Source organism: Chlamydotis macqueenii, chromosome 18 (assembly GCF_036417535.1).
Source record: "Chlamydotis macqueenii isolate bChlMac1 chromosome 18, bChlMac1.mat, whole genome shotgun sequence".
Lineage (NCBI taxonomy): Eukaryota > Metazoa > Chordata > Aves > Otidiformes > Otididae > Chlamydotis > Chlamydotis macqueenii.
The window spans coordinates 7,499,149-7,612,776 of record NC_141573.1 but is presented as its reverse complement, the minus strand read 5'-3'; the positions used below and the strand labels follow the sequence as shown (position 1 = coordinate 7,612,776).

General features: G+C 46.5%; 1 protein-coding gene across 5 annotated transcripts; it reads left to right on the top strand.

Moving 5' to 3' along the window:
* Positions 1-10,371: 10,371 nt before the first annotated feature.
* GAS7 (growth arrest specific 7) lies at positions 10,372-101,976 on the top strand. Of its 5 annotated transcripts, none has more exons than XM_086762135.1 (14): positions 10,372-10,577; positions 46,650-46,770; positions 65,936-66,007; positions 67,277-67,362; positions 70,121-70,174; positions 78,786-78,875; positions 81,051-81,166; positions 86,105-86,179; positions 89,373-89,451; positions 91,517-91,645; positions 93,633-93,756; positions 95,548-95,627; positions 96,771-96,869; positions 97,599-101,976. In XM_086762135.1, the coding sequence occupies exons 1-14, from the start codon at positions 10,395-10,397 to the stop codon at positions 97,710-97,712; spliced, it is 1,422 nt and encodes a 473-aa protein (XP_086618261.1). In that variant the 5' UTR covers positions 10,372-10,394; the 3' UTR covers positions 97,713-101,976. The 5 variants fall into 5 exon arrangements, with proteins under 5 accessions (XP_086618261.1, XP_086618260.1, XP_086618262.1 ...); XM_086762134.1 differs by having other exon boundaries at positions 46,647-46,770; XM_086762137.1 differs by lacking the exon at positions 10,372-10,577 and adding an exon at positions 41,651-41,743 and having other exon boundaries at positions 46,647-46,770.
* The last annotated feature ends 11,652 nt before the right edge of the window (positions 101,977-113,628 follow it).

Below are 113,628 nucleotides of genomic sequence, written 5' to 3'. Positions count from 1 at the left end.
CTGTATCTCTCTGCTTCGTTCTTGCCACTAAACTTGTAGGATGTGCAGGTGCGTATCTGAAGAGAAGCAGATGATTTCTGGAAAACAGGAGAGGGACTGAGGGGACAAAGAAATATCATCCCCCCAGAAAGCCCGGAAAGCTGGAAGGAAATTGAAATGGGATAACTGCTAGGTTTACAAAATAAAGTTTATTTCTTTAAGAACAAGAAAGGTACTATTTTTCATTTAGTTGAGCCAGAGGTAGCGTGAGATATACTTAGGAAATAAAAAAGGACAGGCTCTTTATTTTGGAACAGTAACAAATAAGCTTTTTAAGAGAGCTGGAGCTGTGTCATACCCCAATGTATACTAAGAGTAGCTCTTGCTAGTTTGCCTATCTGTGAAGTCAGGAGGAGGATTAAAACGCTGATTTAAAAACATACCATGCACACACAAAGCTCATCCCTTCTAGGCATGGTGCCTGCTCCTCCTTTGAGGTCCTGGGGGAATGGATGGAAGTGGGATTCATTCCAGTGGCCTACAAGATCCTCTTTCAAGCCTCAGGGCCTTTTGCTAGGAAAAGGGTAAATTGTGTTGAGAGTTACAGCCCCTTCGCTTATTTCTCTGACTGCCATCAGACCTCGTACAGCTCTAAAAACTTTTTGCAGAAAACCAAGATTTCTCAGGTATGAAACTGAGCTCCCATGTGCAACCATTGCTCCTTCCTTGTATTAGAAGACAGACTCAGCCCAGGAGGACTCAGGGTTTGGTCCTTTTTAATCGCATGATGAATTTGGTCTAATTCACCCCATACATTTTTAATAATTCTATGAAATAATAAATCCTCTTAACATTTTCAACCTGGGACAAACCAACTCCATGGATCAGTGCAGACTGGGGACTGATGGCTAGGGTGCAGTCCTGCGGAAAGGCCGTGGGATTTTGGTGGAAAACAACCTGGACCTGTGTCAGCAGCGCTCTCCTGCAGTAACAGCGCTAACTGACCGTGGGATTGCATTAGTAAATAGCCAGAAAGTAGCCAGCAAGTGGAGGGATGTGGCTATTCCCACTGAACTGTGTTCGGTTTTAAGACACCACCCCCTTTTTTGTGGGAGATGTTGACATACTGGCGAGGATCCAACAGAAGCCCCTGGTATCAGTCAGCCAGAGCATGTGCTGTATGAGGAGATGCGAAGGGAATTAGGTTTGTTTGGCCTGGAGAAGAGAAGGCTTTAATTTAAAAAAAGGATCTAATTGAAGGCGAACACTGCTGAAAAGGGGGTTGGGAATTAAGATGCATCCAAGGTTTTCCTGCGAGTGCACAGTGAAAGGACAAGAGGTAATGGCTTCATTTTGCAAACCAGGGAAATTCTTTTTCAACAAAAGGAACACATTATTTACCATAAGAGTGGTGCAGCCCTGGGACAGGCTGCCTAGAGAGGCTGTGGAATCTCCATCCTCAGGGATGCCAAGTGAGCCATCACATCACCCCCTTCAGCCTGTGAGACCTCAGAGTGATGATTCTAGGGATAAAGTGCCAACTTCTTTTTTTTCCCCCATGATATTTTTACAGCACAGATTTGTAATTCCTGTCCTTGGAGATATTCAAAAGCTGTCTGGACATGGTCCTAGGGAACTTGCTCTAGGTGGCCCTGCTTTTGCAGGGGTTTTGGAGCAGATCACCTCCAGGGTTCCCTTCCAACCTCAGCCACTGCGTGATTCTGTGATTCTGATTTCATCTCTTGATTTTAACATTCTGTCCAGCTCCAGCCACCCAGCTGCACTCACTCACAGGAGCATGTTTCCTTTCATGTATTAGCACCTCAGACCCTTGCTTATCACCTAATATCCTAGAGAAATTTTAAAATCTAAAAATAAAAATTCTAATTAAAATTCTAAACCAATTGAAAAATTGTATTTATTGTGTGCATGTTTTCTGATTATGTGCTATGTACCTGGAGTTGTCTTATGATTACATTATCAGGATATGTCATCATTTGTTTTAAACTTTCTTGATCATCTTAATCTGCATCCCCAGAGACTGTTACTTCTGGGGCAGTGGAGAACATGAGAACCCTGTAACCTTTTCTCTCCACAGTTCTGGACAAGGTGCCACAAAGCAGAACTTTCCCCACTAGCCAGAGAAGCTCACTTCATTTTCAGAAACTCTTCTTTATGCACTCATCAGGAGACTTTCTGATAAAATATTCTGGATATTTCCATTCTTTCAGTTATTTCCTAAGAAGTACCCAAACCTCGCTAGATACATGAAGTGAAGATCATCATGATTTTTTGTTACCAATGCGGATCACTGCCCCAGTGATCCCTACAGCCAACTTCACAGTCTTTTGGGAAGCTCCAGGTCTGGGTGTAGCTTTCAGGGTGCCGAGAACAGTGACCTTGCTTTTCCCACTCACCCACTGCAGTTGGCAGAGATGCAGAGTAGCCTGGAAATAGAAGGGAAAGGGCTGGAGAGAGTCATCTGTGGGAGCTGAGAACGTGGGAGGTGGAGGAGTCACTAGGTGGATCCTCACTGGAAAATGGAGTGAGGAAAAGATTGGCCACAGTGAGCAGCGCTGCACTGGGTCTTTGTCAGGAGCAAGCGATGGACTTGCAGCACCCGTTTGCAGAGGCAGTTTACTGCCAACCTGTTGTTTGTAAATGTGTGTCAGCAACAGCAGATTTTAAAGATTAAAGCTGTCAAGGGAGAACTAATGTTGAGTTTCCAAGAGTTTATGGGACTGAATCCTCATCTTCGGTACTACTCAGGATGAACATAGTTCTTGCCTAATTCTTAGAGACTTTCCTGTATGAGTCATTGTTCACAAGAGAATAGCAGCTTTATACACAGATGGTTGCAGAACAGAGACACCATTGAGAGGAAAACACTGAGACATCTATGTCCTGCAGATACAGGCACACACATATACACAGATCAACAACGTTGTCCACAGAAAGCAGTCAGTCCTGCTCAGTGTGTTCAGGCAGAATCTCTGCTCTTTCATGACATAAGAAATCCCTGATGGAATTCAAGTAATGAGCAATTCATGCTGAAGAGGCAAGTTTAGTGTCAGTGAAATATCAATGTCCAAACTAGCACGCCCAGGGGAGTGTGGCTGGAGGAGTGCCTGGCTGGACTGCTCTCCTTAGCTGGGAAGAAGCCCAGTTCTCCGTGGGATCAAAAGAAAAGATCAGATGCTCTGGGACCCAGCAAGCTGTTTAGATGATCTGGCAAGTCCAGATCACACCACTAAGAGTGATTAAAGCCAGAGAGAAGGAGGTTTGAAGGAAGGTTTAGGTGCTTTCATCAGAGTCCTCTTGGGATGTTTCCAGTGCCTCTCCATGTGATCTTGGACAAGTCCCTTAAGACCCTTAAAGCAGGTGATTCATGTAGGTCCATGCCCAGATCTCCACATGCAGGTAATTTCGGTTCAGGTTTGGACATCAGTGCAGCCATAACAGTATAAAAGTCACTGTGGGTGGGTTGTGTCTATGATCGTGGGCCAGCACTGTCTCAGATGAAACAGGCAAAGGACAGGTTCCAAAATACAGTGCCTGCACTGGAAAACCTTGCTACAGAATTGTATGGATGCCAAAAGTTTGCATAGTCTCAAAAATTAACTGCTTTAAATAATGGAAACAAGCTACTAAATACAAGATACCCCCTCTAACTGGGGCAGACCTGAGCGATCATTTGCTGGAAATCAGGAGGATGTTCTGCAGAAATATATCTCTGCACTTGTCCTTTTCCCTAGACTTCCGCTATTAGATATTGCTGAAAACAGAATAATAAACCAGACAGACCTATGGTCTGGTCCAGAACTATTTGTCTTATGTTGTTTTGTAACACTTAGAAGCTGAGACCCAAATGGCCACAGCTTGCTTGTTACTGATACTGAAACTATATGATTTATAGATAATGCCTTTCTTCCTTTTAATGGCTTTTCCATTTAGCGTGAAATAGTTAAGCATTCAATAAATAAAATTGTGTGATCTAGTGTTTATAGAGCTGGAAGAAGAGAGGAGGAAGATGCAGTATCTGCTCTAATGAATATAAATGCTTGAGAATCTTTCAGGTGATCTAGAGTCAGGCATGTCCTCTTCTTTGTGAGCATCCTGACCAACACAAAATGCTTTGGATGTGCCCTGCGTATTTCGTTTGCACCAAGAGGAATAGCAGCCAGATGGACTGAGGGAAGCTCTCTCCTGAAGTTCTGTAGCCAGCTTTTTGGAGCACATTGTTGTCACTCAGGCTTTCCAGAGCCGCAGGAAGAGAGAGATGAACACTGAACGGCTGGAGAGAAGGCATGGCATCACCATTTCAAACAGGGGATTTGTGACAACCGGCTGCTGTTGACACCTAACTCCAAGGCGAAGAGTCAGAGTTATGAGTCACATCTGTGTGACCAAATATGTGCCTGTCATGTAACAGGGTGGGACCTGCCCTGCCTCTCCATAGGAAATATGTTGACTGGAAGTAGGCTGATGTTATCGGAACAGTTTGTTATTCTCAGCCTGCTTCCAAGAAAGGAGGTGAATGGAAGCTCTCCAGGTGCATTATCCTGGCAGGCAAATCCAGTTTAGTCTCAGGTGAATCACCGCAAGCTGTCTCTTCATGTAATATCACTGTCCATTTATAGACAGAGACTACATTTGTTTATGTCTGACTCTAAAATAGTAGGTACAGCTCTGGGCACTGTTACGACAAAGATGACTAAACCTGCCCTGGAACATCACTAAGTTTTACAATGGCCACAGCCAGGCAGGGCATGGCCCATCTGATCTTATTTTCAGAATTGACCTTGTACAAAGGGAGTTCCAAAGACAGCAGAGCCACAAGAAACACTACTAAAGGCAGAAATCAAAGGTAAAGCCAATCTGTATTGCTAAGTGCATTTTTTTAATTGTATTTGAATCACATATTTGGTCATACGAACATGACTCATAACTCTGAGTCCTCTCCCTGGAACGTTTCAGGTCCTGGATGCCTAGATTTCCAAGTGTGATACTCAGGAATATCTGCCTTAGGAAAACCCCAAACTGCAGGACGATGGGCGAGTATTCAAGGGAAGCAGTGCTGTGCATTGTCCTGCTCTGTCACTCCACCCTATCATTTTCTTTGAGCTGCTGTCAGAAAGAAGACTGCAGACTAGATGAAATTCTGTTCTGAGCTCCTGTATCTGTTCTTATGTCTTGGCTGTTCAAAGCATTGCGGATCGTCCCTTCCACCAAAAGCTATAGCTTTTAAGCATTTTAACAACTGGAAGTCTCTTTTGTGTGCAGGCTCAGAACATTTCCTCTCCAACAACAGAACTAATTTCTCATTGTCATTTAGACTTCAAAGGTCATGTAAAGATCCAGTGCTATGTGTGGTTTCTTTTTAATCTCTTTGTTTCCTGGTTCTTGGCCTCAGGAGATCTCCTGGTGTTCCTGTGTCTTGCAAACAGGTATGGCCAATCACTTACTCATGTGAATCTCCAGTCCATCGTGACTAAGCAGCTCTCCCATGCACCTATGCCAAGCTTTTCTCATTTTGAGCTCCGCAGGATCTTTTCAACGAAGGCATCAGGAGTGATTTAACTCTTTTCCGTGGGCTGGACAGATTGTCAGATGTTGCTTTAAACAAACAAAACATTGACCATGCTGCTCCTGCAGCTGTCAAATGTTAACTTTCTTCTGTTGCTCCCAAGATGTTCTTAGGTCCCTCTTCAGGGAATCTGCCCATCTGTATAGGGCTTGTTTTAGTGATGTTGTTTTAAGCTGCAGGTACCATCTGTAAAGTCATGGAATAAATTCCCTCTGGCTGGATAATCATAACTGAGGCTCTCTGCAGTGCTGCATGAAGTTGGCTTTCTCATTCACAGATAGCGTTTCAGTGACACTAAGGTTTGTTATAAACTTAGATGTCTAAGACTGAGGTCTTCACCCCAGACTTTTTGAAGCACAGAGAGAGAAAAAGGTCCTTTAGAGGTGAGGTTCGTCTCACCCTAACACAGAATATGTCCATGTGACGCTAATTTTAGAATTAGTTTCTCATTGCTAAGTGGAATACACTCCTAGAACAGATGACGGAGTGAGTATGACAGTTGGGATGGCTCAGGAAATAAATTCAGAGAGATCTTTCAGCCAGAGGGTTTGTTTTGATCATTCACTCAGACCTGCTGAGTACTGCCCAGAGAACACCTGCGTGCAGCCAAGATGCTGTAGCTGAGCTGGAACAGATGATAGGAAAAAAAAAAAAGGCTGAGACTGAAAGCTGACCAATTAATTCCAGTGCCTGGTATCCTTGAAGCTGCAAATCTGCATCTTTCTGGGGTGGCTTCTGTAGCTTCCATCTAGTGACTCTGTCTCTAATATCTTATGCTAGATAAAAACACTTTCTATGCTCTGGAATAATTTTCCTCATAGACAGTAAACATGTCACCCTTTAACATCCTTCACGATAAAGACAAAGCACGATGCAGAAGCAAAGAGAGGTCTAAGCCTTTGGTAAGAGCTGCTCTCTGTGCAAGAAGTAAAGCCATTTTGCAGTTGAGGAGAAGGACCAGACATATCTCAAGGGAAACTAAGCAAGTAATTATCTGCACAGTGAAATGAGAATTATTTATGGGATCTGTTCAAGAGATGTGTACCTCCAGTGACTGAAAGGGATCCTCTGACATGAACTGAGCCCTTCTGTTTACAGACTGGACATTTGACCACAAGCCAAAGCAAAGTTGTAGTAACAGGTTTATAAAGAAAATGCTAAATAAGAATGAAGTTAGTGTTTATATTTGGGCTTGCGTGCTGAAAAGCTGAAGTTTGTAGCTGCTTCAGGAAGAGGACAAGCCTAGGACTAAAGCCCTGCTAGAGGCTTTCTCATCGAGAAAGTTCACCCAAAGAAGGACAGAAGCCTGCACAAGCATCAGAAAGGGAGGTAAAGAGAAAGCAGAACAAGGTGCAAGTATAAAAAAAGCAGAAGAAAAAAAAATCAGAGAATAAACTGGAGAAAAATATTTACATACTCTGGCAACATTAAGCATAAGAAAAGTAAAATTAAGACTAAAATTCATTGTTGTACGTGAAAGCTCTAAACTATTTGGATCTGTGTTCCAGGGTTTGTACATGCTGAAGAAAAATACAGGGTTTTTTGGTTCGATTTCAGTTCTTGCCATCTATAAATGGCATTGTTAGAGAATACTGCTGATAGACGTACCGGGATGTGTGCCATGAGATCAGGTCTGTTGCTTTTTGCCAAACAAGACACAGCTGGTGTGATAATAACGCATAATGGATCATAGTTCAATAGTTATCAGCTTAAATGCTTATCAAAAGGGGATGATTTTAAGCAATTTACCATGAATTCAGAGGATCAAAAATAGAACTGTAGTCCGAAAGTTATGGAAAGAATCCTGAGAAAAAAAAAACCTGAAGAGCTCAGCTCAGATTGGTGCTCAGCCTGTCTAAATGAAAGACAGTGACATTGAAAGTCATCTTCTGAAATGTTCAGCAGAAAGGCTACAGGAAGGCTACCTGATGACTCACTTTAAATAAAAAGATGTTGCAAATTTGTAAAACCCCAGGAAAAGAGATATAGAAAAATACTCTAATAAAATGTCACAGAAATAAAAAGCCTGTGCAGCTCCAGGGCAGGAGACACACACGTGATGGTGCATTATGGGCACAGAAGGTGGTAGTTGTTCTGAGCTTGCTCCTCACTACTGATTGCAAAGCACAAACAAATCAAAAGGAGAGATGGAAGGCATTTCCTCCATGATAAAAGATGGAAGAGAAAGGAATCCGAGTCTTAGAGACAGGACAGGCCATACAGGAGTTAGTGGCCAGATGGGGTTTGTGAAAAGGACTGAGCCCATAGCAAATTGTGCAAAACTTGGAGCAACTCACAGGAGGACCTGTTCCAACTGGAACAGAAGTTGATGCTGTGCCTTGAAGTGCAGGACCCATACCAGCACCTGCTCCCTGAAATGCATTGCACAAGCACCTGGCTGCACACACACACAGAAAGCCACAGATGGGTGGAATGCCTGACTTGCACGCTCTCTAGTAGGTCACGTACACGTGTAAGTCAAGGGAGTGACAAATGGACAAGGAGCATCACACACAGGCTGCCATCACATGAACCACCTGCACACCCAAATATGCAGCACACATGCAGGCACCCTTGTATCAGAGCGGGACACACAGTCGACTCGTGCGCATAAACTGACTCGTGCAAAAGGAATCATAAGCCCAGCGGAGCCAGCGACAGACAGGAACATGGAGACAGTTTTGTAATGCACATGGGGGAAATCACATGCACTGACACAGATCTTGTGCTCTCCGGAGCAGCACGCATGAATACTTCGTGGTTTATATCGGTGCACACTATGTCTCAAACTTCCCTGAGCGGAGGATCTCACCAAATCGCAGAGAAATGCAGTGAACGCCTACTGCTGTTGAGACATAGGCACACTGGGCTGAGTCCAACCACACATCTCAAGTTTTGTGAGTTGCGCACATCGTGAGTTCTTGCCACATTCACAGTGGATGATGACGCACGCACAATTAAATGAAGGATGGGTGTACACACAGCCAAGTGTGGTCTTACACGTGTGTGTGTGTGTGTGTGTGTATCCTGGGGTCAGTCACGCACCCCTGCACTGCAGCGAGCCCCTCCTGTGGACCAAGGTTCTCAAACACATGCACACTGAGTCCAGTGCTCGCACACCTGAGGGTCTCACACTGGAAGTAGCAATGTGTTTTCCTGCGCACCCACAGACACACAGTGCCTGGGAGGCAACCAACAGGGCGGGCATCAGAGGAGACGCGGACATGTCCGCTGGGCTCGTCTGGCTGCCATCAGTCAGGGCGGAGAAGGACACACTCATCTCACTGATGTCGGAACACAGCAGCAGGTCTGCACCCTTGTTTTCCCTCTGACCACAAAAGGATGCTGGGTGGCAGGCTCGGCCATGGCTGTGGGGCTTATGTCCAGCAGATCCAGCTCCCTTTGCCTCATCCCTTCCACATCCATGCTGGCCTGAATCTTGCACGCACAGCAGCGAGCCTCTCCCTCTCCTCCGCATGCCACACGTGCTACTGATGGGTGCCACACGTGTTGATCGCCATGCAGCAGGTTGCGCCAACACGGATGAGACCCTTGTACGTGCCTTGGGTGCAGCGAGTGACATTCTTACAGGCACTGTGGCGTGAGTCTCTCGTGCGCAGGTGTACACAGGCACACACACGAACACACAGGCACACACACGCAGCTGAGTCTCACACCCATAAACAGCACACAAGATGTTGTTTGAGAGTTTTTCGAGCAGAGCCACTCAGCCATGCGTGCCCTGCCTTGCACTACACCTGTGCACACGTGGAGATCTGCAGCACTACGTGGGTGAGTCCCATACGTGCACATCCTCTCACCCACACACACGCACTGAGTGGGTCAGGCAGCTCACCCCACAGCAAGTTGCACATGCGTGTATGCCCGGGCTTCATACACACACATCCACACCTGTGCTCGTACACGTACAGGCAGGGATATATTCCATATGTGTCAGGTGTGCACACCTGGAGACACACACACACAGGTGCACAGACAGGTGTGTCCTACACACACGCAGGAGTCACGCGTGCGCCGCAGAGTGAGTCAGGCAAGCGCACGCAGAGCAGGTTGTGCACACAGAGTGGGTGTTCACAAACGAAATAACACACACGGCAGTGTCACACACACGTCTACAAGCGTGTCACACAGATGAGGGTGTCATACACACTCGGTGCCTCTCTCGCATACACACGGGTGTCACAGACCAGGGTGTCACATACGCACGGGTGTCTCACACGTGTGCGATTCACGCATGTGCTGCAGTCAGACCCGCGCACGTGGAGCAAGCTGTGCACTCAGCCGAGTGTCGCGGACACACGCGGGTGCGGAGCACGCGGGTGTCACACAGCATCTCTCGGACACACGGCGCCTGTCACCCTTCCCCCCCCCCGCCCCGCGCCACGGCGTTTCTCGTGCGCTCACACACGCACGGCGTCTCCCCCCGCCCCGTCTCTCACGGACACACACGCGATGTCCCTCAGGCTGGCACACGCACACGGTGTCTCTCTCCCGCACACGAGTGTCACACCGGCGGAGCGGGCTGCGCGCCCGGGTGCCGCCTCCTCCTCCCCCTCGCTCCCTCCCCTCTCCCTGTCCCGCCTCTCCCCTCCCCGAGCCCGCGGTGCCCGTGGTCTCCCGGCTCCGGGGCTGCGCCGCTCCCCGCTCTCGCCGCGCGCGCCGCGCCCCCGCAGCGGCGCGGGGCGGGGCGGGGCGGGGCGGGCGAGGGGCGCGGCCAGCGAGGCCCCAACCCCCCCCACACCCCCCGCAGCCCCTGCGCGGCGCGGAGCGGAGCGGCGCGGCGGCCGAGGCGCGGGCGGCTGCGGGGATGTCGGGGTCGCGCTGCCAGACGCTGTACCCCTTCTCCGGGGAGCGGCACCGGCAGGGGCTGCGCTTCGCGGCGGGGGAGCTGATCACGGTGCTGCAGGTGCCGGACGGCGGCTGGTGGGAAGGGCAGAAGGAGGACGGGCTGCGCGGGTGGTTCCCCGCCAGCTACGTGCAGCTGCTGGAGGTAGGAGCGGGGCCGGGGCCGGGGCCGCAAGGAGCCGTCGGCGCTTGGCCGGCCGGGCACGGCGCGGGGCTGTCCCGCGGGACGGGGGTGCCGGCGGTGCGGGGCGGGGCGGAGCTGTGCGGGGCGGTGCGGGGGAGGGGGCACCGTGGGCAGGGCAGGGCTCGAGCCCCGGCCACCCCCGCGCTGGAGGAGCTGGGTGCTGTGGGAGTGCGGGGTTCCGCGGCCTGTGGTACCCGCAGCTCCAGCCGTGGGGTAGCGGAGTGCAGGCTGCACGGCGAGCTGCGAGCCCCTCTGGACACGCGTGTTTGCACAACGGCTACACGGCAGCAGGCACCGCAGCAGGCTGAGGTGACACAGCTCCTGTCAGTCATGTGTGTGGGCCAGATGCTGGGCAAGTTCCTCTCCCCTGCCCTCTCCCTCTCATTTCCTCTCGCTGGACATCTCTTGGCTTTACATCGTGGAAGAGGTAAATCGGCTACGTCCCTTCTGTTGCCACAGTTCCCTGGCTTGCCCCAGAGGGCCCCAGCAGAGCAGGAGGCAGTTGCCCAGACTCAAAGGCCATGGACTTTCCATCGGGATGCTGAGAAGCTCTGTTAGCATCGGTTGTTTTCCCGACAGCTAGGGCAGCAGCTGTATTCCCACCTCAGGACCTCTTGTAGCTGAACTTGTTTATTACTTTCTCTCCTTTGCCACAAGTCACAATGCGAGTGTAAAATCTGTGACCACAATGAGTGCCTTCACAACCTCTGCATTTCTGAAAGTGAAATCTGAAACATCTCGTGCGCAAAAGCAAAAACCTGCCATGAGCCCATCAGTCCTTCCCTTGCTGACTGTGGAACTTAACCTGGGATGTGGGTATGGGAACGGCCTCCTTCCGTAGCATCCCTGCGGTGACTGGGCTGGAGCCATTAGCAGCACGGTGTTTCTCGGGTCAGCCTCTGTTTGTCCTCTGGGTTTCCGAAGGGAATCAGAGAGCCTGCAGTGCTTATGTACAAGGCAGGCACTACGTACCCCAGGTTTTCCACACGCACTCTCAGGGAAATCCAGCGTGGCAGGAAGCACAGCCCTGAGCAGAAGCAGGCCCACCAGATGCAATGTTCTGTGAGCAAAAGGTTCTGTGCAAAATGAATTTAAAAATCTGTGATGTTTCCATTGACTTTCTGTTTCTTGGAAAGACAGGAAAATCCCCCCACTCAGTGCTACAAAAGGAAGGCCAGGGACTTCTCTGTGCCCCTGAAGTACTAGGGATTTTTTTTGTTAGTTTAAGAATGTGGGAGCCCTTTTGTTTGTCAGTTTTGCCACCTACAAGATCATTTACTGAGATATGTGAATGCTTGTGGTTTCACAAATTGCTAAATATTTACACATCTAACCAGGAATTTAGGAATTGTTTAGGGCAAAATGTGTCATGAGATGAGACAAACTCTGCTCAGCAAAGGCAGTGGGAAGTCACTTCTGTGTACACAATAACTTTGCTTTCCTATCATCTCCCTCTTGGAAACACCTCTCTTCCTAGTTAAGTCTGAGCAGGTTGCACTGTGCTCAGATCGGTGCCCGCAGCCCCCAGTGTGCCCTTCCGACCCTTGGCTCATGTACCACTGAAAGTCGTGCTGCAGACCAATTGTCCGCACAGCCCAGCCTCCCTCCTCTTGAGCAAACCTTCAGAAAGAAGGTAAGAAAGACGGCAAGTGCCAAGTGGTGTTCGCTCTGGCGTGTTTTCCTTTTCTCCAGAGGTGATGCCTAATCAGGACTATGTGCCAGAGTTAATAAATATGTCAGGTGAGAGCTCATTAACCAAATTTATGGGATCGCAGGTACTTGGCACACATTACGGTAGAGCAGATGTGTGAGAAGAAGACAGCTCTGTGCGTGTGTCTCTCTCATGGCTCTGTGCAGGTAGCCTTTCCCTGTGTGCAGGTATGCAGCTAGCTTGCCCAGGGACTTGATCTAACTGAAAGACACCAGGACAGAAATACTCTCCTGCTCTGATCCAACCAAATGGACATCAGGGAGATGATGACAATGCATAGCCGGATGGGGCCATGAACACGGGTCTCCTTTCAGTGTCAGCTGGCACTTTTGTTGGTTTTGGGTGGCCCTGCCAGCTTTCAGTAAGGTTCAACGTTATGTTCTGAGCTGAACTTAACCACAGACTGCCGTTGAAAGAGGAAGATGTTATTTATTCCCGCCCTCTGTCCTGCCCTCACTTCCCCATGCCCAGTTCACTCCAGCAGGTACCTGCGCTCCTCTCTCTGGAGCCCTGTAACTCATCGTCCCAAAGGACAGCTTGCCTCATTTTCTGCCACGGCAGTGAAGGAATGTGGCTCGCGGCATTGTCCAAGGCGTGCCAGAGCTGGCAGGGTTTGCCCTGCGCAGCACACACCCTTTCTTCTCACAGCAAAGCCTGTCAGGTGGCTGGATTCTACCAAAAGGAGATGGCCTTCTTCTGAAGCCTTTATAACTTCAAGCCTGCCACTGTGTACAGACAGGCAGGCTGGACATTCTCATTCAGATGACTTCATGTTTACCAACCCTGAAATCTCCTCTGACAGCACTGCTCCGGAGTCTGCACTGAGTTTTGGTCCTGGGCTGAAAGAGGGAAGCGAGAAAGGTGTGAAGGACAGCAGCTGAGAGGGGAGTCTCTTCCACCCTCGAGCCGTTAGTTCAGCAACCAGCCTGCAGCGTGCTGGTTCCTGCTGGACAGAAGAGGAGAAATGGCTGTTCCTGATGCCGTCTCTGACTCGGGAGGAACCGTGCTGCACCAACAGCACCTGCGTCTCTTCACAGGCATCCAGGCTGTGGAGCTGCCAGTGCCCATCATCTGCTTCCTGCCACGGGGCTCCAGTTGGCTTGTCCAGGAGCCACGGACAGGGCAGGCTCTTTCTCCTTGTGCGCACTCACACTGAGTGGTTCCTGGCTCTTGCAAAGAAAAATAGGTATCCATGGCTGGTGGTTAACCAGATTGGTTTTAATGGGAAATGTGGAGTTGGACAGCTCTGAGGAAACCCTGAAGGTGGCTTGTGGGAAACAAACTCCAGTGCTAGAGATGGACATTCGTGAAGGATTGCTGCCTTTGCCTCCCAAGTTCTCTTGCTGGCAAAAATGTGTTTTCAATTCATGCATCACAGAAGACCAAGGAAAGGGCCAAAGCTGTAGTAAATGTGGGGCAAGAGAGATGTGAGGAGGTAAAGAGGTAAAGCTGTTTGGCATGCTTTGGTTCCTGCAAGCCCACAGTGGAGGCTTAGAAGAAAACGATGGTGGCTGGAGGTTCCCGCTCATGGCAGTGATGGAAACGATGAGATCTGGAGGAGTGTGTGGTAGGGATAAGCCAGGAACAAGATGTTTCTGTGAGCTCTGGAGAGGATACAGTTGCCATAGAGCAAAAGGGACAGACAGCACAAACCAAAAGACTAAAAAAGCAGAGAGCAAAATGAGCAAGGGAGGGTATTAGCTCCGTGGTGGGGTTCCAGATGGGTTCCCCGAGGCCCATCTGGTTTCAGCAGTTGGGGAGGCTGCTGCAATCCTGTTCACAGTCACTGAATTGGAGGGGACCTCTGGAGATCAGCTAGTCCAGCTTCCCTGGCCATGTCTGGTCAGGTTTTGAATATGTGCAAGGATGGAGACTCCGCAATCTTTCTGGGCAATCTGTTCCAGTGTCTGACTACCCTCACGGTTTTTTGTTACATTTTGAAAGGGATTTCTGTGTTTGATTTGAGCCCGTTGTGTCTCATCCTTTCACTGGATATCACTGAGAACAGTCTGTCTCTGCTTTTTTTACTGTCTCCTCCATAGGTTTTTATGCAATTGATAACATCCCTCTCGAGCCTTCTTGTCTTGATGCTAAACAGCCCCAGTTCTTTCAGCCTTTCCTTGCACGACAGATGCTCCAGTCCCTTAATCATCATTGTGGCCGATTGCTGGACTCTTTCCAGTATGTCCTTGTCTTCCTTGTGCTGGGAAGCCAAGTACTGTTTCTTATGCTGTTGTGCTCTTGGAGATAGTGGGTTACTGGAGAAACAGCCCCCCACCAACATTTCCTGAACTTAAGAATCCATTGATACTGGAGGAATCCAAAAGAGTCCTGCCAAATTCATACGGTTTTGCTTTGACTGAGCTTGATCTGTGAACAAGAAAAGCTCTTCTGCAAACTCAAGGGCTTGGGGAAGGAGATGCTGTTGCTTGTGAATCATGTCGCATTGAGTAGATACACCATCAGCTTCAACCTTCACCCCTTCTTTGGTGATTTGTGGCTATGTCAGCCATGAGACCTGAAAGTCAGGGACTGGCAGCTGTGTCTTCTGACCATTTCCTCCCTCGTGCGTACTTTTATATTTTTGCTTGGCCTTTTGAGCATTTAGGCAGAGCCGTGCAGAGATCCTCTGTACCGGACTGTTGCAGTCCCAGGTTAAGCAGTTGTCCTTCCCAGCCTGCTGCAAAGAGGAGTCCGTAGATGCAGGTGACGAGCAGTCCTTCAGGCCAGCCCTGCCGCAGTGAACACAGGTACAAAGCAGGTGGAATGTGGTGTGTGATACAGAGAGGGATTTCTGAACAGCTGAAGGTAACAAAATGTTTCCTACCCGGAGGCTGATCGCCTCCTCACCCCGCCTGCGTCAGAGACGGTGGGATGATGATGTGTGTAGAAAGATCTGTACAGCTGAGAGCAACCTAGGACGAGTCTCAGCTGTGTCCCCATTTGTGACAAGCTTTACGACTGCAGGACAGCATAGACGGCAAGAGGGTGAGGTGGTGGTAGACCTTGGAGTGGGTACTCCAGAGGTGCTTTGCACCTGGCCCTCTGGGGAAACTCAGCCTGGTGCGTCTGCCTTGTCTAGAGAAGTGATTTTCAGAGGGGTGGGGAGATGCGTCATTAGTCACATTTGCAAGCGATTTGTTTTAGAATCTATTTTGGGCATTGCTTTTTGTATTTGTGGTTAGCTAGAAATCACTTATATAAGCAGCAGCAGTAGCAACATATGCAAATTTGCTGAAAATTGTCAGCACTTTTTATAGCTTCAGTCATCCCACAGATGTAAGTCTCTGTATGAAGCACAGCGTGTGCTTCCAGCATGGATGGAGGTGGCTCTGGAATCTGACTGAGCGAGCTGGACTGAGTAAGACTGAGAGCTGCCGCTGATCTTGTCTGCACTTTCACAGCTTGATTTACTGGAACCGTGAGGCACTTTGGAAGGAAAAAATCATACGCTTCTCCCTGATGTATGGTGCACGTGCAGGCATCCGACAGTGTTATATGTTACTGTGTAATATTTGGGGAGGGAGCTCGTCTCACCTAACCCAACCTGTGACATCTGCCACATGAACATTGAAATGTGCAAACTGTTGAGCCTGGAGGTTGCGGCACATTCAGCTGCAAGAGGCGTGGCACGGCACAAACTGCTTCATTCTTTGTGCCCAGGGAGTCATAGAGAAAAAGGATGAAAGGAATTCACAGAAATGATAATGCCTCTAATTTATTTTGTAATACCAGAGAATGTGTAGAGGATTTCTGTGCCAAGCTGTACCTTGTCGTAAGCTGGTATAATCCAAGAAGACAGCATGCTTAAGGAGAAACTAGAACCTGCCAGCTGTGTAGCAAGGTGAATTCCATTTCATGACAAAATTCAGCTTCTGAACACTTACATTAAACAATATTGTGACAAAACCCCCATTTTTAGAGAGAAAAAAATTATGGTTTATATTTCTGTCCTGGTTCTGGCTAGGATGGAGTTAATTCTCACCTGAGCTGGGAGAGCTGGAGCTGGTGGCCCCTGTGGCTGGGGACACAGCTGGGACAGGTCACTGATCAGCCACCAGCTGGGATCGTTTACCCAAATTGGCCCAAGGGCCATCCCACCCCATGGGACACCACGCTGAGTGTATAAAGTGGGGATGGGGCTGAGGGGAGGTTGTTGCTGCTGGGGAGGGAGCTGGGCATCAGGATCCTCTGTGAGCTGTGGCGCTGTGAGTTATGGGCTTCAGTGTTTTCTGTTACTGGGTGGGTTGGTTGGTTGGTTGTTTTTCCATCTCTGTTTCTGTTAAGCTTTTTTTTTTTTTTTTAATATATCAACTCACAAGTTTTCCCTTATTTTCTTTACCAATTCTCCTCCCTGTTTGACTGGAGGGTGGGGGGAGTGAGTGAGAGACTGTGTAGCTTGGTCCTGAGCAGGGCTAAACTATGACAATTTCTCTTCCTCATGTTAGTGGTGGACTGTATTTTGACCAAGAAAAACCCCAAAACATTTTGCTGGAAAATATGCAGCCAGTCCTAGAAACGAGCATTACTGTAGCCAGTGCTATGATGTGATGGCTGTGTGTGTGCTCCCACGGCGAGGGCTGGCACCAGCAGCTGCTGGAGGTGCTTTCTGCTGTTGTGGGAGCTGTGTAATGTGTACGATACACTTGGAAGAGAGGAGATGTTGGTACCTATTGCAACAGAGCTTCTTCTGGTGACTGTGCAAAGAAGAATAAGGTTGTGCATGGAAAGTATCTGGCTGGCTGTGAGTTCATGAGATGTGTGCCCTCTCTATGTGTATGAGTACCGCCTGCATGCAGCAATGGTGCTTTGCTTTCTTAGGAGCTTCTTCTGCATCCTTGGAGTTTGTTATCTCATGCTTTCTCATTCCTCCATCTCCCCACTCAAAAATCAGCTCAATATAAAAAGTCACGGAGAGCAACAGGGACTGAGGGTATGTGATGAACTCGGATACAAGTGTGGCTGCTACCACTGCTTTTTTTCTGAGGATTGTGCTCAATATATCAGAGAACTAATGTTCTGTAGAACAAGTAATGCTCCAATACGTAGTCTTGTGTGATGGAGAGGAGTCTAGTCTTTAATCCAGAGTGATAAGTCTGTGGGTGCTGAACGCTTCTGTGGTTTTTAAGCAGCTAGGGAGCAAGCACAGCGTTGTGCTCAGGAGACCTCTATGGTGTTTAGCTTCTCATGCTCCAAGCTTGGCAGTTAAGCTGCTTGGCTGAGCTGGAACTTGTACTCCCATCTCCTGCCAGCCCTGCACAGGGATGGCTGTGGCTCTTCTTGAGCTTTCTGGCTGTTCTGCTGCCCCTGGAGATGGTGCTGGGGAGAAGCAGCAACCCCAGGTGAAGCAGGATGGCATGTCCTCCAGGCATAGAGGGATGATTTTGATTCTCCTGGTGCAGGGATGACTTCCTGTGGGGATGACCAAGGAAGGCAAAGGGGAGATTCGCAAGACTGTAGATGGAGACTGCTGTGGGTGTTGTATCGGGGGGAAGGGCAGTTTTCAAAATTCGGTGCTCACAGCTGTTGAGGCTGGTCTGCTTTGTGGCATTCGACAGCGAACTTTTGTCCAAAGTGGAGCATTTGCGAGGTAGCAGTGACAATGAGAATCATGTGGTATTGCTTTGCGTTTTAGTTTCTAAGTGTCACTTTTATATCTGTGACTTTCTGTAACTCTAACTTTTCAGACTTGAAACTTCTGGTCATCTGACATTTCTGGAAAATGTGAATGAAACAAAATAATCTATTTTCTTGTATTAAAAGGATGAGGAAATTATGCTTTGCTGCCAGAAGATCGCTTTTCAGTCAAGGTTTCTAAGGGATTTTAAAGCCCTGTGAGAACGTGAAGGAGATGTGATACTACAGTTCACAATCCCTTGCTCTTAAGAGTGCTGTTTATTGTGCATCTGGTGATAACTGACTTGGACTGTTGAAGTTATAGATGGAATTTTAAAATGGAACAGTACCATAAATACCCAAAATTTGTGAAAGGAAGGGTCTTACTGATGGGTGTGGCATTTTTTTTTGTGAGCCCTTCTGTGCTCTGCACAAGGTATGGTGTTGCAGAAGCTGGGCTCATGGATGCTGCACCTCTAGCAGGTGAGAACAATCACATCGGTGGCCTTGCAGGAATTGCACAAGGCAGAATTTTAAAAGTTTTTTTTCCTTATCCTCAGCTAAAAAATGAAAACATGTCATGGGAGGCTTAATCTGGAAGGACCTCTCTCTGCTCATGGTTTACAAAGGGAGTCTAAAAACAGTCTCACTGCAATGTGTGCCTTATAGATGTTAATGATTAAATTAGCTTCTGTGCACCTGTATGTTAGGGGTGGATTTACAGTGAAGATCAAAAATGTGGATAATTTAAAGAATCACTTGAAGATTACTTAGTTCTGTAAGAATTCTCTGTTCATTCTGTGCTCTGAATTGGACATGTGTCCTGTAGACAAACACAGGAGTGATTTCTGCAGTGGTAGGCATGGGGTGCTCTAGTCTCGCTTGCCAGCTTGGGTGCACAATGCCCCTTCAGCATCTTGAGCGCTGTGCTGCAAACAACTGAATGTATTATGTGGTACCTTGTGCTGTGGGTAGTTTAAAAGACACAGTAGGAATAATAAAAAGATGTTGGATACTCAGTATCTTCTAAAAATCAGGTCCTTATTTTGTATCCAAAATGGAAAATTTAGCCCAGAAACCAAGACCAAAAGATCTGGTGGGATTTGGTTTTCTCTACTTATTTCACTTTTACCTGTGTGATAATAAATTACCAGGTAATGAACTGGTCATTTAAATAACCAGATTAAACCTTTCTTTTTTCTCTGTGGTTCCTTATCTTCCATGGTTGCTTGTGCCCCACGGGGCACATTATTATCAGTAATGCACCCTGGTTCTGTGTTACCTGAGTCTTAAACATCTGAGTATGTACTTGGGACTGGTTTTCATTATTTCACTGACTACTGACACCAAATGCAGTCCCAAAGATGAGACACTTCTATTCTGGAGAAGTCCCACAATAACAGGAGCAAGTACGTGGCAGCATTGCGGATAATATCTGGGGGATGTTATCTGCATTTGGGACTGTGGCAATTGTTTTTGCTGTGGCCACACTACAACTTAGGGCAGCAAGAGTGACAGTTCTTGTGTTCCATGTGTTCATCCTGTTCGCACCATCGGCAGAGCACGGGCATCCAGCCTGCTGAGCGTGGCAGGCAGGCAGCACTGCTGAGTTCTGTCTTGGAATATTTGACATAAGGCACCGATATTTCTGTCTTTGATTTCTGACAGTTCCAGGGAGCACTTGTTCTGTGCAGCTCTTTCGGAATCCAGTGCTAACAGGATGTGCCTCGCTTGCTGTGCGCACACGGCAGACTTGGTGGAAGCCTCCCAAAAACCTGGGCCGTGTCGCAGTGGCTGCTCCCTGCCCTGCACACTTCCAGTAAGGAACGGCTCCGCGGTTGCAGACAGCGAAGGAGGACCTGGCGAAATCTGAAAGAAGCGTAACGGCCTTGATGGTCCCCACTCCATGCTTGGCATGCCGTCATCATTTTTCATCAATTTAAAGTGCCGTGGGCTGTATTTAATTACATGTCACAGTCCCTTTTATTGGTGTGATCCACTTAGAGTGCAGAACAGTGTAAAATCAAGGCCAACGGTTTGCACAGCCGCTGTTTTTCAAGAACAGGGTGCTTCAACAAGTGTTTGTCTTGAAAAATATAAGTATGCTTCAGTGTATCTGGAATTTTTAAGTCACGCCACTGTGTAAATGATTACCTATTAAGAGGACCTCGTGTAAAGGGTTGGTATGCGGCAGGAAACCTGGGCTATGGGCTCTACAGATTTGCACTGCAGGCAGCCAGGCTGAGCCCGTGTGGTGTGAGGGTTTGGCGTGGGAGGGGGCTGGGCCAGCAGGAGCCCCTCGCATACCTGCCATACCAGCCAAGGTGTGCTTTTGGCTGGTAAAACTGGTTTTGGTTGAGGGGGGGAGCAGGCTGTACTCCGTGGGCTGCAGAGCTGCTGGCAGTACTCTGCCTGCCGTCGTACCGTCTCTGTACATGCTGGTGGCTGTCCTGGGAAGGACTGCTTTTAAAGTGTATGTAAGAACAGTAAAGCTTTTTGTCTGTACTAATAATCCAATTTTCCACCTTATGCTATCAAAATAGCTTTTGTATTAGCCCAGTACGCTTGCGGCTTGCTTTTTTGCTGGCACGTTTCAGGAGGAGGATGCTGTGGGTCACTCAGGAGCTACCACTCTGGATTTTGTAGAACACATCTACCAGTGGAACAGGCCAGTGCCTTTTAGCATACACCTTTTTCATCATTTGTGGGCAGTCCCCCCAGTACTCAGTTGTAGGTATGGGCCACTTTGGAGTGAGTTTAGGCTGACTGACAGGTGACTTTGGTCACTGATCTCTGAACTCCTAGGTGGGTGCAGACCCAGAGGCTGAAAATCTTTCTTTGACATAATTTGAGATCTGTCTGGCACTTTTTCCTTCATTCGTGGTTGGTACGAGCAGACTGTGCAGGCTGTTCTTGAGCCACAGATATTCCCACTGTGATGCTGGCAGCCAAAGCGCTGTGGTCTTCCAGTGCTGGTCTGAGCACCCAGTTTGTTTACTGCACAGGGCTCCCAGGGCTTTCCCAGCTCTGCGGCAGCTCGCGATAGCCCTCGGCACCTCTGCTACTGCAAATATAAAATAACCTCAACATTAACTGTTGTCTGCTATCACTTCACGTGCCCCTAGTGATCAGTTCTTCTGCCCTGTCAGTTGGTTTTCCATGGAGGGGGAAAAAAGCCCAGTAAAAGGTAATGGAAAGTAAAAAGCCTTGTAAAGACCTGGGGTGTTTGGATGACAGGATGTATCAGGCCAAGGTTGGTAAGGAAGGCATGCAAGTTTTCCATGGCTGTCCTAGAGTGCTTTGAAGCAAGGGAAGCACGCAGCTGACGCCAGCAGGTCTGCCCAGCCGTGATGCCTCTTGTCACTGCGACGCCAGTCTGGAGCTGGGCAGCGTTGCTGGTGGAGCGGCCAGAGCATGGGCAACGCTGCAAGGTTTAAATGCCTTGCAGAGAGAGAAAGCAAGAGCTGGCTCTGGGCTGGATACACAGCCTGTAATTGTCAGGTTGTTCCATTAGCACTGAATCTTGGTCTTTGAAATGCCCTCTCACACTCAGCGAGTCCAGGAATTGGTCAAAGTGAGAAAGGTGTGAGTGAGGAGGGAGCAGAGGCACATCACAACATAATTAGAAGTCCCAAGCTGCTCATTTTATCTTCCCATATTTGTCCCCATCTTTTACTTGAAACCCCTGTAAAATCTCCCTTAACTTTCAGAGGCAGATCTGTTAGCTCAGTTAAATCTGATCTCTTGCTGAACAAGCTTCTGTGTGCTTTCTGGCATCTCAGCATTGCTCCTGGCCTCTGTGAGCCTTTGCACATCCGTTCAGTCAGACATGGTCAAGCAGCCCTGAGACTTTTGAGGAAAAATATAGCAGCTGAACGGGGAGCACGGAAGGATTTAAAATTAAGCATCTCAGCTCCCTGGGCTGCCAAAGGACCAGTTTTTGTGGAAGACAGACAAAAGGTGCAGGGATGGACATTGTCTGGGACATGAGATACCTGTAGGATTCCAGGTATTGCCTCTGTATGCAATATTTTGCATTTCTCTCTAGTGTAATTTGTTTGCTGTGATTTTACCTGTTCATTGAAGACTTACTGAAGCTCTCCAGGCTTTTGCCTCGTGTAAAAAATTATGTGTGACTTGCAGATATTTACAACACATTCCTTGCTCTCCTTTTCTTGAATTGCTTAAGGAATGAGCAGCATCACCAGGCCTTTGTGTTTGGCTTTTGATGTGGGGAAGACTAACTCTTCTGGTTTCTGCTCCTTGCTCTCAGGCTCATAATTTTTTTTTTTTTATTTTGCAGAGTAGTTTTCTCACTCCTTGACTGCTGCTTTTCTTAAAGTCTTCACAGAAAGGAGTTTGTTTTCACAAGCATGCTTGTGATGGTTGGTCTAACAGAAGATATCGGCACTCCCAAGAGTACCTGACACACATGCTTGTGCCATCACGGCTATAGCGTTGCTACGGAGTGTATTCTGTCATTCTGCTTTTTTTTTTTTCCCCTCTGGTAATCTACAAGCACTTTCAGAATATTCTTTTAAATTGACTGGCTGGATCTGCTTTGTCTTCCTGGTCCTTTCCAATTCACTTATTTAGCACTTTATTCATATTTCCAAAACAAAACCCTACAATTGCTGTGCCCAGGCACTCCTCCTCAAGCCACGTGCCACAAAGCCAGACGTACAATGATGAGCTGGTGCGTGATGAGCAGATTTGGATGCTGCAGAGGAGAGTTTTGGTCAGAGAAGAGGCAGCATCAAGAGCTAGCAAGCTTTTGGTAGTGAGAGAGAAGGAATAATTAATATGGAGGAGGAAAAATGGGAGACTTGGAGTGGCAGAGAGTGAAGAATTAAGAGTTTGAATTTGGTACTGATGTGGCAAAGTGCCATGGAGAAGTTGCACAGAAGAGGAATTGTATTTCCAAGGGGTGGGCAAATGCCTAACTCAGAAAGGAACAGACAGCAACGGGATTGATGAATGTAGTGTATTTTGCAGTCCTGGAGAAATGTGTGCACTGTCTGCAGGATTCAGTGTAAAAATCCTGCTGAGGGCTGTGTGTGTAGCACATGGCTGAGCAGTTCCAGCCCTGCCCATGTAATGAGCTGCCTGAGCAGCAGATTTGCTTCTCCTGTGCCAGCTGCTGTATAATAGGACTAATTCATTACCCAAGGCCAAGTAATCTCTCTCAATAGCAAGATTTAGAGGAAAGCCTATGACTTGTCTCATTGCGCTGCAAACTGCTGATTATCACAGTGATAACTGGCACCAAATGAAGACTGGAACTGAACCTCAGACTGTGGGATGAAGAATAGAATTTCAGGTATTTCCAAGAAGTTAAATTAACTATGGCTCCCTTCTGGAAAATAATTTTGATGTGAAACTGAGTCGGTGAGCTCCTGTCCCCAGCTCCTATCCCAGTGGCATTGCCCCAGGGTTTGCTGGACTCCCTCGTTCCTGCCCCCTCCTCTGCTCTTGGCCAGCACAATTTACCAAGTCTGAATATGGATCTTTGAGGGACAAAGCTTTCCCTCAGTGCCAGCCAGAGGCGTGATCACAGGCTCTAATGCAGCTCAGACAGGGGCACAGCAGGTTGATGTGCACCTTGCTGGCTGTGCTGGTGGTAACAGATCACCTCGCTGTATCATTTACACGGATGTCGTGTGGGAAGCTGCCCACATCTCGGCATTCCTGGGCTGGTGGGCTGCTGGTTTGCCTGCAGATGGGTTGGATGGAGACCTGGGCTGGTCCTGCCAGCAGCTGGACACTGCTGCAGCCTCAATGAACCAAGCTCTTCCTCTTTGCTACTTTTCTTCTCAGTTGACCTCAGTGGACTTTGCATTAGCCTCAGCATCTCTGCAGCCAGTGGGTCTTATCCCTTCCTCTGAGTTGCCTATCAGTAAGCTTGGTTTTACAGTTTTTCAGTGTTTTGGCAGGATGGGAGGATGGCTGGTGCTGCCGAGCAGGGCTGGTCAGAGGGTCAGGCGAGCGCTGTGCACTGATCTTGTGCAAAGCAAGCACTTGGACCCTGTGCTTACAGTGATTTTTGTAACACAGGGAACGAAGATGGCTGCACTGAATGGAGTGGCTTTTTGCTGGACAGGATGCAGATCTCTGGAAATAGCTCTTTTGTGACTCCCGGATCAGAAGTACACAAGCAGGAATCTGTGTAGTCCCTGTGCTAGCACTGGTCAGTGCTCTGTGTGTGTCCCCGGTGTATGCGATGCTGTTAGAGCGATGTATGCGATGCTGAGCCTCCTCCTCCTCCCTTCCCCCTCCACTGCCCTCTCCTGAGTGCAGAAGCCGGCGCTGGGGTCAGGGTATGTGCCCTGGCAGCCCGTGAAGAGCCGCTCAGGAACTCCAGTCTGTTTCCAGTCCCAGCGCCAGCCCCTGGAGCAAATGAATCTTAGCGTTCATTTCTGTAGTGTGGAATTTGCTTTTTGCTTTCGGTGCTGGAGGATCCAATGTTTGCCTGCAGTTAGAGGGAAGAGAGCTCAAAAGCCTCTTTCTGCCTCCCCATGGGAGGGAAGTGTTTTGGGGCAATTGCTGTGCTCAGGCCTTTCCCTCGCTGTGCTGGGAGGGGATGTTTCCTCCTCACCACCAAGTACGCGCCTCATGCAATCTTCTGCTGGTTTTTTTTTCTCATCTTGGAGGATTCATGCTTTAACTGCTGTGCACCTTCACCCTCTCTGACACACACCACCTGTGGAAGAATCAAAATCAATCCAAGTGATTAGTCCTTTTTTTTGTTTTTTTTGTTTTTTTTTTTTTTGAAACTAGTGATGATGCTGACTAACAACCCTTGCCTCGCTCTGTGATGGAGGCCTTGTGGGTTCTTGCATTGCTTATTCTAACAGTGCAGCTCCCAGCACCTCTCGATGGTGCCTGCACACACCTGTACCCTGTGGGTACAGCAGCGTTGGCATCGTCAGGACTGTTTGGCTTGGGTGCAACAGAAAACTCCCCTGAGAGCTTCTCCTGCTGAGTAGGGCACAGAGCAAATGTTTCTAGGTCATGGTTTGTCGTTGTCTCTTTGTTCAGGTGGCATGCAGCTTGAAGGGCAGACGTCCTCCAGCTTCTTATGCCTTGAAATGCAGTGCAGCAGAAATCCTTAAAAATACTTTTATTTTAACAAATAAGTTTACAACTTGGCCTCTAACAGAGCCTGTACACCTAGGATGTCTTATTCTGCTCTGCAAGGAGCTGGAATTGTCTGTCATGTAATGTGTAACTGCCTCAGTTGCCTTATCAGAGTATTTCCAAGGAGTAGAATTGAATCATTGATAATTATAATGTAGGACACTTTTCTTCTGTTGTAAGCTTTTTCCTTTATTTATGATGTTGCCTTCCTTGACAGTTTCCACATTTTATTCTCAAGGTGAGAACTTTATTTATAAATAAATAATATATACATTTATAACTTCTTCCATGTTGGCTCACTTTCTCCTCTATCTGCTAGGCTTCAGCTCCAGCAGTAGGAAGGCAATTCCTTCAGTTGAAGGAGTTAAATATATCACCCCAGAAAAGAGAGAGCCAGATCTGAAAGCTGTTTCTGTAACACTAATTTTGATCTCAGCCCTGTTTCCTGTCTAAAGACTTTTCTCTTTCAGTGGAGATCATGAAATGTCACACTCATTATTTTTGCTCAGAGCGTGCTGAGAAGACTGCTTTCAGCTCGAGATTCCCTCTCAGGAGCACAGTCTGAGGAACAACAACTACGAGTTACAGCGAAGTTGCAGTTCTCTATATTTTTAAACAATATTATCCCAAAGAACAATAATATTAAGTGTGTTGCCATGGTGTAGTAGCATATGATTAATTAGATAGAGATTAAATATGCTTAAGTGTGCAAGATGACTACTAGAGTCAGGCCAAAACCAGGATAACATCCCAGATTTCCCCCAAATAAAGCAGGTTTTGTTTTTCTTCACATAGTGAGATCCTGCAGCTGTGCAGGATTCACCAGGGAAATTCCTTCTGTAATCAGACCAACTTTTCTCTCTTAATCCAGCCAATTACAGGAACTTGGGATGGATGACACAGGGCTGCTGTGGCTGCTGGCACCTCTGAAGCACCGGCGGAGGTGGGGAGACAGACACTTGTCTGTGGGGTGCGGAGGAAGGTGGCACACGTACATGTGTCACAGGCGTACAGATCTTGCTGATCCCAGGTTGTCTGTAAGCTTTTGCTGTTTCAGTTTGGCAGCGGTCCTGTGATGACCCTGTTGAACCTCCCTCCACAAACTGGTCCAGCTCTAGGCAGCAGGTGACTTGCTGTTTTCCTGGGGTGTCTTCTCTGCTGGGTGAGCTCGCAGGGCCACTGAGCACCAAAGCCTGCTCAAAGTGAGCGTGGAGAGCGGGGACAGGAGCAGGACCCTGCTGTGAGGCAGCTCCATGCCTCCCCCGGTATTTTACCCTGTGGTTGCAGCAGCCGGGTCTCCAGGGATGTTGAACTTGGCTCTGTGGGACTGCGGTGGTGCAGGGTGAAGCAGTTGAGCACACAGATCACCAGGTGTTGCAGATGGCATCAGAGCCAGACCTCCACCTGGTCACTAACACATAGGTGTGCTGCTCGGGCAGGTTCTCTCCTCTGTCTGAAGCAGACATCCAGCCCTTCTGTACAGGTGATGGGAGAGACGCTGGTTTCTCCAAAGGGGACTGAGGGTTGGTTTATGCTTGGCAGGAGCAAAGCTCAGTGGTGGGAGAGGCCAAGTCCTGGGGGTGGTCTGAGCAAGGGCTGCCCTCCTGCCAGCTGCAGTGACTGGTGCGAGACTGTTGGCCTTTGTCCACCGGCTCATTGAAAGCTGTGGGGAGAGGTGGTCGTTAACCACCAGCCTCCTGAGCAGGCGAGCAGCTGGGGTGCAGGAAGTGGGAGATGTGGCTTTGGTTTCCTCTTACTCTGTGGAGTCAAGCACATACTTCTCCATTCCTCAGGGACTGTATTAGCTGCCAGGCTGTGCTGTGAATGTCCTCTGGCCCTGGGGAAGGCTGCCTGTGGGCTGTCAGCGGGCAGGAGAGCAAACATGGGGAGTCCAGGGAATGGCAGGTTTCTCATAAGCTTCAGGGATTGTTTGTGCTGTGATGGTCCAATGTGGACAAGTGAGCAGTCCTCAAGCAGAAACTTCTCAGTTCAACATGGAGACAGTGAAGAACAAGCTCATCTTTACTGTAGAGAGACAAAACAGTCATTTAAGTTCCTTTATAGACAACTGAGAATGAGATACTTCTGAGTTGAAACTCTCCTGGTGCTTTTCTAGATGTTCAGGCTGAAGGAGCTGGGTCCTCTGTTTCTGCTCATTGATCAGCAAGCACCAGCCTGACTGGCTGGGCTGTGGGCACCTGCGTTGGCTCAGGTGAAGTCAGCGGTGCTGCACGGAGGCAGGAGCATTGACCAGCTCTGCACGCTGATGTCCCTGCACTCAAAACAGCTTCAGGAGGAGCGAGGCTGAGATGTAGTCTTGCCAAGCTGTTCTTCCTATTGCAGACTTGGAGAGCAGGAGCCTGGGGGTGGTGTTACCAATCTGTAGTTTGAATTCAGCATCTGTTCTGCGTCGTCCTGCTCCTTTCCTAGGCGTGAGGCCAAGGCTGGTGTTTGGCCCAGGAGGACGTGGGACCTGCCTGCCAGTGTAAGGCTGTGCTAGGGCTCCCGTTTCCTTCCTCCATGAACGGGGCTGTTGCAGCAGAACAGGAAGGTGCAAATATGGTTTTTACAAGCCAGAAAGTGGCTCCTGGGTTTGAATTAAAACAATTTTCCTCGAACCAAAATACTTTCTTTTCCTGCCTGTGTGTCTCTGAGCCACACAAGTATTCAGGCAGCTGGGTGCAGCCCCACAGATGTCACGGAGAGGTTGGCCTGTGGACTTTGTGGGAAGTTTCGGAGGGGAAGAGGTACAGCCAGTGAGGTAGCCCAAGCAGGACAAGCTCCTGACAGAGATTAACGCTCAGGAGCTTGGGTTTTTGGATATTTTCAGGAGACAGTTTCCATGACTCCTGGATTAGCTGTACCAAAAGTTGTCCTGCAATACTCCTTTGTTTTTTTTCTGCTCTCCACAGGCTAGTAGCTTGTTACGAGAAAATTTCTGACCCTTTATTTTTACATCAAGTCTAGATTAGAAATAGAATTCTACCTTTTTCACCAAAACACATTGGATTAAAAAAAATCCCATGGCCTTAAAAATCCCATCGAAAGCAGTTGGATAGCACCGGCAGGCTCATCAGAACTTCCGTGCTTTGCCTAGGTTTGTTTTTTGTTGTGTGGTTTGGGTTTTTTTTGTGTTCCCAGGCTTCAAAATACCTCAAGTGCAAATACTGCTGTGGTTCACATGCAAGAGTTCACAGCGGTTCCTGTGGAGAGGGTTTATAGTCTAGGAATTATTTCTTTGTGTCTCTTGGGGTGATGATGCCCAGGTGATGGGACCAGAGGTTGTGCCATGTGCTGAGGAGCGCGGGGCTGCAGGATGGTGCCTGTGCTGGGGTGCTGGGCTGGAGGGGAACAGGCAGCGCCGCATTTCAGCCTCTTGCAGAAACCCTCAGATGTTGCAAGCATATGTGTGTGCTGCAGTGCCCAAGGGCTTTGGCAGAGACCGCTCTGCCCAATGTACTTTGTACAAATCCAAGGTCACCGATCTCCAGAATCCTTTGAATAGTACAGCACGGGCTTGGATCTGCAGTCACATCAACCTCCATCTGAAGTTTTACCAGGTCTTTTCTGTCATTTGAATGCATTCATTTTTTTTCCTGACATTTTTAACGGCCTGCTGGACCAGTCCAGAATCTTGTCTGGCTTTGTGATTCAGACTGGGTTGAAAGTCTCTTGCATTTGGCTTATGGACGGAGAATTGTCTGAATGCAAGGGGACCATGACTGATCTGAGAAGTGATCGATGAATAAAACTGAATGTAGGCCTTCCACACCCCTTTGAAAATGGCCTGGTTTGGGTGTCTGCAGGGAGATGTTACTGGTTTGGCTGGTGGTAGTTAAATGACTCGTATTTGTTCTTAAATATCAGGATAAAGGAGAGGTAAAACCCATGGCACGGTGGTCTCCAGGGCCTTATTCCCAATTGCTGTCAGTCTAAATTGTTGCTCTTCCAGCTGAGTCCATTATCCTTGTAATAAATTTTCCCCCAGAGGACAGAAATGAGGTGGAGTTAAGCAGTTTCTCAGTAATCACATAACTGAAGCATCCGAGGCCTGTGGAAGACAATTTCTGCTAATGATATTGAAGATTGCATTGTGAATGCTGTCAGAAAGATTACATAGTCCACACCCCATTTCTTCTTAACTTTCAGCTCCAAGTGTTGACTTTTTCTAAGTAGCATTTTTTTATTAGATTTTGTTTTCTTTTTTTAATACATGATGTTGTATTTTAATATTTCCATTTTCATATCAAGTGCATCTGAGCCACCTCAGAGAATGTCAGCATAGTGTGATCTTCAAACACAGCTGCCCAGGGTACCTATGGTATCTCATACTGTAGTCATAGGCTCACTCCTCTGCTCCGTGAGAGACTTGATAATGCCTACATCATTTTTTCTAAACAGTTATCTGGTCTTTTCTTAAGGAAATTCAAGCTATACCATGGCTGCAATATCACCTCCATGCTGAATCTTCCTTCTTGCAATTTAAATCCATTTTTATCTTTTATGGACAGGAAAATTAACCATCCTTTTTTTCTTTTTCAGCAGCTTTGTGACATATCTGAGACATCATCCCCCCACCACTCATTTCTGCTCTGTATTAAGGAATTTTTCTTTCCTTTCAGGTCATTTTTTTTCAGATCTGTCATTTTTATTTTCTTCTGGACTAGCCAGTTTGTTCATATCTTAAAGACTGAAGCTCAAAACTTGACTATTAGCTCCAGTTGAGGTCTTACCAGGTCTGTGTCTCATGGACTGCTCTCTTGTTTTCCTTCCCAGTATGATGCTTATCTCTAGGAGGGGGTACCACTGCTGACACCTCTACAACCGCACTTCCACCCTGGGGCTGGTGTCCAGTCACATGCAGGTGATCAGATCAGTTCAACAGATCTATCCATGACAAAATGGTGTAGGTCTTTGATTATATGCTTGTTGTCTTCTCAGAGTCCTTAAAAATGGTTAAATAATTTATTCAATTATTTTTCTAGGAACTAGAGTTCAACTGGCTGCTCCACAACACTGTCTCCTTCGTTTCCCATTTCTCCAAGCTAAGCACTATATGTTTTGCCAGAACTCTCCCTCCCTGATTTTCCACAAATTATCAGAGATGATAGCAATGGCTCTGAGATTTATGGGCCAGCTCTTTAAAAGTCTTAGGAGGAATTAATCCATCTGTGTTCTCCAACTTATTCCTTCCCTGTTGCAGGCTGAGATCTTAACCCTTTGTTACTAGTATAAACTCTGACAGCCACTTGATCATGGATGACTTTATTAGCAGATGACTTTTTCTTGAACGTGCTGCACGTGGTCATCCATGGGTAGCTCTCCTTTGACGCAGAGCCGTAACTGGTTCCTTTACTTGGTCTTCCTCTTAATACTACTGCATTTATAGAACATTTCCTCTTACTGTTAATGCTTTTCTGCTGATTTTATCTACTTTTGCGCCTACACTTCTGTACTTGTCATGAGAGCAACTGGCAGCTTATTTTTCATTTAAAAGCAATCCAAAAGGTGCCTTTCCTTACGTGCATAGCACCGGGCACAAAGGCTTCCCAGTCCCAATGACTTCTGATGTTTCCATGTTATAATTATTAAAATTCACTGCAGGAGTAAGAGGCAATTATATCCAGTGGACTGAAGAGGAAGATGTAAATAGAAATGCTGAGTTTCATAAACTAGATTAACTTGCTGGATGTAGAACAACCAAGCAGATGGATTTTCTGTATATGCTTTGAGAGACAGTGGCTTGGTGATGAATCTTGAGTATGCAGCAGGTCAGTGTCTGGACCATGTTGGAAATGCATCCTCATTGCAGGATAGTCCCAGGGATTAGGGGGCCAGCCTTCCTCCAGATGTGTACGTTCAGCTCTCAGCTCTGCAATGAGCTTTATCTATACCGGCAATTAAGTTACACAGGCTTGGGTGCCTCTGGCTGCCTTTGTATAGTTGCAGTAACTCAAAGCCAAAATTACATTTAAAGGGTGGTGGTGTGGTAATAGGCAATTTCTGTGCTTGCTCATCTGTAGGTAGCATGCTCAGGCTGAAGCTTATTTCTCTTGGAACAGAAAAAGTTGTGAATTGCACAGAAATAATGATATTTGAGGGTGAGTGCAGTGCTGAATTCTGGACTTGTGTGTCTCATCCCATGTCAAAGGGTGGAATCACATACTTCATCGGTGGTGCATGTCACTGACGAGCAGTTCACCAACAGAATACCCAGGCTTGAGAAAGAAAGGGAACCTCTGGTGATGTGTCAACACTGTAGTTTGTAACCTGGCCTGGAAGTCCTGACAGGAGTAACCACCACCTCCCAGCAAAATTTTAACTTTCCTATGCATATCACCCAGGTACTGGTTGACCATTGGCATAGCTGTGCCTTAACATTGGCCTTTTTTTGAGAACTTCCTGCATCCTTTTTGCTACATAAACAAATCTGATGTGAAGCAAAAATGCATCCTCATAGACATCTGACTAGGGGCTTGAAGTCTGGTAAAGTTCAAAGAGAACAGAGGGTCTGGAAAGGACTTGTGGCATTTTTAAAATGGGCGGTTTATTGATTTCCTCTAAACTGATGTTAGTGGGACAGAGGAGTGACTGGGAGGGGAGGTGACCCAGTGACACTCAGTGTTCTTCTAAGGATGCTCAGTTACTAGATGAGGTGAATTAAAATTCATCAATAACTATTTCCAGGGATTTTCCTCCCACTGCCTGTTTTTTGGGCTGTTTTCTTGTACTTGCATTTTTTCCAAGCTGAATCTTGTCTTCATATTTCCTGTCTGTCTTTCTGCCCACTCCACTTTGCCGCATGCGTTGATCCTGGCTGCAGCCGATCACCTCCGACCGATGAGTCTCCCTGTCCTGGTCCTGCTTGTCTGTGCTGTTTCCTGGCACTTTTCTCGAGGTCTGCCTTTGTCGTCCCTTTCCTCTGCAGTCCTTCCCACCGTCTGCAGTGTGCTGGCTTAAATGTTATTCTTGTATATGGGCCATCCCAGGACTAGATAAATTTCACCGCACAAATGTGGTGACCTGGATATTCTTCTCAGATGAAATGCTTGTACTGTGGAGTTTCAATAAAAGGAGGTAAACTGGGCAAATGAGGTCTGAGCTCCTTTGACGTGCAGAAGGCTGGGAGCAGTAGCTCTGAGGACAAGAAACTGAGGTTTTTCAAATGCTCAAAGGTATGCTGCTAATTAGAAAGTAAACATGAACAGACCCTTTCCTGTCAGCAGTGGTATGTCAGAGGTAAGAGGCATCCACGTGGCCAAGGACTGCCCGCTCTGTTGAAAGATAGGCTGAGAGAGTTGGGGATGTTCTGCCTGGAGAAGAGAAGGTTCCAGGGAGACCTTAGAGTGGCCTTCCAGTGCCTAAAGGGGGCTACAGGAAAGCTGAGGAAAAGCTCTTCAGTAGGGCCTGTTGTGATAGGACAAGGGGTAATGGTTTTAAAATACAGGGAGGGAGATTCAGATTAGATATTAGGAAAAAATGTTTTACAATGAGGGTAGTGGAGCACTGGAACAGGTTGCCCAGAGGTGGTGGATGCCTCATCCCTGGAAACGTTCAAGGCCAGGTTGGCCAGGGCTCTGAGCAACCTGATCTGGTTGGAGATGTCCCTGCTCCTTGCAGGGGGGTTGGACTAGATGACCTTTGAAGGTCCCTTCCAACTCTAACCATTCTATGATTCTATGAGATGCTCTGCTCATCAAGGGTCATCTTCAGAAGCAGCTGATGGTGCTGTGTTACCTGTTTGTCACATCTGCACTCTTCCATTCCTGTAATGGGAAGAAGCTTGTAAATGAATATAAGATAGTGTGGTGCCAGTAAGCAACTCTGCCACGCTTGTCCAGACCTTCCTGTGGGAGGAGGTCAAGGCAACTGGACGGAGATGCTCAGCATGTCCTGCCTGAGCAACCTCCAGTGTTGGTGAGCCTGGAGGAGAAGAGGATTTTAGTGACATCTCGGTCCTCTGTCAGGGTATAAAGGCAGTCCCATACTTCACATTTTTATTGAAGGGACCCCTGGAAAAATGCTGCAAATGCAGCAAGGCTCGTATCAGCGGGGCTCTTGCTGCAGGACGTGTCTGCTGAGCCTGGCAGACCTGTCCCCCAGCTGCAAGCGGGGAGCAAGTATTTTGCACTGCACCATGGAGCCCTAAAGCCCCCAGTCCTCCCCCTGCCACCTTGTCCCCACAGCAGGGATGGGCACACAGCATCCTTCCTGGGTGGCCACCTGGCCAGGGCTGGCCACGGCTCTGTGTGGAGGCCCCAGCAGCCTCGCTCAGCCTTGGCAAGCTGTGGGAATGGCCTCCTTCCCTGTCTTTTTTTTTTTTCTTCATTTGCTCACTTATTAAGAACTGTAGCAGCAGCAAAAAATAAAAACCTAAATATCATGTGTCTGTCTGAGTGCGCTTTGCTGCAGAGTTACAGGCAACAACAGTTACATTCCCCACGCCTGAGAGAGATTACGAGGGAGGGCGCAGGAATGTGCATCTGGCAGCACTTTGTATCTTGGCCATTTCATTGTTTTCCCTGCATCTGAGGTTCCCGAAGTTTGGGTTGTGGAGGGCTGTTTAATCCAGAGAGTATCAGGTCAGGGCTGCATAACATTTTTCTCTGAGGGGAAACACCATTCAAAAAAACCTGAGGATGGTTGTAAATAAAAGGTCCCCCCCATCCAGGCTGCCTGCAGAAGTAGCTGGGAGCTGTATTTGGGGATCCTGACCTACCACAGCAACAGGGGGGAGCAAATTTCAATTTAAAGCCCAGGAAAATGTAGCTGCACTATGCCAAAACCTTAATAGCTTTGCTTAAGGCCTGGGGCCAGGAACAGAATCTGAATTAACTATTCCAATTTTGGTTTAATTGCATAGATTTTTAGATAATATTTATAATAAAAGTATCTTATTAGAAATGCAGATCACTAAGATTAGGTTCTCGGGGACCTAGTCCCAACATTTTTCCTAAAAGAGAGAGGATATTTGAAATCTTAAAGTAATTAAAGATAAATACTGACAATTAACCTGCATTATTATTTGGACAATCTCAGAATATCCTTTAACTTACCTTGAAAAGGAGAGTACACTAGCAATGGAATTCTGACCAGAAATTTTTCTGTGATACTTTTCTTTTACTTGCTTTTCTAACATACAGATATGTTATTCACTTGCTCCAAAATGTTGTAAACAGCTGTTTTTGGCAGATGCCTGCAGCAGAGGTGGATGTTGCTGTGCCTTAGCTTTGCTGTGCGCGCCTGCATGTGCACGTGGGAGAGAGCCTGTATAATTTAAGGGAGAATCCCTTCCTTCCTAAAAGAACAGGCAGTAATTATCAGTTGTTATGAAGTGATTTTTATTGTGTCTGGGAAACTGCAGAACACAGCAGTAGAATTGTGCTTGTTAAAAAATAGTGATGTATGAGAACGAAGCAAGTAAGGCATGCCCTGGCACAGCCCCCTTGTAAGCAGTGGATGTTTGAAGGGACGTTGCGTAGGTACATTGTACCCCTGTGAGAACTTTTTCATAGTGATTTGTATATTTTGCAGTATTTTATTTTTATTTGTAACTTTTTGTGCCTTGTGCATCGCTGGAGTGATAAAATGTACCAGTTCCATGTAAACCATGACAGCAAGTGAGTCTGTTGCTAATGGCTCCTGCAATGGCACCACGTTCGTGTTGTCCTGAAGTGGAACGCTGGACGTCTGCAATCTGACTTGGAGCAGGAGTATTTTGCTGCTGGGGGCAGTTCTTTTATTGCGTTACTGCCGTAAGCTGGGGTTTGTTTACCTGGCTGCTGTGCTCCAGGTCAGGCGACGCTGCTGGAGGAGAGGATGTTTGTCATTCCTGGGAGCTGTGGAGCACACTCGAGGCAGGTGGGCAGCCAGGCTGCCGGGTGCCACGGAGTTGGGAAAGGGGTCAGCACGTGGCCAGGCAGCCCGCGGGAGCCCACGGAGGGATTTTGAGGGACCGGGAGGGTGATGCAAAGTGTGGTGTAACACAAAGTCCGTGCATGAGATCAGGAGTGGACCTGAAAGAGCTGTGCAGTGGGCAAGCCACAGGCTGCTTTGCCATCTCTTATTTCTGCTAGGCTTCTGTTCAAGTTTTTTCCTATTTAAGCCATTACTTCTTCACATTTGTCTTCAGATAAAACCCTGTGGCATTGTTTGGGGATGGTCATAGCAAGAAGGGCTATGGCACATCCCCACAAAGACCAGAGGGGCTTGGGGCTCCCTTCCAGTTCTTTGTGCATGTATTTTGCAGTTCCCTGCAATGTCTTGTGAAATATCCCACCCTGGCACTGCATCTAATCCCATGAAGCCATCAGTGCTTCTCGGCTCTGTCTGGAGAGAGGTGACACGTTCCTGCCGCAGATGAGCGTGGGTAGGTGTGGGGCTTCGTCCCGGGCTGGTAAGAGCGTGTTGTGTCGGCATGCAGAGCAGAGAGCGCTCAGCCAGGCCGAGCTTTCCTGCAGCGTGCGGACTGGAGGCCCCATGTAAAAACACTTGGCGTTATTCCCGGATGTTTGATTTCTCCAAAATCAGCGTTTGCAGGGCCCTAGGAGCTCAGGAGACAGCTGTGTTGCCCAGCTCTCTGCCTGCTGTGGGTGACTTCTCTGCCCCCCTTTTCCATGCAGCAGCTGAAGGAGAGGGGTCTGACTGAGTTTAGGTGGCTGTGGGAAGTTTAACTGCTTCCAGTCCCCTTTCCAGTGCAGAGCACCTGGAGCAAGCAGCCTGCCCCCTGCTCCCTGGCTGCCTCTTGGCCTCTGATCATCTTGCTGGTGTGCCATGCTCTGCAGTCCCTCAGAGAGGGGTCTGTCCCCGCAGCGTGTCACTTCAAACTGGAGACAGGCAGTAATGCTGCAGCTGGCCTGACCTGGCCTTGTGACTCTCTGGGTGTATGGGGGTGACTCCTACAGTACAAGGTTTGCTCAACAAAAACCCTCTTGTCCCCGGCTGCGCAGGACAACAAAGCCCTTCAGAGCGCTTGGCCCTGGTTCTCTGCCCTGTACCAGATGCTGATGTCAGAGACGGAGCAGCACATCCCTCCTGAGCCGGGCGAGGGGCGGAGGGCTCCTGCCTCCTTCAGGCTGCCTTGGCACAGGGCATATCCAGCCTGGAGCTCTGAGTACTGGCACTGCCTCATCCCCAGGCTTTTACCTTCTCCTGCCCCTTCCCACTCTACTGAACTGTGGTGTGATAACTCTTGCCTGGGGAAGTCTTAGGATCCAGAGGAGCCAGCTCATGGCACCCTGTGGCAGAGCTCTGGGTCTCTGTTCCTATTGAGGGGATGGGGCTGTGACTCAAGTAGCTCATGTCAAACTTTGTCATATCCTAGTGAGCCCTGTCTGTGCAGCAGCATGCACAGAAACATGAAACTGTGCTACTGTCATTCTGGATCTCTTGAGAAATCAGCTTTGTCCCAACTGGCCACATCCTGTTATTTTGAGACATCATGGTAGGAGGATACCATGGCTTCATTTCCTAATAACAGGCAGCAGAGCACTCAGTGTGCTGCTCGTTGGTCACCCAAGGTGACAGTATACTCATAGATGAACCATTCCCAGACCTCCACAGCCCCTTATGTGGGGATGGCAAATGTTAACTCTCTGAAGAGCAAGAAACGATGGTGATGGGATGAAAATGAGGAATGGAGGAGTGCTAACTTCTTTTTCTCTTTGTGAAAGAAGAAAACAGACTACAGATATTTTGTAGAACCTCCTTGACTGATACAGGAAAAGAGTGCTGGGAGGAATTGCTCCGTGTTTGAGGGAGGCAGTTGGGTGAGATGTTCCAGTCTGGTCCTTCCTGGCACTCTTGCACTTGCCTTTTAAGTTCTATATGGTACAAATGCTGACTTCCCATGAAGGTCTCCAAGGCAGCATGTTGATGCTGAGATCTGCCTCTTTTCTGTACCCTGTGCCATAGAGTTTATGGAGATATAGTGTGTGAAGGTTTTTTCTAAACTGGTGCCTGCAGAGCTGAGCTTCTGCAGGAAGGCTCAGACACAGAGATGCTGCAATGCTCCCCTGTTCTCACAGGGCTGTAGCAGGGGACAGGTGCATGTGAGGTATCTCTTCAGCATTGTCTAGCTTTGTTTTGAACTGGAATTATTCCACCTCAGCTAATTGTCCTCTACATCAGCACCTAGAAGGATAAATACTAAGGGCTGGGAAGTGCACGAGCAGTGTGTTAAGGGCTGCTGAATCGGGTAGCTCGCTAGAGGTGAGGCTGCCATAGCTTCATCTCCCCACGTCCTGACAGCAGTGAGGCTAAGCATGTGTTCCTGGTAAACAACACACACATATGTATGGTTCTTCTGTACATAGGCACATGGCCAGCTGCACAGATCAACGCAGACAGTAACACTCAGCACACTCACACAGCACCAGCGGACTCAGGGCCTAGACAGACAAATGCGACGACCAGCTGCCCGCTTACATGTGACTGGCTCCTTTCATCCCCTTACCCCTCTGTTTTCCCCACACTGGTTTCCTCCCTTCCCCCACCTTTGTTTATTCCCCTAACCATCCCAAGATGCTCTTTGCCTGCATCCCATAATGAGTCCCATACCCATAGAGGCAGTATCAGTCTGTAAGATGATCTGGAGAGCCTTTCCCTTGACTCACTGTGATGGTTTTCACCCCAGACAATGGGGCTGATGGCTCTCATGCACCGGGGAGGCTTGGGGCAGGGTGCTGTGTTTGTGGGATTAAATTATCTCAGTCCCTTACCCGTCACTGTCCCTCTGCACTGCTGTTAGTGCTCCTCTGTGTGTCATTGTGTGTGGAGCTGAGCCCTTCATCACAGCAGTCTGTCTGGTTGACCCCTCCTTGGCCAAGTGCACCTTTGGCCTCCTCAGGCCATGCTGGAGATGCTCCACCTTAGTTGTGCCAGCTCCTGGCTGCTGCCCGATGTGACTGCCTGTAGCTCCATTCCCATCCAGTCTCTTTGGCCATCACCTTTCCATGTATAGCTCAGCTGGATAACACTAGCTGGGAGGAGCTCTCGAAGGCAGTGGGACAGATCTGTGTATTAGCACAGAGGAAAAACAACCGTGTATTTTCCTAGGGGTGATTTGTGAGCTCCCTGAGGGTATAGGCACGTTTCACTTGCATGTAGCCATGGTCACCATGTTCTAGATAAGCTTTCTTGCCCGTAGCAGACACCGCTGCCATCTGGCTGTTCAGGGTCTTCAGCACCTGCTGTGAGGGTGGTACCTCGCTTCCCCTTTCTTGGTTGCAAATTCAGTGCCAGGGCTCTACACCGTTGTTGGATAGTGCTGAATACTGTCACAAGGCAGCACTTGCACGGCTGTGAGCATGCTGAAAAGGGAGCACAGGAAAGCGGTGAACTCTCTTGGGAGTGTGCCGAGAGCTCAGGCAGAGCGAGAGGCGAGAAAGCCAGCAGCCGGGCTCTCCTCCTCCTCAAACTGCCCTCACCCTCCTGCCACACCTGCTGCTCCCCAAAAGCTGTCACAGGCTTTTTAACTTTTTTTTTTTGTAAACCACCCTCCCCAAATCGGGGCATGCCCACTCCCATGCTCCTTCCCCACATTGAATTCCCACCCCTCCACCCATCTTTCTTGTCCTTCCTACTTCTTACGCCTGCCCAGCTTCCCTCTCCTCAGCCAAAGCAGTCTACAGCCATCGCCAGGAGCCTCCCTGAACTGCTGCTCTGCTGGGCAGCGGGCATCGCGTGTGGCAGGATCTGGGCCAGACCTGGTGCTGGGGTCCCATGAGACCCATCAGAGGAGACAGGCTTCTCCCAGTCTGGCTCTTGACGTGGTTCCTTGACCTGGCTTCATGCAGCAGGCACGTGTTGAGAAGGGAGACGACTGAGCTGCACTGGAGTTACTCGGATTTTTCACCTCTGACTTGATAGCCCCTGTTCTGAAGGGGTCTAGGCGGGATTCACGGATGAGAGCATTTCTCTTCCCACCCATTTTGGTCTCTCACACAGCACTGAGCCAGAAGACATCACCCAGGCTCTCTCCCTGGATCATGTGTCCTTCAGAAGCGGTTTAGATTTCCCCAGTTCAGGATACAGGCGGAGAAAAGTATACCAGTCCCAGGAGGCTAATTCTCTGCAAACACAGTGCTATTCATGGATATTACCTTAAAGCAAAGTCCTGGGCACTTGCCTGCGCTGCAGCCAGGGCCCTGGGTGGGAGCAGAGGGAGGATTTTGGCAGCTGTGGATCTGGCTGGGAGCTCAGCCCCTCAGCGGGGAAGGTAGAACTGGGTGGGAAGCGTGCAGACTGCATTTCCGAGCCAAATGGGGGTGTGGAGCTGCGGGAGACCCGTGCACAAGGGCCACCAGGTCCTCCTGGTCGTGGCTGTGGTGGGCTGGTAGGAAGGTGGCAGAGATGGCATCCAAGAAAACAGCAGCTGCATGGAGATGCTGCTGTTATTTACAAGGAAGAAGGGGTGAAGAAGACTTTGGTGTGGCACAGAAAAGACTTGGTAGGACAAGGAGATTTTTAAGACTGCGAAAAAAGAGAGCTGTCCTGCTAGACTGGCATGTGGGTCCTGTGCTGGGCAGAGCTTAGCCCACAGCTCGGGCCTGGCAGTGCCATTAGCGATCTGTGACGCTGTAGCACTTGACATGGGCCGAGGGACTGTTTCTCTTCGAGGAGGAGGGCTGGTGCTGGAGAAGGTGGCCGGAGAGGAGGCATGGTGCCCAAAGGAGAGGGATGCCGCTGGCAGGGTAGTGCCATTGGCAGTGTCTTGCTGCGTCTCTGCTGCAGAGGCTGTGCCTGCAGGGCCACCCAGGGAGGGCCAGTTGTCCCCAGCAGCCATGTGCCACCAGATTCAGCAGAACGGGAGCTGTGCTGGTTGCCATGACAACCAGGACTGGTCATATGACCCGCTCCACTTTCTAAATATAAATTTGTTTCACACAGTGTATGTGACTCCATGGAAACCAAATGTTAGGCAAGAAAGATTGCATAAAAATGAACAAAACACAGAATGACTCCAAGCGCTAGAGAGACACTGCGGGCAATGCCGGAGGGGCTCAGGGCTGCCCCGGGCATCTGCCTTTGCTGGGGCTCATGGTAGTGCAGGCATGGCCGTGTCCTTTCTGCAAAGCCTGGGGTGGACACGAGTGTTGGTGTAGGCATCTCTGCCACCAAGGGACTTCTGTGGGCTTCTCTCACTGGCAAATCCTGTTTGCAGCATCAGGTGCCGTCAAACACAGACCCGGCTTCCTTGGCTGCACCCTGCAGCCGTTCTTTGTGCTGTTGGATCTCAGCAGAAGCGCGGTGTGACTCTGAGCAAGTGGGAAGAGCAGAATGCAGAACTTTAATTCAAACCTTTCCCACAGCTAGAGGCATCCTCTTCATTTGCTCCAAGGCTTGGTGCTCTTGAAATAAGATCGTAAAATTATAGAAGAATTTAAATGGAAAGGGACTTTTGGAGGTCTCTGGCCCAACTCCCTGTTCAGAGTTAGGTCAGGTTGCTCAGGGCCTGCATTTGTGGTTTTGGGATTGTTTTGTTTTACCTTGGGCTGCGTGTTCAGGAGAGCTAGCACATCTTCAGGGAGCTCAGGCTTTTAAGCGCACAGATGTTTCCTCCCTAGGATCCTTCTTTGAAAGGGAATGGGGATTTCCTGCAGTTTAAAAATGGGAAGTGATTTTCCTCTATTGAGCAAGGCTGAACTTGTCTCAGGGGGTCAGTCAGCATGGGATGGACTGATATGTGTGGGCCCTTTGCTCCCTGTTGCCTCACTTTGCTGCATAAAACTCCTCTTGGCTTTCTTTTTTTCCACCACTGGGAGGGGATCACATTGCCAGGTGGTCTGGAACAGGATGAGTTGGGCTGCTGCTAACTTGATGAGGAAGAGTGGGAAAGAAAAGAAAAACAAAATAGTCAGGAAGTCAGAAGAGGTGGAGTGGGAGAGGCATCCCCACTACCTCCTTGCTGGATGTGCTGCCCTGTTCAGGGCTGGCTCAGCTGGGTGGCAAATGCCAGGGCTTCCATGTGCAGGCTGTAGCTGGTGCTCTTCTTTGTGTGGAGCATCCAGGATGTCCAACCCATTGTCGTTCCCTTCAGACACGCTTATAGACAACTTGTGCTTAGCAACACCCGCACCGGCTGTCCTCCTCTCCCTGACATCCCTAACCCAATGCCAGTGGGTGTGTTTCTGCAGACAGCAAATTAAAAACATCACTTGTTATGGAGAATGAGGCCTGCTGGGCCATGGACTTCTGGTCCTAGGAAATCTAATAGGAGGAAAGTGCTTGCATTCTTGGTTTTGAATGTTTTGAGAGATACTCTGGTCCCTTTTCCAGGCAGCAAATACAGATACAGGAAGATTTCACTGGGGTCATATGTTCTCTGCTCGCATTGTTCAGATTTCCTGTTTCCTCAACGGTGTGTTGCAGGCATCCTTTTCAGGTCCAGATCTGCCTGTCCACCACCGCGCGGCAGCTGGTGACGCTCCCACGAGTGACAGTGGGCGGAGTGGCGTTGAGGGTTTCTCTCAGCTCAAAGGCACTGCAGGAGCTGCAAGATTTGGAAGGCAGAAGGAACTGCTAGCCCATCCAGCCCGAGCTTCTGCACTGCTGGGCCAGGGGCCTCAGGGTCCCATCTTTTTCTCTGATTGGAATAGAGCAGGTCTTCTAGAAGAGGCACTTAATCTTGATGGAGGGACTACAAAAAGTGCACAGCCCCCTGGTAAGCCGTTCCGGTTGATACTTATGGTTGGCAGATTCTTTTCAAACTGAGCCTGGCTAGTTTCAGCTTCCAGTCACTGTCTGCCGTTCTGTTTTTACTGGTTCATAATGCTCTCTGCTGGTATTGGAACCTCCTCTCCGTGTAGACAGTCCTCTGCTGTGAGTTGCTGTTCTCATAAACTCTCCTGGCAATACCTCTCCTAAAAATAGGAACAACCGATCAAAGTGCCAGCAGTCTTGCTGAGCTGTCTAAGGAAGAGGTGTGCAAGCAGAAGTGCCTCACTTTTCCTGTGACATGTGGCTGGGCTGAGGGTGTGCCCTGGTAAGAGCTGGGTTTAGGGAGAGGTTTGAAGCCCATCTGGCGGTGCTGTGCCAGCAGTGGTGCTGGGCTCTGGAACACCATCCATCGGCCGCTTCCTATCTCTGTGCTGTCTCCTGGCTCCCCTCTCTGTCTTGTCTCGGCAGCAGGATTACCTATCATTACGTGCCAGGTTACCCCAAACTTTTCTCATATGGGTGTGCACACATGGCTCCAGTTTAACTGTGATGCCAGAAGGGACTGCAGAGGGTCTAGCTCGGACAGAGTTGTGTCTGCTGAGGAAAACAGAGTAAGAAAGTCTCTCCTGTTACTCAGATCTGCTGTTTTGGCAGAGAAGGGACAATGTGTTGCCATCACGGCCCCGCTGGCACTCTCGTTTCTGAAAGGATGCACTGCTGAGTGTGCCAAAACTGAGGTGCTTAATCTGTGAGGTATGATAGAGCCCAACTCCATAGGCTACTGCCCCACACTATCTATTCCAGAGCCTCCTGGTATCTTTGTTTCAATGAGTGTAGGGTGGTGAGGAGTAGAGGATGAAGCCAAGTTTTGTTTCTTCTTTGATTCCTCCCATATGCCTTTTTCAGTTCCTCTTTCCCCTACAGAGTATCAGTTTGGAGCAGAGCTGCTACAGGAATGGCAGTTGAAGTGCGTGTGGGAGGGGATTGCTCCGGGACCAGTTAGGGGCTCTAACACAGAAGTGGTCCCGGCATCCAGAGGATCTTTCTCTGCAGTCCCCATGGGGAGATAAAGTCCAATAGCGAGCTGCTGCTTAGGATCACATTTCTCTCTAAAACAAAAGGAAGAGATCCACGCATCCGTACTCCACACAAATCCGAGCAAACCAATCCCCCATTGTTTACAAGAACTTCTGCATTTGGCAGCGCTGGGGTTTTCCTCATGTTCAGTCCTCTTCACCATCATTCACAGACTGTTGTGCTCACAACACTTCTTTATTGGCAAAATCAGAAACAAAGGTAGAAATATTAGTAACTCAAAAATAGAATTAGTAACTGCAAAACATAATGCTGCTGTGCTTTTTTTGAAGGGATATGCTTTTTGGCAAGGACTATACCTAAAACATTGGCTTAGCTTTGGTCTTTGTACTATTTCCACGTAACTTTTCCTGATGTCCACTTCATACTGTCTACATCCGTCTCTTGGCATAGCCTTTAAGAGTGCAACCGTGGCACCTATTTTAAAAAGACCTCTTCTCCTCCTGCAGTCCATTAGGGAGACCTGAAGCAACACTGAAAATGTGACTCAAAGGATAATGGGGCAATTGCAGAGCTTCCTTTCCGCAAACCAGCCGTATCTGACCCTGCAGGATACTGGTGCTGAGCATGTGAAATGAAGTAAAACCATGGGCCCCTCAAGTGAGCTGGACGTTGTCTTGACCTGCCTGGCACATGGGATGGCTATGGGACTGTATCAAGAAAGAGGGGTAGCAGGAATGGATAGGGCTTCAGTTCCAGAAGGGAAAGAAGGTGTTAAGGACAGGAACTGCAAGTGTGCAGTAAAAATGTGTGAAATTCTCTACCTTCAAGATTCTGGAACAGAACCCAGGGCTGGATTATCCCAAATTCCTCTTTAAGGGTGATCATGCACAGCAGAGGTAGTCTGCTGTAACTTTATCTTCAAGGCCAGAGATCTGTGCAGTGAATCTGAGGGACCCAACCTGCTGCCAAATTCTTCATGAGCTGATATACTCCCACACTGCGGAACTTCTTTTTTTCTTCAGTGTGCTTCTGCAAACAATAATGGGGGGGGGGCATTACCCATGTGATGAAGAGAGTTCAGGAGCTGTCCCAGGAGTTTTCCCAGCACTCTGTGCTATCCCTTGGAATATGCTGGGAGAGAGACTGGTTTTGTGGTTCAAAAAATGGCTTGGGGCTATGATGCTGTCTGTTCTGATCTGCATGTTACTTGATCGTGAACCTCTGAATGCCTTTTTAGCCCTGGCTTTCTCACCAGACCCACCTGTGTATGGGACAAGGTTTGTGTGTGGGTAAGGTGCAAGGAAGCCTGCAGTGAGTTATTTTCAGTCTTGACTGAGGGTAAAACCAAACAAAAGGGTGATGCTGGATATTAGGGCCGTACTGCAGGTGTCAGGGCTGCGTGAGCAAGTTTCTGGTGGTGCCAGTATGCAGCTGTGAAGAACTGGAAATAAGTATGTGGTTGTTGAAGCCATGTTAAAAGTGACATTGCATAGTGAAACCAGGCATTTCTGAAAACACCCATACCATGCTGGAGAAGAACTCAGATAACCCAGAGGTAAAACGGGGATAGCTTAATCTTTCTGTCATATTCATGAGGTTTAATGTTTTCATCAGTAGGATTCAGAGCTTTCACAGAAAGCTATGTGAAAAAGAAGTGTTTCAGTGACACGTATGGAGGGGTCCTGCCCCTGTGATCACAGAACAGGCATGGTTGTGCTAGTTTCACAGAGACAAGAATTTCATTTAGTGCATTTCTAGGCAATAGCATAACATTAACAATAATGAGGACATGTGCCTTTGGGCCAGCTGATGTGTAAGAGAGAGTTTTCACTTGCATCTTAAGCTGAGATCTGTAAAGAATAAAAAAAAAAACCAAATAGTAACATAAACTGTGAAAGCTTCTGCTTTCTCACATGTACAGCAGGGTGAGCGGAACTGTAAATTGATTTGATTAAACCGTAGAGAGCAGAAACACAGGGAATAGGAATAGATGGTGGAGATCCTACCGATTAATTTTGCATACCACCCTGCTAGCCATAGGCATGCAGAGCATGAGATTTGAGTCTTACACCCAGTAGAATCTGTTCGTATCTCCTGACCTAACTTGTTCAATTCATGTTGGGCCAGCTGAGCCTCCCAGGCTATATCTCTGCTCAAGGAGAGGAGCTAAAATCTGAGTCAGCTCCATCTGGGCTGCAGTGGTGAGACAGCATTGATCTCGCACTGGCCCTGGGTCTGTGTGGCTGCCTGGCAGCCTGTCACCTGTCTGTACAAGTACGCTCGATGAGGCACAAACACCAAGTCATTCTCAAGTTCAGTGCCTCTTGAGAGCCCCTGTAATCAGTTTTCTGAAACTGAAAAGAAACATAAAATAGACTTTTGGCTCCAAGATCATTAAACATCCCTTTTATTCTGGGTTGGAACAGAGTTGGAGTTCCACTCAGACTGATGTGTAGGAGAAGGACCCATCACAAGTTTCTTCCTAATGGTACTGTCAGCGTTTGAACATTATATTCAGGCAGATGCTGAAGCTCTGCCTGTTCCCTGGACATGACTGCTTGTGAACTGCATGCAGCCACTTCAGACCTGTACCCCGCTGTGTCGGAAGGCATTTCCTGGGTAGAGATTAGCTCCCATGGTATAAATAATTCAATTTCACACATTTTTCCCTTGTTCTCTTGTATTTCTTCCTTTGAAGGCAATGCAAACAAACAAACAAAAATTAGTATGCTGCATGCCTGGTTTGCCTTAGGGATTGTGGAAAGGCAGAGTGGAGCTCTCTGGATGTGAGCCAGGAGAAGGCTATTGGGTTTGTAGGCGCAGCTCAGTAGGGCTGCAACTGGCAATCTCTGGCTGTGCATCGTCTCTCTCTGCCTTTGCCTTATTCAGTGTTTCTGGTTGAAGGGACCAGATGGGTCCATGCCTCCTTTGATTTGAAGTTCTTTGCCAGTCTCCCATTGAGCAGCTGCTATAAATTCCAAGCCACCAAGGAACCATCAGAGCTACACGGAAGAGGGAAATAGTCCAAGTGATGCAATGTAGTGCAGACAATTACGTGCACTTCAGCTTCACCTCCTTCTGTTCTGTGCACCCTCAACCTGCACGGAGGCTTGCAACAGAGGTGGTGAAGAGATGTGCAGCTGAGGTGGCACTTGAACTCTGATAGCAACTCCATGTATGCCTGGAGAGCAGGTGACAGCATGGTGCTCATCTCTTGCTGTTCCTAGTGATCTGGATCACTCCTGGTAATCTGGATCCTAATGATCCTGTATCTGGATGATACGGATCCAGATTACATCTAGATCAGTAATGTATGCATTGCTAATTGCATGCGTTATTAGTATATAATAGCATACTGATACATTTACTTCAGCACACTACTGCTATAGGCAAAACGGCTCTGCAGTGTTTCTTCTTCAAAACATCTGAAGGTGATGGTGCCCCTGTAAATTAAATTGGGGCGGCACCTCCACGACCAGTGCTTTGACCCACCAGTATATCCATAGGAAAGTAAATGAATGCCAGGTGTATGCCTGCCTTTCTCAGACACTTGATTATTTTACACTTTGTGTTTTACTACTTAATGGAAACAATTATTTTGGACAGGTCCAGGTGCTCATGGGACATCAAATATAGGCGGGTTTCCTTTCTTTCCCAAAGGATGTTCTGTGTACTCAGTGCTCCAAAGGAAGGTTGCTTCATGTTCTGGATGAAGCTAGGACAGATGAGGGGAGAAATGGACTGAAATTCTTTGGGTGTATTGTGACCTCTAGAATTCCAAACCACGTGGTCCCTTTCCGGATGTGAGTCTTTACACTTTACATTATGTAGACATTGACTTAATAGGTTGGGGTTTTTTCTCTTCTCAGCAGAAACCCAGAAAGGCAACTCCTCAGACAGGAGAAGATACCTTGAACGGCCATCTTCCCCCCGGCTGGCAGAGCTATATGTCTCCCCAGGGCCGAAGGTACTACGTGAACACCTTCACGAATGGTAAGTCGGAGTGGGGACTCCAGTAAATGTGTCACCCTTGCAGTACAGATCTGTTGCAGGGAACTGTTTCTCAAGTTGGTTTTGATGACAAGGTAGACCCAGAGTTAAAGGAATTAATATGACCCTGCCACCATATGAAAGAAAATAATTATAAGAAGATTTAGTCTTCTGATCCTCTATCATCAAATTCTGACCATTAGAAGACATCTGAAGCTTTTACAAAAGACAGAATGTAAAGTAGAAACACCCCTGCTGTAAATGTTCTGGAATATAGAACGCTGTTAGGGACATAACTTTTACCACATTCCTTATTTCCTTTCCTTTTAGCTAGAGATATGTATGTCTATATATGCACAAATATGTAAAGTAGGTTGATAGAATGCAGAGTATCACAAAAGCACCGTTGGGGAAAACAGAAATAGTTAATGGAAAAGTTGCTCGAGTCAGAGTCAGCTTGCCCATGGAGATGAGGGAAGAAAAACATGTAATGGTACATCAAAGACAGAATTTTCAGTCTGTATTTGTGTGTTTCATTAACTGTCACACTAGAAGAGAAGCAGACTTAACTCACAATCTTATCAGCTCTTCAAGACCTGTCAAACTTGTACCACCTCCAGTTTACCTAAGACTCTTTGTCTACCTGCTTTTCTTGTCATGACCTCACAACAGTGTTGCAAAACACAGGGACCTGTGACCAGCAAAACCAGATTTCTTTAGCAGAAGGAATGACAGAATGACAAGGAAGGAGAGAACAGCAGGAGTTCACCTTGTTCACAACAGAGTCAAAGCCACCAGGAATGACTACTGGCACTCCTGCTTCTGACTCGCCATGTGTGCAAGGAGAGCCATGGGCTGTCACAATGCCCATTCAAGGACTGATGTGTTTTATTTCAGAAGTCTGTGGCCTAGAACTTGGCCAAGGCATTATTTACCTGGGTTTTATGCATGACATCTCATAGGACCCTCCAGAAGGCACATTACCATTAAACCCTGCCTTCGTTTTCAAGCATAGTCTGCTCTGGCTCGTGGGCAGCATGGCTTGCACAGCTGGGAGATCAGTAGGAGTCAGATACCCTGTCCCCACTGCAATTCAGAGGTGGGTGAGGAGGTGATTAAACTGAGTCCTGAGCCATCACGGTGATGGACCCTTTCTCACATGCCCTGGTTTGAGGTCAGATAAAACCAGTGAGACGCAGAGCCTGGTTTTTATGTGGTAAAAGCTCTTGTCACAGGAACCCTACCCCAGGAGGGTAGATGGCCTGGACTCAGTTTCTCCATAATGTCAGGCAGCTTTTTCACTTTCCTCACAAAAGTTAGACAATATAACAAGGGCCAATAGCCATATCTTGCTGGGTAGGTTCAGGTCAGAAATCAGGAAAGTGATTATCTCTAGGAAGGCGGGATAGCCCTGGCACAGGCTGACCAGGGAGGTGGTGGAATCTCCATCCTTGGGAGATCTCAAAACCTGGCTAGACAAAGCTGTGGCTGACTGTTGTTAGCAGTGATCCTGCTCAGAGTGAGTAGCTGGGCTGGAGGCTTCCAGAGGTCACTTCCAACCAGTCCTCCTCAGGAGAATGCCCAAACCACCTCTGTTTGTGCTCTCAGCTACTGCAATTGGATTACTATGCAGCAAAAAATATGGTTCTCAGAACAACAGAGAATAAAAGAGGGTACCAGTGGCATTTCTGTGTTCTGGCCCTTGCTTTAGGGAGCACTTATCAAAGTTCTGTTTAGATGAAAAAGTTCCTCAAGAGGGTAGTCCTAAGCACAACTAGCTTTGAAGTTAGTTGGTCTTGCACTGGACTCAAGAAACATGCATTTTTGAGCCTCCCACACCTTCCATGAGGGCTGTAGCCTTTTGTGAGACAACAGGGTTCTCCTGCAGCATGTACTCCACTCCTCCAGCTTAGCTAGTGTTCCTGGCAAGCTCAGTTTGTCTCAGCTTGCTCACTTAGAATATGCTGCTACCTGAAAGTCTTCTAGGTGTGTAGATACTGCTTTTTGCTAATTTATTGGTTTGATGATACTGCTTGGGAGTATTTTTGCTCCAGTTGAGCTGTACTGCACTATCAGATTCACATTTGAAATGCCTATGCTTCCTCAAAGTGTGGATGATGTGCCAAAGAAATGTCACCTATGTGTGTCACCTAGGCCTCAGGCAAAACAGAAGCTGAATGCAACCTCCAGGCCTTTCTGTTGAAGTGTGTGATGAAGCCTCATCCAGCCCTGGCATGAGCAGCTGTCTGGACGCTGTTTTGATTTAATCTGACTAATTGGCTCTGACCTTTGTCCCTGCAAAACTGGCAGTGCAGGACTATCCATGGGTAGATTGTCCAGTTTCATGTCAGACATGCACTTTCTTCCTTGACTGTGCTGCAAAGCTGGACCTGCTGAGCCATGCAGTCACCATAAAGTCACGTTTGACATGCAAGGCTTGCTGCCCAACAGTGAGATTGCACCTTGACGCTCAGGAAGTATTCTTTGGCTTTGAGCCACAGCGTAAGTCAAAGACAATACACTATAAAACTGCAGTCCCTGTCTTTCCTATGGTAGAGCTGCATTGGCATGGGTAATGTTTATTGCCGGTCTTGTAGACTGGACAACTCACTGACTGCACCTGCTGACTTGTCTTAACTGCTTATTTGTCCTGTCATTGCTGCTGCTGGGAGTATCAAGATAACACTAACAGCATTTGTCATAGGGACACAGTGCCAGCATACATCTCTGTCACAGGCTTTCATGGGTCTCCTTCCTGCTTTGCTTCCGTAGCACCATTGCTTCAGCAGCAGGAGCTAGGACTCTTTCCATCAAGGTCTTATTTGTGTAGATGTACTCCTAGGTTGTTCTGTCTTTATCATAGCTGTCACCAGATGATGAAAGTACGCTGGAGTGTTCGAGAGAGACATAACTGTTTAGTGCACAAGCACAGTAACTCAGAGGTCAGTGGAAGCTATCTGGTTGGCCTTCAGTCCGATGCATGTAGTTAAAGGTCTTTTGCTCACCATTACGCACCAACAACAGTTGATGCAAAAACTCTTGTTTGCAAGGTCATAACCATTTTTCAGATCTCTCAGGGACCAGGCATCTCTTTACTGAGATGGAGGATCAGAAAGTGTTTCAAGACCTCCTCCGGAATCTTCACAAATTCTCTCAATGTCTTTTTCTACCACAAGGAAGTCTGGGTGTTCGGCAGCTTTAACACAGTGACTCACAAAGTGGCTGGCTGACTGCATGTTGACTTGCTGTAAAACCACTGTAGGGGTGACAGCCGTAGCTAGAATGTACATCTGGTCTCAGCTGAAAGAGAAGGGATGTTGCTAAGCCATCAGGAAATGCTGTAGTCCCTGTGCACATTGCTTTCCCGTGGTCTCTCCCTTCTGATTTCACAGCTGAGATGGTCTGAAATGATGCTTTGTTTCATCACCCACACATGCAGCAGGAGGGCTGTGAGGGGTCAGGGAATTTGGTCCAGGGGCCTGGATGCTGATGGCAACAGTGCCTCCCAGGAAAGGCATGAGCACAACGTTCTACATCTGTTAATCCCATATAGATGGGTGCAACAAGTATACTTTGTAATACACACACTATTATGAAATACAAGATTGTGTGTAAGACACATTTTGTAGTTAAACATGTGAGTGAGTCACTGGAGGGAAGAAAAGATAACTTCTCGAGGCAACAAAGTGTTAACCAGTCAGTCAGAGTAGGTCCCACCCATCTGAGGAAGAAATATTTGCATCTCCAAGGGAGTAAAGCAGTCTTTATTTTAATGAAGACAAATGGCCAAACTATGTCCTGGACAAGGAATAAGTACAGTGAGATTCAGAGTGAAAGATTAAATCTGTCTGAACTGCCTTCAAAGGGCTTGGGAAGGAGCTTCCCAGAGCTGTCTGAGTGTACGTTGTGATGCAGACTTCCTTGTGCAGGGGTCTCCTTGACAGATGCAACAAGGCATAAGATGTGCTCAGAGAAGGAAGCTCGGTGCAGCATCCCATCAGGAGAGGATAACATTTCAGAGCTATAAGGGAATGAGAGAACTTTCTGGTTATTTTTAGCCTGAGTGGTTTAATTGTGGGGTTTTTTTTGCACTTCTGTCTTTCACCAGCATCTGTAACTGCTTTGCTGAAACTAGATGTTTGACTGAAGTATTTTATTAGAATTGTACATTGACATAGCTGCAGCAGGAGGTGAGTTTAAGGCACCTTGGATAACAGCAAGGCACTGTTCACCGAAGGTTATGGTAGAGGTTTCAGCTGGGGGACCCCGGCCAGTATGCTGTCTGCTCAGCCCTCCCAGGGCCTTCTGCTGCATGGAGCCAGGTGGAGAGTTGGCACCAGAGGGGTGGACCCTCTGACATGCAGCAAAACACTGGGACACGTACTTGGACTGTAAGGGTTTCCTGAAAAAATTAGTTTTGCTTCTCTTCTGTTTGGAGCCTTCTGTCAGAGAGGACTTCAGTTTTCAGTCCCAAAGTAGGAGGCTCTGACTTCAGAGCGGTTTAGGCATGTCCCCGCGTATGCCTCATGTCTCCTGTTATCAGGATCTACAAAGCTTCCTATTCAACAGGAAGAAACATGAAATTGTCCTGGAAAGGCTGTGGTTGCTATCTGTCATCAACCAAAGGTAGGTTCCCTCCCAGGCTCCTCTGAAGTGCTCTGCAGAGTTTCCTTCCTTTTCTAGGTGCACAACCTGGACCTAGATCAGAATCACCATGCCAAATCAAGTGTCTTCTCCAGGTGCTGAAGCACCAAATTGACTAAAGGGACCGTACAACTTCAGCTTTGTTCTAGTGGTTTATACTTTATGTAGCCTTTTTTTTTTCTTCCTTGAAATTTCTGAATCCAGGGAGGGATTTCTGTATCTCAGCCGTGGTCTGAGCTCTGCTGGCTGAGAAAGCAAATTATTTCAGAGAGAAAAAATATGACTGGATATTCTTCTAGCTTACAGCAGGTCTCTCTGGCTGCTGTGGAGACTGGGTTTTATGTGGTTTTTTATCTTATTTAAAATGCCTTAGAATACGCCTCCTATCAGAGCTTTTCTGTATTATTTACTCTATGCTTTTTCTACCCACTGAGGCTGATCCAGGCAGTGAAGCTGAAGCAGAGGCAAGAGGCTATTTCTACTCCAGCATGCAGAAATTTGAGAGGAGAAACTAACAATAACTAGAAGAAGCACAGAGCTATTCAGTGGGCAGAGTGGGAGATCCTAGTGCTCTTTCACAGGTAGCAGTCTGGGGGGAAAAGCAGCCAGAAAGTGAGTGGAAGGAAAGGCGGGCTCCTCCCAGTGACACAGAGCATCCAGGAGCATCTCAGCTCTCCTCAGCCAGAGCCCTGCTAGCAGTTCCTTCAAGCTCTGGCCTTGCATGTGTGCTCTGCACGCCCTGGGGACCCTGTCTGGCCGCTTCCATCCACGGATGCAGCTGCTGAGCCTCCACCACAGCGTACCGCTGCAGGAGCTGCCTGATCCCAGCTTTTCCAGAGTCTGGAGGTACCCGGTGTTCGTCTGCCGCTGAATTCAGCTAATTGCTAGAGTGCTGCATTGTGGTTTTTCCTTCAGGGCTGATGTTAGGTAGCAAAGGTGGCACTGTGTTTTTAGTCCATGCTCTTGCTTTGTTTTTATACATGTAACGCATCCCTTAGGCATTGCTAGCATGCATATTCCCTCCGGTTGTCCCTTCCATCTCATGCGTGAGGGAGAAGCCAGTCACTTATCTGAGCCGTATGCTAAGCATATGTGGAAGCTCCAGGCACTGGGTTCACTGTCTGTTCTTGTCAGTGTTGCATTTGGACATCCTCTGAGTGGCATGTCCTTCTTTTGCAGCACACCAGCTGCCCTGCGTGCCCAACCAGTTGCTGTCAGTCAGTGGGAGGCATATCCCAGGGTGGGGTGGAGATGCTCACCAAGCTCGGGACTGTGCCTGAGCCCTGGCTTGGGTCAGAGGACAACAGAGCATCCCCCCACTCTGCTCTGGGGCTTCGAGGGGAAGGTGAGTGCTGGCAAGAGCAGGCTTTCTCGGCAGGTTCCAGGCAGTTTTACCACTTCCATCACTGACAAGTGGTCGGACAAGGCACTTGCCCTCTTATGTGGTAGGATTGTGGCTATGCAGCCTCCTGGCAGGGCAGGTCTGGGAGCAGAGACCTCCCACGCAGGAAAGGCAGCTCATTTGCAGGAAGACAGGTCTTAAAAGCAGCAAAGGCACTTTAAAGCTGGCTAGAGGGAAAGAAAACTAAAGGGAAAGGGGACCACAGTTAAATTACAATAAGATGGTGTGAAAATGTTTGGCAGATCGTACTCAAAGCATGGTAATCAATGGTCCCTTTCAAAGGGAAGCTTGCACCAAAGGAAATCCTGCAGGGATCTGCCCGAGGCTTCCTTCTAGTCAGTATTTCCAGTACTGAATGGCATGTTGACATTGAGAGTACTTATTCAAAACCTTAACTTTAGCTGAAGCTGGGAGAGAACATGGTGTGCTGCACAGAACAGGCTCCGAATTCACAATCGTCCCGCAGCTGAGGGCACAGGCTGGAAGAGGAGGATGTTGTTCAGTAAAGATGTACTTAAGATTGGAGATTTCATCAGAAATAATTAAGTGACAAAGACAGGCAATGGAGCAGTTTACAGACAGAGAGTAGGGGCTCTGGAGGATCAGAGTGTGAGCCAGCAGTGTTGTGCGAGCACAAAAACAGCCAGCATTTTCCGTTGTATAAATAGGAATGTTGTCTGTGAGGCATGAAGTAAGCCTCCAACTTTACAAGGAAATTATAAAGCCTCAGCTGGAATATTTTATCTTGTTTGAGCTCTACACTTTAGGAAAGATGTGAGCCAGTTGGATAAAGCCCAGAAGAGAGTAGCAAGAATGATGGGAGATGTGGAAGACATTCTGAGGGCAAATGTTAAGAGATTGAGGCTGTCTGTCCTGAGAAAGCAGAGATGTGGATGGGGACATGAAAGCAGGCTTGAAGCACATAAAATGCTGTTGCAGAGAAGACTTTGCAATACCTATCATGACTGGAAGACACAGCAACACATCAGTTGCAGCAAGGACAACTCCAACTCTTCCTAGCTTTCCAAGTGGGAGCAGGGAGTTGCCTGGGAGTCTGTATCACTGGAGGTCTCTAAGAGCAGGTGACGCAAAACCGTGAAAAATCATGTTGGCCTTGCTTTGGGGCATGGCAGGGACAAAGTGACTTCCTGAAATCCCTGTCAGGCCTGTTTCTTCAGTCTGTAAAGCCTGACCTATATGAAAAATATTTATCAATGTAGAGGATGACAAATGCCTGGGACTCACGTGGGAGTTGTTCTTTATTTGGTATCTTTGTGTTTCCCTGATTTTTATGTATCTCACCTCTAACTAGGCTGTTGTGACTCAACTGCTGGTTTGCTTTTCCTGATTGTCAAAGTCAAAGAATCTTAGTATGAATTCAGAGGAACATCTACTGTGCTTCACTTCATGCGTACCCACGTGCGCCTGTGCCGAATATTCCCTCTGTGCTTTGGGTCAGGTCCCGCTCCTCCCGGGACAGCCCTGCCCTCCTGCTCCCCAGGGAAAGGCAGGCGTAGCCAGTGGTGCGCAGGGCGGCAGCAGCTGGTGGGCTCCGCACCGCGCAGTCTGCGGGGATGGGCACAGTGCTGGGAGCAGGGAGGGGACACGGCCTTTGAAGAAGGTCAGTAAGCAGAAGCTAGGTAAGTTTTGGTGCGGTGGGGCTCTGTGCTACTCCCCAGCTGAAGTATTTGTGTAGGTCTGCTCCCTTCTCCTGAAAACAGGAGGTGTTGGGTGATCAGTCCATCTAACAAATTGCCTTTCTGCACATGCCTGGCACTGCACCATCTCTGTTTTACCATTTGCTTCCTTTCTCACATGCTGCAGAAGCCTTTTTTACCTGACAAGGTACCATCCTCAGGGTGGGCAATTCCATTCGAACAGGATCTTCCAGTTTCTCCATTTATCCATGAAAAGAAATAATTATCTTTACCTCCCAGTTATCTTCCTGATTTAGGTGTCTAAAATAGCTAATGCGAGCTACACCCTGTAAGTGCCAGTCTCTCGTAATTGACTCTAAGGAGAGCTTCGGCGACAATACTGACTCCACAGACGGGTAAAGCTGGCTGTAGTGATTCTCATGGGGCACCTGAGCCTAGAACTGAAGGGAAACTTAAAAAGTGTCCTCTGTTATTTCGCATGGGATTATGGAGCCTTGCTATTCCTGTAGCAGAATGCAGCCATGATGGGTCAGCGGGCACAGAGAGCTGCACAGTGAAACAATCTCTTCCCGTCAGGTCATATGGTGAGCACGCCTCCCTTCACACCCAAAATATCTGCCCTGGCTTTCTTCCGCAGCAGTGTGTAGGAGGCATAGGGCATCTGTAAAATGCTGCACCCCATTTCTGCACTTAGTTCCTGCGGCTGTTGCAAAGACCCAGGCGTGCTCGCACAGGCACACAAATGCGTGTCTGCATGGGTACTCACACTTCAGAGGGACAGCACTTTGAGGAGATTCAGTGTCAGAAAAACCTCAGTATTCCTGGGGGTTACTTGAATAACAGGAGCTGGAAGGCCAGGCCATTGGCTCTGCAACGCAGACCAGGGAAAAAATATTTATCCAGGGGCAGAAAGTGTTGACAGGTTTAGGAAATATCAGAAATATGACCTGTTTGGAGAAACATGAAGTAAGGCCTCCAGAAACTGCCAGTTATCTTGTGGCATTCACATTTCAAGTGAGCTGGCTCAAGTCCCAGCTTGATAAACATCCTAGTGCTTTATGCACACTCCTCCATCTCTGGCTGTGACGCAGGTGAGGGGTGGTTGTGTGTGATCTTCCTGAAGAAAAGCTAGTAAATGTTTATGTGAAGTGCTGTAGACCTCTGTTGGCCCCTCAGGGCTGTGTCCGTTTCACCATTTGGCTGAGATTGCCTGTACAGGGCGTCCTGCAGCGGCGTCTCTGTCCGTTCCCTTCCCAAGGCAGGTACCATTGCAGTAAGTCAGCAAGAAGCTCTGTTGTTCTGCTGGAATTTCAAGAAATAAATGTCTCCAGGCTGGTCTGGGTTGCCAAATGACTGTACATGAAGCTTTCAAAACTTTTCATGTATATGAGCTGGTGGGAAGACCGTGACTAGGAAGAAACCTTGTCTGGGAGAGAGGGCAAAGAGACAGAGTGCTGACATCTGCGTTCAACCCTGAGCACCTTTGGACAACCTCTGGGTCTTTTGGAGGCAGGTGCAGGTCAAGTGCAATCATTTCTGCCCTGGATATCTCCCACCTGACAGTCCCTGTGAAATAACTCGGTTTATTTACTTGCTGTTGTTTTGGGGGGTTGGCAGCAGGCTTCTAGCTGGCATTTTCAGAACCCGAAGCAAGGAAAAGAGCACTGCTCTCCCCTGCCTGCATCTCTTTACAACGCTTCGTATTCAGTTCAGGCAGTGTCAGGTCTGCTGGCAAACTTCATGCAGCTTGCTATAACTGAGCCTCTCCCCTTTCCCACGGCTACACTGGCATCGTCTGAAACAAATAGATATTTCTGAAGTAATTCCCTAGCATGACATTCTCTTGCCAATAATAATTGTAATTATGTGCTGTGATTACAAATGAGAGGAGACAGGAGTCTGGGCAGAAGTTGTGGGGAAGGAAGTAAAGACAGAGTAGAATGGGTAAATGAAGGGGCAGAGGAGGTGAGAAGCAGTCAGGGTGGGAGGGTGGAGATGCTGCACAGTGTCTGGAAGGTGTAAAGAATTATGTGCTTTGCACAGCCTCTTAAAACCATCTTCTGTGCAGGGACAGTACTTCTCCATCTTCAGGAAAACTGGAGTGAGCAATCTCCTCTGCTTTGACATCCCATTAATTCTCTTTTCAGATGTGAGACTATTGTATGCCATTGACTGAATGGTGCCAGCAGAGCACATGATGCTGTGCGTAATCTGGACTGTAAGTGAACGTGGAGAAGTTTCCAGGCTGCTCGGTGGGGGTGGCCTGGGTGTGTTTTCTGAAAGGGGAGCCCTAGGATCACGCTGCAGTGCCGAGTTAGGAAGTACTGTGTGCCCAGAATGCACAGCTACTATGTGGTTAACCATACGGTTGCTCAGTGTCTTTGGGAGTGGTTTACAACTGTGCGTGGGTGGTAGATTCAGCAGGAAAATATTTGATTATGCTGAAGAAATACTCTGATGTGCTGCAGCTGTAATACCTCTTGCATTACTCAAACAATAGCACTCCGGCTACCTTGTCCATCGCGTTAAAGATGACTTATATCCTTATGACACAAGTTTTCGTGTGGCTCGCTGCCATCTTGCATTCCCAGCTGAGGTCAGCCCTACACGGTGTGTCCTTATTTCCAGGCTTTTCTCATCTGTGGTGTTATGTCCTTCTCATTTACTAAACAGCTTTGTCTCCTGGAAAGCAGGAATTCCACATTCACGTTATGCTGGTTCTAATTAAGGTCCATATATTCTCATAGTCACAAACATCATTAGTAAAATGCCATCTGCAACAGCAAGTTCTGGGGCATGGACTTTGAGGCAGTCCTGAAACATGTAGCTGCAAGTGGTTCTTCCCTTCAATCTCAAGTCCAGCAGTTCAGAGTTTTAGGAAAATTTTCTTGATCTGCTTGAAAAAAATATGTATTACTTGGTATTCTCCTGGTACCACCAGCCAGCTTTTCTGTTTCTGTCCCCCTGGGTACCCTTTCCTGCTTATCTTGCTTTACCCATCACCTTTTTTCCACTGAAGTTCCGAACTCCAAGCAAGTCTCTGATCCAGCTGTGCAGCCACTGCAGCCTGCCTCTAAGAGCAGAAACCACAGATTGTGCTTTTCTAGCCAGTGCCCAAACAGTAGCTGGAAACTCAGTGCCATAACTCCAGCCTTTACCAAATCTTGAACTCTTTATTTTCTGAGGATAAACAAGACTTATTTTATCTTTGCTTGGTTAGAAAGCAACCTCAAAGAGTGGAAAGCGTGCCATTTCTTTGAGAGAGGTGACCCAGTAGATCAGCTAGAACTGGAGCCAGGTGTGCGTGTCAGCCTGCAGCTCAGCAAAGCCAGATACATTAGAGGGGCTCTCTTCTTGAAGGCAACTAGCACCACGATGCTGGAAAGCAGTGAGGGAAGTTCACCACTTGCAGACAATTCTTGCCTCTTCTTAAGTACTCGCTAGACCTGAAGTGAGAGATCAATGGATGGAAGGAATATAACCACGACCTACTCTAGTACTTCCTCTGCCTAATGTTTTTCCATCTCTCTGAGTCAGTTAAGAAGCTTGGAAGGATTTAGTTTGTGGGTTGAGGTTTTTCCTTTGTATCTCACCAGCTATGGTCAACACCTACTCCAGCTAAACTTATGAACTGTGGCTGAAATATTAAGTCATCTGTGGAGACACCTAAGAGATGTCAAGCCTTTTTGTTACATGTTTTTTCTTGTACAGATAAAACTTCTTAGTGACAGTTTCCCTCTGATACAGGATGCCCTAGCTGAAGGATAGTATAGAAGCCTGCCCTGGTAAAGTGGCCCAAAACCTACAAAACCAAAGGGTGTCTCAGAAACTGCTGGAAATAGCATTATTGTCACCACTAAGCCTGCAATCGAGGGCTTGCTTTTGTCGCATGGTGTTTGCAAAAGGAGGAGCATGGTACAGGTCCAGTGCTCATTTTGAAAGATCAAGTAAGGACTATTGTCAGCAGCTTTCCCATGCTGGTGAGGTTGCGACAAGTGCCTCTACCCTCCACACACTGACAGAAGACTGCAAGAACTCTTGGATGGTGCCTTTCTCTATGGTGCTGTTTCGGGACCGAGGATAAAAGCTGTGTGGCAGCCTGAGTCTCTTTTTATTGAACTGCCTGTGGGATGGAGCTGGACTTCAGTTCTGACACTGCAACTCCTGCTGAACTAGTTCATGCACTACACGGTGCTCTGCCTTCAGCGCTTCTGAGATTGAATCTCACGTTTCACGTAGGTGCAGAGAGGTTTGCATCTGTCACTTCTGCCTGCTTTTTGTTTAGGTATGGGGATGGAAGTAAAGGTTAGGGCCCTGGGATGCCCGTGAAGGAGTGTGACCTCATGATGCAATGAGAAGACCCCATGTAGAGGACCGTGCTGCAGGTCAGAAGCTGTTGGACCCTTTGAGCTGATGTTGCTATAGGTGACCCATATTGGGTTCAGTACTGCAGGGCTCACTGGACCAAAATGTTGGAGCACAATGGTGAAAGAGCTGCTTTGCTGCATCAGGAAAGTCCTCAGACTCTGGTCTGCAGAAGGTCAGGAGAGAAGAGCCAGAAGAGTTCTTCCTGGCCTGGAGTCAGTTCTGTGAAGTGACACAGGGGTAAGACCTCCTCATTCCAGTGAAACAAAATCTCCTTGTGCTACATGTTCTCTACGGAACAGGAAGAAAATACTTTTATTGTACTCTCATTCACCCACTCCTTTTGAAACTCCCTACAGTTTTGAATGGTTTACTCCAGTCTAGGGGCATTGCAAGTGGTTTCCCCTCCTCATGTGCACAAACCCACCCACTCCCCCTGCCTTTCCTTTGGGCTGTTTTCTCCCACACGCAATATCAAGACATGGAGTGCCATGAAACCCTCTCTGATTCATCACAAATGTAGGGAAGATCTTAGCAAGAAATGGGAGATAAGGTGTGAGATCGCTGACAGCACGTTGTTTCCAGCTGGGGAGGTGACGTTCCCTTCCAGCAAAGCCAGCTGGACTGTGGTGGCTTCAAGCAGCCTGGAGGTTTGGACTGGGGAGCGCATATTGCACTGGTAAAGGAAACCTGCTTCCAAAGCTGGCCTGTTTGCACTCCCTTCGACTCAGGTTGAACCAAACTTTGCACTTTGGGGAGCCATGGACAGGCTGCAAGCCTTGCTGAAAGCCTATGGAGAATACAGCAGAGGAAGGCTAGAAGGTTTGCAGACTGTTTCCACACACAGGTGATTTCTACATGTGTCCTGGTTTCAGCAGGGATGGAGTTAATTTTCTTCTCAGTAGCTGTTGTGTTTTGGATTTTGTGTGTGAAGAATGTTGATAAAAACATTCTGATGATACGAGTTGTTGTTAATGAGACCAAGGACACTGTCTGGCTTTCCAAGTCTCGTTAACGTGCAGATGCGGGAAGCTGGGCAGAAGACAGACAGAATAATTGATCCAAACTGGCCAAAGAGAGTATTCCATGCCATAAACGTCATGCTCAGTATATAAGTGGGGGTTGCCCATGGGAGGGGGCATCATTTTTCAGTTATTCCTTTTCTTGTCAGGTATCCGTTCCGGCACCCTTGGCATCCTTTTCTTCTCTCTTGCTTGCTGGCATCGTTCCCTCTACCTTGCTAGCTTGCTCTTCCCCCTTTGCTTGCTGCTCGGTGTTGTTCCTGTGATCACTGCTCAGGACGGGCTGCGTCGGTCATTCGGACATCGGGTGGTGAGAAATTGTACATTGTTCATTTTGTATATTTTGTATATATTAATATCCTTATATCCTGTTAGTTTTGTAGTTTTTAGTATTTTTAGTAAACTGTTTTTATCTCAACCCACGAGTTTTCCTTTCTTCCCAATTTCTCTCCCCTGTCCTACTAGGTAGGGGCAGGGTGAATAAAGAAAACTGTGTGGTGATCCAGGCTAAACCACCACAACATGCCATCGGCAAGAGGAAAGTGAATCCAAAAAAGATGAAGTAAGGCTGTGGAGCCTGTTCTACCCTACTGCAAATATCACTTATAATTTTGCAGGTTTTCAGGAACATTTGGGAGGAGCTTGCAGGGTTTTTTCTGGTGGAGGAACATGTTCTGTTGCTGTTCTTCATCCATGTCAGAATAACCTGAGCAGCCTGCACAGCTTCATGTTATTCAGGGCAACAACTGTGCTGGGAACTGCTCAGCATTACAGCTTTATTGATGTTAAAACAAAAACACACTCCAAAGCTCTTTATAAAGGTGTGAGATAGCACCAGCCATTAGGTGACGTGTTGTAGCTGCTACAGATCCTTAAGACCAGGGAAAGTTTCTGCACAGTAAGCAGACCCAGAGGTCCTCTGGCTTGCTCTGCCCCATTCTTGTAGTTTGGGCAATGAAACTATGGAGCATTTAGCTCCTAAAATAGCACTACACGTGACACCATGCAGAGTACTAAATCCATTCCTGAAAGCAATATAAGCACCCTCTGGAGGGATTATGCTGGACCATAAAGCCCTGATGTTTCACTGATGTTGTATGTTCAGACTGGAAAGCAGCTGCTTTGACCTCAGAGCGCTACTGGATTCGTGGAGAAAGGACATAACATTCCTTCATCACCTGCTACGCTTTGATCACCAAAATTGTCTGCATCGGGACATCCTCAGAAGCTGTGTTTCTTGACTAACATGACATCCCAGAGCGTGTGGCCCTCTGAAGGCCTGACACATCATGTCATTTCTCATTGTGCCAAACAGATGCAAAGTGAACTTTCTTCCCCTAAACACCGCTGGTTTCCGCTTTCCTTTGGGAGGAAATGTTTAACCACATCTGTGAAAACCCTCTTTGGTTCTGTTGGCACGTATAGCTTGGGTCTTGTAACTATTTTTCATCTCACTATGTCATTTCAGTTTGAACAAGTGGCTTTCTACCACGTTGCTGTTCAGTAACTCATTTCCAGATATCTCCCAGGGCTGCAGGGCTTCTTTCTGTTCACAAACCTCCTTTGCAGTCCAGAGAGTGACAAAGAAACTGATTATTCCTTCCCCTTGTTGGCTAAATAGAATAATTAACGTGTGCCTGATAAGTGAGGATGGAACTTGTTGGTGTTGGTCTGCCAGTGCTAAATTAGTCTCACAGAGGGAGAGGTTTTAGCTTGACTCCAACATCCTCTCTGGCAAATTGGGTGGGATACATATAAAATCTTGTCTGGTATTGAATCTATTCCTGGTAGCAGCGATCATTGTTTTATCACAGGGTTACAAGCAGGTCTTCAGATTTTCCAGGCACCAGGACCAAAGGCTGCATTTGGTACCATCAAGACAAGACCATCTTGGCTACATCAAACAGGGCGTTATCCCTCACCAAGCCTTTTCTGTGTAGGTGTGGGGAAAAAAGCACCACGCTCCCCATCCACTTCTAATCGTGACTGAGCTGCAGAGAAATTTGTAATGTTACAGTATTTTCTTGGTAAATTTAATTACTTCCAGTAGGTGGCATTACCGCAGTGCAGTCTTGATCGAGGTTCGTTCCATCCCTGCTTGGGCTGCCGGAATAATCCCTCTCTTACTCTGTGCACAGAAGTGGATGTTTTTTTTTTTCTTTCTCCTAGCACTCCAAATAAATGGGGTTAAAAATATTCTTGTTCTTTTAATTTCCTACCCAATGAAAGATGTTATTTCTATTTTATGCATTTTTAGTTTACATGCTTTTTTTTTTTTTGTTATATCTTTCAATGTGCATAACTCCACAATTGCTTTGTTTCAGAAAATTTGTCAAGACACTGAGTGTTTTGGATTATATTCCCAAAGATGCTAACCACTGGGCACTGCTCTTTCGTGTGTAAAATTTCTGCCCTCAAGTTATGTATCTGGGCTTTCTGTGTGACAGAGAGGAAGAATTAGGCACTTCACCACAGCTAGCAGGCGGAGTAGGGACCAGTTACAAGAAGCAGCTGGTAATTTTAACAGATTAATTACATTTCAGATATATTTGTTAGATTTTCAGGTGCATTCCTCTGTACGGTCTCAAATGCAAAAATATTGGAGATAGATCTGCGTGCTTAAAAAAACCCAAGCCAAATACAAAGGTAACTGTTTTTACTGCTAATGTCAAAGTCAGTTCTGACAAAAACACGTTGCCGCACTGACTGTGCCTGGGCATGGCAAAAATGGACATCACAACCCCTCCTCATGTCTCCAAAAGCCATTTTTCAGAACACTTCAGGTCAACTCACATTATTCATTAATCAACAATTTACAGTAGAAAAAAAAATACCAGAAATGTAGGTAGCATATTCTATTGTTTACCTTTGCATCACAATACACATAAATTAGAATTTGTCTTTATTTAGCCATGCACTTGTGTGTTTTAAGTCAAGACAAGTTGACTTGTAAAAGACAACTCTCAGCGTTTTATTTTCCTTCTGTTTAGTTAAATCACGCTCCAGTTCTTCCTCATTGACCTAGCATGGAATTTATTAACTTACTACTCAATTCATAAGAAGCTGAGTAAAATTTAATTATTTCCCCATGATTCATCAAAGCTTCTAGTCCACCAGGTTTTTCCTTGTGCTTGCAAGGAAAAACAAAGCTCAAAGTTATTTTTATTTGCAAGCAAAAACGTGCTGTGGCTTGGGGAGAGGGGGAAGCGGGGAGCAGGGCGTGTGTCTCGCGGATTTGGGCATCACGAGTGTGGGGGATGGCACCTTCCTCCATTTGGGATCCATATTCTGACTTCTTTCCTGAAATAAGGAACTAATGCAACCTTTGAGGATGTCTGTATGTGTATATATGTGCATGAATGTATATGTAAAGACAGGTAAATAAGTGCTCACATAAGCACTCACCCAGGACAGGAGACCTTAGGTGCCCTGATGGTTGTACTGACTCCCAGCCCTAAACGATTACGCCCAAAGGCTCTCTCAGCCTCTCCTGCTCTGTTACCGCTTGACCACGTGCATCCATGTCGTGGTTTTGTTAGTGAGGGGGGGCCTAAGGTGGTAGCTTCTGTAGGAAACTGCTAGAAGTCGCTCCCCTTTGTTCAGTGGACTTGGCCAGGCCTAGGGCGGACCCACTGCTGGCCAAGGCCGAACGATTGGTAGCAGAATGTCCCGTGATAACACCTCTGCAATAACGTATTTAAGAAGGGGAGAACAGAAAAAAAAGAGAAGAGAAGATGTGAAGAAGCTGAGCGGGGGCAGAGGCGCAGAGGGGGATGCGCAGGCCTCATGGGCCTTGCAGGCCTCACCCTCTGGCCTCTTGCCAGGCAGCCAACTGGGCCCGACTCGGTCCAGCCCGGCTGCAAGAAGTGGAAAGGAGATGAGAAGTGAATAAGATGTAAAAAAGATCCTGAGAGACATCTACCAGCCTGTTGTGAGGAACGGCTGCAGACGCCAAGGTCAGTTCAGAAGGAGGGGGAGGAGTAATGTGGCTCCTGGCCAAGATTCCCCTGCAGCCTGTGGTGACGACCATGGTGGAGCAGGTTGTCCCCCTGCAGCCCATGGAGGTCCACGGAGGAGCAGAGATCCACTTGGAGCCCATGAAGGACCCTGTACCGGGGGAGGTGGATGCCTGAAGGCGGCTGTGGCCCGTGGAGGGCCCGCTGGGACAGCTGTTCTGAAGGGACTGCACCCGTGGAAGAGATGACCCACGCTGGAGCAGTTCCACGAAGGACTGTGGCGCAGGGGTGGGACCCCACAACGGAGCAGGGGAGGAATGTGAGGAGTTCTTCCCCCGACCATGAAGCAGCGGCGTGAAACAACATGTGATGAACTGACTGCAACCCCCATTCCCTCTTCCCCCCTGTGCCACTCGGGGGGGGAAGGTAGTAGAGATAATGTTGAGCTTGGGAAGAGGGAGGGGTGGGGGAGGTTATCTTGTTCTCTGTCTCATTATCCTGCTATTTGTAATAATAAATTAATAGTTTTCCCCAAGTCGAGTCTGTTTTGCCCGTGACGGTAACTTTAAGAATTTCTCCCTGTCCTTATCTCAAACTTCGAGCAGTTTTTCCTTATATTTTCTCTCCCTGTTCTCTCGGAAGGTGGGGGGAGCGAGAGAGAGACTGTGTAGTCTGGTCCCGATCGGGGCTGAACTACAACAGTTATTTTGGCGCCCAACGTGGGGCTCGAGGAATTTGAGATAAGGATTGAGTTTAATTGGGAGCAGTAATGGGCAAAACAGGGATTGAACTTGACAAAAGAGCAAAATGATTATGGGGAATTTATGTTCTGATTGTGGTGAAGGGATAAGTGGCGAATTGTTTGTTAATTGTCTACCCACTGTTGGTGTTGTGAGGATATTATTTTGATTTTGGTGCGGGGAATTCTTTTTTCTTCTGTTGATGTGTGTGTATTTTACTTATAATACTTGAATACGTAATTCGCAGAGGCGAGGGGTGGAAAAAAAAAAAAGAAGAGAAGATGTGAAGAAGCTGAGCGGGGCCCATTCAGAGCACTGGGCAGAAATCACATCGCGTCAACACCCGCCGCGGGCCTTTGCGATGCTTTGTTTTAATTAAACAGTCAGAATACTGAGAGATGCAGGATTTCAGGCTTTGGCAGGGTTAGATGGCTGGTGGTTGGGATTTTGGGAACGATAGTTTCAAATGAAGTAGCCAGAGTAGTCCTTTGACTTCATTACACTAACTTGCTTATTTCTTATTTGATATTGGCAGGCAGTCCATATTATTTATTTGGTTTGGTACCAGTATGTTTATTCAAAAGGAATAGTAGCTTGGGCTTTCTAACTAGGCTGCTGCAGAAATTCCTGTTCTAACTCCACTTTACAAAGTTTAGCAATTAAGTCTTGTATTTAGAATGTGGTCAAAAATAATTTTCCATTTGCTGAGAAAATGAGCAGAATGGTTAAACTACAGAGGAAACTGAAGCAGCAGCAGTCTTTTGAGTATCAAAAGTGGTATGACATCCATTTGCTTGTCCCAGCTGCTAAAGAACACAAATGGAAAAAAAAGGAAATTTGCCAGGGAAATAGGTTTTTTGAAGGCAAAAAAAAATGCTATGGTCTGTGTATATGTCACTAAAACCACATCTTTGATGCATTCACAGCTGCCTTTCACCCTTTCATTCCCAGGGTAAGGGAATTCCCACTGTGCTGCAGCTCTGTCTCTGCAGTGGGCTGCTTGTAGGACCCCGTGCTGGGTTTGATTTACCTACACCTGGAAATGTTTTCTGTGCAGATCCTGGCAGCAGCTTACAGGCAGCGATGTGTGCGTACAGCTGTATCCCTGCTTTCTTCTCCAGCACGGCCCTGGAGCAGGCCTGCCCGGGAAGAATCAGTGATGCAGCTCCCAGTCTGCTCTGGAGCAGGGGCTGGGAAGGGACAGTGGGAGGAGATGGGAGAGGATGGGGAGTACAGGGAGGTGCAGGCACTTTCCTCACAGGGTGAGAACCTTGTTCAGAGAGCACTGAGGGTCAGACCCATTTGTAAGTGTGTAATAGATGTAACTCTGATGGGTGTGCAAGGCCTCCATCACCTTTACATTGATGTTTCCCCTCCACAGAAACGACCTGGGAGCGGCCAAGCAGTGTGCCTGGGACTCCAAAGAGCCCTGTGTCTCAGAAGAGTTCTGCAGGTACTGTTTGATGCTGTGCCTGACCACTGCAATGGGTGAATCTGCCTCTCTACCACTCAGCAGAGCAAAGGAAAATGCTGTGATTACCCGGGATGTATATTTGTGAGTGTAGCAGAGTAAATGTGCTGGGGCTTTCCCTTCTGATATCTCTTCTTGCCTGCTGTTTCCCTACTGATGCATCTTCTACCTCGTTGTCTGAAGTGTCTGCTCAGAGCTGACAGAGCTCCTTCCTTGGAGCGCAGAGGCAGATGGTGGCCCAGCGAGCCAGCGGGGCTGCCGGCTCTGGGAGGGAAGGACAGGCTGCCTCTCCCAGTCCGGCGTTCTGCTGGGGCAAGGGAAGCAAAAAGCTGCAGAGGAACACCGGCTGGGTGCAGCTCTTCCACGCAAAGCACATGCGCACAATGAAATGTGTTAGCAAGTGGTAGCTACAGGGTTGACCACTTCACCTCTGTCCTGACTGGAAGTTGCAGGGAATCAAGTAACAGAGAATCAGCTGCGTAACTGTACTGAAAAGCTTCAGGTATTGCAGAAAGACAAAGCAAAGCAAAAATGACTCTAGAATAACAAGTGTTAAACGTAAAGGCCATTGCTGCCAGCTGACTGTAAATAATGCCGTCTAGAGGATGTTTTTTTGATGCTCCTCTATCGGCAGAGCTGAGTGGGAAGTATGCTTGAAGATTGCACATTTTCTTCTGACCAAAGGATTTATGATGTAGTTGTGTTTCTTGCTTTAACCCTACTTTGAGCGTTATTCTTTCCCCAGCATATTCCAAAAATAAAGCACCCTACAGCTGTATGCGTGAACCATATAAATCTTACAAGGCTTGCTTTCTTGACATGAAAAGCCCATCTCCATTAAACCAGTGCTTTTCACGTACCCTACTTCTTCAAACACATCATTTTACCAAATAGTGCTATGGGAACTGTTTTCAGTTTGGGGGTCTCTTTTTCTTGGCTCTTTCCAGCTCAGTAACTCCTGGCAAGAGCCTGCTGCAGGATCCTGAGGGCAGAGAGGGTCCATGGGCTGAGCTCCTGTAGAATCTGGTTCTGGGGGCTTGCTGGGTTGGAGCTAACACATCACATTGCCAGTCTGTTGGGATGGGGAAAAGCATCCATAGTTTCTTAGGCTGGAGGCAGTGAACACTGGTGACTCAAAAAAGGTGCTGTGATTTGTATCTGTATATTCAATTATGTGTTTAGTTTTCAAAATGTGCAATTATTCATTTCTTACCAGCAGCAAGCCTGCTAACTCTCCATCTGTTCTTACAGTGAATGGCTACCACATCTCTGGGACCCCTGTTCACCAGCTCGACTCTGGTCATATGAGCCTCCGAAAAGCCAGTGGGGACCCCCAGGTAAGTTCTGGGGAAAAAGCCAAACAGCCAGGAATAAATGGATCTCCAGTTAAGCAGTTTAGGAATCTGCCCAGAGCAGGAGATGAAGACATATTTTATTTCAGAAACTCTCAGATCAGACAGATTTGTTGCATCTAGAATAGTTAGTCTTTGTGTCCAGCTGGTAAAACTGTACAAAATGCCAAGATAATTTGGATTTTTTTTATCCTATCACTCCTTTTTGAAAAATCCACCAGGCCACTTCAGTCACTATTAACAACCCTACAAATTTTCCTGCCCCTCCAGCCTGAAGCCTGGGCCTGTCTCCAGCACAGACCTCTCTCTAGACTTGCACATCTGCCTGTCTCTGTTTCTCATTGTATTTTCTTGCAGCTCCAGCATTCCCTCCCAAAGACAGTATTCACAAGGAATTTGTCCGGAGCTTTTTTCTCAATTACTTCATCCATTCCTGCATGTCCTTTTACAGGCCGCCCCTTGTGCCTTACAGCCAGTTCTCCACCCATCTCGTCACCCCAGGGCAGTGTTCAAGATGCTGACTTGTGCACAGCCATTCTCCCCTGCCTGTTTGTCCCAATTTTCAATAAATATTTGTGCACTTTTTTTTTCTTGCACCACTTCATGTCCCTGGGAGAGTCTTCCCTGCAGGTCTGCAGATGCAGCACAGGGCCCTCTTCCAGCTCTTCCCATGAAACTCTTTGCTTCCTGCCAAAACAGCAACAGTTGAATAGCAGGTGGGTTGCACTTCCCTGCCTGCTGGCATTTTTCCCCCAGTGGTACTGGACCTGAGTTCTCTGTTTCATTTCTGAATTGACTGGTAGGTTCTTCTGCAGTGCAACCCAGTGAAACTCACGTTTATTTGTGTGCTGCTGCCATGCTGACCTGGGTTGCCTGTTGCTCTCAGCATCCTTCTGACGTTCCCTGTTTCTTGATCTAAATTTCGTGTTGTCTGCCAACAACAGACCCTCTTTGCCTCAACCCACTTTCTCACCCGCTACCTCCTAGGTAGTGGCCTTCAGCCTTGCCCTCATGTGTCCCGTTTGGGCTAAGTCAGAATTTCTGGTTTTGCTTGCCCACCATGGCATCTCCCATGATACAGTCCAGTGCTTTGGACTCCCTGTTCCTTCCACATCCCCATCAAACATCTTGCACTTAACTGTCCCGTGCTGCTTCTCCTCTGAGCTGTTTGCATAGGCTGGAGGCAGAGCATGTGGGCACCTAAACTAGGTCAGAAGCTTTTCGGAAACTGATGTAGAGCATTACCAGACACCCCTCCCTGTCCACACCTCTGCTGTGAGTCCCTCAGAGAACCCAAATAAACTTGCAGGCTGTGACTTCCATTTAAAAAAAAGCTGTTAATCCCTGTGCAACAAATCTAATTTCTCAAGGTATCTGATTCACAATGTTTTTTTAACTGACTCCCCCAGAATTTCCTTTGTAACAACATCTGCCACTTTCCATTTTTATGGTGCGGAGTCTGACTCAAGTTTACGGCCACCTTTTTGGTCAGAGTCACATCTGAGACAAGTGAGGAGCCCGTTGCCACGCACTGGTTTGCCCAGCTGACTCAGCCATGTGGCTGGCAACAACTCCTTTCATGACTCTTCTCATTCATTTCAAGTGTCCATGATACTTTCTTTCCATGGCTCCTTTATTACAGGTTTTTCCAAATTGAAGTCCTGGCTTCACCCCTGCTCTGAACATGTAACCAGTTTGAATCTGTAACTAGCTGCTGGTGCCATTAATCCTAAGAGCAGCTTGTGTCCGTGCCCGCCCGGGAGCCTGCTTTTCCTGGGAGCTGTGGCTGCTTTTGCAGAAGAGTCCTTAGCAAGGAAAACACCTGACCATAAGCTGTTGGTTGCAGGAAGCTGTTCTCTACACCCTCAAACTCTCAAACCTTGGCCAGTCCCTCTCCCACCTGCCTGTCCTGGGCCGTCACAGGCGGCTTTGCCTCGGCTGCCTCCTTGTCTGCTGCTGGCACAGCCTGTCCCCGGCCGCAGAGCAGCTCGGGCATGCTCCGGGATGCTTTTCTCAGCCCTGGGTAGGAGCCATCACGCAAACAAACGCTGGCAAGACCCCTCAGGCAAGCTCAGCCACATTTCTTGGAAGCAGGTCAAGGAAGGGGGGAAAAAGCCACAACCGACAACAACGCGGAGCTGTGCTGCGCTGGGCGCAGGGCCAGGCTTTGCCCGCGGCTTCCTCGAGAGCAGCTGAAGGCGGCCGGCTCGGGCTGTGGGAGCGGGCCCGGTCGGACCCGCCGGCCTGCGGCCCTGGGCGCGCTGCAGCCGCTGGAGGTCGGATTTCAGGCCGCGGCGAGATGCCCGGCCGGGCCGCGCTCCACTCGCCCCGCAGGGAGGACAGGGGGCTGGAGCCCACGGCGCGGCGCAGCGCAGCGACTGCTGCCGGCCGCCGAGCAGCTCTCGCTGCCTCCCAGCTGCCAGCCCGGGCAGGACCGCACCTCCCCGGTACCGCGCCTCGGCCCCGCCTGGGAGCGGGCTCCACCGCCCGGCCCGGCCCGGCCCAGCCCGCCATTGGCCGCTCGGGCTGGCGGCGGCGAGGGGAGGCGGCTCTGCCGGGCGAAGGCAACGCCTCCAGCGCCCGCCCTTCTTCCCGAGCCGCGGCGTGCTGAGCCGAGCCTACAGGAGCGCAGCCTACCCCAGCCGCGCCGCCGGGCCATGGGGTCCGCTTAGCGCCCGGCCCCGCACCCGCCATGCTGGGCTCCGAGGGCGGCCGTGACGATGGGCCCCGCTTGTCTCCACAGGCCCCGGGCTCGCCGGCGGCGCCGCGGCGGCAGAGCAAGGAGAGCAGCCTGACGGTGAGTGCGGGCCGGGGGGGCGGCGGGGTCCGCTGCGAGTTTGACCGTCGGAGCGGGGGCTTTGGCATCCCCGCCCCGGGCTGAATTCCAGGGCCGCTGTCCCTTTGGTTCTGGTGGTTCTGGGACGAGAACCGGCGGCTGCCCGTACCTCTCCTCTGGGGGTAAGGAGAGACCGAGGAGGGGGAACACAGTGCGGCAGAAAAACATATGCAGAGGGGAAAAAAAAGCAGAAACACACACCAGGTGTCCTGAAAAAACTTCATCACCTGGTAACCAGCCCCCAACAGCCTCTGTGTTTGGAGAAGCACTGGGAGGTTAGAGAAATACAAACTGAGGAGATGAGCCGCTGCCCTGCCACGGCAGAATCTTTATTTTTTTTTCCTCAAAGAGGTGTCAGAAGGTATTTTGCTGTTCCAGAGTGTCCGAGTGAAGATTTCTGACAAGAAGAATTTAAGTTTTGGTATAAAGTTAATCTTACATTTGCCTTTCATATGAGTGATTAAATGTAACTGACTCAATTACGATGTTCTCAGTATCGTGTTTACAAACATTAATATGTTTTGTATGCCTGGTGACCTCATCTGGAACACAGTGCATTTCTGGGCTGCTGGGTGCAGGACGTGTTTAAAAACAGGAAGGAAATTGAAATAAATTAATTAACGTGGCTGGGAATAGAAAGGTTTATTTAAAAGGAAATAGTAAAGAAGATAAATGGGCAAGTACATGAGTTGCACTGGTAAAGGAGAGGCAATAAACATGCTTACATCTGCAAGCATTGGCAGGGTATGAAATCCACAAGAAGAAAAAGAATAATTTATTGTTATACATCATTGTTAACTGTTACCACGAAGAGGAGGTTGTTGTCTAAATTATCATATGCAGACTGTTGATGTATCCGTCGGTGGGCACGATTCCCTGGGCTTCTGGTGAAGGGACGAGGATTCAAAAGGAGCACGTAGATGAGTCTCTGCAGCGTGGGTCAGTCATTGCCACGTAGGTACAGTTTTCTGGGAAAAAAAATATATCTTCAGTAGTTTACATGGTTATCAAAATCAGTCATTATGAATAAAAAATGTGTTGTTGCTGTTGATCAGTGTATTGAGAGAGGGGTATGTCATGAAGTATGTATAAATCTGGTGGTTTGGGCAGATTTGCGAATGTCCTGGTCAGTCAGCTGCAGGGCCTCCAGGGCCACGGTGGCTGGGGCTGGAAATGTGTCCGAGTGGCCAAATGTAGCCTCCTGCCCACCCGGGTCGGAGGGCCGGGAGCAAAAACCGTGGGCTGGACACAGTCCCGGACTGGGTTGCAGGGCCAGTGTGAGAGTGACAGCGCTTGTCTTTCTGAAATACTTGCTGCGTGCAGGGGTGAGGACGCGGGCTGTTCACTGAGGGTGGTTTTCACGGTCGTATTTGCTGGCCCATGTGCCGTCTGGTAGCATCTGCAAAGCAAGAAAGTGTTATGTGTTATGTCAGGGACACGGGGTGTGCGTTTCTCCAGCAGAAGTCCAAAGCTTTCAAGTACGATGCATCAGACAGACGAAAACAAGCTAATTTTAACAGCTGTTTGCTCCAAGCCATTGCCTGCATCAAGGAAGCATTGTGAAAAACAACATTCTCATACGGAGTGTAAACTGTAAAGCAATGTAATTTTCCCCCTGTCTCCTAGGGAGTTATATTTGTTCAGTGCCACTCAAGCTGACGTTGGGATGTTCTGGTTGACAGAGCTGCAGGGCACGTCCTTAGCTCGCTATCAGATGTTTTTTCTTGGTCTGTAGCAGTGCTGAGGCAGAACCTCTTCTTGCAGAGGGGAATTTAGTGATTAACTTTGGGGCTCTCAGTTCAGCAAACCTCCCCCCAAAATGAAATCCTGTGATACGCAAACTGCGGGCATCAGGTGATGTCCAGCCTGACCAGCATCTGAGACTCAGTGCCTCTGTTTCACCGCTTCCAGCAGAGGGGTGGGAGTTTGTTCCCTTCTTCCTAGGAATGCATCCGCCTCCTCTACATCCACATAGCCATTTGTGAGCATGGCTTCTGGAAATCCTGAAGGCAGGTGGGAGCTGGAGTATTTCTCATCTATATGCACCCCAACAAGAAGAAGAGTATGGTGTTTCCTTGTTGGTAAATGAGTGTTACAAATGTCGTGCTGTCTGTTTCCTTTGGAAGGGAAACCCCTGCTGGGTTATATCAGAGGCTGTTATGAAACTGCTGCTTGCACAAATTATTGATGCTCACTTAGGGAGCAGCAGTGCAGCTCTGTGGTGAGCAGGCTGCGTTGATTTTGCAGTGAGTTTCAAGGTGCACTCAGTTTGAGGCTGGATGGTTTGCTGTCTGATTCCTGAAGAGCTGTCACTCTGGCTGTGAGTTCCTGTGGAAGCTTGAAGCTCCTTTACCATAGGTGAGGGAGAGTTAAATGGAGAAGGTACAGGAGGTATCGACTCAGGGACAGAGTGTCTCATGTGAAGAGCAAGAAACCTGCCTGATGATAATGTATTTCTGAGTGTGGATTTCCTTCTGAAGAACACTCTGGTGCCCTGTCAAGATACAGCATGACTTGGAAAATGCTGACATTTGTGTTGCGTATGTTGGGCACATAGATGAACACGTGCTGCAGATGGGAAGAGGGGCATCCTACATGGAGTAACTCGGTGTTTTCTGCTGCTGCGCTCTGCGTCTGACACAGTGTGATGAACACAGTAGGAGGCTGTGTGTTCAGCACCGCTCTCCTTCTGCCCTGGGGCTGACTGCGTGGCAGAAACTGTCAGAAATCCCCTGCTTTGGCAGGCACTGACCGAACTCTCTCTGAACCTTTCTGCAGATAGGCCAAGTAAGGAGGGCTCCTAAATGGTTTTGGCAGAATCTTCCCTTTGAAATAGGAAGTGTATCGATTGACTTTGTTAACAATCAGGACTTCGGTTGTCTGTTCTCCCCTTCCATTGTACCGTAGCTGCAGCATCACCCTGCCAGCACTAAAACCACGTGTGGACTCATGATGTTGGAGCTACCTCGACACAGTCTAGGCATTCCCAGGCTTCCGTGTCTGGGTAGAGTTAAAAATGCTCAAGCCCCTTGTCTGTGCCTAAGCTCTTCTGAGATCTCCAGCCTTTGCATTTGGCTGGTTTGGTCCCATTGGGCAGGTGAAGTCGTTACATTTCACGGAGCTGGCTGTTGTACTTTTTGGGTCTCAGCTGAAATTGTAAAGCAGATCCTGAAGTTAGGAGCTGTGCTGTGCTTAAGGTGCTGTGAATGTGCAGAAATCGGGAAAAATAATCTGCATTTTTAAGTTGAAGAAACAAGCGAGAATGTTGCCCTGCTTTAGTCACTTGAGCACGGCACAGTAAGCTCACCCACTGTCTGCTGATTTATTTATGTAGTGTCTTATGTAATAAACATGTCGTTGATTATCTAAGCCTTGACCAAATTATTCTTGTTTTATTCATGTTGCTTGGCAATGTCTCATTTACTGGTGAGCGCTGGTGGCAACTTCAAAGCCTCCAGACGACTTTGAAACCCATGAAATGAATGTGCATGTCCAACCCAACAAAGTTTCTTGCTCTGGTGCACACTGCTCTTGTGCAAATCCTGTGCGCTCACCGGCCTCCCTGGGACTTTTTTTCTGTTTGCCTTTTGCATCTCAGATTTAAGGATTCACCTACAACGTAAACAGCTCGTTTTGCCATCACTGCCACTGTACTCGTGGAATATGAGCTGGAATATTTAGCTGCTAAGAGTATAATTGCTTCTGCTCTTGATCAGTATACAGACAAAAGTATTTTAATCTGTTTATTGAGTTTGGTACACAGCAGGCTTGTCAAGAAAAATCCATCAATTTGTGTTGCTTGTCTGGTTTTCTTCTCCTCCCCTCACCCCCTAGCTTTGATGTCACCATCACATCATGTCTTCTTTGACTGCCTACCTCCTTCTAGCCGCTGCGATCCAGTGGCTCTCTCGCACGGGTTTGTTGGTGCCTCTCGTGTCTGGTGGCAGCTGGAAGGGCAGGCTGCTGTCCTCTGGCATGTTTGCTTAGCTTATGCTTGGAGTACGCCTTGCTAGTGTCTTGTCATTAATTTTGCTTTGTTGCAGGCTGACAACAGCCATTATTTTTATTAGTGAAGAGGCTGGCTGAAGAGTTAATACCATGGTGAGGCTGATTATCACCTCAGCTGTCCCACTGGAGCCTGTGCAAATGTAATGCAGGTCATAACGCCTTGTTTTCTCTTGAAGTTCTGTGACTCCATCATTAGCTGAGATACGTGTTTTAATTTGTTTTGTTTCTTACTGGCAATTACAGCTGTAATAGTCAGCTTCTGCGCTCTTTTGTTCAGACCTTGTTGGCTAGTCAGCGTTGTTGAAAGAGATTAGCACTGCGTTGGTCTATCCTGTTTGAATTTGGACCTCACACGTAGCCTGACTGGCTGTCAGGGGTGCGATGGGTGAGAGCAGTGTTCCCTCACATGGGGAGGGGACATCGCCGTCTGTGGGACCGATAGAGCTGTTTAATGCTGATACACATCAGGACGTCATCGCGAGATGCTTCGACTCTCTTAGCATCAGTCAAAAAGCTCATCAGTGGAACTAAGCTGGTGAACCAGAGTGCTTTTTTTTTTTTTTTTTTCCCAACTATCTTTGATTTTAGAAACAAGAAAAGGAGCATATCGGAGGGAGGATTGTGCGGGGAGAGAGGTGTGGTCATTCCACTACTGCTGTGCGGTCATGTCCTGCTCAGCGCCAGCCTGATGTTCCCCTCCCTGCTGAGAAACCCTGGGAGGTTTTAGAAATGTTCAGAAATACAGATCCAAGAGCTCTTGGTTTACTGTAAGAAATCTGTGGTTATGAAAAGAAAGAAAGAGTCCTAGGATTTCCTGTGCAGTCGTATATAATTTTTAGTAATATTTCCAAGGTTTTGACAATTTTCTTTCCCCGTCTGGGACTTTGTGTAGAAAACTGCTAAGTTTTGTTTTACACAGAAATAATCTTTTGCGATCCTAATTAAAAAAAAAAAAGTTTTGCAGTTTAGTTTTAATTCTGACATCAATTTTCTTTTAAATGTGATACTATCCAAATGACCTCATGGCTTTTTCCAGACAGTTCAGCATCATTTCTAGACAATTAAGCTTCTGAGAAATGAAGAATGTTTGATTTATTCATAAAACTTTGAGTCTGATGATGCTCATTGAGAAATGCGTGAATTAACTTGCTCTCATCACCTGTTGACACGCGTACTCGCTGTTCCTGCTGCGTGCGTGGACGTGGTGCGGTGCATTTAGTCCATCACAGTGGGGTGCCTTCACCAGTTTAATGCAATGGAGAGTCTTAAAGGTAACAAGCAGCTTCCAGCCAACACAGATTTCATTTTTGTGAAACAGGTGCAGTTTGTAGCAGGGAATATGAGTTTCCCTTGCAGTTTCCCTTTGCAGGTTTTTAAGCTGCAGGGAACAGCAGCCTTGTGTGCCGCTGCACATGCTCCCTGCTGCATGTCACCTTCCTGTCCTGGTGTGCAGTGCAATGATGCCCAATCTTCCGGTAAAGGCTGCAAAATACCCTTAGGAGGTGCCTATTTCCCACCCTTCTCGTTACCGAGCGTGAAAGTGTTGGGCCCTAGAAATGTTCCTTTAAAACACTGCTGTCTTCATGGGAAGCATGTGGTCCTTTCTCAGTTGAAATAAGTCGTCTTGGGCAACACAGAACTCCACTCAGCAGTGGGTTTCCACAGGGGACCTCTTAGCCATCCTCTGCAAGACCTCCTCCAGTAAGAAGGTAGGTGGAAACCAGAATAGCTTCTCCATTCACCGCTGCAGTATTGATGCTCCTGATGTGGAGAAGTGAATTGTTTCTAGCATCCCTAAAACTTCCATGCAATCTCTTGACCTCTTTCGCCTTCTACCGCTAATTTTTTAACTTGAGCTAAATCCCAAGTTCCTGCAGCTTGGCGGTCCGCTCTCAGAAGGCAGCGCCTTGTCCTGGCTGCGTGCGAGGTGTGCTGTGTGAGCACGCGGCAGCTGTGCACAGGGCGGTGTTTGCTCAGGCTGCCAGGCTGGAGGGGCTTCAGGGGATGGGAATGCTGGAAGGGTTGGAGTCGCAGCGGGGGAGGATGGAGAGGCTGAAGGGGCTGGAAGGGCTGGCGTCCGAGTGACCTGTGGCTGTCACACAAATTTTTATTCAGTGAGTGTGAAATGCAGCATCAAAGCCAGAAATCCTTAAAGCCAGGAGCTGTTTAAATCTGTCTTGACACAGCGTACCTTCACATGGTTACCTATAACGTTGTCATCACTGGCAATACTTTGTTTCCTGTATCTTCTCTGCTCTGGGAGGATGAGCTGCAGTGTTACCTGCTCCCGGGAAGCAGTTGGCCTGCTATGATACATGGCAGAGCAATTCTGCGCGCATTCTGAGGCCATCTCATTTTTTTAAGGTGAAAATACAATATATTGTGTTATTTGAGAAGCAGGGTGTGGCTGAGGCAGCATAGAGAGATGCTCAGCGCAGCCCGTGGTCAGCAGTGGCGTGGGATTTGGTGATCTGTGAGGTGAAGTGGAGCCTTTTCTCGTCTGCCCCTGCGTGCTGGTCCAGCACTGCTCCAGGTCGGTGCTTGTCAGATGCTGTCTGAAAGCAGCAACTTAGTTTAAGGTTTCTACCCAGTAATTTTGACATTTGGACTGGTGGGTTGTGAAGCTTCCTGGCGAGGGTGAAAGGAGCTGACGTCTTCTAACAGGGTGCTGAGCCAGTGCACACTGGCAGCCCCACACACTGGAGCTTTGCGGTGCCCGTGAGCAGCTCTGCAGACCCCTGGGTGCGCCCGGAGGAGAGGTGCCAGCTTCCAGCTGAGGATGGGATCCGCTCCCAGGCTTTTGGATCTAGTGATCCCTGAACGGAGAAGGGAAGGTAACCCAACCTACCTAGCCAAAAAAAACCAGGGCAGGATGGGTTTGCAGTGCTGTCCTGAGATAACTGAGCTGACAGGGAAGAGGCAGGAGAGGAAAACTTCAGCGGAGGGAGAGGTGTCCTCAGTGAAACGTCCCTTATAGAGGGGCTTTGTGCTGGAGGCTGTGGTGGTGACAGAGATCAGCCTGGGGTAGCACAGGGGCCCATCGCTGCAGCACGGGAAAGCCCAGCTTAGTGTGCCTATGCCAGCGTGGCCCTTGATGCTGTGGGGATGCGGGGTGCTGGGGTGAGGGTGAGCACCAGCACCTCTGTCACGCAGCTGTCCCGCTCTGAACTGAGCTGATGTTTTAGTGCATGACACTTCCGATGAGGAGTGTGAAGGAACTGGGAGGTGTTTTCAGTGGCTCTCGTTGTCTGTGATTGGGACCGTGTGGCTGGTAGCGGCTGGCTCTGGCTGGAGACACGGGCTCACTGGTGCACAGCTGCTGTCTGCAAAGTGGTGACGTGAGAGCCTTGGTCTCTAACCTGCAGATCACATCGAACCCCGATGGGAGCTGGAAGGGAAGTTGCATGGTTTAGGATCTAGCTGAGGTGACAGCCAAAGACACTGAAGGTACAGGGTGCTCAGCCTGCTTTGAAATGGACTTGGCAAGCTCTGGACAGAGTGTTTTTTGTGGAAGAGGAGGGTGGAGAAAGCTCTTGCATTACATCCAGGACAACCACTGAAACCAGCATGGGCAGACAGCGGCAGAGCCAATGTGGGTTTGCAGGAACAGCGTTGTATCAGCTAAAGGCTTTGTGTGCCTTGCTCCAGCGTGGTGGGTTTACAGTGTGTCAGCGCTTTGCAGCATGTTGCTGTGTCCTTTTTGATCCTCTCTGAATAGCCCAAAGGCAGATTCACTGCGTGTAAGCACTGCCTTTAGCTCTGCCTGTGCAGCCGTGCTAACCCTGCCCGCAGCTTTGTTTTTGGATTTCCTGTGAATGTTAACTGGTCCAAAAAAACCTCCAAACCCATAAGTTAGATTGGTGAGTCTTCCATCCCCAGCTTCTGCTGGTTCCTTGTTTAATACACAAGAACTCTTAGTGCCCAGTGAACCTGTAGATGCAATGAGAGGCACTGCGTTTAGTGTGCCTGCCCAGCGCTTTAATGACTGCGTGATGAGTCCTGTCTCACAAATTGCTGTGGTTTTCTGCGCGCTGAAGGCTTTAGAGGGCCCCTGTTCGTTTTCGCAGGGAGCATCACTTTCATCTGAAAAGGTCTCTGGGATAGGTTGAAGGGCTCTGCACTTTTTTTTTTTTTTTATAATCTTGTAAGAGACTAACATATCCAAAGTGTTCTGATGAGATACACCAATAGTGCCTTCAGTGCTCTCTGCTGCTCACAGTATTTCTTGTGTTCAGGGCGTGCTCAGCGTTTTTCATGTCAGGATTTTTACCACAGATTGTTAGGGATCTAGAGGAACTCCCTGTATGGTGCTTTCCAAATCAAGCAGATTTTCCTCGTGTGAAATGCGTAGTTAATTTTCCTCTGAGATGACATTCCTGCTTGCTCAGAGGAGCTTTCTGGGAATACTTTGCTGTTTCCATGCAACAACAAATTTTTCTTCACTGACATGCATTCACTGTGGATTTTCTGATTGGAAGTGCATGTATATAACTTCTTATTTGCATATTTCTCATCAACAGCTAAATTCCGTTGCTTTCTAACTCTTTTTTGCTTGTTTTTACAGATAAACTGTGTGACTTTCCCCCACCCTGACGTAATGCCAGAGCAGCAGTTGCTGAAACCTTCAGAGTGGAGCTACTGTGATTATTTCTGGGTAAGTGGGCAGCCAGCCACATGCCATATTGCAGCTCTTGAGCTTCCGAAAAAGTGGAACAAACAGCTTGATTTGTGGTACAAGGTAGAGGAGAATTAGGGCTGAAATGCAGTGCATTAGGGCAGCACCAGGGAGACTGGGGATGCCAGTCAAGATTAGGTGGAAACCATCTAACCAGTCTGAGGTGTGGGCCATTATCAGGAGAGTGCCCAGAAGGGCACGGTCAGATGTCAGGAGGTGATTTTGGTCAGGAAATGGGGAGGTTGTAAGACAAACTACACTGTGCAGCAGGAGCGGGGATAGCAAGGTGATTGACAGAGAATATTGTTTCAGTGTTTCCCAGAGCATGAGCGCTAGGGATGCATGAGGAAGCTGGGGGTATCATGTTTAAAATAAGCAGATAGTTAAACTTTGTGTTAAATTGTACAGCTTACTCCCATGGGATACTCTGTAGGCCGGACAATAAGTGGCTTTTTAAAAGGATGAGGTTAGTGATGGAGAGGCCCATTAGTAGCTCTTAAATTGAGTTGTTTTAATGCAGCCTTCAGCACGGGAAGTCTCCAGTGGCTGTGTTTCTGTGTGCGCCTTCTCATGCTTAGCTCTGCTTTCAGAATCCTGAATCAGATTAAAATGATCCAGTAGTCCTTCAAGTCTGGACCTGATAGGAAAAATCTTCTACTGGACTACTGGATTTTAGAGAGCAGAGGGAATATTACCTCAACAATTAAGGTTTTATGGATTTCACGTGTGTTTTCAGTTATCAGTTATTGAAGCATTTCCCTTTTTTTTTTTTTAAAAAAAAAAAAGTGTCACTTACAAAAAAGTTGGAGGCACAGCAGCACTTCCCCTTGTGCGTGCTCAGCGTTGGTGTGAGGACTAATGGCAGTAACTTGCTAAAATGCACTGACGTACTTGCTAATGGTCACGTTGCCAAACCATCAAAGTTTCTTCAGTTTCATCCTGTCTTCTGATCCCAATGTGTGTCGTAGTTCAGCCCCGATCGGGACCAATGAGCAATAAATCAGAAATGGTGTATAGGCTTATTTTTCACATGGTTCTTACAGAATTTGCTGCCCTGTTTGATTCTTTCCATTTAGGCTCGACCACTCCTTGGCTCCTGGGATTTGGTCACATTTTGCTCTCCGTGAAACTCCACTTAAAGCTGCCTTTCTTCTCCAAACTTTTATCCTCCCCTAGGTCCACTCCCAAGACTTTCCTCTTGCTCAGCCATTATAAAATACATGGTCTGCTCATGACTTGCCTTCTCCTTCAATCAGTTCCCCTCCTCCCAGTGTCTCAGGCTGGTAGCGCCCAGCTGACATGGTGTCCTACAAGTCTCCTGCTTTGATTAACGGGGCATTTATCTCTGTGCAGATGTGCAGCACCCAGGGTATTGGAGCAAGACCTGTAGTCCTTAGGGAAAAGGGTGGGAAATGAAATTCTGAACTAGGGAAAAGCAAAGATAGGAGAGAGAGAGAGAACAGAGAGAAGACTGTTGGTCCTTGTAGCAACCCTAAAGTCAGTGTTGGGCAAGGGATGAAAAGGGCTATGTAGGCAACAAACAGTCAAAGATGGAATGTGTGGCCGTAATCTATTGAACAAGTTGCTGGTTTACCCTGCTTTACAGCAGATCTGTGGAGACTGGCTCTATTTGTCTGAGTGCAAATCAGGGTTGAACTTGGCAGTCTGTTAAAGGTCATTTAGGGCTGCGTTACCCCTGGAAGGAGCAACAGTGTCCTCTCCTCTCCCTCAGCAGTTCCCCTATGCACGCTGCAGGATCCCTTCTCTTTGCAGGGCTGAGCGGTGAGGGCTCACGTTTGCCGGAGCCGGCCCAGGGGCGTTATCAGCTGCGAAAGGCCATGGGCAGCAGGCAAGGCAAGACTGCAGCTTTGGCCACAGCGTAGTCTTATGCTAGCTAAAGATAACTGTAAAACTTCTTTTTTTTTTTTTTTTTTTTTTTTGGATAAAAAAAAAGGAATAAGAGCAGGGGGAAAGAGAAAGTGTTCTGTTCCTTTGAGAGGGGCTAAGGTGCTGTGACCATCAGGTGTTACCGGAGGGCTGTTTGGACGCCACTGCTGCCTGCTGCTCAGACTGCTTGGGCAGTTGCCACTGGGAGCTGCGTGTCTGTGGTTTTGATCCTCATATCTTTTTGTTGAACTTCCTTTTTCCTTCCAGGCTGATAAGAAGGATTCGCAAGGTAACAATACAGTGTCGGGGTTTGAAATTCTTCTTCAGAAGCAACTGAAAGGGAAACAAATGCAGAAAGAAATGGCAGAGTTTGTTCGAGAAAGGTAATTAGCACTTTGCTGTCAAATTAACTATTTATGGCAGTATTTATTTTTCCTGATTTAAATATTCCTTCGGTACATAAATGACATAGCATAAACTGTGTAAAAGATATGCTACCAATTCTTAAAGAACTTTTAATATTTCTTCAATGTCCATCCACGCTTTCCAGTCTTCCCCAGCTCTCACTCATCTCTCCTGCTGTGCCTGTCTGAGTCCTATTGCACACAGGCTGTCTGTTTAGATAGAGGGAACCAAAAAGGTTTTAAGCTGCAGATTCAAGGGAAAAACCCGGACATGGAAAAAACAGAGTAGAGATGATATTTAGAAAGAAGGGAGAAGCAATTTGTTGACATGGAACATAGACATAGTTTCCTAGGGAAACATAAAAAGAAATGTCACTTGGGACTTAAACTGATTATGGAGCTAAATTACACATACAGATAGTTAGAGTGAACCCCAAGTCATAAAGGCAGACGTTGCTACCAGAAAAGGCCAGAATGCCATGGTCTGTTGCCCTCCTGACGTGGGAAGTGCACTGAGCACCAAACAAGCAGCTGATAGATGCTCAGTTCAAGCCCATGCACAGGAGTTGATGTGACATCATTAGTCATAACCAATGTCACTATTATTTGAAATCGCTTGTTATGCCTCCAAGCTAATGTAAATCATGTGGAGGATGACTCTCAAAACCTGAGAACAGCAACAGATGAAGGAGCTGCTGTCCTCTGTTACTGCCTCTGTGCTGGTGCTTTCTGCTCAGTTGGTATTGTCTTCCTGCACCGCCGCTGCGGACACAGCGTGGCTGTGCCAATAGGAATCAGTAGTGGTGGAAGCAATGTTGGCATCAGGAGGGCAGTCCAATTGGGCAGAACTTGCAGATAGTTGCTTTCATTTGTGGTTTGTTTTCTTTCTCCCTCTCATCTTTATTTTAGTATTAGGGATGTGGCGGGAGTGGAGAAATGCAAAGTATCGTACAGGCAATAAAGATGGTCTGATACAGGAGGTGCAGAGTGCCCAGCATCCACGTGTGGTTCCTGATGCCTGTGATGTAAGATGGTCCAAGAGACAGTTTCCTCTATGATCTGTGAAAAAAGTGTGACCAGAGGATGCAGGCAGAAGAAAGGGTTGACTGGCAAAGGAAGAATACAATTGAGAAATGGTCTAACTGTCGTAGTTCAGCCCCGATCGGGACCAGACTACGCAGTCTCTCTCTTCCTACAGAAGCTACCACCTTAGGCCCCCACTTCACTAAACAAAACCACAATGCTTACTAAGCTAGAAGATGAGAAGGCATGCAGAATTGTGATAGCTGTGGCCAGGGAAAAGAGGAGGAAAGCTGCTCCAAAGAAAGTAATATGAAATTTGACAGAAACAAAGGAAAGCAGCATTCAAGAAGGAGGGAAAGTTGGTGTGAAATGATTGAGAGCAAGGAGAGAGCAGCTCTGAGACTGGGAAGAGGCATGTTTGTGTCCTCAGCAGGGGAAAAGGTAGGCATATTATAGATGAAAAGATAGAAAAGATTAACTGTGTGCTGGAGACAAAGAAGGTTTGGAATTCACTGTGAAGAGGATCTAGATGAGATTTATTAAAAGATTAATATATTTTTCTTCTGTTTGGAACAAATGATCTAGGATTGCTCTATGTGGAAAAGGAGGAGGGTGTTGAGCTGGAGAGGTCACTCAGGGAAATAAGAGCTCAGGACTTCAGGGGAACCTTTACATTTCGAGCTAAGAGGGAAGGAGTACTGATAAGATTTTCTTGATGACCATCAAGTGGCTCGGGGAATACAAGACCATGCTTAACTAGGGGTTTTTGTGTCCAGAAACATTTTCTCGATCTGTACAACCAGCCTTCTGGGGGTGAGGTTCAGGCAGGTAGTAAAAATAGCTTTAAATAGGAAGCTGGGACTGGGATGAGACACAATACCCAGATTTCAAATGAAATAACTACAAGTAACTGAAATTCAGTTTATCAAGTAGATGCTTTTAGAGGAGCTATTTGTAAATTGCAATCTTAAACTGAGCAATTATGTGTTCATTCAGTTCTTATTGACAAAGGTAGGGTTACAACACAGCCTTTGAAATTTAGTAAGACAGACCTCAAGAAAGAGAGGAAAATAATTAGTAAATTGATTGAACTGAAGATCAAAGATGTAGGTGTGAAAAAAGGAAAGACTTACTTTAAGTCAAAATTGAAATTATGGTCCAGCATTTGCATTTGAGTAAGCACTGCAAAACAGCCAAGAAAATCTACAGACTGCTCTGAATACTATCAGTCTCTCCAAGTAGTGTTTTTATTAGCAAAGAACACTGTCTTAGGCTTTTGACCACTCGCTTTTTAATTAGCTGGCTATGCTTAGAAAAATTAAAATAAATCACAGATTATTTAGCTACATGTAGAGAAACACAAGCGGGAGAATGGCTGTAGTGATTCCGCTGAAGGTCTGTCTAGCCTGCAGACTTCAGCCTGACTATGGCAGTACTGAGCGTGTAAGAGGAAAAGAGCATGAGAGTCTGTCCTCCCAGCTTCCAAGAACCACAGATTTGGGGATTTCCAGAGCCAGAGTTTGCCTTAGGTCTGCCATGCTCAGCAGATACTTGTAAATATCTTCCACTGTTTGTCTGATCCTTTTGAGTCTTTTTATATTTTCCCACTGCAAGCATTTGTAGCAGACTTCTGCAATTTTTGCATTACAGGAAAAGTAATTATGCTTCTGTTGTCTGATAATTTAATTGTTGCCGCCTAGTCTGGAGAAATAGCGTGAAAAAACTCATGGTCACTGTGTCTTCACGCAGTGACAGTTGTTTAGATGTCTGTCAGATATTCTCTATCCCCTTTCCTCCATGTTTCCTGTGTTGTCTTCATCTATTTAGCTTCTTCTTGCGTGGAAGTCACATCAGATCATCTTTGCTTCGCTGTATAGCTCTCTAGTTTTCCTTCATCCATTATAATGTGGTGTGACTGAAACTATTTGAGTGTGTGCACACGAAGTACTTTATTTAAAAAAAAAAGAGTGTAAGAGAGCAGGGAATAAACATTCAAAGAGCAACAAGAACTAATAAAGTCAGGACAGTGTAGATCAAAATGCACTTGTAGTCTGTAATGCTTCTGACTACACAGGGAGTGAAATTCTGAAAGTTTTCAAACAAGTTAGTGGAAACAAGAAACTTGGAATTTTTGTGTTGTGAAGCTGGAGTAACTGTGAAACAGCTGTGGAGTTTTCTAGAGGTAGGCTCACAAGGCTCAGGAGTCTCTGGGTACTGATGTGTTGGTGTTTCACTGTCACCACAATCCAGAATTTGCAGTTTATACCAGCCAGGCCAGGAGGTTTTTGTTTTGGTTTTCTTTTCCCTTTTTGAGATATATTTTCATGTTTGTTTTTAGCCTCTTTTGAGGTGTTCAAAGTGTTTTGACTGCAGATGATGACAGGACACCAGACTGGGGTGGAACAATTTATGTCTTACAATCGGGAGTCTTAAGCAATAACCAATTCACTTATTGTTATTTTTTATAGTTATTCCACCTTGCCAAGACAGTCTGCCCTGTTAGTAGTGCCATCCACCTGCAGTACAAGTAACACTTGAAATCTCCGAGCCTGAGCCAAAGCTGAAACTGGTGAGGATTGCTTCCATTGAAGCCAGTGGCTTTGCATCTAGGGTGCCACGCTTAGGACAGGCACTGATGGCAGCAGGCATGGTGTGTCTTATGTGTTGTCGTGAAAATCATGGCCTCAGCCAGCTGCATCCCACAGAGCGACATCCAGATCGTGTTTTCAGCAGCCCAGAATACCGGACCCCTCTTAGCTGGCTCAGGGGATCCCTTTTGTCTCAAATGTGCCACATCTATCAGTGCTTGCTCAACTAGCTACTGCGAATGGGTGTGCAAAAACTATCCCACCTTAGGTCTTCTCACTGGAAGCTGATGAATTTCAAACCGGGTTTTCCCCTGCTTGTTCACAGTTAGCACAGAATCAGGAGGTGCTTCACCTGGGTGCCACTCAGCTCTCTTGAACATGCTCTGTCAAACAAGCAGGTTTGAAAACCAGCAAATAGCCAGTTGTTTGCCCTAGTTGGGATCATGTGTATCTTGCAAATGTTTCACTAGGAGAAGAATTCAGGGGAGCCAGGGATGGATTTCGGGCATGATGCCTGTCACCTCTGAACTGGCAGCTGTTCCTTCCCTCCCTGCTGTGCAACCAGCATTTACCCTTCTCCCCTTGCTCACCAGCCACACTTACTCTTCTCCCTGTAGCCATTCCCATCGTGGTTGTGTGCCAGGAGAGCTTCCCTCTTCTGCATCTCCACCACAGGCAAGCTCAGATCCTGTTCCTGGTGCGGTGCTGCTGAGCGGAGAGAAGAACAGGGCGATGGGTGGGATGGGTGAAGGGCAGGGGCTGCACCACCACGTGTCGGTGACAGAGGCCCCTGCCTCGTCCTCACCAGCTTTGCTGTCCATAACGGGGAGCAGGAAGCATTTGGTGTCCCTAGGCAAGGTGCAGTCCAGCACCCCAGACCTCCTTTGGATGTCTCCTGTATGGCTGCATTCCTTCATCTTTGCTTTGAGGATGTGCGACCTCACATTCAGCAGCAGGCTGAAACACATGCTTCTCAAGTGAGCTCGATTTGCAGACAATCCATGTTGCACACTAGAAACACTTTGTCCTTGTTATGTGCTCTCCAGAACGGTAGCTTTTTCTTCTAATTTTATTGCACATACTGTCCTGCATATATCACTGCTCTTGCCATTGCATTTTTAGCATATCGGGGGGAGAGACGGATCTTGAAACTGGTGCTGCCAAGCCTTGGCGACTGAAAGGAAAATTCCTGTGGCGAGATATGTTAAAAAGCACAGAATTTCTTTAAATTATGTGTGTGGGTTTCTGCCTTAAAGCTAACTTACTGCTGTCTTTTTATTTTCTCTGTGTGTGTGTGTGAGTGTAGGATAAAGATTGAGGAGGAATATGCTAAGAACCTGTCCAAACTGTCTCAAAATTCCTTGGCTGCTCAGGAAGAAGGGTAAGTGTGTCTCTGTGACTTCTGCAGAAGACAAGAATTTTAACATAAAAGGCATTCCTCCCACACAGGTACATGTATTTTTCCTGAGCTCTCCCATTGAGTAGAGGTTTATTTAGTTTGGCATCCTGGGTGTGTTGAGGAAGATAAATATTCCAAAGCAATTCTATCTTTTGAAGATGTTCATGGTAAATCTTTAGGAATATCTGTATAAAACCTTGCATTTCCAATAATGTCTTTATGTTATCCTTGATCTAGCCCGCACTAGTTGCTTTAGGGATTAGCATGTATAAGTACTAAATTACTTTGAATATGGAAGGTTGTATGGAATATATATTGCTGATAGTAGATCCATAAGGTCAGGCCAGTAGAATAGGAGCAGCACATACAGAGGGAGGAAAAAGAAGCCTCTTCTCATCTTGGGTCTGGCCCTCCAAGAACAGCAGCAGGTTGTCCCTTATTTACAGCATGTTCACAGTTTGGAAGTTAGTCTGAAGTGCATTGCTTAATACCTTCTTAATATATTTTAATAATTCAGATAATAATGAAAATACATCACTCCTGAAGGATTAGAAGTTGTTAGCTCTATCTGTTCCAACACAAACCATCTAAGCACTGAAAGCCAAGGTGGAAATGGCTGTCCTCACCCTAGTTCTGACACAGTGTGTTTCTGTCAGCAGCGAAGCTCCCCAAGGTGTTTGCTCAGCTTCCAGTTGGCAAGGATAGAAATAGCAAGAGGTTAACTGGGCTGTTACTTCTCTAAGCATCTGCATTGACAATGGTTTCTGTTCTTCTTTCTCCTTTAGGGGTGGCTGTTAACTTGCTCCTAGCAAAGCTAAAACCACTTTCTTCCACATCCTTCTCCCACTTTCTCCTGCCCCCAATAGGTGAAGGGAGGGATGCCTGAAAAAATGAAGGGGAAGGAAACTAGGGGAGAGCCGGTGAAAAGAGAGGGAATGAGGACCGAAGCATAAAAAATATTGCAGCAGGGAACTGAAGGGGACATGGAGCAGAGTGGAGGGAGCTAGGAACACTGCCCGATGGTGCTTTGCACAAAGAGGTGGTAAGATGAGGGAATGGAAGGTGTTGTGGTGGCCAAATTGGCTAGGACCAGGAAGACGCTAGTGAGAAGATCCTTGTTATTGGTAGGGCCCAGGAAAGGGGTAAAAAAAAAGTGCGGGAGGAAGAGCAGACAACAGGAGGATCTGAAGGAGCCAAAAGTGGGACTGCAGCCTAGCACACTCAAAGTAAGCATTCACCAGGGTCTTCCTCTCATTTCTGAGAAGGTGTGAGTTGGGGGACTCTCTGAACTGTTCTGTGAACACACCAGTTACCATTGCTGGTTTCATACTCCACAGAGGATTTGCCAGTTTGCTGTCCAGTGGTCTATGGAATTGGTGCAATATATGAGCTGTCCCTGCAGGGTCCTCTGCCCTCCTCTGGTGGTAAGAAGAGCTATCATCATGTACGTGAGAGAGACAGGAGGGTGATGAGATGGGACCGATTTGTGGTATTGGGATGGTTTTGTCCATGTTTCTGTGAGTAGTGCTGCTGCATGTCCGCAGAAGGTGACAAAATCCATGGTCATTTAAGTCATTGTGGTTGGATAAGAGATGCAGAAGACACTTAGCAGGCTGAAATGCCTGATAAGGTATCAGATAAAATAGTACTGGTGAGAACTGGATAGTGAGAGGGGACCTCAGGGTGGGACTAGGGAAGGAGAGAGTTAACGTAGGTGAAACAGTCTCAGGCTGTTAGCTGTGATGAACACCATACTTGAGGACTCAACTCAGTGCAGCAACCTCAGAGATTACAGATCATTATTTTGAAATTGCAGATGACAGGCATTTTTTCAGGCTACCAGGAAGGAACAAATATGACTATTTTTGAAAAGGGGGTGGGGGAGAGAGAAGAAGGGGCTTTACATAACCTGTGCAAAGTGGTAGAATAAACCATCAAGCTTTCTAGAAGCACTCAGCGGAAAACAAAGGTTATGAGCAATTATTGTGGATGCATACAGAACAGTGTCAAACCAACCTAAATTTCTCCAGTGATGGAGTAACAGGAGAAGTCAAGATTATAGCTTTTAATGTAGTATAGCTTTTTGCAGTGGGAGATTTTTGTAGGCAGGCAAGAGAAGTGTGGCCTAAATAAAGCCTAAGGTGCAAAACTAGGTAAGAAATCATACCCTCTACTTACAAAAAGTAAAGTGCAGAAAGTAGCTATGGAATGAGATCCTGTAAGGTTTGTCTCAAGTCCAGATTTTTTTTTATGTTTTCATTAATGACTTAGAATAAATAATGGGTTTACTGTAATCAGAGATGAGACAAATCTAGGAGAGATGGTGTGGACGATTTGAAGTAAAGATTGCAATTCAGAATTATTTGGTTAAACTGGAAAAAAAATAAAGATGCATTTCAATGAGGATAACGTACCAGGTTTTATACTTTCACAGGATGTGAAAGATACAGTTACATAATGGTTTGTGGGAGAAGAATCTGGCTATAGTGAATCACAAGCTTATTCATCAACAACTTCACGCTGTCGTCTAAAAAAGCAGTCCTGCTGAGATCTGTAGAAGAAAGAGCGACTGATATGAAATAATCTGTTACCAGTTTAGCAACTGGAAGACCTCTGCTGGAAGATGGTGTAGTTTTGTTTATGATGCATTAGGAGGAATCTAGGCTGTTGGAGAGTGTCTAGAGGAACCTAAACTGCCGTTGTCTAGACAATAATTTGTCTGAAGGAAGAAGAAGCTGGAGAAAAGACTTGGTAATTTTCAAATACTGAAAGGCTTCTCTGAGGAGAAGTAGAGCAATCTGTCCACCAAAGGTAGGGTGTAAAGTAGAAGAGGTATTGGGAAAACAACCTTGGTGAAGATTTATTTAAAAGATTAGAAAAGAAAAACTTTGTTATAGTAAGGATAAGACTGAACTCTCTTGCTTATGGAGACTGTGGCATCTCTGTAACTGGAGATGGTTACAAATGGTGTTTTCAAAGATTTGCTACACACAATGCAAATATAATTCTGCCTTAGTCACAGAGATCAGTTATCTTCTCAGATTTCTGCTATCACTTTTCCGTGATTTTGCTGAGCGTGATCTGACACAAAGCCTTGTGCCTTATCTAGCTGACAAATCTCACTGGGAGGATGTGCAGAGGACAGGGCATTGATCATTGTTACTCTGTGTTTCAGCACGCTAGGAGAGGCTTGGGCTCAGCTAAAGAAGAGTCTAGCTGATGAAGCAGAAGTTCATCTCAAATTTTCCTCTAAGGTAAATGGTTCTTCCTTTTGCAAAGATTTTTGCCCTGTAATTTGTGCAGATCTCCCTTCAGTGCTTGTTAGTGGGGAAAATACACATGCGTATGGTACAAATTCAGAAGAATTAGTAAGTTGGTGAGCAAACTCTGTCCATTCTTCCTGCCAAAATCATAATATATTTAATCTACCTGATGAGTAAGTTAAAACACATCTAGCCTTAATTTCTTTAAGTTACAGCCTGTTCAAGTAAATTTACCTAGAGCTCATACAGATTACTTCTGTAGAGGAAGAAATAAAAAATATTTGGCTTCTTAACAAGAATCTACTGTATCTGTCTGGAAGGAAGAGAAACAAGACTCTGACTTCTTTGTATTGTTAGCCTTTCTGAAAAGTGTACTGGGAACTTATTTCTAATAACTTATGTTATTTTTGGATCTTCTCTCAAGTGATGCCCAAGGAGATTTCTTGTACAAATTAGGGTATTTATCTGGTTTTTTTCCACCACATGTGACATACTCTTGCATCCTGTTACATTATGTTAACCTCTGTGGGTGATCAAGTTCAATACAGTGGCAGATATCTCGGCACAACAGCCATGTTCTGGAGGAAAATTATAGCTCTGCATGGTTTGTAAGCGATTATGCAGAGGTTACTCAGGCAACCAGCCGCTGCCTTGGTAACCTGCTGCTCCGCTTCAAACTTCTACTTCAGGGCTGTAATTAGTGAAATACTTTTTGCTCCCCGTTGTCCTCCCGTATTGTTTTCCAAGAGGAAGAAAAGCACCCTGGAGTGGTGTGTGCATGTAGGGGCTCTTTCATTATTTTACTTTTCCTCAAGCCCTGCACAGGAACTCCTGTAGCATCCTCTGAACTGTCCCCACTGTTCTCCTACCTGGGAGTTTGTTGTTCCAACTTCCTTTATTAACAGAATATATTGATTATTGCTATTCCTTTCAGAGAAGTTATTCTTAGAAATAGTGATTATATTTCTCATTGATAGTCAAACAAAACCAGTCAGTGCTGGCACAGTCAGTACAGTGCAGAGCACACCAAGAATATTCAAACATAAGCACCAGCCATGAAGACACTGAACAACTTCAGTGACAACCTTCATGGCACTATTACACTGGGGGTCAGGAACAGATCAGAGTGACAGCACTCTCATGGCACTTGGGACATAAAATATTATTACACTACTGATGCCTGTACAGACTGGCATGGCAGCTGTAGGTACATGCACAGGAGGAAGCCTTCAAGAAGGCTGTCATGGCATGTCAATACCTCTTCTCCAGGTATTTGATTATCCCTCACTGAGCTCCAGGAGGCGAGTTCTGCTGGAAGGCAAGATGTGTGTGTGTTGTACTAGTTGAGGTCAAGGTGGGCTGATGCGTTACCAGCCGTTCTGGAAATGGTGCTGATGGAGCAAAGGAATTGTGAAATCAGAGCAATTTTTGAAATGTGGTTTCTGACAACGCAGCTGTGTAGTTTCTCCAGCATCTAATTCAGTGGTTTCTTGCCACTACTTAGTTTCAACTAAATACTCAGGCTTCTCTTTAGGCTCACTTATAGTAGACAGAAGTAAATAAAACATGCCCTTATTGGATCTCTTTTCACTATACAAGAAATGCGGACATGTCACTGTGGTCCGCTGACTCACCTTATTGTAGTCAGGGTTAGCTGCTTTAGTTGGTGTGCTTTTTTTTTTAAAAAAAAAAAAAGTTTTATCAGTTAGGCCAGAATCAGAGCACCTGAAGTAGTGCTCTGGGTATTACCTGCAGTTTGATCTCATGTGTAAGAAGAGAGACATGATTTAATGGGGAGAGAGGAAGACAAGATTTCTGTCCTTTTGCTCCCCTCAGTAAATAATGCTCTTAACAGAGCTCTCCTGCAAAGAGCAGAGTTTTGCAGTAGCTTCACTCAGAGCTCTCTTGGGGAAGAGAAATGTTGCTGTATGACATTGCCTTTGGCTGCTGTATGTGTATTGTTTCTTCTCTGTCCTGAGCTCTGCTCAGCAGAAGAGCCAGGAATCATTGCCTGGCTCCTCATTATTGCCATTTCTTCCTTTGTTTTCACTGCCAGCTTCAGAGCGAGGTAGAGAAACCCCTGCTTAACTTCAGAGAGAACTTTAAGAAAGACATGAAGAAGTGTGACCATCATATTGCAGATTTACGGAAGCAACTGGCCAGCCGCTACGCAGCAGTTGAAAAGGTGGGAGCAGAGAACAAACTGGGGAGTTTAGGAGATTGGGAGTTCAGGAGATCTAGTTTGGACAGAAAAGCAGCTGCCTCGTGAAAAGTTTCTGTTCTGCCACAGAGAACCACAAAGGTTTCTGCTGAATGCTTTGTGCTGTTAGTTACGCTTTGCTGAGCCGCAGACATCGTGTGCTGCTTAGCTGAGATTTGGGAAACTGGGGGCTACAGGCAGGGCTAACATGTTATTGCTGAACTGGCTTTTTGTTTCATCCTCCCCTTCCCGATTTGGGGCAACATACTTTTAATACATTTGATGAAAATACTCCTTGCTCATGTGCATGCGGAATTAACATCTATTGCCCTCAAATTTTAAAAAACCTTACCTTAGACTAGCAGCAGGGTGAGGCCAAAGGCTCGCCTGGCTCAGTATCTTTTTGTGCAGTGGCCAAAAGCAGCTGGCTGGGGAAGGCAACTCGAACCTGGCATGGCAAGTCACAAACTCTCTCCTGGTTCCCGTTTTCTGTACCTCACAGCAAACATCCTCACCTGAAAAACCCAAATAGCAGCCCGTAGTATCAGGGGCTATTTTAACATGAACATTCAGTAGCTGAGGTTGTGGTTTAGGGAGAGTTATACCCACAAAAAGTGCTTTCTTAGCAGCAGCTGGCAGAAAACAAGATGCTTATGCCAAATTTTAACCTCACTCGGTTTGCTCTTGCTTGTAAGCTGGAAAGGAAAATACCGTGCTCAGTCAAGCCAGAAGATTGTTTGGGCTTTCGTTGAAGATGAGAGTGCATGTGAGAAAGTTTGCCCGTGGCCAGAATTGTTGCAGGATACACAGGGTTATCAGACTGTGTGTATGCAGGGAAGGCATTTTTCTGCAAAACAATGAGTTCTTCACAGTCATATCTGCAAACAAATACAGCCCTCAGTAGGGATATTGAGAAGAATGAATTAGAATAGCCTGGAGAAGAAGGAATAAAAAAAGGGAAAAGCCATGTCTGCAGTGTGCCTGATGGAGCAGACAGCCTCTCACCAGATTGCTTTCCTGCAGCTCCCTCTCGCGACCTGCCGAGCCATGCACAGGGTTTTTAAAACATTGGAAAAATTCCAGTAATGGCTCAAGAGCATTGTAACTTGCAGGCTGGTGTGACTGTAGAAAACTGCAAGGTGATAACAAAATATAATAATCCCAATTTAGATTTAAATGCTATAACTGGATAAAGAACAAATGTGACCTATTTTATAACAAGTCTGTGCAAAGCAAGTTGTATTTATTTTATGTGTTTAGGCAACCTCAGCAAATGAGGTGACAGCATGCATGTGTGGTAATGATGTTTATTTGTTAAGACACTTACTAATTTGTATGAGTTCAGTAATGATACTGATAAATCAGGTTTTAAAACCGTGAAGAACCTTGAAGAAAAGTAATTTAAAATCAGTTGTAACCAGGTCTCAGGTTCTTGATTGCTACAGTATGAACTGCTGTTATGAACCTGAATTAGTTTTTCTGAAATAAGTCTAGAAGTTCCTATTGTAGAGTTTCTTATAAGTGTTTATTCAATCCAGAAGGTACTTAAAAATAAAATTTGTAAGATACTTGAAATTCTTTCAACAATTTAAATCCTAAGAAAAGTAAATGGAAGAGGTCTCTTGGTGATACTGGTTAAGAAGCTCCAGCTCTGCTTTCTTCTAGAAATAGTGAGAAAGTTACTGAGAAACATGGAAGTCTGATGATGCCTTTTGTACTATGCCTTTCTAAGAACTTGTGAAGAGTTCAGATGGTTTTGTGATTTGTTGGTGACAAATTCTGTATGGTGGCAGGACACTTCTTTGGACACCACATGGTGTCCCAAGAAGTTGAATCCAAGTTAGGACCCAGTTTTATGCAGACTCCCTGGCTTCTTATTGACAAATACTCGTGTGAAGGAGTCATAGATGGCTGAAAGCAACTAGCAGCTCTTTTCCTCTAAAACATCTGACTCTTCTTTAATTACTCCAAGGCCCGGAAAGCCTTGACAGAGAGGCAGAAGGATCTGGAAATGAAAACACAGCAGCTAGAGGTAAAACTCAGCAACAAGACAGAAGAGGAAATTAAGAAGGCGAGAAGGAAGTCCACTCAGGCAGGTGAGTACCTGTGTTTGTCAGCGATGGGGCCGAGTGCAGCCCCACAGATGGCAAACAAGATGGGATGCAACTGCCCATCCAGCTGCATGTTTCTTGTTTTTTAATATTGTAGCCACAAAGTCAAAGTGAACCGTGCTAAAAATCTGTTTGGTATCAGATCTTCTGAAGAAACAAGCCCACTTTTTCCAAATCAGATGCCACAAAATGATTATTTTAATAATTGAGGTGAGAACAAGAAAAGGAGGATGAATTGTCCTTTTGTTTTGTGAAAGGGTGCTGAAATAACTGAATGTTTGTGAAACTTTCAAAGTCAAATTCAAAGAAGCTCAGCTGAGGATGTTTCTTCCTTAAATTGTAGTTCCTTCCTTGGTTCTTTCCTAAATCACAGTCACCCATAAGTATGTGGGTGCCTATTATGCTTCCTATTATTGTTGTTTTCCTTGAAAGTAAACTTTTTGGTTTTTTTCCACTTCTACTCAGTGATTAAAATAGTTTCTGTTCAAGAGATACTGAGGATATAGTGCTATACTGTACTGAGGACACAGCTACTTGTTGTGACTTAAGCGTGTTTTACTGAGGCTCAGACCACTTCTACAGGATCCACCAGGAGCTGTCTTTCTTGAGATCTGCCAATCTGATATGTACAGCTCTGTTGGTACTATTGCTGAAATAATGTTTTAACTAGGACTTCCCTGTGTCATCCCTTCATAGATCCATTCCTTGGCAGAGCCGTCCTTCATAGTTCTGAGGCTTTTAAAACCTCAGGATAGTCTGTCTGGGTTTTGAGGAGACTGCAGAGAGTCATTCACAGTGCCGAGCTTTAAGCCCCGTATCCTGGTTTCTTTGCAGAGTTTGGTTGCCACACTAAGTTCTAAGTCCATGAGAAACTTCCAGATGCGTTTGCTTCTTTGACACTTGTTTGGTCTATGGAGTCCTGTTTTTAAAGCTTGATTCATCCCCAGTTTATGTATAAAAACCTTTTTGCACCAAAAAGAACAGGATGTACTTCATCGGGACCTAGGCATCAAACCGTTAGCAAGAGCATAACTGAACCTCATTTAAAGAAGAAAGAGAATTTACTAGCTAGGAAGCAGTAATCTCTGAGACATGCCTTGCAGATTTTCCACCCATCTTTCCTTCTCTGTCAGAGCAGAGTCCTGCAAGAATGAAAAAATTGAAATAATCACAGCTTACTGTGCTACTGCTCTGAACATGGGAGGAAGATGGAGCTCAACTGGAATTATGCTTCTTCAGAGACAGAGAATGCATGAGTGTGCAACTGGGTTGAGGTTGCAAATAAGCATCCCTCAGTGTCAGACAGCCTGAGCCTGATGCCTTGTTCCCATTTTAAACAGACACGTCTTAGAATGCAGTCTTACCTACAGAGAGCTACCTTGCAGCTCAATAACTCATTGTTATTGATTTCACATTGTAATTATTTTATTTTTCAGATATTACTTTCTGTCTATGACTTTTTTTTTAAATTGAAGTAACTTGCTTTCATAGTTCTGGGCAGTTTGTAAAATATTACTTAATGTTCGTATTTTCCTTTTAAAGTCTTGTCTTTCACCTTCGTTCTTTCTCACCCCAATTGCCTGATCTTTTACCACAGATCAAGTTGTTGAAATTTTGTTGCATCTAACAAATAGCATAACAGAACTGCCTTCACCTCCACTGGGACTGACCTTCAAGCCTTCTGGGTCTGTCTGCAAAACTTGAACTGCAGTTTGCTTCTCATCTCCATAACACTGGCTGGAGAAGACTAATGTGTTGCTATCTTGAACTTTTCAGGAGACGACTTGATGCGATGCGTGGATCTTTACAATCAAGCCCAGTCCAAGTGGTTTGAGGAAATGGTGACCACTACTCTGGTATGTTACTCTGTGTAGCATCTTATGTGTATAACATTGCAAAATTGTAGTAGCGTACAGCATTCATTACTCATAGCTACTTACTGTGCAAAGCAGTGGGAAAAATTAGGTGATAAATCTATTGTATTTCCCATTCTCAGTTCTAAGAAAAACTCGTCTCATTAGCAGAAGGAAGAAATAATTGTTTCTTTGCAGAAGTCATTAAACCAGTTTAGGGCTGCTTAGGCGCTGGAGCACTGGAATTGTCCCCAGGAAGGATGAAGTAATGCACAAGGAAGACACGGAAAAAGATGTGATAAATCACTGAATCCATTTATACATTAATGGGTTTTTGTATTCCGTGATGTTACAATTTCTTCATGAGAATTGCCAGCTCAGAAGAGGCATGCTTTAATTGCCTATTGTTCTGCTTCTCTGAAGATAACACAGCTCACAGTATTCACCCTAAGGACGTGTACCTTTGGGGTTAGTCACCAAGATGCCGAGATAACAGCTTTGATGTGCTGTGTTCCTTGAAATACCTATACTTTGGCTTTAGGACTCCTCCCTCAAGTCATTCCTCAGAGGCTTTCTGGGCAACAGCCAATACTTTCAAAAGTGGGAAATAAAAATCTCTTTTGTGTGTATTTTTCTCATTGGGCAAACACAAAACTGTAAACTCCTAATATAAGCACAGTAATAAATTGCTCAGCATTTGGAAGTGTATTAAACTGCAGTAAATAAATGAAGGCAGATGGAAAACCAGGAGGCAAATATCTTCCCAAAAGTAGAATAAGAGAAAAAAAAAAATGGCTGTTCCTATGCATAAGCGATCTGATTCTCCTCTCACCTTCACTGGTGGTTTCTCACTGATGCAAATGACACTGACCATCAGTGCCACTCTGTGTATGGTAGCTTCATGTTTGTTCCCGGAGAAGTACAACTCAAAAGTGCTCTAGTAGACAGCTAAAGAGGGAAGTCATAGCCTGCAGGCTGCACAGCAGGTTTGTCAGTTGTGAAACTGACTGAGATCGACTCTGAAGTGTGACCCTGGGGTAGTATCACACTGACTGGCAAACTTTTGTGTGTCATCCTTTCTTTGGGCCTTCAAGCTCACCTCCAAGAAAAATATGGACTTGGGATTTTTTTTTTGTGTGTGTCCAGGAGCTTGAGAGACTAGAAGTTGAAAGGGTGGAGATGATTCGGCAGCATCTTTGCCAGTATACACAGCTACGGCATGAGACAGACATGTTCAACCAAAGCGTAAGTCTACTTTTTGTTCGGTCCCTTTGGTCTTTACTGCACTTCAGCTGAGCAGAATGATCCCTATCCTCATCTGACTGACCTGTGAAGGAGATGTGAAAAGGGTGCGTGGTCAGCTTGTTAGTTTGCAGCAGTACTGTACTGGCACCCTACAGTCCTGCTCCTCCAAGACTCTGATTCTGTTTACATTTCATTCTGCTGGATCACAGGGTTTTTGCTGGGGGAGACACAATGCATTGAATTACATTTGGCCAGCGTGAGCCATTATTAGCTCCCCGAGCATGATGCACTGCTCCTTGAGGTCATCTGTTCTTGCAAGGAAGATGGTAGGTAGTTTCACTGTTGGGGGATGAAGTATATATATTTTTTCATATTAAAAAAACAACTACTTTTCAAATATTAAAATAGGTGGATGTATAGAGGTATACCAACCTCAGTACATGTTGTATTTGGTGTAATGTTCAGATTGTAGGACAGGCATCAGAGACCCACTGGCTAATGCCTGGCTTAGGAAGCCTGTCTCTGCTTGATGATAAAAGTCTTCTCTCTTCCCGCTACGAGGCTTCACATTCAGATCTGGCTGTTGTCCACAGAGTCTTGTGTACGTGCAATTCTCACTTGTCTGCAAATGCAACGTAGGCGTGCCCATAGCTGCTCTACACTTCAGAGCAATGACTGTCTGTTCAAAATGCACCATTGACATTTTGATTCTTGTTTTCTTTGTTTTAGACAGTAGAGCTCGTGGATCAGTTGCTTCGAAAAGTGGATCCTGCCAAAGACAGGGAACTGTGGGTAAAAGAACACAAAACTGGAGATATCCGACCTGTGGACATGGAAATATAGACTGATATATAGTTGTATGTGATGAGTCCACTGAATTAACCAGGCTAATGTTTGTTTTTTAAGGGTCAGAAGAACATAGGGAAAAGGTTGTTCCACTACCAGACACCTTGTAATTTATGCCTGTATGGGCTCTCTGTGTTACATTTAGTCATTCAAATGGTCCTCATTGTGCTAAGCCTTAAGCACCAGACATTCCAGGGTGAAGAAACCAGATGTGTGCTTCCCACCAGAGGTTCCCAATTGCACGCACCTTCCAGAAGAAATCTGCTTTCTGGTACAGAGAGAGCTCTGTTCTTCAGTGACTTTGTGCTACATCCCTTGCATGACTATCTCTATGTAGTGTGTTAGAACAACCACGCAGTGAGCCAGCAAGTAGATAACTGTTTGAACATGATGCAGGAGGCAAGGAAGTCCTGATCATGAATCCCAGGTCTGTCACTGACTGCTTTCATGGCCATAGGCAAGTGAATTAACTTTTCTGGCTTCCCCATCTATAAAACATAGCAATGTTATGCGAATACAGTTGTTTCATATAACACAGTTTCCCACCATGGCAGTGAAGTGATGGCCCTTCTCCCAAAATCTATGGAGAAGACTCCTGTTCTTCCTGTTTTATACTCCCTCTCAGGGATCTATAAACCGATTATCATCATGATTTCTGTTCTAGGCCAATCAATAAGGTTGAAAGTGTTACCATCACCGTTATTTATCAGGAAAGACTTGGTGGTGCTCTACCTACCTCATTAGCTGAGTGCCCTCAGTGACAGAAAGAGGTTATATACCAAGGAATAAATGAGGTGTTCAAAACCTTCCCTGCTTATACAAGATGTTTTCTCACAGAATCTCCTTAAAGACAGTCCTCTACTATTTTATTTGGGATCCAGGTTTGAATTTCCTTTGTTGGTTCCTTCAGGTGAATATCACAGCCTTTAGGTATCTTTAATTACGAAGTTTGTCCAGCTAAATTATGGAGATTAGCTGTTTAGAGCCTGATTTTCAAAGGTGCCATGAACCTGTGATGCTAGATTGCATTCAATGTAGATGTAGGTGCCCAGCACTTCACCGTCAGATTCTTAACCTTACATTTTTCCGTTGTTACCTTTACCACAAACTACTAAAAATTCTACATTGCTCTTGGCACATAGTATTATCTAGTGTAGAGACTGGTTTTGAAAAGGTATTAATTTTCTTCTCCTGCTGTTATTTCTGATTGATTATTCAGTATTGCTGTTAATATATTTTTCAGCATTTCATACAATGCCAAGATTCTTAAGATTCTTGCTTTAGATTCAGCAGAAACCTTGATTCTCACCACTGTGGCCTTTACTCAGTGTTTACTGTCTTGTTATCTACAATTTCCCAAACCGTACTATTTCATTTGATGGACAGTTATGTTCCACTTTATCTCATTGTTACTATCCTTTTTTCCCCAGCACCAAAATTGCTTCCTTCTTTTCTTCTACAGCTGTTCTAGGTCTTTGTTCACCAGTGTCAAAGTGCTGTGATTAGATCATTGAGAATTAATATTCCCCTTTACAAATAGAAACTGAGACACGGAGAAGTCTTATCTGAAACACATTTTTAATATTGCTGCAGTGATTATTTTTCTGGTTTGTTATTTCAAACTGAATTCTTTTGCATTTTTCTGTTGCTCCCTTTTTTTTCAGCCATCTCTTTACCAGTATAGGTTCGTTCCTGTCTTGCAAATGGCTCCACAAGCCACCAGTAATGACACTGCTGTGTCATTAACCTTCATAAACATTTGCACATTGGCAGGTGCAATGCCATGACCACTGCACGCTCAGGATCAGTTCCTGGTGTGAAACCTCCTGTACTGCACTTCCATTACACACTTCTGAATTTCTGACTACTATTTTATTCTCAGTGTTGGAAGCATCCAGCACACTGCTACGTGAGTCTCTGCTATGTTCCTGCAAAGACAGTTGCAATACAAATGAAACATGGCTTGCCGAAGCATCACGTAGTCCTTGAGCTCAGTTAGAGCGCATACACTTCCTTCAGCTCCTCTTCTGATGCTCAAGCAGGGGAGTTTCATGACAACCTCTCTTCTTCAGTCTTCCTATTGATTCACGCTGTGTCCTATTAATTTTTTATGCATACTTTTCCTATCTCTACCATGCACTTTGAAGGACAGGCACTTTTTTTTTTTTTTAAACTATAGATGCAGGGTGAGCTTTAAAAACTTTGATGGCCAAAAGTAACTGGAGTATGTAAGAGCTGCATCTCAGGTTGTCCCTTGTATTCTAAGCTGTATTGTAAATTAAAATGAGCAATCTTAACGACACCTCACCACTTTCTTGTTTTGATAGCAAACCCAAGCTAGTTGTGCACTTTATGTAGTTTTCTCCTTAATAAATATCTGAAATAATCTGTTATCAATTAGACTTTATTTTTCCTCTTTCTTTAAATATGTTTGTTATTTTATCTATTTTGGACTGGAAATACTGTCCATTAGCACAGGTTTGTCTGAGGACTGAATGTATTTTGGTTCCTCTACTAAGGTGTGTTTAAGCTGCTCTCAATTCTCAGTTGCATTTCTGGTAATTTTTTTTCCCTTTTGTTTTATTTCTAGACAGTTTTCCTTCTTCTGGTTTTTGGTCCATTTGAAGTGTTGCAGGAATGTGTGAGCTGCACAGAACAATAATTCTCTTGATGGAGTCTGTATCTCTTTTTCATGTCAGTAGTCTGAGGAGAGCACTTGTACCTGGCTGTTAATCTTTATCAGGCACAGCAAACTCTCACGTGGTGCTGCTCTGCAATGAGTGAATTGCTTCCTCTACAACAAGACTTTCATCTGTATTCAGTAGAAGTGTTAGGGAAGTTTTGCTGTTGCTTGTAGACAATTTCCAGCTTACTTGCTGCAAAAGATGATATTCCCTTGCGATACAACACTGCAGACGGTGGGTTCGGTGTTGCCTGGCTCGTTCACTTCTCTGGCTGATGAATCCTGGACAGTGCGATGCCTTACAAGTCAGGGAGTGCTGGAGCCCCTGTGCTTCTGAATGGACAGCGTCTTCAAAGAAGGTAGTGGCATGTTTGAAGGAAAGCATGGATGCCTGTCCTCATGTTCGTTCCTAACATGGTCACTTCAGGAGTTTCAGCATTGCTCTATTCATCTTCCATTGAGTTGCAAAAATGCAGTTGAACCTAGTCTTTCCTCATGCATTAACTCACCCTAAACAGCTCCTTCTCCAGAGCCAGATCAAGCTTTGTGTTATGTTAAAATAGCATGTAAAAAGCACAATGATGTTGTAATGTAACTGATTAACAGGAGTAGCAAAGTAAGTCTCTTGCCTCCATAGGTACTGAGCCTAAGGGTCATCTTGTTTTGTCTGGCAGGTAGGCTCACACACTTGATGCAAGTTTTTACTATTTCAGTCGTTACAGGTATCAGTCTCTTTTTGTTGAGTGGCAGTGCTGTCTTACATCTTCATATGGCTCTCTGGCCACAGAGCAGAAGGTGAGCTTTTGTTTAGTACTGTTTGCTTTCACCCAAAGAGGTACAATTAGTGGGAATTTGCCTCTGGTGACTCTGCTTGCCTGGGTCTTTGCTGAAGCTGTCTTTGTTTCTGGAGTTCTGCTGCTCCTGCGGTGCTCCCTCTTTGTCTAACGATGCTGTCACATACTTGTCTTGTGCTGTCCAGCCTATGGCTCCCTGCTGATCTCTACTTCAGCCAGAACATTTTGTCCCTGTGTGAGCTCAAGGGCTTTGTGAATTCCTACGACTTTGAATCTGTTAGGTGTCCTGACTCTGATGCCAGAGGTGGTGAGGTGCTTACCAGCTGTAACCTCAGCTGCCATACAGTATGAGAACATCTTACCCACGATCAATACCGGCCCACCTGTGTCTTCAAAGCCATCTTTTGGCACTCAGTAGAGAGTCCTTGTTGGAAGTCTTTCTCTAAAGTATTCTTTCAGCTTATTTCTTGACATAACTCATCCTGCATCCAGTGCTGTTGGCTGATTCCTGTTGGAGTTACTGAGCTGAAAGCGATGAGTCCTTTACCACGTGGGCCAAGTGCACCCTTCTCCCATCACTGCCAAGATTCCAGTTGCTTTCACGGAGGCCGAATTCTCAGATTTCCAATCTGATCCAGATTCACTCTGTAACACTCTCACATCTGTAACTCGTGTTTGTTCGTCACTTCTATGTGTTGAACATCATTTGAAAGACTTCAGTTGTTCCCTTACAGGAATGTTATTTTATTATTGATACTGGGATCTTCAGAGATAGCTTTAATTTTTTTTTTTAAATGTTAAATATGGGACAGCAGTGAAAGTCATATAGAAATCCCCATTATGTTTGTAAAACACTTTTCCCCATCTGCAGCCCTGTCTAGCTGCTGTGGGGTAGCTGTGCTCCCCCTCGTTTTGCACAGTTACAGTAAACACTGAAATTGTTCTTCCTTTCATGCATAACGCAGCATGCAGACTTGTGCTTTGCTTCTCTTTACCGTTTATGCATCTGTGCAGTTTCGTGTTGCAGAATTATCTGCTTTTAGCTTACCTGACAGCCCTATGCTATAATGTCAGTGTGTGTAGCTGTCTTGTGACAGTGAATGGCAATCAGATCACTTTTTTTTTTTTTTTTTTAAGTTTCTTTTTGTTTTTTTTTTTTTTCTAGTGGGAATTTTCTGTAAAGCATGCACAGGAGACTTTTGCATGCTCAATAGCAGTTATAATTTCTCAGACCTTCTCAGAACCTCTTTAAATTTGTCCCTGTTTTTAATGTCATTGTTTAAATATTTGCTGCAAGTTAGACTCTTTATGTAGAAATGTACACTCTTCTCTTCATCTGCTCTTTAGAAGCGCTTGGCACTCCGAGGATTCTTGGAACACAACAGGGAGCGTGTAAGTGATAAGAGACTTTGAAAATCAGGCTAACGAAAAGAAATGCACAAGCATTACTCATTGAGTACGTGTATAAGGTAAATATTAAGAAATGAGAACTGCAAATACTTAATGTGTAAGACCTAGCTGCTATACACACAGTTCCCAGCAGCTCCACGAGTGACTCTGTCCGACTCTGATACGAGCACAGCTCTGGAGCATGGGCCTACAGCTCACGTTCTGGTGCAGCTGTAAAAACCTAAATCCAGAATTAAGTGAAAAAGTAGCTCTGCCCATTTATTTCTTCAGTCACACACAGGGAGAAAAAGAGCACTGCTTACCCAGGTGGGTCCTTCACTATCAAGCACCTTAAGAAATCCAGACCAGCACCTTGAAGGTCCCCCTGGAATGAGTAGATGTAACTTCTTGGTGTGATCAATTGATTGTTTCCTTCTGAATTGAAAATGGATTTGCTATTTTATAGTAGCTAGTGTGCTCTTTTGCACCCATGCAGCCAGATGGGTCTGTTCCCAGAGATGGCGGTGAGAGTCTGGTGTCTTCAAGGCAGTCCTGGTTGCACTTACATTTCTGCTTTGTGAGAACTAGGTCTTCAAAAGACAATGTCAAAAAGGTAGTTTTCAAAATAATGAGTTTTCCTGATCACAGACCTTTCTGGAAAGTCTGTAGGCTTTTTGCTACCCAGCAAGGTCCCAGAGATTGCCGAAGCATGGCTGTGAATGGTTCTTGTTGTGCAGCCATTCCTCCTGTATGCGTGCAGTGGTAAGGAAGGGCTGATGGACGTCTTCTGCACAGCAGAGGTGTCTGACATTTTACCAGAGGAGCTTGCTGGTCATGTTTAACTTAACCAGGTGGGCAATAGTCACAAGCAGATTCAAATTAAAACCAGATGCATAGGGCAGGAAAACACTGAGCTGTCCCAGTGGCATTTGAGCTTCTTGACATGAGGCTCTTGTCTCCCTCAGACCCTGACAGACCCAGGCTCGTCACTCCAAATTCTGCTAAGCACATGAAAATCAGTGACAAAATGTCTATTACTTGATACAGGGCTCTCCAACTAACACCTGCTTGTGCCAGCAGGAGATGGTGTGTGTCACTGCCACACTGGGTTTTGGCATTTGGCAGCACTGTGATATCCTGTGCCCTTGCACTGAACAGACTGTAAATCAGATGGAGACACATCGACCCTGGCATGCAGGTGTTCTCCAGGAGCTGAGAGCACAGTCTTTCTGTTGCATAATGGTGATGAAGTCTTTCCCGTTAGCAAATCCTCATCTTTTCCTGAGAAGCACTATTGTATAAATAATATTAATTACTTTGATCTTACTCATTTAAATGTGCATCTTTCAATTCTTATTTTTCCTCTTTATTGTTACTGTAGCTAACCCTCCATCACTGATACACACTAATTTTCAGGATCTTTTCTTTAATTTTGAATTTTCATAGAACATCTCTGTTGCTTTAACGTGCTGGCCAAACTTCATGGTTTTGGATATTTTCTGAGAGTGGTAAGTGTATGTTTTTTGGAGAGGTTATTTTGGCTTTTGTTTTGGATTTTTCTTATCAGCCACTGGGTTTGGAAGTGCAATGACTCCTTTTTGTGCTAGTCACCATTTAGTTTTTTCTTTCTGGACATTTTTTCTGAAGGGACCAACACAGCACAATTTGACTTAAATTTCTAATCCCATGCATTCCTCAAGGCGGAAACCTTTCGTGCCTAATGATGCATCTGATTCTTAGAATTGTACATGGATAAAATATTTCATAGACCAATAAAGAATAAGTCTTAGGTTAACTGAATAATCATTACAGAAAAAAATATATAAATTTGAAACATTCATATTTAATTCCCTCAACTTACATTAAGTTGAACTATTTCAGGTGCGTCATAAGAGACAAACTCAGTGAATATTCAGAACAAAAGCTTTTTAGCTGCTGTATTCAGGTTCAGTGAGTGGACAAGACTATAATCTTGAATATATGCAGTCTTTCAGGGCTACTGATTTAACAAGTAACTGAGTAATAGCTTGTATCACAACCCTACTAAAATTCTGCTAGTAGTTCCCCTTGAAGTGCCTCTTTAAATTATATCTGCTACAAGCATATAAAATACACAGATTCACCCTACGAATTTCCAGAACTCAGGAGCAGCCAGTGTGCACAGATCTGTGCAGGATTCTCAACCCTCCTTCCTTGCTCTGCACTGTGCACTCTTCTAGGGCATCCACATATCCAGTAGACCTGCCTTTGTCTCACTGATCGTTTACTGTCCAGCACAGTCATCCTAAATTCTCCGTGCTGAAAATGGAGTAGAAAATGTCAGACTTACAAGCAACTGCATTGAAAGTCTAAAAGCTAAACTGTTCTACAGCTGAATAGTGATTTCGGGGATCTCGCATCTGCATGACATGACAATCTTAGTCATTTGAGTTTGGGAACACTTGACCTGAAATCCCTTGTTCCTTTGGAGTTTTTTGATGTAATGGCTGAGATTTTCAGAATAGCCTAAGGAGTCTGGATGCCCATTTACCACTCCCTTACTCCGTTATGAAAAAAGCAGGTACTAGTATTGGACAAATATTTTCTTCTCCTCTTTAGATGGTTTCCTTTCTTCTGGCAGCCCAAGACAGTGTGAAAAATCCACCACATGGTTTTGTAGACATTCTAACAGCAGGGATTCAAAGGCGGGCCAGATCACCAGTCATACACTAAACCAGAGTTTTCTACTAAAAGTTGCTTATTTGGTCTTCTTTGTGTAACTTTTGCTAAATACTTCTAAATTTGTAGGAAAGTTGTCTTTTACCAGTACTAATGACTTATTTTTAAAGATGTTTAACCAAAATTTTATAACTTTCCATAAATTTTGGCTGAATAGACCCCTTTAAATAGTTTATATATCATGCAGCCTCTGTCTGGGTAACTAGTAAATCTTGGATCATTGTGCAAATTATAGGATGGCATTTGTTCCATAAGGATACATGAAGGAATCACTTACTGAACTTAAGACGTTGAATGCAGAAAAGATTTAAGGGGCAGATCTTCAGCTTGGGCAACTGGCAGAGTTCGGTGGAAGCTATTTGATGTCAGCTGTGGATCTTGTCCTTCAGTGTTGAAGGCATTTCCTATACATAATTTTTCTGTCTTACTGTAAAAGAATTTCATATGGTTAAACTGTATTTTCCTATATTGTTCTGCAAGTTTATATGCACCACAGTGCTCATCTCATCTCCTGTAAAATAAACTGTACAGAGACACATTGAGCATGGAATTGTCTTTACCCAGTTGCTTTTTCTTTTACCAAAGCCACACACCTTTTGAATGCGGTATCATCAAAGAACACTTGGGGTGCCGTATGCACACGTACTGCTTTGTTGATCCCAGCTTAACGCAGCTTGAATTTGCAATCACATCACTCAAGCGTAATCTACTTGCACTTATGCTTTTCAGATCTTTGCATGACATACACATGAGTACAGTCCCTAAAATTTCATTTTCGATAGGAAATCAATTTAAGAAACACCTGTAGTTAAGCTTTGATTCTTAAACAAGCAGGCAAACTGAGGGTGACCAGTCTGAAAGCAGCTGCCGTGGAATGGGCATGCTTTAAATGATCTGCAAGTCTTCTACACCCAGTCAGTCCTTTACCTGCAAGTTCCACGTGCGTCTTGAAGCTTAGTTGAAAACACTGTTGTAAAATGTTGTTGTTAATAAATTGTTCTGCTTTGAATATTTGAATTAACATGCATGCTGTCAGGTTTTCTGACAAAGTCAAAATCAGCTTTGCCAAAATCCTGTCTAATCCAACAACTGTCTTCAGAAGTGACCGCCATGGGATGCTGCTACAGCAGAAGAGCTCAGAGCAAGGGGGTGTTGCGGTTCTGCTGAACACGAGCCCACCTTCCCAACAATGTGTCTTGGGGACCTTCAAGGTAATAGCATTGTCCACGTATCTCATAAACTTCGGTGGAGCTTTCTTCTAAGAATTTGTCCGATTTTGAACTCATATAACATTTAGTTTCTGCTCTCGCCTGCTGAATGGCATCCCCAGCTCCGTGGTGTGTGTACAGTGATGTGGTAAGTAGTTGCAGAGGTGTGCACACTCTTCTCAGAAAAGCAGAAGAAAGGTAAGATAGTGAAAAAGTTACAAGCGGAAGCTTTGTTTTCACAGCAGAGTCTTTGCGCCTTGCCCAAAGTAGCCTAAATCTGTTAAACGAAGCTCAGAATGCTGTTTCAGATGTTGGTGCATGGTTGAGACCAGCTTGGTGAATACCTAACTGTTCTCCACGTACTGTGGTACATTTAACTGCGACTTACCAGCAAAAAGCATTTTCGGTTGTAGAGGACTTTGGTACAACTTTGAAACCCAAGATGGGGAGCTACTGTACAAGCCATGACACTTATTTGCTGCACTGGTGTAGTGCCAGCGCTCCGAAAAACGTAACAGTGAAAGGACCACAGTGGGTGGTGGAAGTAGCAGGGTGGGAAGCTTGCAGTCTGTGACATTTAGATGTAAAGGGCAGGAAGTTTTACTCCATGTGCACAGGAATACCTGTGCTAGACTTTTGCAACCAAAATAATTTAAAAATCAGCTTGGATTCCACCTTGCAATTAAGCCTTTGACCCTCTCACGTTCCTCAGAAGTGGAAAGAAAGCTGCAAGGCCATCAGTGAGGAGATTTGATTTCAGACTGCTTTTGAGACTGAGAAGCAGTCATGCTTTGTGCCTCAAGCTGTTATTGAACACTTCAGAAGTTCCTGTTAATTATAAATAAAATTACGTCAACACAGCCTGTATCTTCTGCTGTTTCCTGGACCAGCAATATGAACCTGAAATCTCCAGATTAATAACAAGTTTTTTGTATGGTGAACTGGACAGTGTGTTAGGAATATCCTGACTTCTACTTTATTGCAAATATTAAGTGTAAGTGGAAATCAGAGGCTGTGTGCACACCATTGGATTGGATCACATCCCAGTTTGCTCTGGATGCTGTTCCTTGCAGCACCTGCACTGCATTTGTGCTCGGTCCTCTCTGCCTTCGGGTGTGGAGTAACTCAGTCCTGTTGAAGGCAGAATTTGGGAGCGATTTAGTGGTTAAAGTGACTGGAGAACTGCTGTGAGAGGTAAGCTCTTGGTTGCACACTGCAGAACGGGGCTGCAGCCCTGCCCTGGAAAGGCTTGGTCCTGCCTGCGCTCATGCAGCTCCGTCCCCAGGGAAGGGGTGCAGCAGGGGAATGTTGCAAAGAAATACTGAATCTGCAAGAAGCAGAACAAACTTAAAATTCCTCCTGCTTGAGGGAGGGGGTGGGACACGTCGGGGTGGATTTGCATGAGCTGGTTGAGTGCAGTTCTGAGCAGCATTTCAAACGCAAGGAGCTGGATCGCTGTGATGAATTCCTGCTTTGCTTTTCGATGCTGAACCTGTTGGAAAGCCCTGGTGGGGCACAGCCGTGGGGTGGGAGGTGGTGTGGATTCCTTGGCTGTTTTGAAAAGCTGGACTTTTCCAAGAAGGGCACTGGTGACTGGTAACTCCACTTAGGAACAGTCTGACCATTCAGAGCTTGGAGAGGTGCGGCTCTGGAAATGCTTTGGATGAGGTGCAGCTGTGAACACCACGTTGCCCAAGTTGCTGTTCCTGGGCGTGTGCCACAGGTAGGACATGCATAGCCCCTTCCCAGGTCCCTTCATGGGCAGATTCTGAACTGATGGCCCCATCAACAGGAAGAAAACCCAACAGGAGCCTGGGGAAGGCATGAGCTGACCCCTGCGACTCAAAGAAAAGTGTTTTCACCACCATAGGTTTTGTTTGTACGGTCGTGGATGCTGCAGTGAACGCAGACTGCGCTGTGTCGCACAGAGTATTTCAGGATGGAGCATCTGCTATGTTGGCTGCAAATACCACCGCGCATTTGTCCTCTGCTGTTGAAGCTAAGTGTTAGTGTTTGATATGGTGTACTCTAGTATGGTTTTGGGCTGTCATGCAACTTGCAGAAAAATGCAGCATTTCAGGCGTCCCTGTTTCAGGGGTAAGACTCTGCTCTGCACTGACCTCCTCTGTAATAAAAGCCCCATCGGTTGATTTCAGGAAAATCTTGTCCATTTTATTTATTTGTTATTTCAGACAGGGACTTCCTGCAACCTGCATCACTGGCAGGTGAATGTTCAACGTAACCTGTCAGCCTGGAAAGCCTTGCAACCTGTTAGACCCATCCAGAACTGACCCTTTTGACACAAAACCAGTACTTTATCACCTAAGGTGAAATGCTTGTGGAAATCTACCTTACAAAATGGCACTTCTGCAAGTTTTTCTCATATCCTCGTCCCACAGTTCCCAAACAACAAAGTCTTGGGAGTGTTTAGAGCCCCAACGCCGCTCCTGCTCTGACAAAATCCAGCTTAGTCTTTCATCAACAGCAGCCTGCTCTACCTAACGGACGGAAAGCATCGCCCTGTGTGGTGCTTATGTGGGTCTGGCCGCTGGAGTGTCTTCCCTTGCAGTGCCCAGTAATTATTTCCTCCTTGGAAGGAAGTGCCCTCCAGTCCATCATGAGGGGTACCTCTGTCCTAACCCCTGTATGACAAAAACCCAGCAGTCAGTAGGTTAGCAAAAGTTAACAGGGTCCAAGGAACAATTAATTAACTGAGAAAACCTTGTATCAGTCTTGTGTTTGGCAAAGGAACCTCTCTTTCTGCTTTCACAGTTTGGGGTTTTGCACGGGGGCTTATGTCCAAGAAGCTAAAGGCTCATTTTAAATTGCCTCTCGTAACTCATCCGAAGTCTTCCTCTCAACAACCTTCTGCATCTCTTCCCAGCCTGTATTAGTTTTCAAATGTACTTGCCTGTATTTCTCTCTTTTTTTTTTTTTGTTTTTTTTTTGTTTTTTTTTGGTTTTTTTTTTTGTTTGGTTGGTTGGTTTTGGTTTGGGTTTTTTTTTGTTTTGTTTTTTTGCGGTTTTTTTTTTTGTTTTTTTACCCTGCAGTTGTGGGTATCCCTCTCACACCAGAAGCTAAAAAAAGCCAGGAAAGTGCTTTTCTTCACAAATCCCTCCTGCTAGAAGCATTTAAATTCACAAAAAAAAAACCTGTGCAGAAGATGGTAATTCCTCTCAGGCAGCACAGCCAAGCTGCACATTCTTATGCTAAGGCTGTCGGAAGTTTGCGTAACTCTAAAACAGGTTTAGGCTGTCAGGAGAAAGCACTCCAAGTAGTTTACTCCAAGCACTGCTGGAGCCAGAGGTTCTCTGGTGACAGAAGGTCCTGCAGCCGGGTGGACCGTGGCAGGAGTTTGAGGGCAGGAGCACCAGGCGTGTGCCTGTCCTGGCCGTGTGGGGATTTCCACCACTGGAGACAGAACACAAAGCAGCGAATAATGTGAGTTTCAAGACCAGGTTGAAGGCCCTCATAGGCTCAGATTTGCTCGGGTGGTTAAAACAGGACATGCCCCAGCAAGCCCCTGCACTCGTCTGCTTCTGCCCCAGGGGTGAACTCATCAGTCCTGTTAGGAGTACGCGCGTTTGTGCTTGAGCCGTGCCGATTTGATTTACACTGGGGATCCGAAGAGTTCAGATTGAGAGGCTCCAACTAACTCTTCTTGTTACAGACAAGAAACACACCAAGTGCCTGACAAAAGCAGAGTTAAAAGACCAGTCACTGAGTCAGACGGAGAAACAATCTGATGATTAAATCTATCACAATAAAAACATCTGCTAAAAACAGAACTGAAATTGAATCTGCAAGTTCTCTTGAACACAGACTAAACTGCTTCTAGGTGTTTGTTTTTAAAATAAAGGAGAAGTTGTTATGTCAGGTGTAGCTTTTCCATGTGTTTTTCTCTTTAAGCAACTTGCTGCCTGAGGAGAGAGCCCAGGATCACTTGCCAGTGCACTGTCACCCTCCTGCAGTTCCAAGCCGTTTCTGCATCTTGTGCTGCATTTCTTGGAATGCATATTTCACTCTTTTACACCAGATGTCAGTGTGCCTCCCTTTTTTGCCGTAGAGAGCTTAAGACTAGGATATCTAGAGAACTGCCGCTGTGTCGCAAGATGTGGTACCAGGACTGCTGATGGACCATGTGCAGGCACAGACTCAACAGCACAGAAATCCATCACCTGAGCCATAAATGTGAAAGCCGCCTGCCTTTTAAACTCTGGCTTTATTGCCATAATTGACTCATTCTTATCATAGAATCATAGAACCATAGAATGGTTAGGGTTGGAAGGGACCCTCAAGAGTCATCTAGTCCAACCCCCCTGCAAGGAGCAGGGACATCTCCAACCGGATCAGGTTGCTCAGAGCCCCGTCCAGCCTGGCCTTGAATGTTTCCAGGGATGGGGCATCCACCACCTCTCTGGGCAACCTGGGCCAGTGCTCCACCACCCTCAGTGTAAAATATTTCTTCCTTATATCCAGTCTGAATCTACCTCCCCCTGTTTTGAAACCTCTCACAACAGGCTCTACTGGACAGTGTCTCCCCATGTTTCCTGTAGCCCCCCGCTTTAGGCACTGGGAGGCCACGCTAAGGTCTCCCTGGAGCCTCCTCTTCTCCAGGCAGAACAGCCTCATCTCTCTCAGCCTGTCCTTCTTGCTCATTGTCAGTTGACAGTGCCTCAATGTATCCCAATCTATCTGGAAGAGGACAAGGAAAGAGGAGATGCCAGGCCATGTTCTGTGATGTGCCATGTGCCATATTTCTAACTAATGGCATTGTTTTCTTTGCGTATGGCCTTGATGTATGGTCAGCAGAGGACACCACCCCATCTGTAGCCACATCACATACCTTACTTCAAGCATTACTGCTTAACCCTGCTCTGGAGCCTTTGCTGGGATTTCAGGGAAACGCCTTGCACTTAAACATTCTTCTAGGACAGAGTAGTGCTGGTGCACCACAAGATGCCTTGCTCAAGGAGCAGGGCCTAACGTGCAGCTAGAAAGAAGTGATGCTGAACTTTTATACCATGGGGAGCTGCAGTCTTAGAAGCACCAACGCACTCAGCATCTCGCCAGGTGGATGACAGGGTGCCATGTTTGGAAAGGGATCACGTAAGCCTCTACTGGACAGTCTTTTCCCTAATATCACCCTACTGGGGTTCTCTAGGTCAGGCTGGTGAGGGCAGTTAAGTCCTATTGGTGCACTTAGGGGCCTGACAGACAGTGATCTGTTGGAGCTGTCTGCACCCTTGCTCACCACCGCACTGTACAAACACAAGAAGAGACCATTCTGCTTTGCAGGGCTTAGGGTGGACAGAGAAGCAGGTTGTAGAAGGTCAGAGATGCTCGTGGTGGTTTGCACTGCTTATGGAAGGATTCACATGAGATCACTGAATAGGAGCAGTCGTATCCGCTTCTGTGAGTCAAGTGAAGAAGTTAAACTTATTCTACAAGCTGAATGAGCTGGCACTGCAGCATAAGTTACAGTCTTTTACTTACAGACCTATGTGTGGGGGTTTTTTGTTTGGGGTTTTTTTTTTTTTTTGTTTTTGTTTTTTTTTTTTTTTTTTTGTAGACTTAGCAAATGCTTTAATAGTGTATAATCTCTCAGCGTGTTTGCTCAAAGGACTTTCTTTTTCTACCAGCTGCTTATGTGTCTTTCTTTAAGCTGGCTTCTCCAGCATGGTGACAGCCATGGCCCTCTGCTCACAGCTCCAGGCTTCAGAAGCTCTTCCCTCTGCCCTTTCGCTTTCTGACAAGGCTGTTTGAAAGGGAGAAATGCTGCTGGACGGCGTTGTGGTGAATGTGGAAACGTGGGAGTCAAGTCAGGCCACGCTCTGAGCCTGCTCACAGTGCTCAGGAATCGTTCATGTTGGCTGACATCGTCGTGAAAACGCCTGCAGATGTGTTACAGTTGTATGCTTAAGAGAATAATCAACTGCCTGGTGCGGTGGTGCTTACAGATATTGGAGGAAGATGAGTAGTCAATGCCTTTTTTCGTCTTTTGTTGCTATATGCTTTTCCTCAGTCTTCTCTACTGTTGAAATAAATTCATTTCTTACCTCCAAAGTTTATGACAAATAAAAATTCAAGTTAGGCACATCCAGGTGGGACAAGCAGAACTATACAAGGTATTTAAGATGTAGGCCCTCTGAGGGTAACATAATGCTTCCCTTCCTCCAGTTCTGGTATCAGGCACAGGTGTATGGGATGTCCAAATGGACCCAGAGGCTCAGCATCACCTTTTTCATCTCCTGCTCCTGAGGCTGGAGGTGTAGAGATACCATTACTGCCTTAGTTTGGTCTAAGCCCCAACATCCTAGAGGGAAGATGACCGTGGTTTAAGAACAAGTTATCACAGGATATTTTGTTTGTCTATTTTATTAAAGTTGTCTTTTCTGTCTTTGAAAAAAAAAATGGTGGTTGTATTAATTCACTTTTGCACTGGAAAAAAAAACCAAAACAGAACATTGAGTGTCTCCCAGACATCCAGCCTTTCCAAGCTTGTCTTTGTCATAGGATTCAAGGAGGTAGTGTGACTCTTTGCCTTACTTCACTTCTATTTGGTGCCTTGGGAAGTGAGCACTTCAGACATGACAGAACCTGCACAGCTTCCTTAATCTACAGAATTTATTCACTATTTTAAAAAGTACAAACCAGTATTATTGATTCCAAGGCACAACTGACAGAGACTCCTCAGAGTGGGGTGTTTGTGCTTTAGTATTTGAGCCTTTGAGGCACAGACCCTGGCACGTAAAAGCAAAATATTTAAACAAAGAATGTAAGTACACAATTATAATTAGCATATAGTTGACATCTCTGTCCATAGAAGGAGCCATGGCATCTGGAAGATTGTGCTTTATGTGTGGTAAAACATAAAAATTCACAGCATATCTCACAGCAGGCTGTTAAGATTGTGTAAAGCTTATCTGTCCAAATCAGACCAGTTATCACACGACATCTCATGAGAAAGCTCTGCTGAACCCCGCAAGGGGGCTTGAAATTCAATTATTTGTCATACAAGTTTTGATGGAAAGCAAAATCCTTGGCAAAGGCAACTGGAGAGCCGTGGGAGTGAGTTTTCAGTGTGGGCTGTCTCTAATGTGCTGAGTGTGAATATCCC

Coding starts and splice junctions, on each gene's coding strand:
- GAS7 (XM_086762134.1), top strand. CDS start 10,395: ATGTCGGGGTCGCGCTGCCAGACGCTGTACCCCTTCTCCGGGGAGCGG. Junction 91,646..93,632: donor GCTACGCAGCAGTTGAAAAG/GTGGGAGCAGAG, acceptor AATTACTCCAAG/GCCCGGAAAGCCTTGACAGA. Junction 96,870..97,598: donor CAGACATGTTCAACCAAAGC/GTAAGTCTACTT, acceptor TCTTTGTTTTAG/ACAGTAGAGCTCGTGGATCA.